This window comes from Talpa europaea (assembly GCF_964194135.1).
Source record: "Talpa europaea genome assembly, chromosome: 3".
Classification (NCBI taxonomy): domain Eukaryota; kingdom Metazoa; phylum Chordata; class Mammalia; order Eulipotyphla; family Talpidae; genus Talpa; species Talpa europaea.
In genome coordinates, this window is record NC_140069.1 from 113,651,373 (window position 1) to 113,795,551 (window position 144,179).

The window sequence follows — 144,179 nt, forward strand, 5'->3', positions numbered from 1 at the left end:
AAATGTCACTGTAGATTGCCTCCCAGTCTACCCAGCTTGGACACCCACTACACCTAAGGAGGCTTGAACTCTTCATACTGGCTAAGAGCAACAACCTGGTACTGTTGCCCCAGTTTCTGTATCTTATCACCTCCCAGCAATAGAGCCCCAGCATGCGAACAGGTGCAGAGGCATCAGTTTATGACTCTAGTTTATGAAGCAAAATACACCCAATGATCCCAGGGCAAACAACCTAGCATTGTCTCCTGCAGCCTGCAAGTATAATAAAAGGCCAATTCACCAAGACAAGAGTGAAAGCTCCTTGTCTCAACCTATGAAAACTAAAAGTGATTAGAAGAACATACCACAAATCATGGAACTAAGAAACTGCAAACGAACTCCAATACAGGAGAATTGTATAATTTCTGTTAAAATGTTTAAGTTATAACTGTGTTTATCAATATAAGGAGAACAACAGCTGGACAAAGAGAAGTACATGGGGCCTCCCCTGGTGGTGCAGGCAGTTGAGTGCAGAGCTGTGAAGCTATCTGCAGCCTCTGCAGCACGGGTTCCATCCTGACCAGCTGGCGAGATACCCACATGACCAGCAGACATCCCCTGTCTTGCCTGCTGCTTCCCTCAGCAGTGTATTTCAGTTAGTTTGCCTGTTCTGTTCTCTGCTCTGTCTCTGGTGAATCCTCTCACCCTTCTGCACATCTTGCCTGTACCCTGGTTCTTATGTGCATGAATAAATAAATTAAAAAAAAATACATGAAGGGCAGAGAACATGAGAATGCTTCAAACAAATTAATGAACATAAAAATACCATAACTGAAAAAAAATGCAATAGAGGGCCTAAAAAATAGCCAAACAATAGCTGATTGAATCAGTGAGCCTGAAAGCACAGTATTGAAAAAGACATAGACTAACAAAGAGAAAAATAGAATGCCAGGTAGCTACCTAAAAGTGGAATTGCTGGGTCATACAGCAAATTCATTTTTAATATTTTGAGAAACTGCCATACTGTTTTCCATATCTACTGGACAACTTTACATTCTTATGAACAGTGTACAAGGGTTCTTTTATCTTTACATCCTTGCCAACACTTCTTGTCCTAGGAATTTTTGATATAGGCCTTCCTCATGGGTGTGAGGTGGTATCTCATTGTGATTTTGATTTGTCTTTGCCTAATGACAACTGATGATGAGCAGTTTCTCATGTGCTTATTGGTCATTTGTATGTCTGTGGAGAAGTGTCTAAGAATTATTCATTTGCCAGTTTGTTCTCTGGTTATTTATATTACATTAACAAGTGAAACCATCTGGTAACTGACTTTCATTTTCTGACTGACTTAGCATAATCTCTTTAAGATCCATCCATTTTTTTTCCCCAAAAGGTACTATTTCATCTTTTAAAATAGCTGATTACTATTCCACAATTCTTTTTATCCATTCATCTGTCAATGGATACTTAAGATGGTTCCATGTCATGGTTCATAGGCTGTTATTAACATAGGAGAGCTTAAATCTTTTTATATTAGTATTTTTTTTTGTTCTTTGAGTAACTACCTACTGTGCTATGTTTCCTTTTTTTTAAAAAAAAATATTTATGCATACAAGAACTGGGGTATAAGCCAGAGCTGTGAGGACTCACCAGAGACAGAGTGGGGAGAAGTACAGGTAGATCTACTGAAATACATTGCTGAGGAGAGCAGCAGATGAGGTAGGAGATGTCTGCTGCAACATGTGGGTTGCTCCCTAGCTGGCCAGGGATTGAACTGGTGCTGCAATGGCTGGCAATATCTTGATAGTGCTGTCTTTAACCCCTGCACCACCAAGGAGACCCCCTTTTTTTTTTTTGAGGAACCTCCATAGAGGCTGCACCAAGTTACATTCCCACTAGCAGTGGATGAGTGCTCCTTTCCTCCACATCCTTGCCAAAACTTGTGCCCAGTCTTTCTGATGTAGACCGGTCTCACAAGAGTGAGGTGATATCTCACTATGGTTTTCATTCGCATTTTCCTTATAATTAGTTATATGAATATGTTTTCATGTGCCTATAGGTCATTTTGAATATCTTCTTTGGAAAAGTATATATAGATTATTTGCCCACTTCTTGACAGGGTTGTTTTTGTTGAGCTTTATGAGTTTTTATAATTTTGGAATTAATTTTCTGATAGTTCATTTTCATTTATAGAAACACAATGTAAATGTTAGTTTGAAACAAGTATGTTTTCTCTCTTTCCTCAGTAGTACATGCATTATTCTCCCTACTTGGAACACTGTTCCCTGGCAGATGGTGACCTTACCATCACTCAGTCGTCCAAGTCTTTAATGTGATTTCTTCCCAGAAAACTTGATTGATCATCCAAGCTTAACATAACACTCTCTGAGTTACTTTAAATTCTACCTTATAACATTTTGTTATAGCTGACTTAGTTATCTAAAATTCCCAATGAACTGGAAAATTAAAGAGGGTATTATATTATTTTTAATTTATACATATATTTCTTATGTTTAATTTATACATTTATACTTATATTACTTACACATAAATTACTTATACATATGTTGCTTATGTTTTCAAGAACCATTTGAGTAAATAAAAGGATGAATTTAAATCAACCTAAAGACCAGAAACACCACCAACAGGGAAATATAGTCAGGAGTGAAGGTTGTACATTAAATGTGCTATGACATGTATAGGACACAGATGACTGATCTTCCAGCTAAATGTCCTTTTTCCTACACTATCCTGACACTTTTATCCTTCTCTTCTCTATGAAATAACTGTTATCTGGGAAAATGTCAGATATGGTATTTTACTAAAAGGGTATTTAGAGCTCTTAATTTGTCAACTTTTCCCATACAGTACTTCTCATACCTTAGATTCACAATATTTTACTAGATATGTCATATAAAATAGATATGTCATATAAAATTGTTGCCTAGTCCAATATGTTAAGCTATACTCAGCTAAACATCTTTCTTTATTGAAGATACATTCAGAATCTTTATTGTGCTGATGTGCTTTGTAAATATCCCAAAGGGGAAAATAGTAAGCATTTCTTTGTGGGTCTTTTTTTTTCCAGAGACAGCTTGCAGAATTGTCAATTTATCAGAAAGTTAGAGAAACATTTATTTTAAAATATCAGTAAATTTTTTATCCAAGAAACATGAGGGGGGGAAAAGGAATGTGGTATTGCAGAGGAATGTCCTCCATCTTGCAGGAAACCAATTGATCAGAATTATTTTCTAAACTGTGTGAATTTTTTCAGCTCAAATAGAGATTTTTCAAAAGCAAATCTATATATCAAACTAATGGCCAATATATACACTTCAAGACTATTTAAAAATGTGTATTAAATGTACATGATCCATAGTATACATAACATATTGGTCTTTCTGTAACTATTGAACATACAGTTTGCTCTGTTGCATAGGTGTTTTGAATTATAAAGACTAAATAGAAAATAGTTAAGAGGAACAAGTCTAGCAGTGCTGGCTGAACTAGACAATGAAAACATAAGATACGGGAAGGAACGAATGGACTCTGAGGGAAGTTAATATGAGATCTTTTTGGAGACATAGAACTGGGATTTTAGATTATTATTGAGCAGTGCGATGAGGCATTGTTCCTTTCCATGGTTAGGCTTTGGGTGTCGGTGGGGCTTTCACTAGGCATCCCTTATCTCTCTCTGCATTTATTTTAGGAGCCTGCTAGGAGAAAAGGCACAATACTTGATTACTGAGAATTACAGGGATAAATGTCTAATTAACCAGAATGGAATTGACAGAGTGAAGTTTGTTCTTCTCAAGCTTGAGTTCCTCACAAAGGAACTCAACTCAGCGGGGATGTTGCATCAGTGAAAACCCCTAGTGCCAAAGTCTAAGTTACCTGAGAAAAGTGACTTTTTAAACACAGTATACATTTAATTCCAAAATCTCTCTAAATAGTCTTTCTGTTTGAAAAAGCCCTTGAAAAGGGACTTATATATGGATCCATGGAAGTCTTTAGGATGGGACCCCTAACTGGGCTTAGTTTAGAGGACCCTCGTGGACACATGTACATACACACTTGTTCATGTTCATCACTGCTAATTCCATTGGGAAAGTATTCCTCTTCTATTCATTGTGGTCCCGAGGGGACCTGTCCATCACATAGGCCTGCCATCTCCTCCCCAGAGGGCTGGGGCCCAGATAAGGCATTCTCATCATGGTAGCCTTTCACCCTAATCAATGAATGTGATAGTCCAAGGAATAACTTTGCAATCCAAGCAGGACCTGAGTCATGAGATGAGATAGACAGTGGGAAAGACAGAAGTTCTCTTTCTTTTGGTTTATGAACTACAGTGATATTAAATGGAGGCCGACAGCAGCCATCTTCTCTACCATGGAGAAAAGCTTGAGAAAGAATGAAGTCATCACACAGGGAAGTAGAGCCCAGATAGAGAAACAGACTGAAAGCTTTACTAGAGACCTTGTATAGAAATGTACTCAAAGTCTACCCCACACTTAGACTTCCCAGGCATCTAAATTTATTTGCATAGGTAAGCCAGTTTGGATATGCATTTGGTTTCTTTTAGAGAGGGGATTTTATTAGTGGGTGGAACTTCTTTTACAAGAAGAGGGCAAGGAATGGATGAGGACACTGGCAGAACATTTCATTAGGATCACAGTGGAAGCTTGTTAACTGCTGTGGCCTAAGGCACAGTTTTAAACCTCAGACTACTTACATTGGGAAAAGAGGAGATATCATTCCAAAAAAAAAAAAAGGGAAATATTGACAATGAAACTTTGCATATGCATGAGACTTTGAGAAAAGCAGACTGAGAAGACAAGGTTTATATGTTGGAGAGGACTGTGAGGAACAAGGCCAGGTCATGGTACAGCTTACCAGAAAAGTTTAAATTGGGTTTCACATGCTGTGGAAGGTAAGAGGAAGGTTTTTTATCACCAGTAATTTGAATTTACCATTACCTTGATAAAATTCTTGTAATATAAATAGTCATGCTTCTTATTCTTAGTTTTCAAGTTTCCTTATACAAGTTTCTCTGTTGCCCTTTATAAGGAGTCCCCTACACTCCTGCCCAACTCCACAATGAATCGGTCAGAACCAAGTGTTTATTCAAGGCAAAGGATATTGGTTCTGCTTCTAAACACCAGAGAGGAAGACAGAACTGCAAAGTCAGATGAGTTCATATCCACAGCTGAGTTGGTCATAAGCACCTCACATGCTGAGATGTGTCTCCCCTCCTACAGGGGTGCACTTGCTGTTCTAGTACTGCATGGAGTGGTGGTCATCTTTCAGCTTTAAGGACATAGACCTTAGGTAAATATTAATTTTCTCAGATATTGCTTCTGAAAATCAGGACACCTTAGCAGAGTGCTGGGTCTGTTCTCCTGCTGACTCACAAGGAAACAAGAGCACAGAGTTGTTCTCAGACTTTAACTTCCAAATTCCACAAGTTCTGCCTCCCAGCAGCTGACCTTGAAATAAACTTTGCTGCCTAATTGTAAATTGGCTGGAAGTTTAACTCAATCAGGTGTTCTTGAAGATGGGAATAAATTGCAAGTTTTACAAAATGCTGATAGAAGTACAAATCACTACGCCCACCTTGGAAAAAATTTCACATCTAGCAGAGGTTCAAGATGTGAATATGCTTGGACTCAGTAATTCTACTCACTAAGGATATGCACAGGATGAAAATACTCATGACGATATTGGGAAAATGGTAGATATATGTGGCAATGGGGAATGACTACATAATTAATATATAGCCATACAGTAGATTAAAATTCAGGAGTGAAAACAAATGAACATGAACTACATATGCCAACATGGGTAAATCTCACAATGTTGAAGCAAGTCATAGAAGAATATACACAGTAAGACCACATGTGACTTGAGGCTTCCCTGCAAACTCAAGGCAAACCTAGCTTTCCTGTCTCCTTCCCTTCCAGGAAGAACTTGGCAAGGAACACAGAAATTTAGCTTTCCTTTCCCAACCATTTATCAGGTTAGTCCAAATTTTCCTTCATGAGGTGCTAAGGCCATCCCCTGGTCTCTCCTATGAGTCTGCTTTTATACACAGTGACTAGTTCAATTCTGAAGGTTCAGCAAGATAAAAAAGGAAAACTGGGATAAACTGGATCTGTGCTGGGCCAGATGGTCACCTTGCATTCATTTCACTGCAGTGCTCTGTACTCATTGCATTTTGCTTTTGAATGACAATTAAGTATCTGTCTCTCCTGTCTCCTTCTGCCAGAGGTGTTTTTCTCTGCATCTGTTTCCCATCATAAATTCATCATCCCCATCCGCATCTCTATAATGAGTATTTTAATAGCTAAACCTTCCATCAAAGTACATGTTAAGCACAATATGTGTGATACCTCATTTAATCCTGCCTCAACAATAAGAGGATGGCTCTACCGATACCATTTTAAAATGAAAATATCGAGGCATGGAGAAGCTAAGTTGTGTGCTCAACATCACACAATAGTAGGTGGCAGGATGGTTACAGACAATTTAGTTTTTATCACTATTACCTCCCAAAATAGGACTTGTCACAGAAAAGGTATAAGTAGTCACTTGAGAAATAAAGGACACCTAGGTTTACACATTTATACCCAAATTCTAAATATCAATGGGGGAAAAGGAAATTAAAAAATAATTTCAATGTAATCTATGTTCTAATCAAACTTCTGACAAATTAAAAGAAAATAATTTTTCATGCAAAATGTTGCCTTAGGTCTTTTGAGACCTAAATTAAAGTGATTAGAATCAATTTGGGGAAACAAGTTAATAGAAGGAATATATGCATTTTCTCCAGGTTTATTGGTATGTGTGTGTGTTTGACACATGCAGAAATTTGATATACTGCCCTGTATAAGGTGTGCAGCTTAAAGGTTTGACTCCCACATATTTTGAAATGATTTCCACAATAAGTTTAGTAAATATATGTCCCCTAATAATGACACAAAATAATGGGAAAAATAGTTTTTAAAATGAGAACTCAAGGTTAACTCTTAGCAACTATCAAATATACCATACAATTGTGTTGTTTCTATGTTAATTTTGCACCTTTTAACCATTCTTATCCAATTCCTGCTTCCCATAACACCTACCACTAGCAACCACAAATTTTGGTACTCCAAATCTGATCTCTTCTTTTATGAGTTTGGTTTTTGCTTCTGATTTTTGTTTGTTTTTTAAATTACACATGTTATAGAGCTTCCATATGACCCAGCAATTCCACTCCTAGGTATTTACCCAAAGGACACAGAAACATCAATTCCAAAGAACACCTGCACCCCTATGTTTATAGCAGCACTGTTTACAATAGCTAAGCTTTGGAAACAACCCAAATGCCCAAAAATAGATGACTGGATCAAGAAGATGTGGTACATATATACCATGGAATATTACTCAGCATTCAAAAAAGATAAACACATGCAATTTGCTGCAACATGGATGGCGCTGGAAGGGATCATGCTCAGCGAAATAAGCCAAAAAGAAAAAGAAAAATACCGGATGGTCTCACTCATAGCAGGAATCTAGAAAACTTAAATAAGGGACCAGGAAAATGAATAACTATAAGAAAGTGAAAATCAAAATCAACAAAAAACTATGAACCAGAGACACTTTTAGGGGGGCGGGGGCGGGAGGGGAGGGATTGGGGTCAGAATGGGGGGCTGCAATTGTATGGGGAATATAACAATAAAATTTATTAAAAAAAAAAAAATAAAAATAAAAAATAAAAAAAATGTTACTTACCATTTGATAGCTTATTATAAAAATATATGATACAGGATACAAATGGGCATAAAAAAAAATAAATTACACATGTTAGATCACACATTATTTTTCTCAGTTTGACTTATTTCACAGAGCATAGTGCCCTAAAGACCCTTCTATGTTGGTGCAAATTCTAGGGCTTCCATTTTTGAGGGGTAGATAATGTTCCATTTTGTGTGAGTGACAATTTTTTTGTCTGTCCATAACATATAGACATTATAAAAGTAAAAAAAAGGATTCTTCTTGTAATGAGAACTCATAGGATTTACCCTCTCAACTTTCCTTTTTCATATAGCAGTGTTAGCTATAATCAAAGGCAGGATTCATGCCTGAATAATATTCCGGTGTATGCATATTAACATATATACTTCAACATCTTTATTCATTTCCCACTGAGGGACACTTAGGTTGTTTCCATGTTAAACTATTAATAATACTGCTAAGAGTTGCAGATATCTCTAAGTTTTTTCATTTCCTTTGGATGTACTTTAGAAGAAGAAAATCTGGATAACATGAAGCTTTTCATTTTTAAATGTTTAATTTTTTGTTAGTTTACCTTAGTTCTGCCTCCCATAATTTCTGCTCAAGTTTTGCTGCCCTATGCAGTTTTTAGATATTCTGGTCAGCCTTTCTGATCAGCTAGGGCCAGGAGCTATACTCAGTAGTGAGTCAGTCTGTATAATTCAGCTCCACTGTCGGTGGGAGCTGACTGGGCTCCAGGGCCTGTAAGGTCTTCATCTGAGATTCTGTATCAGGGAGACATATACCTCTTCTTCCTCTCAATTCTCTTGTCAGACTGCAGCTTCTTGGCTCTGCAGATAAGCAAAACCACTTATTTGGACTAATCCTTGGGCACCACAGGTAGGAACTCTGTCCAGATCCCAGTAGGCTGTAGCACTAAATCCATCTCATCACAGTCAGATTTGTTATAGTCAAGTCCTGCAGATTCCTCCTGCCTTCCTTGGGGTGAAACCAAAATCTGCCTCCCAAAAAGTGATCCACAACACTGGGTGTCTATCCTGGGCTCTCTTTTCTCACTGGAGAAATGAGCTGCAGCTTCAGAGGAACATCGCAACTGAGTGCTGCTTTTGCCTGGGGGTAGGGCAAAACAGCCAACCTGAAGCTTCTCCCCTTTTCCTTCTAATGTGCTAGTTCTTTAACTCTGATATAGGGGGGAGTTCTTCAGCCTCATTTCTGTGCTCTATGATTTCTCAGCGGTGTTTTGTCTGAAACTAGTGTTCTTGTGAGAGGGAGAAATGTCAAGATTTCCCTACAACACTATCTTAAAGTCTCTTGTGCATTTTAAGTTTATTTTTTGTTTAGAGATTGACTCTAGTGTAACGTGTAACTGGCAACTGTGTTTTATTTAATAGGTCAAATGGTTCCCAACTGTCCTTGACAATAATTACACAGAAAGGACATTTTTTGTTTTTGCCAAAGGTTTCATGGGAAAGAGGGATCACATTTAATGAGAAAATATGGAATATTTATATGGTTTATTAGATGAACTCTTTTGCCAATTTTGAGGCAAGTCATGTTGAGAAAGTGCCTTGGGCTGGGGCAGCCAGTCAAGTGTATAAAAACTTCTGCTTAGAGAACAGAAAACCATTGATTTTGATTATTCATATACTTCAGCCAAGAAAAATCACAGAGCTAAGAGCTAAGTTGAACTCTGAGAAATTAGGTAGCAGGATTAATGCTGCTTTTCTTAGAAAAATAATGGGAACCATGATATATTATATCATGACATGCATGTTCTATTGAGTTAGTGGTATCAGGCTTAGAAGTAGGTGAAGTTACCAAAAGGAATAAGACTTACATGAACATGAAGAACTGAAAGAACATGTTTTCTTTTTTCAAAAGTAAACTTTTTGATTTAATCCATGTACTTGAATTCTAATGCTTTTATTGGATACATAATCATTTAATCAGATCATTAAGTTGATGTAAAATCTAGTCTTTTTCTTCATAATTGTTCATCAGCTTTAATCATTTAGAATATTCCAAACTTAACAAAAGTAACTAGAGATATCTCTAAAGTGTATCTTGATTATTTCCAATAAACATGAATTTATTGATTTCAGTATTCTCATATAATTAATTTCCATTTGATACACATTCGCCAGGTAGAAAATTGTAATATTTCTCATGCAGTGATTGATATACGTATGCGCCAATGGTAAGTAGAGATAATATATGCACATATGTATACTAAACCTTTCTCAGATTAATGCTATTAAGCTAATAAACTTGAATCCTGAGGGAAGTTTGAGAATCTAGAAAGCTTCAATCATATAGATAAGCACATGTGACTTTATTAAACTTTAAAGAACAGATATGATTTTATTGTTTTCTGTTTTTAACAAAAAACAAAATATGCTTCTAAGGCCTTCAAATATTTAATATCGTATCCTGATTTAAGTGCTGCAGAATATAAAATTTCTCTTTTCCTCCACAGTTCCAGGCAGCTACACTTTCCAAAAAAAGTTTGCAAGCTTTTTTAACCATGACTGTGTTCAGCCCAGTCCTGTGGGAGGTGTGGAGGAAGAAAGGAATTTGGCTGAGGAAAATGAAACGTTAAAAACAAAACACAACATAATAACATTTTAAAAAACTAATCTTGTGATTTGGCTAAAGAACACTAAAGAGATGGGTTTGTAAACCAGGGCTTAGTAATTTTCCATATTACTTTTTACCGCTTTGGTTCCACTCCTACTCCACGTATTAGAACTAAAAATAAAGATAGGACTAATTTTAAATTTCCGTTTTAGAGTATGGACTTTAAAATGTGTACTGCTCTTTTTTTATTACAGCTGATATATTTAAAGTGACAATAAGATAGGTACCCCCTTCTACTATCCCCCCCTCCCTTCCCACACATACATACACAAAAAAGGCCCTATTACATCAAACCAGCATTTTAGAACTGGGTTATCTGCAAATCCTAGCTTTTTATCCATGTTTCTCTAAAATTTGGGAACTTTCCCATGAAATGTAAATAGAATGGTTATGGAAGAAAAAAAAAAATGTTTCCCTTTCCAAACAGAAATACAAGACAAATGAGTAAGTTTAGATTTTCCATAGCTACATTAAAAAGAAGAAACAGGTGGAACTTTAAAAATACATTTAACTTAACTCAATGTATCCAAGATATTAATTCATATGTACATTCCTTTTTCTTGTCAGTCTTTGAATTGTCGTGTGCAGTTTACACTGGAGCAGATTCCACTTAGGGCTGGCGACACATATCCTTGTGTAGATGACACATATCATCCAACCCTGCTTAGTTCTTAGCTGCTTCCTAAGATTTTGTGATTATCAAGTGTTCTGTGGCCACATATGGGATCTTGGCTGCTGTGATCCTGCTACTCTATTTTCTGAAAGTGGTGATAGCACACCCAGGCTTCCCTACTGCAGGATTTTTCATAGCAATTGACATGTTAATTCTTTCTCTGCAACTATTGAGATGATACTATGATTTTCAACTTTCATATTGTTGATGGGGTATATCACATTGACTGATTTATGGATGTTAGCACAACCTGGCACCCTTAGAATAAGGCCAACTTGATCATGGTGTATGTTTCCATTAATGTATTATTGAACTCAGGTTGCTCATAATTTGTTGAGTTTTTCATCTATGTTCATCAGGAATATTGGTGTGTGATTTTTATTTCTTGTGGTGTCCTAACCTTGGAATATGGTTTTGATCTCAGGACAATGCTGGTCTTGTAAAATGAATTTGCAAGTATTCTCTCCTCTTTTGCTTTTTTGAAGAGTAGTCTCTTATGAGCCTTTGTATTTCTGTGCTATCCAGTGTAACATCTTCTTTTTTTCTGATTTTATTTCACTCCTCTTCCTTGGTGAGTTCTATCTTTTCAAAGAGCCAGTTCTTAGTTTCACTGAATTTTTTTAGTCATTGCTTTAGTCTCCACTTCATTTATTTCTGCAGTGAACATTTTTGTCCTTTCTTCTAACATTGGGCTTTTCTTTTCTTTTTCTAGTTCTTTGATAATTAAAGTTACTTTGTTTATTTGAGATCTGGTTTCTTTTTTTTTTTTTTTTAAGATTTATTTATTTATGCACTCAAAAGCTGGGGTACAAGCCAGAGGTGTGGGAGGTGAGAGGATTCACCAGAGAAAGAGTAGGGAACAGAACAGGCAGATTGACCAAAGTACACTGCTGAGGGGAGCAGTGGGCGAGTCAGTAGAGGTCTGCTGCGCCATGTGGGTTGCTCCCTGGCCGGCCGGGGATCGAACTCATGCTGCTGAAGCTGCGGATTGCTTCATAATGTGGTGCTTAACCCCTTGCGCCACCAGGGAGTCCCTCTTGCTTGTTACTTGATGCAGGCATTTATCGCTATGAAATTTTCTTTTAAAACAGCTTTTGGCTTATCCCATAAATATTGGTATGTTGCATTTCAAATTTAATTTGTCTTAACAAATCTTCGATTTCTCTTGATCCCATTTTGATGCATTAGTTTTTTAGTAGCACATTGTTTAAACTCCACATATTTGGAGTTTTCTTTTTGTAACTGATTTCTAGTTTTGTACCACTGAGGTCAGAAAAGATGATTAATGTGATTTCAGTCATCTTAAATTTATTAAGACTTATCTTGTGTCCTAACATACTATATTTCACAGCATAGAGCATATTGTAGAGTATACTTTAGTACTTTTAAGTTTGGTGGGCATCTTTATGTCCACTACTTTAAACTTTTTATCAAATTAATAATCTCAGTTTCATTAAGATCTTTTTCTGAGATTTTATTTTGTTATTTTGTTTGGAATATGTCCCTATGTGTCTTCTTTTTTTTTTTTTTAACTTTGTATTGATTTCTTTGCACTAAATGAAAGTCACTTCTACCAATCTTCTTTAACTAGTAGCCTTGGGTAGATGACCCTTATCATCCAACCCTGCCTAGTTCTTAGCTGCTGCCTAAGATTATGTGATTATCAAGTAGCCAACTTTATTTTTGTTGTCCTGTGTGGGTGTGTGCCAAGATCTATCAGTATTGCAAAAAGGGAGGATCTCAGTCAGCAGCTATACTCAGGGCAATTTGAAACCAGACACCTCAGGCCGACTATGGAACCACAACTATAAAGCCCACAAATTCAGGCAATGTACATGTGTCTGTCAAGCAGCAGTCTTAAAAACTAGGGTGCCATTCATATGTACATGCTCCTTTCTGGAAATCTTGGTGTGACTGCAGGGAGGCAAAGGAAAAGCACATAGATGCCATTCAGTGGCCTCAGTCCATGGAGAACACATAGCAGGTCCCCATATGTGCACCATGTCACGAGCTGCCCCTCAGATCAAAGCTCAAGCACTGGGCATGTGTTTCAATTTCCCCTCTTCCCTATGCCCTGTGGGTGGTAGTGGCTAAAATCTGTGTCTTTGGTTGTTACACTCCTGTGGGACCTAGGGAAGGAAATCTCTCTGACCATCAGAACTGAATCATCAACAGGGATCCCCTGGCAACAGCTACAAAAAACTGGGGCAAGGGACAGAAAATCTGGGGCACCAGAAGTGTGTACCATTTTCCCTTTGTGAGATGATGGTGCTCTGGAGCACAATGAGAAAGAGAGAGCATACAAAGATGGTATCCATTCTCTGAGGTCTCTGGAGAGAATTACAGTCTACCCCCCAGATGTTGGTTTAGCTATAAGTCTGTGCCTCAGGCTGCAGCTATGAAGATAAGCTAATAGGCCTCAGAGAGAGACTGGGACCTCAGTCTATTGCCTCTTGCTATGCCCTGGGGGCAATCACTGCTTCAGCATCTTTCTGTTTATTATAGTCTGGTGAACTGCAAGTGTAACCTCTCCTGGCCACAGAGTCAGCAAACCTGAGGTTTCTCTTGTCCATGGGCGGCAAAAATTGGGGTACAGCCTTTTTCCTGGGAGATAATGTAGAGCTGGAGGGAGGCAGGAAAATATGCAAAGGTGCATCCTGCTGGTCTCTGTCCTGAAGAGCATTTCATTTGGTCCATCGATATGTGTTTATATATTTGCCTGTCTGCCCGGACACCGCTTTCAGGGATGCAAACAGCATCTTTTGCAGAAAGTCTGGGTACTTTTCATGTGGCAGCTTCTGCACTGGGTCCTGGGGTAGGTGAGTTTTATATACATGAACCCTTTGAAAATCATTGCTGTTTCCTTGAGCTTAGTATGTCTTAAGGTTGCAAACCCAATTGACTTTCAAAGCTACATGTTTTAGGGGCTCGTCACTCAGGTACAAATCTTTAGAAATTGAGGGTATTTGAGGTTGCCTTCAAACCCTTTACTCCTAGAGTTTGGGATTTTGACATCCTTCCTGATTATGGGTCACTGTCGGTGATGGGGTTTGCAGTGACTGTGTCTCAGCCTCTCTGACCCTCTTTTCTGCTGGCCAGTGGTGTCGGAGGCATTCAGGTTCTTTCCCCCTCCAAGCGAATCGTTCCTTATGTAACAATAAAATTTGGTGTATCCGTGGGAAAAGGGTGAGCTTTGAACCAGAACTACCAGTGGCAAAGCCACTTCCAGATAACTGTCTTTACTTTTCATTAACTACCATTTGTATTGCTTAATTTAATGACACTAAAGACAGAATTGTCTGAAAGTGACTTTGACTTTACTCTTTTTAAATTTTCAAGTGAGGAAAGGATCAAAGCTGAAATTACTGTTTTTAGAGAAAATAATTAAAATTCAGTAATTAAAATTTGAGAGTGCAGAACAGAAAATTCCAGGTAACATCCAATTTTCAGTGGTTTATTTTTAATAGCTTTACACTAAAATTGTACAAACATGCCATTTTAGGGTAAAATAGGAGCAAAATTATAGTTAATTTTTGAAATCCTGGTAAGATAGAGAAGACATCCTTGGTATAATTGTGCAGGAATAAAAATCCCTTTGAGGATTCTTTAGTTAAAAAGGGAATTTCTTTGATTTTTACTCTTAGACTTTCAAGAGTTATACGCCATGCATTTTCTTTTAGGTGAAGCACTATGCCTTTTAGGAGGAACTATCACCTTCATTTACTAAAAGTAGCACTTTATCACTTGCTAAAATAGTAGTTAGAATCTGCTTCACTGGCTTCTAAGCATGTGTTGCTAACACTATTGTCTCATGTTAAATCTATTACAATGAATCCTTACTTTGAAGAAAGGGAGATCTTTGCAATGCAGTGATTCAATTTACTTTGTTGGTATGAAGACACAGGAAGAGGACTAGTAAATCCAAGAAATTGGAAATATTTGACCTGACCTATGACACTCAGGTTTATTACACTTTAGGGCTGTCCCACTTCCGTTCTCAGCAGGGCTGCCTGCATGATTGCAACAGATTCCTGCCTGTGACATATTTTTGAGCTTGATGAAATGTATGTTGTTACTTTTAAAGTTATAAAACACAAGTAAATAGTAGTAATCACAACAGACACCAAAGCCATTTTTAATGGTAAGGGGGAAATGCCTGGGAAGTAGGCCAGTGGAGTTGTGATATAAAACTCTTGACATAAAGTCATTTTAATATTAAGATAGGGTTTTAAATAGCAACTGCAAGAGATAATTTCCCAAACTGGGCCTCCCTAGTGGGGTTAAGGGGTTAAGACACAACCTACAAAGCACAAGTTTGATCCCCCAGACTTTTCCTGCCTCACCCACTGCTCCCCTCAGTAGTGTATTTCAGTCGATCTGCCTGTTCTGCTCCCTACTGTCTCTGGTGAATCCTCTGACCTCCCATACCTCCGGCCTGTACCCCAGTTCTTGTATGCATAAATAAATCTTTTAAAAAACAGAGAGACACAATTGCCCAAACTAAAGGAACATCTCCTGTACTTTCAATTATAAGAATGTGGAAGTGGATTAAAGAGATGCATTTTTTCTCATTGATATCTTCTAATATCACTATTAATGACATAGTTAAAAATTTAAACTGTAAGGATGAATTTCTTTGAGGTATTTCACTCAAATTTCATGCCAACAACTATTGCTTCAGCACTGATTATAATTCTAAAGGAGCTATATTTTAATTTGAATATTCTTTATAATCAAATAACAATAAAGCATACTGAGTATTTACCACATCAGATGTATATTTAAGTGCTTAATGTGCATTACGAACTTAAATACTGACGGCCATTAATGGTCTGATGATTGAATCACTTTTTTTTCAGATGATAAAATGAATGCAGAACAAGATTAAATAACTTGCCTAATGTTGCCCAATAAGAGAGCCAAGATTTGAACTAACCCAGACACCTGAGCTTAGGTCATTACCACTAATTTCTACTTGTCTCTGATATAACATACTAATGAAGATGTTAACGATATGCAATATTGCTTACATTTTTCTAAGTTTAAGGCATTGTGAGTGGTTTTATGGTAAAAATGTACATAACTTTCCATCCCCTTTAATTTCTAATCAGATGGGAGTTAAAATAACTAGCTTTGCTACATGACATGATAGACATATGCATTTTTTAAAAATGTATGGTTCAAAGCTGAGAATGGAGATAGGTAAATAACTTACATGGTTTCTGGAAATAAGGGAGTATCTGATATTCTCTGGCACACATGCAGTCAAAAGTTTTGAAACCTTGATCTGATCTTGCTGAAGTTAATTAACTTCTGAGTCTTTTTTGTTCTATCTTATAGTTACTCTTGACATTCAGTAAGAACATTTTAGTTAGGACATTTTCAGGACATGATTGAACTGGATTTAATTAGATCAGGCATAGAGGGAAATCTGCTCTGATAGATCTTTGCTCAACAACTTTGTCTCTTTTTTTTAACAATTACAATTGCTTTCTTCATTTGAAGAACTCGCTTTGTAATGGAAGTGTTTTCAGTCTTTTTATTGGGCTTTTTTGAAGGATACTTAGGGGAATGAAGGTAAAATTATAGGGACCAGAACAGCTTTAGGAACCTTAGGAATGGGAACTCGGGCTACAACTGGTACAGGGTGGATCACCTGCCCAGTGACGGGGGGACTAGGAACGATCAGGTCTGAGTTCCTGGCCAAGAAGGTGAGACTGAGTGAAAGGTCTACTAGAATCATGTAATCCCCACAGAGCAAACTGAAGAACATATCCCAGTTGAATATGAAAAATATGGCCAAAGAGCAAATGAATAAAAATAACGTTAAGACCTGAGGGAACACTCCCCATGCTCTGGACAGTTTGAGCATATCTCAGGTAGTCTGTAGTATAATTCTTGGGAGAAAAGCCCAAGCTTGCACAAAAGACTACTTGGGGAGAGGAGTGGGGAAGTAGTAAAGTTGGTCAAATGATGAAAAGCCTATATTGCATTGCTACATTAGACAATTAACGTGGATTAGCAAGGGGAGAAATGGGAGGTGGGGATTTAATTAATACACCATTTTAGTGGAAGCTAAGCAAAGACCTGAATTCAGTGGGTGACAATGAGGATAGAAAGGAAAAAATGAAACAAAACAGATATGAGGCACTGAAAAAGTAGAATTGTGAGCAAACGATGGTTTATTAGAGTTGAAGGTAAGGGACAAGAGTTCCAAATGGCCAAAATGTTCCCTATTAAAGGATTAAATGAATGATGGTCAGTAGTTACAGTGGTAAAGTAAGAGGGTAAGAATTGGTTTAAAGAGAGATGAGGATGAGTTTGATTTTGGGCATTCTGAGATGGAGCAGAAAATAAATTCTCCAAAGGGGTTATCAAGCAGACAATTCCATATATGGCACTACATCTCCTGAGAAAAATGGGAAGAAAAACTTCTGGAGATAAAATCACAAAAAGAGAGCATAAAGAAACACACATAATATAGAGTGATACTTTGATCTTAATGTAAAACATGTTTAGCCAACAGGTTTATAAAATTTTAAAAATTTAAATTTATTAGGATTTTTAGCAACACAAGAACACAGAAAAAAGTTCAGGAATTCATCAATGATGTTCACCAATATGTGCTTCTTTGTGGCTTTTTAAACTATTTCTCATGATTCAAATTTATTCAGCATATAACAGAATTTCATACATAGCTTCACAATATGGATATTACGTCTTCCATCGGTAAAATTAATGAAAACATCTCTCTCATGAAAGGCACATAAAGAATCTAACGCATTTCAGGACTCTTAATAATTTGAATTTCTTTACATTACAAAGAAGGAAAAATCCCCTAAACAAAACAGATGCAGATTGTGGTTACCTACACACACATACTTCAACAATTATACTTCAACAAAATGATAGAATACATAACTAAAGAGAAACTACTTAACAGTGAAGCTTATTGAAAGATTAAATTTTTCAGGATGAGTTAAAATATAAGAGGAAGTAGAGTGAGCAGTGCTATTCATTTTGCTGAAATGAGATTACAGAAACACACTGAATAATAAAAAGAAAACAGACAATCCAAATTCAACACTAGCTGATATGCAACACTTATCTGCACATACAATCACTGACTTTATTTAAATACTATTAATCATTTTCTAAGTGTAATTGTCCATTTGATTCCCAGAAACAGCAACATATTCAAGCAAGTGGAGGACATCTGAATAAGGGGAAAAGTAAATTTAATAGTGTGTTCATTAAATTTGTAACATAGTGACATTTATGAATTTAAAGCTTGCATTTATATCAGCAGCAGAGTAAGCAAAGATCTTTCTTGTCATTTTCCAAACAAGGAGCTATCATGTATACTAGGTACAAGGGAATTCCCAAAGGAAATACACAAATGAATGTCTCAAAATTCATTATGCTGACATATTTTTTAATCCACAAAATGCTCTCAATATCCACCTAAACTTAGTTATAAATAAAAATGTAGTTATTTAAAGTGTATAAAAAGTAATCTGGCATTGCCTTTAAGGCAATGTATGAATACCATTCAAATATTAAAATTCAAAGTGAAAACAAACCAACTGAATAAAAATTAAGTCTATAATAACAGAGTATATCCTCAAAAATCTGAAATTTTAGTTTTTCAAACCAAATCTAGTATAGAATGAGATCAGCATGCAATCTTAAGAGAAAATAAAATGCATACAATGTTTAAATAACTGATCCAAAGGCAAGTATATTCATCTTCTTTAAGAACATTTCAATAAAACACATTAAATTTAAAGAACAAATCATGTTATTAAAATAGTCTGTGCAATGTTTGTACAAATAACATTTTTATGATTACAAGTATACATATAATCAAGATAAGGGCTGTAACTTTGCCTAGTAGTAATTACTGTACTTAAAAATTTACAGGACATGAACATAAATAAAGCTGTTTAAAACTGGCAAACATAATAGTCTGTCATTTAGTACAAAGTACTTCACTTTTCTGTTATTTTCAGTCTTAACGTTAGAATCCTAAGGTGTCACTCTTAAAACCTAAAAGTAATGCGGAAACTAAAGTTACAAACACGTGTATACATACATTTGCATATTTACAATTATGCAGAAATCATCAATATACTAGAGCCCAGCTTTAACACTGTCCTTAGTTTCATATTGCAGATCACCTTTCACATGTAAGAAAGGTAATTTTGCTACTTTCAGTTAAAAAAAAAAAAAACAAACTGAACAACTTTGGTCAGGTCCCAGATGCATTTGCCATATATTACATTCTGTGTTGCTGCAAGACTCTAGTCTAAAGAGATCCACATAGAAGTACTCTTTTGGTTTGAAATGCATTGTTACTGTTAACTGCAACACTTAGAAGAGGCCACAATCTTTTAGATTATTTTTTATGATGACATCTGTTACAGCATCAAAAACAAACTGCACATTCTTAGTATCTGTGGCACATGTGAAGTGGGTGTATATTTCCTTTGTGTCCTTTCGTTTATTGAGGTCTTCAAATTGACACTGAATATATGCAGCTGCCTCTTCATATGTGTTTGATCCTGAGATTGGGGAAAGGAAAGAAACATAAGATGAAGAGTATATAGCTAAGCAAAAGTGACCTTAAAATACTGGTCAATTTCATAACATAAAATATAAAATGTGTGCACTTATATTTTCTCTTTATAACTAAACTCTTCTTTTTTTAAATTTATTTTTATTCATACAAGAACTGGGGTGTGTAGGCTAGAGGTGCAGCGGTGAGAGGATTCACCAGAAACAGAGGGAAGCAGAACAGGCAGATCTACTGAAATACACTGCTGAGGGGAGCAGCGGGCAAGACAGGAGCGGTCTGCTGCCCCGTGTAGGTTAGCTCTCTGGCTGGGGATGGAACTCAGGCCGCAGGGCTGGCAGTAGCTTGATAGCGTTGACACTAATCCCTGCGCCACCAGGGAGGCCCTAAATTATTTCTTCTAAATGAAAAACACCTAATTATTTTTTTAGTGAATGTAGCACTTAACACCCCTCCCCATCATCTTTTTTCCTCTCTTAATCTTCAAATGCCAGATTCCCCCATTTTTTCAACTGAATTTGAGTTTTTATATTTGACATTAATCCCTTACCAGATACATGGTTTACACTTTCTCCCATTTGGTGGGTTGCCTTTTTATTGTTGGTTTCCTTTGCTGTGCAGAGACTTTTTAATTTAATGTATTCCCTCTTACTTGGATATGCTTGTATTTCTTTTAGTGTCAAATCACAAAACCACTGCCAAGGAGCTTACTGTCCATATTTTCCTCTAGGAGTTTTATAGTGTCAGATCTTACATTCAAGTCTTACTCCATTTTGAATGAGTTCTTGTGTATGGTATAAGATCAGGGTTCAGTGTCATTGTCTTGTGGAGGACTATTCAGTTCTGCCACCACTATTTATTGAACTGATTCCTTTCTTGGTTCCTTTCTCATAAATTGACCATATATGTATATTTCTGGGTTCTACTCTGTTCCATTAACCTAAGTGTCTGTTGTATGCAAATACCATATGATTTGATACTATGCTTTTTAAATCAAGGTGTGCAAAGTAAAGCCTCCAGCTTTGCTCTTTTTCTCAAGATTGCTACGGCTAGCTGTAGTTCCATATAAGTTTTAGGATTTTTTTTCTATTTCTCTGAAAAATGCCACTGAAATTTTGATAGGGATTATCTTAAAACTGTGGATGGCTTTGAGCAGTATGGACACTTTAACAATATTTTTTCTAATTCATGAGAAAGGAAGATTTTTCCATTTCTGTCTTCAAATTCATTCTTGAATGTTTTATATAGTTCCCACTGTCGAGCTCTTTCACCTTCTAGTTGAATTTATTCCTAGATATAGTATTTCTGATGCAACTGTAAATGGGACTATTTTTCTTAATTTCTTTCTGAGAATGTGTTATTAGTATCTAGAAGCAACAGAACTCTGTACTGATTTTGTACCTTTCAACTTAACTTTATTTACTAAGTTCTAAAGGGTTTTTTTTGGTGAAGCTTTTGGGTGTTTCTAAATGGTAATACACCATCTCCAAAAGTGTCAGCTTTACTTCTTCCTTCCCAATTTAGACACCTTTCCTTTTTTTTTTTTTTTTTTGGTCTAACTGCTTTGGCTAGGACTTCCAATATTATGTTGAATGAAAGTGTTAATGTGGGCATCCTTATGTTTGTTATTCCTGATATGGAAGGGAATAATTGAGCTTTTAACCACTGAGTATGCTATTAGCTTATAGACGTGTCATACATGGCCTTGATTATGTTGTAATGACAGTTTATATCATCAGTGGATGGTGAATTTAGTCAAATGCTTTTCCTGCATCTATTGAGATAATCATATGATTTTTATACTTCATTTTGTTGCCGTGGTATATCACACTAATTTGTAGATGCTGGAATAAATTCCATTTGATCATTGTGCATGATTTATTTTTTTAAGTAAAATTTCCATTTTTTTTTTTCCTCAGAGGAGTTTTTCTTCAGTCTTTAAGGACTTAGTTTCAAGGACTGAAATCCTTTACAAGGGCTTTGAAGGTCACAAGGCAGCACCTGCAGGTTTCAATCAGGGTGGGAGTGTGTTCTATCCTTCTAGCTTCACAAGGATGATTCCTGACTACTTACCGTGCTGTGAATGGCACAACTCATACAGTAATGTAGTTTCAGTTACAGCTTGGGAAGCACATAGGTGTTGAAGACGCTTGCTTCAGCTATGTCCCTGACATCTGTGGCCTCCACTACATTTCCAACCATGAGCTTCATAACTGCCCTGTCCTTGAACATACACACAGCCGCAAGTTGTGCATCAAAGAGGCTGAACATGGCCATCGCCCTTTTTGGCACGACGATTAATCCTTCTTTTCTTAGTCATCTTGGAAGCAAGTTTTTGAGAGACCAGCATCATCCTTTTAATGTACTGGACATGGTTTGCTATGATTTTGTTGAAAATTTTTGCACCTTTGTTCTTCAAGGATATTGGCCTGTAATTTTCTTTTTTTTTTTTTTTTAAAGATTTATGTAATTTATTTATGCACACAAGAACTGGGGTCTAGGCCAGAGGTATGGGAGGTGAGAGGATTTATCAGAGACAGGGTGGGGAGCAGAACAGGTGGATCTACTGAAATATACTGCTGGGGAGAGCAGTGGGCAAGACAGGAGAGGTTTTTGTGCCATGTGGGTCAGCTACCTGGCTGGGGATCTAACTCAGGCTGCAGTGAGTGGAGATAGCTTGATAGTGCTGAGACTAACCCCTGCACCACCAGGGAGCCCCCAGCCTGTGATTTTCATGTGGCAAACTTATCTGGTTTTGGAAAAGAGTTCTCTCTTTAATCTTTGGGAAAAGTTTGAGAGAATTTATTAGTGAAGCTATAAGATCCTGGACTTAGTTTCTTGGATGGTTTTGGTACTGATCTGATCGCGTTACTATTAAGTGGTCCGATCACATTTACCAGTTATTCATCATTCTGTCTTCGTAGGTTTTAAGTTTCTGGGACTTTAATACTTCTAAAGTCACTCATAAGTAAAACCATATATTTTTACATATCAAATTAAAAAAATTTTAATTATAGTAAGGTTAGAGTTCTGCATTATATAATAATAAACACTATCTTGTCTCACAGAAACTAGAGCAATTTCTAAATTAAAAACATGGGTGAATAACTTGCATTGAGCACAGAGCTCAATCTGCTGTATATATTCTGGGTAGCTAGTTAATTATTGAACCCCAAGAGCCATAAGGTACATAAATGAACAAACAATTTTAAGTCTTATGATTTTAAGTCTTAAGGTATATGGGTGGGGGGAAGGGTAAATGATTTTCTCTAATGTGATAGAACTGTCCTGAATAAAGGAAAGTATAGATGACATCTGCAGTTTTCAAATTGCTGCAATCTCCAACGTATTCTGCAGCATATTTACTGAAAAAAAAATCCACACGTAAGTGAGCCCATGTACTTCAAACTCATTTATGGGTCAACTGTGTAATGCTGCACAATATGAACAGGGCTGCAATAATGACTATTGTGATTATATTTATCAAAAAGTCCTGTCCCTTTAGTTCCAATGAGAATTTAATGAAATGTAGTCTAGTTCTTAATGTGTGGATATTGTAGTACAACAAACTTGGGTCTGGATTTGAACTCTTTGTTGCTTCATCAAACCCCAGTGTTCTCACCTGTGAGAATGGGCTATAGCATACTGATGTCATATTTGTTTTAATTTTGTTCAATACTTCTATGAAAAGGCAGTAAAAACTATATAATTCACTTAATATGAAACTAAAATTTTGTTTATGATGAAACAAATTCTTGAGCTTTTTTTAAAACAAAGGATGGAGTGAGGTTTACTAACTCATCAATTAGCTAAATTAGTCAAATTTCTCAGAATATTTAGATGTACAGGTCAAACTCTAAACCTTAATGAAGGGAACACTATTAAAAATAATCTTACTGAGAAATCCAATATATAAAACAGATGACAGCTAAGTTGATGACTATGTACAAGGAGGGTAGGGGACCATAAGTATCTGTGTCCCTGTACCACTTAGATTGAGACTGGGGGGCATTCACAGTGGTAATGCCATAGACCTGTACCTACTTTCAATAGTAGCCTAGGGAAGTGATCCAAGGAACTAATATACGTAGTCTGTGCTTTACCCTAACTCCTTATTTTACAGATAGGATACTGAGACGGGTAGATTAACTGCCTTGCTTTAAGATAGAAGAGCTAATTATGGAAAAGCCAGGATTGTACCTAAAGTCACCTTTCCTCATAGTCAGCCTTTTCCATAGTAGTAAAATTAAAGTACCATTAACAATCTTGCTACCAAAACTTGGATTTCTTGTGAAACCTTCCCTGACTTTCTTAACAGTTAACTGAGGAGTTAATAGGCTCACCAATTTCTTCATTTTTCTCCCTTACAATTATTGTTTTTACTGTTTGTGTTCCTTTGTGGTAGCATGTTGCACTATTACTATTTATTAAAGAGTATGCTTGTCTCAGAGTAGAAAAAGACCAAAGATAAATCTTACTCATTGTGCATCACATAATACATGTCGTAAAAACTGTTAACTAGATGAACAAATCAATATTTTAAATTTATGAAAACCTGGAGTCATCACAGAAAATTATCTAAGAGCTTTTTCATAAAATGGCTGCTATTTTCCATCTTATCCACAACTCAAGGAACTACCTGTACTTGAATGCAGTTTGATAAATAATTTCCTTTAAAGGTAAGAGTAAGCCAAGAAATTTACATCAATAGTTTGTGTATTGCTTTAGGGAGCTTTCACTTAGAAATATATAACTTGACAAATTATCTACAGAAAGAAAAATACCTGCATATTCTGGATAGCATATAGTAAGGGGGCTCTTTTTGATTTTTTCTTCAAAGAGATCCTTCTTGTTTAGAAAAAGTATAATAGATGTATCTGTAAACCATTTGTTGTTACATATGCTGTCGAACAACTTCATGCTTTCATGCATTCGGTTCTGTAGTAGAAAAGAATATACTAGTTTATCACTCATGTCAAGGATTTTGAGAAATACTATTGCTAAAAAAAAATACAGCTTAGTCAGCTTAAAAATAGATGACATACCACAAGAATACATTTCTGCCATCTAAGGGCAAAGTACATTTTTAGGTGTCTAATCACGCATTACTTTTTGCATTCAACCAATACTGGCTGAGTGCCCACTGCCTGTCACAGCTTCCATAGAATCCAGCCAAGGGCAAGTATTTGAAAAGACCTCTTTATTAGAGAGTCAATCAAAGAAGTTTCCATTAAAAGATAGAGGTTCTTAAGATTAATAAATTAACTGAACATGTTGAAACACAATTAGCCCAACACCTTAAATACAATGGTAAGTTAGGTAAGAAAACCTCCAATTCTGTTTCTGATCTTCCCAATACCTGTGGTTTCAAAAAGAGCACTAGTATATTTTATAGTACCCAAATAAATGCATGATGGCTCATTGAACCTCCTGCACTAGAACTTCTATACGTGATTATAAAATAATAAAACCAACATTTCTACCTTTCCCCCCCAATCTGTACTAAAGTAAATTTAAAATGAACTTTCCCCCAGACTAATGGTACAGTGAAACACATCTGAAAATTACTTGGCAGTAGCAAAGTATAACATGGACTAAGGATTACTGAGCTGGCAGATGTAAGTTAAAAATGAGCCATGGACTATTATGGAACTACCTTCATTTGAATTCAGTATTTAGCCAGAAAATGTGTAGACAAGCACATAGGGCTGGGGGTGGGGGAAATAATTCTTAGTCTTTCCCTTTTCTAAGGATTCATCTGTGCTTCTTTAGTTTTCCTCTCTTTTAGTGTGCAAAAACAAAAGTTAGAGGAAAGAGCCTGAACTTTCAATTTAGGCATTAGCAAGAATTTCTCAAGCATTTTTCTCAGAATTTTTCACAATAAATTTTCTGAGAAAAATCTTGGCAACATCTCCAGCTCTTAACATTTTCATGCTCAAACTGTTAAAAAGTGGTTCTACTTGCCATTTCTTCATCTTCAGCTAGAACCAGGTCATAGTCACTCAGTGCCACACAGAAGATGATAGCGGTCACTCCTTCAAAGCAGTGAATCCATTTTTTCCGCTCAGATCTCTGCCCTCCCACATCAAACATTCTGTAAGAGGAAAAATAATGAATTTGACATCACATTAAATGTTCAAAAATTCATGTTATTTAATATAGATAAAAAATGTCCAAGTAACAGGGGATATGTGGGTGGGAAGAAAGGACAAAAAGAGTTCATGTGAGTAAAACAATGTCGCAAACTGGTTTTCATAATAGGAAAATGTCCACAGGTTTCTAAACAGTTTGAATGGAGACTTTATCTCAAGACAAAACAAAAACATCCTCAAGAAGCAAGACACTTACTAACATCTGAGGACACTTAGAACAGAACATTAAATATAAATGGACTATACTGTGTGTAAACACTGAAGTCACTTGAAACAGCTGGGAAGGCAGAGATAATAGAAAGCATGTTCAATTTGGCAATCATGGAACATTAGAAGCAGAGGACATGGCCCCTGTTTACACTACAGAATATTTTCTCTTAGAGGCAAGAAGCACATATCTGGTACAAAGGAGAAAGCATCCAGGTAAGAAAAAGATGAGCAAGCAAGTCAAATTCAGATAGGACAAACAGATTGCCTAAATTAAAAAGTAAAACCATGATATAGGCAAAAAAGTAAATTAAGAAATAAATTGAAGGCCCTTCTTAACCTTCTTAAAATTTAAAGTGAAAAATCTTACACAATATAGAGGCAGGCAGGGCAGCAACACCATGTAAAAGATAGTGGTCTTTACTTTTTCTTACAAGAGCTTATTAAATTAAGCAAATGCTGAATTTCATATAGATTATGTTATGCAACCTAGAGATAACCACTTATATAATGGAAACACTACGCAAACTGGAACATTTTTAAAGGCCCCATTTATCAGGTTGGTGCACTAATTAAAATAGTCCCTATTTAATTTTGAGGCAAAAAGAATTTCCTCCGCAGAATAGAATTGGTCTATAAATGAGTGCATCAATTACTATTGTTACTGATACCATTTAAAGGACCTTCATTCTATTGGTTTAGCTAGTAAATTGTTCATTAAACTTAAGTATGCTATATAAGAAAATGATTCTACTATAATAAGTCAGAATAAAAAAAGAACAGCTGGTAATAAAAACCAAATAAAAAAAAGAAATTACCCGTTGCCTATGAACATAATTTGAAAATAACTTGGCCAAAAAGATATTTTAGAAATGTCTCTGATCAAATGTCACATATTCCCTGGTCACTTGATATAAAATAACCACCAAACTCACCCCATCTCACCTCCCATATTTTCCCTCTCTGCTGGTTTTGTGTGTTGATTTTGTTAGGTCATCATTCAGTTATTTAATCAAACACTAACCTAGGTACTGCTATGAAGGTAGCTGAGTTAATTTTAATACCTATAATTAGTTGACTTTCTATATAGGTTATTCTTGTTAATGTAGGCTGATCTCATTAATCATCATAATTGATACACAGATTTGAGTATCAAGAGTGGGGTGGTATAAGAAATACCTAAAAAGGTAGAAGTGGCGTTCAAATCGGGTAATAGGTTAAGATTGGAATAATCTTAAGGTTCTTGACAGGAAAAGCCAGCATTACCTTGAAAGATGATTAGTTAGAAGTAGGAATGTTACTGGTGATTTTGGTGAGACTAACTAGAATCTTTCCTGCCATGTTCTTCACTTCCATCTGTGTCAATGTGTGTATAGTGAACACAATGCTTGATGACACACATGTTGGAGATGTCTTTGAGGAAGTCTCAGATGGAAATGGAGACCATGTTATTGAATACTAGAAGAAATACAGTCCATTTTTTTAAATTATTTTTTAAGATTTATTTATGTATTTATACAAGCACTGGGTACAGTCAGAAGAATGGAGGGTGAGAGAATTCACCAGAGCCAGAGCGGGGAGCAGAACAGGCAGACTGAAGTACACTGCTGAAGGGAGCAGCTGGCGGCAGGAGGGGTCTGCGCGCCATGTGGGACCCTCCTCCGGTGGCCGGGGAGCAGCCGGGGATCGAACCAGCACTGCAGAGGCTGCGGGCAGCTTCGCAACCCAGCGCTCAACCGCTGTGCCACCAGGGAGGCCCTACAGTCCTTGTTTTAAAGAGGCATAAAGCTTGTTCCAGCGGAAGATGTAAGGTAGAACTTTTAAGCAATGAACTTGGATATTTAGCTGAGGAAATTTCTAAGCAAAGTGTGCAAAGTATGTCTTCTCCTTGTTACTATAGTTAAATTCAAGCAACAGAGACAATGAGGAACAAACTATCAGGCCAAGAGAAATCAGACACACACAGAGGGTGGGCATGTAATGTAGGCCAAAGGCTGGAGAGATGCATCTGTTAAGTCAACTAATACCCAACAACTGCCAGCAAGCACCACAACTATGAGGAAGGAAATATATGCTGTGTTAAGTCACTCATTTGTAGTCACATGTTTTTCACCATCCCCAGGAACTTTATACACCCCTAAATATTAAGTATTTCCTCTCCCAGCAACAGGAAAACAAAAGGACTTTGTCTATTTTGGTCCCTTTACATCTCCTACAGGGAACATACACAAGTGCTTATAAATATTTGAGTAAGTGAATGAATAAGCTGTGTCTACTGGTATTTTAAAATACTTTCAAGTAATAATAGACTGGCATTCCTATGTTAAAGATTTAAATCTACCAATTATGCTGTAGGAATATTAAATGAGTTTTAACTTGATAATTAGTAATTTACAGAAAACTATTTTACAAACAAATGAAGGTCTTTCATATTCGGGACATAATCTTAAACTTTAGTGTGTGCATCAGGAATTATCAGTAGATTATGTTGATGCTACTGATATAGGAACTGTATTTTGAGAATCACTGGTTTAAATCATAAGTCAAGGTCAAGGAACAAAAATGACTAAGAACCCATAACACAAATTATGGCACAGGGTTAAGCAGTTTATTATTATCACTTAGAGCTAGATGAAGATTGTAACTAGAAGAATCACTAATCTTTTTTTTTTTTTTTTTTAGATTTTTTTTTTTTTTTTTAATAGAGGCATGTTTTTCTTTATTTGTTTGCTTGTTTGTTTTTGTTTTTGTTTATACATGCACTGGGTACAGTCAGAGGCGTGGGAGGGTGAGAGAATTCACCAGAGCGGGGAGCAGAGCAGGCAGAAGGACCGAAGTACACTGCTGAGGGGAGCAGCGGGCGGCAGGAGAGATCTGCGCACCATGTGGGACCCTCCTCCGGTGGCCAGGGAGCAGCCGGGGATTGAACCTGCGCCGCAGAGGCCGCGGGCAGCTTCGCAACCCAGCGCTCTACCGCTGCGCCACCGGGGAGGCCCAAGAATCACTAATCTTATTGCTGCTTTCATTTCCTAGAAAAGTCAGATAAAAAAGTATTCATAGTTTCACATACACATTAGAATTATGTTCAAGTTCTGAATTCCTCTTTTTTAATAAATAACCAAAAACAGGACAAAAGTATACCTTCCCCTTCATATGAAAGATGACTTTTGAATCACATTTTTGACTACATACTAGGAAGTGAATGAGTTTTCTTAGATGGTTTTTTTTTTTTTTTTTTTTAAAGTGCTAGGAGAGGAAGGGGATGGTGCAGATCCTGAGCTGTACTGTTATCCAACATCACCGTGACCAAGACTGATGTCAAACTAATTGATGACACGTTGTCCCTTGGTATCTGAGGAGCACTGGTTCCGGGACACCATAGATACAATCTGTAACTGGTGGCTAATGGTAAGACAATCATGTGGCACTTCAGACTATAACTGTGTATATAACTCATTTTCAGACCATGTCTTTCACTTTTAGCCTAGGTTTCTCAATGTTATTTCAATATCAAGTAAATACCAATATTCAGCAAATCTGAATAATATACATAAGATGGGGTTGCAGTTGCCATTACTCTACACATTCTTTCATATTCTTTGTCATTGCCAGGTTACTTATCATACTAAATACAACATAAATGTCACGTAAACAGCTGTTATACTGTAATATTTTAGGGAACAAAGACAAGAAAAAGGTTTGAGCATTGCCAATACAGATGCAACCGCTGTTGGCCTAACTGGGTAGTACAAATTTTCGACCTGTATTTGACTGATCTGTGGAAGGAGTACATGAAGACACTGATAAACTGTATAAAATCAAACCCATTATTATGACACAGTGCTTCAAATCCACTGCAAATATGTATTATAGAAAAGGAAATTGGTCTTAAGATAATTTTATAATGGAAGAGATGCTATACTTTGTATCTGGGAATCCAGTAAAATAAAACTGTTGATTCTTTAAAGCAAAATAATGCATGTAGATGCTGTCCACACTGCCTAGTGACAATATGTGTATTCTGTGTTATCAGACTGTCTAGTTTTAGCTACTAATATAAAATTACAATTTCACCTATTTTTTTATGATCACCTCTGTGAGGTGATAATATATATAAAATGTCTTATTGCCTCCTTTGGAGTTTAGTCCTAGTCATAAAAACATAGGTGACGCTGTAATTTTATATTAGTAACTAAAACTAGACAATCTAGTTATAACACAAAACACAAAATGATAAGCACACTCAAGAGTTCTCTGAATTATTCTAAGTACACTTTTGCCTTTATTCATCTGAGGCTCCTTTACCATATAAAAGTTGGAACCAAATGTTTTAGCAATGATAGTAATTTAATATATTTCCAATCCAAAATAAGAAAGTTTATCTGTAGTTCCTGACAAACCTATGTTTATCTTTAAGTCAGCAAGTGAAAATAGTAACTAAATACACCCTGTGAAATTCAACCTCCCCCAACAAGACTAAATAGAGCAAGATAAATGGACTTCCTGGAAGGATTATGGTGAGAGACAACTTTGCTGAATCTCGGTATTTACTTGATGTTGAAATGACAGCATTGAGAAACCTAGGCTAAAAGTGAAAAATATGGTCTGAAAATGTTATACCAAGTGATACTGTCTTAATTACCACATGACTGACTTACTATTCCCCACCAGTTACAGAGCTCCCACCTTTACAACCTGACAATGGGCAAGACTAATACTCTCTCATAAGAATATCAACTAAGTCTCACCACAGTTACTTACTAGGGACTTAGGTCTAAAACACTTATTTGCTAATCCCAATTCCATGTATTTTCTCTTCAGACTACATCATGTGAATAAAGCCATTATCTGAATAATTTGCTACAGAAAGTTCTTTAAAGCAAGGTAAATAGCAAAAAATCATAATTTACGTTTCACTAGATTAAAAAAAAAAAAACCAAACTTAAAGCCTCATTTTAATAGTGAACTTCCTAATAATTAAAATCATTCTATAATTTAAGATAAATATGATGATTTTGCAGATCAAATATATAGGACTATATAAAATATTAATACCTTAATATTCCTGGGTTTGGTCATTTAATATTCTAGAAGCAGTAAGCAGACTAAAAGAATATAAATGATTTCAATATGAGATAATACCAGCAATAAAAAATGGCCATTGGCAGCTTAAAAAATAGTGGAAACAGAAAACCATTAAAGCAGATGAAAAAACATACCAGGTATTAAAGAATAAAGTTACAGAGCATAATTATTTCATTTGACTAATTATTTCATTCTTATTTCTCTATTTAAGAAGGCAAGGCAATGTTTGTTATTTTGGAGGGAAGATGCCATAGGAAATTGACATTAAATTTTGTCTTCCAGAAAACTCAATTACATGAACCACTGAATGTGGGATAAATGACAAGTGACAGTAATAAACATATTATATTTAAAGTGCATATGGAAGGAATCAGGGCTATAGTTGCATATATTTAGCTGCGCTTCTCACATATTGAAGTGGTATAAGGAATATATTCAGAATAATATAGTTCTATCATGTTGAAATGTTTTAGGCACTGTTCCGTCAGAAAGGCATTCCATGCTTCTTGGAGCTTTTTGTTCCATGCCCCTTCTGTGGACACAAAACTGGCACTTAGAAAATGTTTTTTTTTTTTTTAATAACTCTGCTTGTCTCCTTATTTAGTTTCAATATACAAAATAAAGAATACTAAGGTGGAAATAAGGTGGTAAAAGGAATACCTATAAACATTTTAAGATCAAGTAACACTACAGTGGTCTGGGATTCCTATGAATACACAGAAGTCTTATTTCACAGAAAAAACATTAAATTTCCCTACTTATGTACATAATTTTACTGTTAATACTTTTAACTATCAAGGTGAAAGAAAATGATGAATAGCAATGTATGCTTGCTGGGAATTCAGATAAAAGGTGAATTTAGTAGTTGGAGTGTTTAGAAAAAGAAAGTCATGGTAGCTAAAGCCAGGTAGCAGACAGCTTGGAATGGGAAAGCAGATTAAAGGAACTGACAAGTAACTGACAGGGAAAACATTACTGATAAAACAAAAATCTTCAAGTTAAAATGTTACCATTGGTTTTAAGTGCAGCAGTTTTTCTCCTCTTGAACACTCATTTATTGGGGGAAAAATGTAGTTCTGCAAATTTGAATGCAATGTTTAACTGAACTCCCTTCAGCCTGGTTCATTATAAAATAAGTGGACTATACCATCCCTCCTGTTTCTAAAGGCTAACATTCAGTGCTTCTCTGATCATACCTATGTGTATCAGTCTTCATTACACTCTAAATTAAATGAACATTTCTCATCGTCAAACAGTGTGAACATCAGTTCACTATGAATAAAAGTTTTCGATTACTATCTCTTAACATTTTCATAAGTGACAATATATCATATCACTAAAACCCTTTAACTTGAAAATTTTAATGGCAATACTTCTCCCAAAATGTACACTAAACAGCACATTCTATTTAGAAAAATGAGCTACACCACTGTGAAAAATGTAGGCAAAAGGAATTTGCCTATTTTTAAAATATTTTCTTCCTAAAATGCTTCTTGCCCTCCTTTACCCCAAAATTATTTTGTCTAATCATCTAAAGAAAGTTTTTTTTTTAGTTACAACTCTAAAAAACATGTATCTAAATTTATAAATCATGTTTTGAAGCTACTCACTTAAAATGAAGATCTTTGAAAGTAAAATGAGTTTCAACAATTCCTGTAGTTTTCACTCTAGTTCTGAGAACATCTTGTTGAGTTGGGATATAATTTGGTTGTGCTATTCTGTCCAAATCATTCAAATAGCTGAAAGAACAAACAAAGCAATATGCTAATAGTTAATACAGCCAAAACAAAAAACCATTTTGGTACATACAATATTCCAAAGTTTGTAATAATGTGATACAACCAATTTAAATTATCTTACAAATTCCCACTGAAATGCAACTGTTAATACTTCTCCAGTCATGTTTTTAAAAATGAGTGTACTCTGTAAGGCTCTTAATTGGGAAAGAAAATGGAATAGTAATAACTTCTTGAAAAACTGCACACATGTAAAATTATCATATTTTTTTGATGCAGCACCCTCAGTGTTCCAGACAACACTCTTGTTGAAGATACAGTGAGAAAACCACTAGCCAAAGGTTGAATTTCATGTTGTTCCTTTTCAATACAGAAAAAGACTACATATTCTCCTATACTCTGCATTGGCTCTCTAATTTCATATTCATATTTAACTTCTCATTTTAGAGAACCATTCAACACTCTCTGCCCATGATGCCAAATATATTGGGGTATAAAAATGTAGAGCTGTCATACCATGTAATAATTTTATTTAAATTATCTTGTGTCAAATTATATGGTAGAGCTAGTATCAATGAAAGCCAGGGAAATGGAGAAATTAATGTGAACTTGAGTGGTTAAAGAAGGATTCATGGGCAGTGTGGGATATAAATAAAAATGTGAATGATAGGGTGGAAAAAAAGGAAATGTCATTCTCATAAGGAGGAGTAAGGCAGTAGAGACAGGAATAACCAAGTTTTGTTTCTCAAAAAGTAACACCACCATTAATAGGTAGGTACAACCTTAAAATGAGAAGTCTGGAATTAAGTCTAAGGTCAGCTGAATATGGGGAGCAACAGTACAATGTTTTGTAGTACTAGAGTAGAATAGTGAAAGATATGTTAGAAAAACTAGGTATAGAGAGGCTCTGATTATTACAACTTTAATTGGTTGGTGTTAGTCTCTAAAACTGTTCCTTTGCCATTTAGAAGAGGACTTACAAACAAAAGGTGCTCAATAAATACTTGATTTGTTAAGGATGGAGCTGGAAAGCTACCCAAATGCTGACTTAAGAACCAAATATATCTAAGATAGCCTGAGTTACTGAATTAAAAATAATATATTATCTTACTATCAAAGATGATAATCTCCCAAGTATATGTGTTTTTAATCAAATTAAATATGATTTAATAAACAAAAGGCCATGCAAATTCTGAAAGTGACTTTTAAAATATATGTGCTGATTATTCACATACATTTCTTTGCTTAAAACTACTATAATTCTAATAGTCTCTAAAAATACACAGTTATAGTTCAAGACAAAATGAAAAACGGGTATTGTGAAAAACTCCAATTGTTTTAAAAGATCACAAATTCAAAGTGTGAAAGGGAAACTTAGTGACCCCCCCCCCCCATCTCCAGTTAAAAACTTATATATCGAGAAATCCTCCAACAGCTATGGTGAAAGTGCTTTCTATGACTTCCTTCATTCTTGACCAATAACTCCATTACTGCCATCTTAAGGTTAGTAATAAGATTATGGGAAGCCAAAGTGATATTTTCCCACTGCATGTCTAAGTGCTGTGCACAAGAGAAAGGGTCTTGATCAATAGACTCCAGGGGCTGGGGAAGTTCAGCCATATGAGAAGAGAACTGCAATGTATGTCCTACGAAATACCCCTTAATTACTGAAATAGCTACCTTTGCTGGGTGCAGCACAGAACAATCTTCTCTGAAAGCACTGGAGGTGCCAAAGTAAACATTGTGGTCTAAGAGTTGCATTCATGCTCTTCTATCCTTCCTAAAGTCTGGTTTGTTCATTCATTCATTATTAAACAAGGGCGTATTGAATGACGACTGTGTCAGGCAATGGAGGCACAAAATTAGACGAAAACAGACCATACAGATTTTACAGTTTGGTGGCAGAGACAGAAAATAATCTAATAGTCTCATTATAAGTATGAATCAAATGACCTCAAAGTAAATGTAAATCTGTGAGTGCTATGAAAGAAATTACATTCTATTATGAATACACAAAACAGGGAGACAATAGCTTACTTGGTGAATCAAGGAATAATTTTTTTTTTTTTGCATGTGCAAGAACTAGAGTGTAGGCCAGAGATGTGGGGGTAGTGGTGAGAGGATTCACAAGAGACAAAATGGGGAGCAAAAAGCAAGAGAGGCGAGGTCTTCTACACTATATGTGGATTAGCTCCCTCACTGGGAATTAAACTCGGAGGTGACAGTGCTGAATCTTAACCCCTATACCACTCGGAAGGCCCTGCATCAAAGAATATTTCTGAGTAGAATGAAAGTGGTTGAAGAGATGAGCTATATATTTAAGATGTCACGTCATATACTACATATATAAACTACATGTAATAAAATATATGGTATATTTACAAAATATTACAATTATATAAATGCTGCAATTAATGCATATAAATCATTAAAATGCAGATTAATATAGTACTATAAAAGTTATGGGTTATACAATAGCATGCATTATTAACTTTCTTATATTCATGTAACATACAGCAAGGACTAAACTAACAAACTTTAGTTTTTCATTGTGGCAAAGTTCATGTTTTTATAAAGGTCTTCGAATATCTTTCATCTTCTATGTAATCCTCACTTGTGTCCCTACAAGTAAAAGACCAGTCTAAAAAATGAAACTATCTTGGAAAGTAAAATGAGTGCACATTACATGTTTTGAGAGCAATTAATGTTATTCATTCATATCTGGCATTTTTCAATGTGTGCTTCATTATGCAAAGATACGTGACTTTGTTTATTCTATGTAGATCATAAAGCAGAAAGTTTCCTCAATTAGGTTTTATCGCAACTCGATTTATAAACTTTCTGGGGTCACTGCCTGGAAAATCAGGGCAGACTTCCCTTCCAAAATACTTAGATATCTGTAATCAATGTCTAAGCCAACAGGGCACACATATTTTCTAAGTATAGAGTTATTTAACTAAGTGAGAAAATATCTTGGAATCATCATGCACCTCCCTCCCCCACCTCCCCCAAGGTGCAGCATGTCTACTGGATAAGTAACTCTTCTCTCCACTATTAAAATAAAAAGAACCCAACTAAGTTACCCTCCCCACTAGCTAGTCCCCTTTGGCTAGTCCCAGTAAACTAGAGATATACTCCAATTCAGAGTGAACTCTGGGAAGTTTTGATTACTTTTTTGGAAATATACTGGAAACATTCCCCTTTTCTCCATGTTTCAATTAGAGTTGCATAAGCATGAGTCTCTGGAGACACCTTTGAACACAAAGGAAGTAACAGCATTGCTGTCTACAAACACAGGCAAAAGAGACAAGGTTTTCAAATATTGTCATCCTGAATATCCTGAGTTGTATAAGAATATGTCAGCCAATTCTGCAATAAAATTGACTTGGAGGTATATTTGACTTACAAGTAATTATTCATGATAGTTTAGTTCTGAAGTTCTGATTACTTACTAAGCTGCAGAATCATTAAGTTGGTACTCTCGGGATCTGTTGAAACAGGCTTGTACACCACTATCTTTCCACAATCTCTTTATAACTCCTGCAAGTTCTGCAGTCATAAAACCTTCCTCAGCAGCTCCAGCCAGCACAAAGAGTTGGCGAGCATCATCCTGAACAAAGGAAAAAAAGGAGAGATTTTTATAGACAACGATAGATAAAAAGTACCAAAGTACAAAGAAGTACAGTACAGATTCCAAAAAATGCAATAGTGAATTATCTTTATTTATCTAAAGCAGCATTTTAAACAGTGGCTTAAACAAAAGAGCATAATCTTAAGTCATAGGTCTGCTTTGCAATATTCTCTATCAAGACTCTAGGAGGCTATAAGAGTAATTACACTTAAGTTCAAAAAGGGGACATAACCAACTATTCACTGGTAGTCTTGTGCACTAAAGATGATCAATTCTGAGAAAACAAAAATATCTATGCCTTGCCCTTCCCTCCTGATATTTCTAATATAAAAATCAATATCTTTAGGATATATTAAGATAGACTAATTAAACATTAGCTTTCTGATACAGTTCTGGAAACAAGTTCAGAGAAGAAATCAATGTGGATTAAGAATAGTTCACAGAATAGTATGAGATTTTTCAAGAGACTTTGAAGTATGCCTACATTAAAATCAATGAACCAGGAGCCACAGGTGGGTGTTTGCTAATCCAGGCACAGGAAACCAAATAAGCATAGTTTTGGATTAGAAAGTCATGATACACATAGAAGACAGCATGTAAAAACATTTAAAGTTTTGAGACTATAAATATTTTGCTACTCTGATTGACAGGTAATCAGCAGCCACAGTTCTGTCCAAAAGAAAAATAAGGGAGTCAGGGATGCAGGTCTTAATTTTAAAAAGTAAAAAGGTAAAATTAATTTTAGCATATTTTAACCTACACATAAACTATTTTTTTTAGATTTATTTATTTATGCATATAAGAGCTGGGGTGTAGGCCAGAGGTGTGTGTAGGGGGGCAGTGAGAGGATTCACCAGAGACAAAGTGGGTAGCAGAACAGGCAGATCTACTGAAATAGACTGCTGAGGAGAGAAATGGGCAAGACCGGACAGGTCTGCTGCGCTATGTGGGTTAGCTCCCTGGCTGGGGATCGACCTCGCACTTCAGTGGCTGCCAATAAGCTTCATAGTGCTGAGATTTAACACCTTGTGCCACCAGGGAGGCCCTATACATAAACTATTATGTCAACATGTAACTACTGAGAGATATTATATTCTTTTTTTATACGTACTCTTGAGAGTGTGGCATTTTATAAAGATAGCACATTCAACTACTCAATAACCACAAGTAGTAACTACAGTACTAAATAACAACTCTAGTCTGCAAGTAAGAGGAAAGTTAATTTAAAATAGGGGAAATAAAAAGTTGCTATCTTCACAGAGATTCTCAGAGCTTTATATTACTGGTCAACTGCTAATTTTTCTCAAACTATTATAGATGCTTCTAAAGTGATGACCTACTTTATAAGGTATACAGAATAAAAGCATTAGTGTCAGAATACCAGAGAACACTAGCCAACAATATAAATTTATTCTGCTGCCAGTTTGAGAGACATTTACTTTTCAGATGGAACCAATCATGAAAAATAATTATCTCAGCATGAGAACATATTATTCAAGCATATGTTTCCCTTTTTACTGAATCACAAGAGAAATGTATGCAAGTAACACATGTACAATATCCTTAATAAACCCCAAGATAACATTGTTTCAAGTCATTCTTAGCACCATTAACCTAATTCCAGCAAAGAATTATTCATTTTCCAAATAATCATCTAAATAATTTAGGTGATATTTCTAACTAAGAAATTTCTAAATTTGTTCATTTGTATTAATTAAATATAATCAAATGCAATTTTCTCCACCCATTTTAGAAAGTACTTTTCATTTATGTGCATTTTTATTGAGCTTTAATTATGGTATCTTCATTCAATATCAACAAAATTTCCTGACAGAAAACACTAATGCCCTCTGGTATGGGATAAAAATATATTCTATTTAAGCTTTCTAGGGAGAAATTTGGAAAAATTTTAATTTATCACACTAAGTTTTTAAATTTTTGTTTAAAAGGAAAATTGAATAAATGACTGTCTCTAACATATAAAGAAATTTCAAAGTAATTTATAATAGATTTATTATACAAATTTTTCTTTTGTTACTTTCACTCAATTTTTCCCTATTAACTATGAATTGAGCCTCTATGCTAAAAAAATGTTCTAGCAAAAACTAAAAAGACAAAAAGAAAAACTTAGAGAGTCTACACCAACATTCTTCATGGTAGGAAGCACACACACAATTTGAATACATAAAAATATGATGATGGAACTATAAAAAGTAGTAGTAATCACCTACTTGGTGCAAAAATATTATAAATTAAGCTAGAGATTGATTTACAAGGTTTTAGACAGGTCAAATTTTACATCAGTTATTAAAAAAATCTGTGAAAAATTAACTACTTTAATGACAAACTTGAAACAGTTTTAAGCCAGCACATGAGCTGGATGAGAAGAGGAAAAAAGACTGTATGGACTGAACTAGAGCTGCTTCCAATCAAACAAAAAACAAGTTACTAGATCAAAAAAGGAAGTGGTTGCTTATCACTTTGGCAATCTTTCTATCATGTGATCTCCTGGGTTTTAGTTTCTTTACTGATAAGCTAGTTCCACCCCTTTATTTTATCTAGCTTGTCTCCCAAATATCCCCTTTAGCAGTGAAATTCTAGTATTTTGTAATAGCCAACATTTTCCTATTCCAGAGATAGGCAAACAAATACTTTTTCATTATATGAGAGAGAGTGCTTTTTAGTCTGGGCATGAACACAAATAAATCATTTCAGCTTTCCAAATTGAAAAAACAATTTGAAGAATGTCAGTATGGACCGTTTGCTATAAACTCAGTAGTAAATACTAACAATTATTATGGCGACACCAAGGGACAAAACACCATGTTGCATAGAAAACATGGGACTGTCCAGGCCATCTGATGGATAAGGAAAGGACTTAACTATAAAGGTAAGATCATATAATCTTATGTATTCTCATTTCACTCATTTCTCTCACTGTTATCCTTTTGATTCCTTTTATCAAATGGATTAGAGATGATTGAGAAATCTATGTATCATATCATGTATTATCATGCAAGTTATTCTCTTTACTCATCAGGCCTGTTACAAAGAATTTTAGTGACTTACCGCCCGAGCTGAGTCACCGAAGTCTATCTTCAACCTCCCCATAGCTCTGATGATAGCAATAATTGACTGGATAGTGTTGCTGTAGACCACTGCTTTGTACTGTTTACATTCTTCTTCAGAATAACCAGCTTCATGGATAATTCTAAAGAGACAAAGGGGAAAAAAGAACATTTAGTTCCTTTGACGGAACATAAAAAACAAATTTAATGTTTTCAATCTACTTACTTCATTTGTTTCACAATTGTACTTTTCCCAGATTCACCAGCACCTAAAAAAAGAGACGTAAAAACATATTTAATTTCATCACTTAAGTAATTTCATCACTCATCCAAACCCCAAAGTGCACACAACCCATACTTCCTCTTCTTTCTCTCAATTGAATGTTATAGGTGTCCAAACATATAGAAAAGTTTTCAAAAATAAGTCCCATACATTTATTTCATCATAAATTCAATAAACTCAACCGATAAAAGATATTCCATTCGTGGGTATTTTCTAAAGTACAAAAATACAATCTTCTATAGCTTACACAGAAGCACTATAAATTAGCTTTTACTCAAGATTTTGTTCCCCACTAGAACATGTTTTAACTATTTGGCCAATTATCATACTTCTAACCTTTGCCTCTTGTGACATAGAAGGCAAGAAAGCCAAGAAGCCACATGAAAAAACAAAAAGTCGTCAGCTATTCTGCAATAGATACTCAAACACTGTTATTAAACAACACATAGACAACGCTATTTTTTAACACTGGGGATGCAATGATACGCAGAAAAGAAATGTCTCTCCTTTTTTTTCATCTTCTATATCACACACATCATAAGCCCACTCTTCAAACTCATCTTTATTTTCTACAAATGCAAAGTCTCCACCACAACTTGAGTCCTACCAAGAAACTACTATTACTGTTAAAATGGCCCTTTTGGCTACATGTGTATCTGACCAAGATTTCATGTCATCAAGGCATTTATTCCTGTTTGAGAAGACTCGGGGTTTTCATTATCTGGTGAATACTTGATTTTATTAGGACTATTCCTAAGCATTTTATGCTCTTAGAGTTCCAATAATTCCTGCTGATCTGCTGAAAACTTTTGTTTTTTCTGCCAACATCCAACTTGCCACCCTGGCTGGTGACCCCCCATCAAGTATCAAACTTACCTCCATCCACCTTTCCTAAGTCACAACCCATGTGATCCCAGCTGCCTCTCACTCTGCACAAGGTACTATTTGAATTCCAGCAGCTAATCTGTGCTAGTTACACAGTCCACCAGAAATGTACATGAATTTCTCTGTGACAGATACAATTAGATGGCAAACTTCTGGATTCATTACCCACAGCCCTTTCTTGTTCCAGTCATCTATGGACATACAGACACACAAATCATCAGACACTGGAACACAGGGCACAGTTAAATGGCCTATCTGAAAAATCAGTGATGGTGGTAGCAGGGGGCTGCTTCTATTTTACTTGTGATTTGATATTCAAAACAACTTCCCAAGATATCCTTACATTAAGTAAAAAAGTAGGCGCTGAATAAACAATGAGGGCATTCTACATTTACAGACAGCCTTTTGAATCTTTCAGGGCATCTGCCAATATAAACAATTCTCAGATAAATAACCCATTATTTATTAATCAACAAAAGGTTCTTGGCTCTGTAAAAAAGCACAATTGCAGGCATTATGGCTCACACATTTCTCTAATTCAAGAGAGGTTAACCCAAGCAGCACATTCTAGGCATTCTGCAGCAGGGCCCTCTTGAAGAAGGCTCTCTGGATTTCCAGAGCCCTGCATTTGAGTCAGCAGTGGCCATGCTGTGATAATGGAACATTCTAGATCCTAGTATCCTCCCTACATGGATATGGTGGTTCTACAGACACAAGTGAACTTTGATGAACCCATGGTACATGCTGTAAGTGAAACAACTCAACAAAGGCCCAGAGAAAGGCTTGAGGCCCATGATACAAGCTAGTGAGGTCTAAGAAACATACAAGGAAATAAAAGGAATAGTAAAGAATAAGACTGCTGCCAGTTGAACTATGTGTATGCAGATGAGAATTTTTAAACCTTAATCAGAAAAGAAATTTCCTGATGTCAGACATCATCTTGAAACTCTAATTAAGTTCATATTTTTTAAAATAACTGGTGGCATAGGACCTAGCTTACTTTTACAATGAGCATCTAGTCAAGGGCTTATGGTTCCAAAAAAACCCTATAACCTGCTTATCACAGAGTGGGAATGAATTCTATCAACTGGATTTCTACCTAATTTCTTCACTAATCACTGTACTCTGTGCAATAGATATCTTAGAGGCAGAAACAGTGGGGAAAAAAATCAAAGTTTAGCAATTTATGTAATTAGTTTTCAATTTTCAGTTCATGCAGAAACTCCTAAATAAATATCAAACAGATTGTTAAGGTTCCTACATTCTGAATACTGGCATTCTCTCCACATAGTAAACAGCAAGGAGTTAAAAGTTGTCCTCTACATATCTTAGCACTCATTTTTGAGGGACTGGCAGGAATCAATATTGTGAAAAATAAAATGTTGGTGTTAGTGCAGGCAGGCAAAGGGGAATAAAGGGTCAATTTTGCTACCAGTACTCAGCCAGCCAGGTACTGCATTTCACTTAGATACATATTAAAGGGTGGAAATGCTCTTCTTTCAAGAAGAAACAAGGAATATACAGAAACATGTACTGGTCAGGAAAGATCAAAACATATGGTCGCCAGGCCAGGCTGGTCAGCATGAGTATGAAGTCCGTAAAGTGTCAACCACCAGTTCATGCTGTGAAACGAGATTTTAGAGTAGTGGGGAAGAGAACTATAACTCCGAAGAGCCACGAATGAGTGTGATATGGTCATAGCCTAGGAAGTCAAAGGTGTGATCACCAAGGGGAATCCCCCTCCGGCCTCTCTTTCAGGAGGAAGTGGTTGATGGAAAATTGCACCTCCGAGAGCAAATATTAAGCCCAGCAGGTGTACGAAGTGGAGCTCGGCATGTGATGATAACACGCCTATACAGATGGTGGAAGGGCAAAGGAGCATCACCACAGTAACACCGAGAGGGGCTCATCTGCCACATGGGGATGCGTGCACAGCAACATACTAACAGGATCAGGGAAGGAAGACAAGGAGCTGATGGGGTGAAGGGAGCTAAAAACTAATCAGGATCTAAGTAAAGAAGTAACCTTTGGATAGATTCTAATTCTTTAAATATATTATGTGATTTATATTGTAGTGACTTACAGTATACTGATATATCTGATATATCAACCTGGTATCAACCTGATTTTGTTGTCGGGCAGAATAGGAAATTTAAAGTTTTAATCACTGAAGGTTTAAAAGAAAAAAAAATAAACTTCAGAAAACAAATACTTAACCCCCACCCCCATCCCCAAAAAAGTCCTTTTCCAATTCTGTACTTAGGGTCATGTTTATATCATTTATTTCCTGGCTTCAGGGTTGTAAGCTGCTAACATCACAGAATGCCTGTTCAGCTATTAAAAAGATGACTTAGTCTAGTTATCTTATGCTGAATTCCTGACATCACTCTTCTATGGGAGAACATTTTTGCACCCAACACTAATGATAAAGGACTGATCACAAAAATCTGCAAAGAGCTGATGAGACTCAACAACAACAAAGAAAATAATCCAGTCAAAAAATGGGCAGAAGAGCTAAAAAGAAACTTCTCTGAAGAGGAAATGCAAATGGCCAACAAGCATATGAAAAAATGTTCAACATCACTTGTCATCAGGGAAATGCAAATCAAAACTACCATGAGATACCATCTTACACCAGTGAGAATGGCACATATTAAAAAAACTAGCAACAACAAATGTTGGCGAGGGTGTGGAGAAAAAGGAACTCTTCTGCACTGTTGGTGGGAGTGCAAACTGGTCCAACCACTGTGGAGAGCTGTGTGGAGATTTCTGGACCTACTAAACATAGAGCTTCCATATGATCCAGCAATTCCACTCCTAGGTATTTACCCAAAGGTCACAGAAACATCCATTCCAAAGAACACCTGCACCCCTATGTTTATAGCAGCACTGTTTACAATAGCTAAGCTTTGGAAACAGCCCAAATGCCCAAAAATAGATGACTGGATCAAGAAGATGTGGCACATATATACCATGGAATATTACTCAGCATTCAAAAAAGATAAACACATGCAATTTGCAGCAACATGGATGGCGCTGGAAGGGATCATGCTCAGCGAAATAAGCCAGAAAGAAAAAGAAAAATACCGGATGGTCTCACTCATAGCAGGAATCTAGAAAACTTAAATAAGGGACCAGGAAAATGAATAACTATAAGAAAGTGAAAATCAAAATCAACAAAAAACTATGAACCAGAGACACTTTTAGGGGGGCGGGGGCGGGAGGGGAGGGATTGGGATCAGAATGGGGGGGGGCTGCAATTGTATGGGGAATATAAAAATAAAATTTATTATTTAAACAAAAATATTTTGTTAAAAAAAAATCCTAACTATATAACAATCAAACATTTTACATGAATAAAACTAAATCACAGTTTGGTTTAAATTGGAATAAAACCAAATTATAAGTGCATTTAAAGTTGGTTCTGTTCATCATAGTGCTGCTATAAAATGAACATGATCAAGGTCCTTATATTTAAGATAGAAGCAAATTAAGGGCATAAGGGCAAACAAAAATAAGACACTTAATTATTCCTGTTGAAAGTAAGAGAACAGATTTCCCTCCCCTCTGTTTCCTTAAAGCCTTACTTTGGAAAAACTGTTAAGTCCTTGTTCCTTTCTTCCAAAGAAGTGGTATATAGGTCTTTTTTTTTTTTTTTTTTTTTTTTAATGGCAGCTAATGACTAGAATGTCTCTCTCAAGGACTGAGAAGCCATCTCTTTCAAATGAACATCAAACATAAGAGGACACAGCATTCTAGTTCCTGTGGAATGGCAGGAGCCTAACTTGGGCAGGTACCTTTTTCCAAGTTGCTTAACTACTTCCTGCAAAAAAATAAGAAATTTGTTTCCACTGTGGATAAGGCCAGTCAGCTAACACAGTCTCTCTAATTAACAGGTAAAAAATAGGATGAACTAGCATGACAAGTCTTATATTTAGTTACTGTTTATTTTGAAAACGTGCATGTGTGGCTAACAAGGAGATGAGATTCTTTCCTATCTTTTCACTTGCTTAGTGGATTGCCTGTGATGTACACTATATTCTTTTTCAATGTTCATTCAATAGTAAATAATTCTCTCTTCCTATTATCTCTGTGAAGAGAATTTCTGGGTTGGGAAAAGATTTTCTTTTAAATTGTAATTCCCTAACAGGGTAATAATCTATAAATCTTTTTTATTTAGCTATAAGAAGCACTGAACGTCTAATTAAGTAAGCATAAACACATATATGGGAAATATCTGTCATTCTTGGATGTAAGACTAATTTGATAATGACTGTAAACACCATAATCTAGATCCTTCATGTGATCCATTTTCTCCAATATTAACTCCCCCAAACACTACTCCTGGAGCCAGTCTTGCCTGGGACAGGTACACTACTACACTGAACAAGAATGACTGCACACACAAGGCTACTCTAGAAAGGCAGGACAGAGGAAAGGAGCATTGCAGGCAACACTTGAAGTTCCTTCCCGAAATCCCAGACAATGAGTCCACACAACTCAGTTAACTGAATTAAGATCAGTGTTTCTACAAGATGAGCCTATAGGTAAGGGTGAGAAAGAGGGAGAACTGGAGGCCACAAGCATATTCCCGCACATCTGCAGGTTTTCAGCCAAAATTCTTAATCATGTGTGTGTTTGTATAATGATAAATAATTGAAGAAATTCTGTCTGAATCATTTCAAAGAATTCATATGAATTAACAGAGGCATACAATTTAAAATACTGTACTTGAGTCTGTGTTCATATGTGTCTAACATACTGAAGCAAATGCCAAACATGGTACCTGGCTTGGGAACCCATCAATCTACCACTCTGGATTAGCTGTCAATCATTTTGATCCTTTGCCATCAAAACTGGGGTCCTGTGGTTGCCATTAGACCGTCAATGGGAGTTAAATTCCTTATGCTTATAGGACTTATACAAACCACTGAACAAATGTTTTACAAATTAAAATATGTCAATGTGTAATATAAATGTAAAACTTAGAAAAAATTATTTTGGCTCTAGTGATTTTTTTCCCCTACAGAGAGGAGTAAGATTTAGGTGCCTAAGAGCCCAAGACAGATGAGTAGATTAGGAATATGTGGTATACATACATAATGGAATACTACTCAGCTATAAAAAAGATGAACTCTCAATTTGTCACAAATGGATGGAGCTAGAGGGAATGATACTAAGTGAAATATGTGAGAAAGAGAAAGACAAATACCAGATGTTGTCACCTGTATTTGGAATATAGAAAAAAAAAATGTCAGCTAAAACCAAGCATATCTAAACCTTACAAATCTGACTGTAGAACTGAGGCTAACAGAGGGAAAGAGGGAAGGGGTACAATGGACTTGGGTAGAGGCCTATGGGTGACTTTATATCATATAAAGTGTTATAAACCATTGTTACTTTAATTAAAAAAAAAGTACCAGATAGGTTCCCTGATCTTTTATGTGAAAACTATCAAAAAAATAAAAATCACAGTACTGAAAATACAATGTGAACTGTGGCCCACAGAGGCTATTTTCTAGGAGCACATCGTGGAAGACACCATTATAGTCTGGGACCCAAACAAAGGGTAGCAGCACTGAGAGAGAGAAAGAATCGTGGTAGGAAAGAAGCCTGACAGCTTCTTTTGTTCATGCTAACAGCTTGACCTGTTAGATGGAAGAAGAATTTAAGGAGAATATTACAATTTATCATCCAAATGAGGACACTTCTGAGAATCAAAGGGAATACAAGCATAAACCATGACTGGCAAGGCAAATGCAGGAAATATTTCACTCTAGTCATAACTAAGGAAAATTTCTCCTTGATTTCCAACTGTAAAAGCCAGTTTTGCTTCCTGTAACACGGAACCCAAAAGAGTTTGGACTAACTCTGTGCCAAGTAGTATTACTTTAATTATCTTGAGTTAATGAGGGAAAAACAAAGGAGGTTAATGATGCATTTGTACCAAGTGAAGGTCAAATGATAATTATTGCATGCTTTATGAAAGAAAGGTACAGAAATTTAGATAGGAAAAAAAAAGATGTGGGAGAATTAGTCATTATAGAGCCCACTGTGGCAGAGGAACCCTAAGTCCAAAAGAATCATGTTGCAAGAGCAATTTATTCTGTCACATATATTGTTTCCTATGAAATATTAATTTTACTTAAAATTTTTAAAAATGCCATAGCTCATATAAATCCTAGAAACAAGGAATTTTACTCCTAGTTATAAAGTTACATACATTGATGAAAATAATTTAGAACCACACAGGCCAGAACGTTCTTATCAAGGAAGCAATGCTTTGTCAAAAGTTCAAATCTAATTGTTTTCATGTTTATGCTCAACCCTTTACCAGTAAAGACCAGTAAATAATTAACATATACAAGTGTCTCAGTTTTTCCCATGTGGACCTACAATTCTTGGTGGGTATCTTGCACTTCTGAACGTATGTGAGAAGAAGCATCTGTTGCCTTTGTTAACCATCTTTCTAGCCTTGGAAGACAATAAAGCCTTCTTCAGGAACAGAGAACTACCAAATATAATAAAGATAATGTACCCTCCAGGACAAAGGTCAGGCAGTCTTACTACATATAAAGGGAAGAAAATGTGGTTTCCTACATTCGGGAATCCTCTAATTGCAACATAACCCACTGCCTGGTTCTTTTTATGTTGTCCTTAGGGAACTGAGACTTGGTAAATCGCCACAAATGCTGATTTGCTGGCAACTGCAGGTGCAGTGATAATGCCCTTTTTGTCTCTGAACCAGCAATCTCATGTTTTCTGCCAACATTCATGAAATGGTAATAGACTAACATGTTAGCTTGTAAAACAGAGTTATAATCTCAGACATTGAACCTCACTCAGTTCTTGACGTTCTGTTCTGCTTAATTTCTAATTTACAAATTTCTGACAACTAAGGACATTTCCAGCCATTATGTCTATACCTGTACTACTTGTTTTTAAAAAATGCTCACTTTTTTCCTTTCCCCAATGGCAGCTCCAACGTTTGCCCAATAAATCCAAAGAAACAGTGGTTCTCAAAGTATGATTTAAGGAATAGCAGTATCAGCAACTATTAAGAATTAAACATTCTCAGGCCCCAGCTATAATTTACTGATTCAGAAACTCTGGGAGAGGGGTCCAGCAATTTGTGTTCCCTTCAAGTGATTCTGATGCAAGCTAGAGATTGAGTACTGGTTAGGTAGGAAAAAAGTCATCTTTTTCCCCATGAGTAGAATAATTACAGTTATAAGCTACTACTAGTTATTAAAGAATAAATTTTTATAAAATAATTCTATTTCCCTCTTTCCCTCAAAAGTGAGACAAGTAACAGTGTTTTACATTTATGCAAATGGTTATTAAAAGATAGCTAGATTCTTCTACCTACTTTAGCATTTAATATGCAATATGTTACTTTCATTGCAGTATATAAAGAAAATCCATTTTACATATCATGTAGTTATAAAGGGAAGAGCATTTTTTTTTAAAGGGAAGAGCATTTTAATAGCATTGATTCCATACCAAAATTTTGAAAGGGTAGTTTAAAATTTAGTTGTAATGCATTTCTATGAGCTTGTCGTACTTTGATATTTTAAAATCCATTGGTTTATCTTTTATTTGGAATGGATCTTTATCCATGTCTGATTAAAAAATTAGTTCACTGAGTTGTGCAGAACTGAATGTTGATGTACTTGCAATGTATATATTTATATATACCTATATGTATATAAAATCACATTTTTAATATGACACATAATTTTCATCAGAGAAGGGATTAGATTTGGGAAGATGTCAAGCTCCCAATGACAGAAACAAGATTTTTTTAACCTTTTTTTTTTTTTTTTGGTTGAAAGTGCAAATATAATTATTGGCAACAAATACTGTTTTCTGTTTTCTTTGCAATGAGAGACTAACTACCAAATCCCCAAATTGGACTAGTCATTTTTTCAAAGAAAAGTGGTATTCCAGGAAAGGTAACCTGTTCAATGTACAACTCAATCACACAACTGCTTTTTCTCAGACCACTAATATACTTCAGCATATGCAAAAGTACTCTGGGTGTATTTCCCACTTAGTCACACAGAAGAATAGCAACAACAACAAAAAACAAAAACAACACATCCTTATTATCCTGTATTTCCCATTTGGTTATAAAAATAATAAGGATATGTGTAATTAAAGTCAAAATAAATTTTTAAAATCATTTCAGTGTCTTTTCTCAACAAGTGCATTGTAGTGAAGAACACAATGACTAATAATACAATTTGGTGCTACTGACTTGATTCAGCAGTTTAACCCATTATTACTGATATTGTCAGAGCAAATAGCACAATGAAAAAGACAACATCTTTGTGTTATTAAGAAAATTACCTCAGGGAACTCCAGGGTCCATGGTCACTCCTACAACAGCTAATTTAATGTCTTTATATACTCAATGAACTATAAGCTATGAGGGAAAAGAGGCCTTGGTTTTAATCACCATGCTCAACCTGATGCCTTCACCAACACAACACAGAGCAGGAGCTCAGTAAACACTTATTCCCTAGATGAGTGGACTAGAAGGAAGATATCGGAAGGAAATAATACCACCAAGAAAGCATAAAAAAATGAATATTTATACTAACTGTGGAAAAAGGAAAACTTATAAAACCAGAAGAAATACAGGAAAAGTGCAGGAGAAGCTTATGATTGCCCTTCAGATCAGATCTTTCTCTTCTATGCAGTAAGAAAAAGGTTAGGAATATGGCTATGCAGCTACAGACTATACATTTCTCATCCTCCCTTGCTGTCAGGTGTATGTCATCACCACACTTCTCACCAATATGTATGATGTGTCTGTAAAAGGAAAACGCATCCCCAGATTCTCTCCAGCTCTTTATGAGTTGGCAAATGGGTGAGTCCATTGTCTCTCCCAGCCATGTGGATTACAATACATGGAACATAGTGGAGCAATGAAAAGGCAGGAATTTGGGTTCCTAAATAGCCCTGTGAAGCAGCATGCCCCAACAGAAAGCCATCTCTCTTTCACGCAGAAAGCAGTCCAGATTCAGACTCAGCTTGATAATGTCAGGGATCCAAGTGTCTTTTATCTTATTGATCTGCTATCTTCACGACATGGCTTTCAGCTCATGTACAGATATCTGTTTGTGATTCTACTTGTACATGAACCTTGTGTGTGAGAGAGAACACATATAGGAACAGAAGGAAATGCCCTTTTCCCCTGTAAAGGCACAACCTCAAACTTGTAACAATCATTTCCTCTCACATCGCCAAGATCAGACCCAGCCTCCCGACCTCACTCGGCTACACCATAGGGAATATAATCACTAGCTGTGTGGCTATGGTTCAGAAACAATTATCAATGAACAGAGGATATTGGAATAAACAAACGTCTCTGCAGTAATCCTTAAGTTTATTTTTTTTTTCCTCACTGTCAGTTTCATCTTTAAGTTAAAATGTTTAAAAATGAAATGTTATGCCAATGAACAGATAGGAAATGATTTTTTTTTTAATGTTTAGATTTTCTTCCTGAAGACTAAGTTGGATGCTATGAAAAGACTCAATAAAGCAAGATGCTAAAAAGGTCACTGAATCATGGTAACTGTGACACAACCATTACATAGGAAGGGGAAATGTTTTAACATCTAGAAGGACTCTTCACTCAGATTCTTTTGCAATTATCTTAAAATTCTCACTTGAAAATAAACTATAAATAAGGGTCCACTTTGGAGATGCAAAAAAGACAACACTAAATAAACTATAATCAGTGAATGATACTGGAAAAGTCACTACAATATGATAAAAATATGACATTAAGAGATTGCTTAGTATACTTGTATATTTTCAACTAAAACAAAAATATTCAACATATGTTTTTAATTGTTTTTTAGAATATTCTTTCCTTAAGACAGATAGTTTTTGACAGATATAGACGGATCCTATCTATATAAGAATAGGACTTTTACAAAGAAAACTTTCCCCTTCATACCATCATATTCAAATCTTAATTATTTCCAAGCCCTAATTTTCACATTCCTCCCAGTACTATTTTTCTAAAATGTTTAAATTTGTACTAACTCTTGAACGCAAACTTCTTAGCATGGTACTTCAAGGAGTCTAGGATTTGGACCCAAGTATTTTTTTGCTTTCACCTGCACCTTTTTTTACACCTTTTGGACTTTCACCTTTTAGACACCTGCAACCATTCTCTAGTTCTATTAAGTCTTCAAAATGATCTACTAACCCATACAGAATTCCAGCATCTCTGTATCATAATTATACTATACTGTATAATGAGCAAATGCCAGAAGTCAGATCAAAGTTGAACAATATATTCTGATTCTAGAAAGTTGTATCAGAATATATGGAGATAGTCAAGCAAAGGAACAGTACAGTAGTTCATTCATTCAGAACATACGTACTGAGTCCCTACTGTAAGACAGCAACAACACTGGATGCTGAGCACAGAGAGAGTATGGTAAGAGCTGTGGTCCCTGCTTTGAGGGTGGCAGAAAACACTTTTCATTGTGTGGTAAGGAAAAGCAACTTAGAAGAAGTGATTGAGACATGGAGACACTGTATTTAAAACATTAACACCTGCTAAAGTATTAAATCAATGTGTGCAGAAGAACTAATTAATGAAAAGTAGAAAATGAGAGTAAAATATTACAGAAAAGTTAATAGAACTGCAGTTTTAATATACTTTTCACTGATAAACTAATGTCAAGTGTATGCTCTTTGAAGACTCTTACATAGAAAGACAATGATGTATGAGGTCCAAAAAGGTGGTATATAGAACTGTGAACTATTTACTTTGAAGGCAGTGGGTGGGATGAAAATGGCAGAGGGAGGAAGGATGGGGAAGAAAATACTGGGGTAAAAGAAGATAGTTGATAAATAGCTGAAAAGTCATCACATAGGAAGCAAAGTTATTAAGATCCATAGCAGAAGTTACACAGAAGCTTATTTGGGTCAAAAATAGCCTATCAATAACCTCATGCCAGCACTAATTTATAAAACATTATAATAGGGCTCTTATCCCCTTTGCTCTCTACTGTAGGAAGCATATAGGTGCCATTTTACATCATTAATAAATAAAAAGAAACAGGGCAATTCTCTATTTCCCATAGTTAACAATTCTGTATTACATTCTGAGCATTTTGTTAAGAAGACAGCTCTCCTGTTAGGTGTTCTTAGCGCAATAAGAGACTGGAGAGAGGGAGGGAGAGAGAGGGGAAGGAAATGGGTCAACACACAATCCTCAATAACACACTGGAAATCATTAAAAATGATTTGTACACACTTGATCCATGCAGTTATGTCAAAATGTAGGTTTTATATAAACTATAACCACATGGAGTTTATTCATTCTGGTCATACCCAGTTTCTGCACAGGGTCAAAGTCACATCAGGATGAATGAAATATAAGCCTTCACTGCCTTTTCTCATCTGCTGTTTCCATCAAACAAATTTGAGTATAACAGTGAGAAGTGACAGGGGAGCTTTAACTAATCTCCGTACTCTTTCATGCACAGTGACACAGATATCTGAAGTTTATAAAGAAGAAAACAGGCTAAAATTCTTCAGTAAATAGCCAATAAATTTTTACAAGGAAATGGATTTTTTAATTAAAAAATAAAGATAAATAATGCATAGGTCCCTCGTAATGAGAGCTAGCCTCTCAAATGGAGAGTTGACCCATTTCATTTTCATTTATTCATGATTGATTCATAATTAGCTAAAACATGATAAAACAGGTTGGCAAGTGTTTCCAGAAAAGGTTTATGGAGGTAAAGAGGATTCACACATGAGTTATTTGAAATGTACTCTGATGAATTATAGGAGGATTACTTAGTTCTAATTTGAGAACCTGTTAGCTTCCAGTTGTTCTAAGGACTATGAAACCAGAAGGAATAAACTTCTTAAATGTTAACTAGATTTTTCTTCAAACTATCTTTACTGAAGTTCTATTATACTTACTACAAGATGTGCTGATTTCAGTGATATTAAATGTGAAAAATGTATATCTTATAAATTAACGACTATGATATATTCCCTTGATGCATCCTCATTAATGGACTTAAATGTCATGTCAGGTCTTCTGTTACTAAGAACTAAAAAACATGAAAACATACATCAACAGCCATCAGGGAAATATAAATCAAACCACAGTAAGATACTACTCCACACCCATTATGTTGGCTAGAATCAAAAAGTCAGACAGAAACAAGAGTGTGGGAAGAGACAGAGAAAGTGGAACCTCATACATTGGTTGTAGACATGCAAAATGGTGCAGTCACTTTGAAAAATACTCTGACAGATCTTCTAAAAGTTGAACAGTTAGCATCTGATGGAACATTTCCCTTCCTCAAGCCCATGAGAAAGCAGTATGTGAATGTTCACAGAAGTATTCTTCATAATAGCAAAAAAGGTAGAAACCATCCAAATATCCACAATTGATGAATAAACAAAATGTGGCCCATGGTTGCACCACATTGTGACTATACTAAAAACAATTAATTGTACACTTTAAATGGGACAATAGCATGGTTCATGAATTATATCCCAATAAAGGAGTTTTAAAAGTTAATATAAAGCTGATAATCAATAATTAATAAGATAATTTAAGAATATTTTAAAAACCTCATTACAGCTATAATATATATCACATTCTCATGCCATTGTCCTGAAATCTTGACTAACAGTTCCTAGCTTAGATAAAACTGAACCTTTTCTAATTTTTTTAATTGCGTTTTTTTTTTCATTGAGGTAACATTGGTATATAACACTGTACATGATTCAGAGGTACAGGGCACATACCTTCAGATGTATGTCACACACGTACCACCAAAACACCCATAGTACTCCACTATAGTTCATTGGGATCCCCACACCTCTATCCTTCACTTACCCTCCATCCCCAGCCTTCCCCTCTAGGAGCCTCAATTCTACAGTCAGATTTATAGGATTTGTCTGGTTTTATCTATTCCTTTTGCTTTTCTTTCTCTATATTCCACATGAATGAAATTACCCAGTGTTTGTGTTTCTCCTTTTGACTGATTTTATTTAGCATTATCCCCTCCAGTTTCATCGATGGTATCAAAAATGGCAAGAATCCACCTTGCTGTATGGCTGGGTAGTATTCCATTGTGGCTATAGACCACATCTTCTTAATACACGCAAGCCTTTTTTAAACTGAAGTTTTGTTCTACCTTCCCAAGTGTTGTTTAGTATTTATGACTCCATAGTTGTTGGAATAATTAGTGATTTTTTATTTAAAGCATAAATCCAAAGATTTTATATTAACATACAGATCTTGTCTGATAGAAGATAATGATGCATTTCTATGACTTTTCTAGTGATTCCAACAGGAGCAAAATATTCCCTCAAGAAGAAATTATAGCCTGTGGGTCTAGACTTGCAAGAGTTAAAAGCTTTTAGGACACTCAACAATCATTTCAGGGATTCATTAAGCAAGCCAGGAGGGTTACTGCAGTGGCAAATGAATGAAAAAAGCCACACAAATGACATATGTAGGACATGAGATATTCCTAAAATTCTTATCTCTCTAGTTAAGATCCTTGCCTCCCTATTATAAATCCAGGATAGTTTTAAGAGAGAGAAATTATTATTTTTAAAACTGTGAAATAGAGTGAAAACAAATGAAAAAAGTCACTAGTACAAAAAAAATGAGAAAATATTGTTTAAAATGTTTAAAATAGATAAGATGAACTAATAAACCAACAGAGACAAAGGGTAGAATAACCATTAAAAAACACAAATAAAGCACAAGAACTGACAATAATTCTTGTTGCGAGAATATACAAGTTCTATAAACATAAAAGATAGTAAATCACACTAATTACCAAAAAAAGAAATAACAAAATATTTTTAGCCAAACAGATGTAGTAAACTGTAAGAAATGACATGGGAGTATGAGTACACACACACATACTTTTATTGTACAACTATTTCAACCTTCAAAGGGCAACAGGTATCATATTCAAAAGCCTTAAGAAAATATCCCAAATTCAAAACACTGCTTGTTAACCCAATTTTTAAAAATGGACAAAGGATTTGAAAGGCATTTCTCCCAAGATGTTAAATAAATGGAAAATTAGCACATGAAAAGATGTTCAACATCACTAATCATTAGGGAAATACAAATCAAAGTTGCCATAAGATACCATCTCACGACCATTAGGACAGCTACTATCAAAATCCAATAAATAACAAGTATTGGGAAGATATGGAAAAACTGTTGATGGAAACGTGAAATGGTATAGCACTCTGGAAAAGAATATGGCAGTTTAAAATAAAAAGGATTTTTATTCTAAAAATAATATGTTGGAAACTATAGGATCCATTAACTCCACTTCTGGGTATACCTATGTACCATATTCATAACAGCATTATTCATAGTAGCCGAAAGGAGGAAATAACTAACATGCCTATCGGTGGAGATGAATGGATAAACTGTGTGGTATACACATAATGGACTATTATTCAGCATTAAAAAGGAAGTAAATTCTAACAACATGCAAACAACATGGACAAACCTTGAAGACACTGGTATAAGTGAAATAAGCCAGATACAAAAGACAAATATTGTGTGACTTCACTAAAATGAGGAATGCAGGATACTCAAATTCAGAGACAGAAAGCAGCCAGGGACTAGGAGGTGGGGTGAATATGGAAGCCTATTAAATAACAGGTATAGTGTTTCCGTTTAGGATGATGGTTAGTGGTGACAGTTGAACAAAAATGTGACTATACTTAATGTCACTGAATTGTACATTTAAAAATGGCTAAAATGGTAAATTTTATGTTGTATATAACATAATAAAAGCAATATAAAAAAGTGCATCTGGTTTTCTAGGTGTGGCCTTTGTTTTCAATAAATTTTAGAATAACCTTAAAAATATCTAGTTAGAGTGAAAAGGGGTAAAATAGATATTTCTAGAACACCTTTCACATCAACAGGTTCATGGAAGTTATTTGACTAAGGTAGCTGTGTGGGCTTCAAAGGGGGAAGTTCTACTGGAATCAGCCCAGGGCAGTGATTCCCAAAGAGGACAGTATTGACCCACTGGTGATGTAAAGGAAATTTATGAGGTAATTTTCTATTGCTGGAGTGGCTGGATAGGATTCACAACAATCCTATCAATGAAGCATTGTCCCGCATTCTGCACAATTATTTAAGGACCCTCTAGATAGTCCTGTTGGTTTTAAAAAAAATTCATAACTGAGTCTACTTAACCACATTTCCCATATTAACACATGCGTGACTTTACTATATAAAGAATTTTTCCAGGAATGAAGCAGCTGTATAAGTGGAGAGAAGACTGTATCCTCATCATTTAGTAATTTCAGAAAAATTGAGCACCATTCTGACAAGTACATTCTCAAAGGCACACCTATTAGCGTTTGCATGTGCAGCAAAATACTAATGATTCTGTGTACAGAAAGAAGTGTCTGATTTTTATAGATTTGCAGTTGTGGCTGGGCATTTTATGCTGAAAAATATGAATTGCTTTTTTATATTTCTCTAATGCACTGCAATCAAGATTTTGTACTAATTGTTTTAGTTAAGTATGTAGAGTATTATCTACAAATTTTGTTTCAGGATATTATGGAGTGGATTAAAATATTATACTCTGCAAGGAAAAACTTCCATATGTAGTGCTCAGAGATAGATACCACCAGTCAGACATATAGAATGATAAAAGTCATTCTGAAAGACTGGACAAGGGTCAACTCCAGTTTTCTATCCAACTCAAAGAAATGTATGATATTACCAATGGTTCTTAGGTTACTTTAGGTATGAGGAACAGCAAGAATCCATTATCCCATTCACTCTCACTGGTGGTTAAAATGCTTGCCCCACTTAATTAGTTCTCACAGGCAACATGAAACCTGAGGTGGTATACCCCAATGATGATAAACCTCTCTGACACCTGCACCCCTATGTTTATAGCAGCACTATTTACAATAGGTAAGCTATGGAAACAACCCAAACACCCCAAAATAGATGACTGGATCAAGAAGGTGTGGTATATATACAAATGGAATATTACTCAGCAATCAAAAAAGATAAACTCATGCTATTCACAGCAAAATGGATGGAGCTGGAAAGGATCATGTTCAGTGAAACAAGCCAGGAAGAAAAAAAAATATCAGATGGTTTCACTTATAGGAGGAATGTAGAGGATCCAAATAAGGAATCAGGGGGAAAAAGTTATTATAATAAAGTGAAAATCAAATCAAAAGCAACTATAAACCAGAGACATTCTGTAGGGGGTTGGGGAGAAGGGAGTAGGATCAAAACAGGGGTGGGAAGAGCACAAGGGACTATGGTGATGGTAAATAGGTGAATTGGTGGTGGGAATTTCACAGGGACTGTAACTGAGATGAGAAAGCATACATTGTAAAAAAATGAGGAATGATGTAAAAATATGTATATAAAAATAAAATAATAAAATAAAAAGAACAGGAAAGAGTACCTAGAATCTGCTTGGGGAACTGCAGCAAATCACATGAAGAAACACTGGTACAAATGGAATACAGAACTAGAAATGCCTGCACTGGATAAAGTCATTGCTTTATAGCTGACAGATCATGGGCATGAAAGAGAATGCAGAATAAAACAGTACAGTGACTAACATTTAAACCCATATTTATGTACTTACATAAATCTTTTGTACATCTGGAGTATTTTAATATTCCTTTCTAAATAAGCAAAACTGCTAACATTGACTTTTCACAATGGCAAAGTGACCTATCATAAACATTATACAACTGATTGTCATTTAGAAAGAAGACAATTTGAATAAAAAGAAAGAACTTCAGGTACTAACGCCATTTATACATATGCCCCTAATTACAGATTTTCTACTTTGAAAATAGTGGATTTTTAAAATGTCAGCATTATGTTAGCATTTTGCATTATATCATTTTAATGCATATATAAAAAAATACTGGTACATATTTTCATAGAACATTCAACATAGAAGATCCCTCTATCTCCAACCAATGACACAGGAAAAATGGGGTAGGGGAGGGAGGGGTGGAAAATTTAGGTGAAAATAACTTTACAACTACATATATTATTATTAGGACTTGTATGTAGCTTAAAAGTACTAAAATTAAATGTAGAGCTAAAGAAACAAAATTAAAATGAAAACTCAATGAGTAATCATAAAGCCAATCTAGAATACTAAATTAACATCCAATATGCAAATATTCATGATGGAACTGTTAGTCTCTTCACTTCCTTCAACAGTGCTTTACACATATTTATAGTCAAGCAAGAGCGAAATTATTTTCCATCAATCTTAATAAGCACTGTTTCATCACCTTGTTACATTAAAAATAACAGAACTGAGGTTTAACAAAGATCAAACAAATTGGCCAAGGTCATACCACTGTAAGCAGAGATCCGTAAATCAAAGATTTCATATTAATTTACTTCTTCTCTCTTTAATTTTCTTTTTTTTCTTTTTCTTTTTTTAAAAAGATTTATTTATTTATTTATATGAGCTCAGGGTACAGTCAGAAGCACAGGAGGGTGAGAGAATTCACCAGAGCCAGAGCGGGGAGCAGAACAGACAGACTGACGAAATACACTGCTGAGGGGAGCAGCGGGCATGGCAGGAGAGGTCTGCGCGCCATGTGGGACCCTTGCTGGAGGCTGGGGATTGAATAGGCGCTGCAGAGGCTTCGCGCTGCAGAGGCTTCACGCAGCTTCACAGCCCAGCGCTCAACCACTGCGCCACCAGGGAGGCCCACTTCTTTCTTTTTTTCTTTTTTTTTTAAGATTGTTATTCATACAAGAACTAGGACATAGGCCAGAGATGCAGGGGGTAAGAAGATTCACCAGAGAAAGAGCGGGGAGCAGAACAGGCAGATCTACTGAAATACACTGCTGAGGGAAACAGTGGGCTAGACAGGAGAGGCCTGCTGCACCATGTGGATTAGCTCCCTGGCAGGGGATCAAACACAGGTCATGTCAGTAATAGCGCTTAGCCTAATCCCTGAGCCACCAGGAAGGTCCCTCTGTCTTTAATTTTCAGTGCAACACAACATAATGAAGGTCAAATAGGATGAAGTTTCAAATAGTCCAATAAATGTTACAGAAATATTTTATATATTTAGCATTTCAAGTAGATCTGATTTACATTATTTACAAATGAGAAAAAATTTAGGAATACTATTCCCATACAGCACTTATTATTTTGGAATAGATAATATGACCTGCTTAATAGTAATTTAATAAAGTACAATAGCAAAAATTTCTCCAGTTATAGAACAATTCAACTAAAGCACTAGTAGTGAAACATTTAAAGGAAAAAATAAAAACAAATGCATGATATTCAAATTCATGAAAGAAAAAATGCTTTACTAAAATTCTGAAATTGAAATGAAACATAAAGGTTATCTTAAAAAAAAGTTTATATCTGTGCTATTTAAATTATTGATATGGCACATTAAGTATATTTTATCAAAACTTATGAATAGTTTTATTTCTACACTGAGAATAGCACACTAAACTGCATGGTCACTTTTCCATTAGCAGATTCATGATGGAATGTTAACAGCACTTCAAATGACAGAAAGAGTAAGAGTGACTCTAATGCAAAGTGAGATTCTAGATGCGAGGTGAGATTTGTGACAAGACAGAATCACTAGGCAAAAAGGACTTGTAAAGGTCATCAAGTATCTCTGTTAGCCTTTGAGAGCACTATTTCAGAGTAGTATACCAGTACCGAGAGACGAAAATCTGTTATTTTTAGAGACTTCAGAGGGGATTAGAAAAAAATTCAACTTACTCCAAAAAACCACTCCAGACATAATATTTAGAATCATACAATTCCTATTTATACTCAATATAAATCCTTGAATATCCCAGCTTAAACCCATTTCCTTTTCTCTGCTCTTTGTGGAATGTGCAAACACCATTACAAAATATTCTCACATATAGTCTTCAGCTTTCTCTTTTGGAGGGCACAAACATGCCATCTTTAGCTTTTTCTTATAGGCTTTATTTTCTAACCTGCTAGCATTTATTTTTTTCTCATACCTCTTAATCACTGTTGAAAGGCCAACTGAAGAAGTAGCTGTCAACCAGTTATATTTAAATTATTCTTGCTTCTCCAGTTGCTGGTATCTTTGTTAAATGCACAAACAAAAGCTGAGGAGTCATGGAAACAGTTAGAGGAGAGGAGAGATGGAGAGCCCCATAATATAAGGAGTGGGAAAATTAGGTAAGCTTAGAATCGATTTCTGAAAACAATTTACTAAAAGATAAATTGTAAACCCCCAGAAAACAAAGGACTAGCATGAAGAAGTATATATTTAGGTTCACTGAAAAAAATTCAGTTCATTTTTGGTAAGATTATTAGAAAAAAAAACATGACTGCAGAGCAGCCTAAGTGCAGCAAGGCTTTAGCAATATACCCCATGATGTTCTGGTGCTCAAATCAAGAATATCATGTCAGAATCTAGTTAATCTAGGTGGGCTTGCATCTGGCATCTATTTAAAAAATGTTGATTAACCATTAGTATCAGTGCATGAACAATGTGCTACAAACCTCATTAACCATGAGGTGAGCAAAAAGATGGAAAGGAAACCAGTATCCCCTAATATCTCAAAATTCAGTAACAATGAGCTAGAACAAATTATCTTCACACATGTTAAAATGGAAGTAAAAATATATAACTTAACTCTAAATGTACAATTTCTCAAATATGTGTCATTGGTTTGAGCTCTAAGTATTTACAATGAATTTCAGTTGAATAGAATTAACATACCAACCATGAAGACTGTTAAAAAATAAAACAAAGTGGAGAATCTAAAAAGACCGTATTACTAGAGACATGCAGAGATCAAGCAAGGTGTAAGTACTCATTATTTTTCAAGTATCTCTGGGTTTTGAGAATAGGTATGGGGTCCAACCATAGAAGGACCGTTAGGATGCTGAGATCCTGAAGATAATATGATAAAGATGATTGCAGAACTTAAATTATTTAGCTTAAATGAAAGCTTCAAGGGTTCTGGAATAAGGACCATCTGCACTTCAAACAGCCAAAACCTTTTCAGAAACTATGCAAGAAAACTGACACATGTTCTGCCAGATGGAAATGAACGCAAGGACCACAGAGATGAATGCAACCTAGATGTGTCAGTGTCCCTTGGGTGCAAGACTCTACGCCTCCCTTGAAGCTGTAACTAGTACTCGGACAGGTTCCCTAAAACAAATCCAGCTTTACAAATTATTATTTTTTAATTTATTAATATGGATTTTGTGGAATATGACTTACATCACACTATGAATATAAGAAATCTAACAATATACTCAACACAATCCATTCTTCCTCCCCCTTTTTCTCTTCATTGAAAATCATCCCCACTGTCTTCCTATCTCATGTTTCAGAAACCATTTATCATACTCAGCCATACCAAAAGCCTATTACATGGATGGATAAGGACCATTTATTATTTCTCTTTGGTAAGTATCTTAAACATTTCTCTCCCAACTTCAAGCAGCTATTCAAAGTATTCATGCAATCCAAGAAATGCCTTTAGGTGTCAAGATTTAGGTGTCAAAATGGTAGCCCCAAGTGCAAAACCTCTCTGAAAGCATGAAACTGAAAAGAGAATTCTGCTGTTTTGCTTCTACAGTCAACTCTAGAAAATGGAGCATAGTTCTTTTCCCTCTGCCTTGGCATAACCTTGGCATGCAATTATGTATGTTTCAGAAGCATGAGAGCAGCATCAATCTCTTCATGTACAAAACTATTAAAATACAAACTTCCTTGGCAACTTACTGTAGAATTTAATAAAATACCTTAGGGTCAGGCAAAGTACTGTGCATATTAGCATACATTTCAGTAACTATTAATGAAATAAGCTGACACCTATAGATCCCTTAGATCACTGCCTGGGTAATGGTAAGCACAATACTAATATCCATTAATAAATAAAATAGCTGAACACATTTCCAGTGAATTTCAATCACAAATTCCATGATCCCATAAGGATACTGCAGGGGTAATTTTAGCTTTTTCAAAAAGGAGTCTGGACTGAGGATGCCAAGTATCTCTTTGGATTTAATTTCTTATCAGTCTATGAGCTGAAGTAATTTATACTTTAGAGTTCATACTTCAGAAACAAACTGCCTGCTTTAACAAACAGTAATACATTATAGATTAACGTGTATTTTAAAATTTAGTAAAGAACCCAGAGGCCATATAATAGAGCCATATGCATGTCTAAAAACACAGGGCATTTAAGAAAATTCTTTCTTTGTTGACACAAACATAATTAAGGGGCAAAAAATTTCACAAGCATGTCCGGTGGTAAATAGTTGACATTCTTAAACTCTCATGCTCTAAATCAATGTCTTCTAACAGATTTTTTTTCTTTATTCACCAAAGCGGTACTCAATTAACTTCTCAAAATACTTCCCAAAATAACACACTATTGCTGATTTAAGATCTAATTTCCTTCTCAACTTAATCTTCAACTGAGTCTAAGTATGGGCCATCAAAATGTAGCTACAGTAGATGCAATGCTCATGTACCTGACCTGTTAAAACAGTACCTAACAGGGTTTTGAGAATCTGAAGAGGTAATAATGCAACAGTACTTTATAAACTGCCAAATACTGTAAAAATAAGCTTTTTACAAATGGTTTCCTTGAAACACTGATATTAGGAGGCATACCAAGAGGTGCTCTGTGAATACGAGGGTACCTGGCACTACACTTTCTTTTTGAGGATTCATAATGCATATTACCATATTAAAGATTCAAAAACGGGCCTCCCTGGTGGTGCAAGGGGTTAAGCACGGCATTGTGAAGCTATCCGCAGCCTCTGCAGCACAAGTTCGATCCCCGTCCAGCCACATGGTGCAGTAGACCTCGCCTGCTGCTCCCCTCGGCAGTGTATTTCAGTAGATCTGCCTGTTCTGCTCCCCACTTTGGTGAATCCTCTCACCCCTTGTGCCTCTGGCCTGTACTCCAGTTCTTGTATGCATAAATAATCTTTTAAAAAAAAGATTCTAAAGTGTCTGACACTAAGAAATCTGTTAAGTTTACTCAATATTTACTAGCTGTAATTAACAGAAGAGTTTACTTGCTTTATAGAAATTTGATGTTCTGGAAGGAACTGGAAGATATACTACACTATCAAGTATTACATTTTACCTATCAAAATTTTTTCTCAAAAATAGTATTAAATGGGAGGATATAAAAAAAAATTCTTCCTGCTTGCCTTAGGAAACATTCAAATTGTTTTACCAAAAATATCCTATTTAATACATTTTCACACTGTTCTCAAGAATATAATGTGCTATAATAATTCAAGGTAACATTATTCTTAAAAATATTAACTGCTAGGGCCTCCCCGGTGGCGCAGCGGTTGAGCGCTGGGCTGTGAAACTGCCTGCGGCCTCTGCGGCGCCTTTTGATCCCTGGCTGCTCCCCGGCCACCGGAGGAGGGTCCCACATGGAGCACAGACCTCTCCTGCCGCCCACTGCTCTCCCCTCAGCAGTGTACATCTGTCCTTCTGCCTGCTCTGCTCCCCGCTCTGGCTCTGGTGAATTCTCTCACCCTCCCGCGCTTCTGACTGTACCCAGTGCTTGTATAAACAAAAACAAGCAAACAAACAAACAAATAAATAAAACATGCCTCTAAAAAAAAAATATTAACTGCTAAAAATCACTACAGATGATACACTGGCAAATGAAGTCTTTGATTTGCAAATGGATATCATTCATTTTTAAAACATAATAAAAATCTTTTAAGGCCACTATCAAAGGGGACTGAAACTATCTGATCAAGTTCCGAAGTCTGACTCCTACTGAATATCACCAGCACACTTAGTCTATGATGTCAATACCAGAGTACATCCTGTATCCGTCTAAAATATAAAGTTTGAGCACAGTAAACCTTGTCTTATAGAAGATCAGATGTTTTTAACATGGAAAAGCTCTTTAAAGATTACCTGGTTCACCCTTTCATTTTCCTTAATAAACAAACAGATCCAGAGAACTGAGAGAAGCTAGTTCTATGAGCTGTTGTGTTTTAATCTATACATAGCCAATGTCTCATGCTCACTGAAAACAGTTCTAATACTTTCCCCCATATTGAAAAAAAAAAAATCTTCTGCAGAAAGCTAACCACAAAGAAAAGGCTACCAAATAATATGTAAAAGTCATTTGTGTGGTATTGGTGGCATCACGTAAAAGAGAAGCAATCATTTTCCAGAAGGGATTGAGGGAACTGATTTGCAATAGAGCTGCCTCCAAGAACAGATCTAGGAAGCAAAGTAACAGGATGGAATCGTTTATTTACTGATGGTTAATGAGTGATCCAACTGACACATGGAGGTCAACATTAGCTACCAGTTAATGAGCATCAATCATATGCCCAGCACTTGATATGTGTCTAAGCCTTACAACAATGCCTATGAGACAGATGCCTCTGGCCAATTTCACAGGTGAACAGACTGAATTCCCAAGAAATTTAGAAATGTGCCATAGTCATGTCACCTGTAAATCTGTTGAATTATGATTCAAACTGAATTCTGCCTGTCTGAAGACTAGAATCTTTTAGCAAAAAATAAAGAGACTCCACCTGAAGATAACCACAATGAAAGATTCTCAGTCATTCAACCAGGAAAGTAAGCACATTTCAAAATGTCAGTATTTTGAAGAAAAAGAAAACAGTAAATAGAGTTGTCTCAAGTGTTTTTGTTGAGACATCTAGGCTGTGATCTTCTAGGATCAGGCTGCTTAAGAAACATCTCAGAGTGAAATCAAGGGTGTGTGGAGGGGAGGTAGTTAATCCACAAATTCTGACTCAAAACCAAGGGACCAGTTTCAGAGGTAGCAATAGTTCTGAAAACGGTATAACTCAACCAAATCCACTGAACTTGGGCTTGTGTAGAGGACAAGGGCATTGCAATAAATGAGCAAGGAAAACCTAAAAAGATTTGTTTCACAAGTCTCTGTGGAACTGTGAGAACACACAGCACCACAGCTTGTTGTCATCCTTGGCCAGCTTGACATCAGCTTGTGATGGACACGTATCACAAGGCTGGTCATGAGACAGACAGAACAAGCTCAAAAATGGGCACCAGCACTCTCTGCAAGTCTAAGGTGGGCAGTGGCAGAGGCCAGCCCACCAGGTGTGAACAGGTTTTAAAAAACAACACAAGAGCAAATACACAGCTGAGAGATCTTCCCTGACAAATTCCAGGATGACTGAGAAGAATCTGAAGGGGTGGATTTCTTGAAACTTGCATGAGTTCCTTGGTGTCTACTGAAACGATAAGCATTTTGCCATGTGAACTCTTTTTATTTAGAAGTTACTCTTTAGAAAACTTTAATCAAGTATCTACAAATACTGTTTAATATATCACATACTGATTAAGCATGCAAACACATCCCACCAAGAGATTTGAAATTAGAAAGGAATGATTTCATTTCAGTAATTGCAGGACTTCCTTTAAGTGTACTTGTGGTTGTTTCACCTTACAAAAGAATTAACAAATCTTTCCTCACCACAAGATTTGGGGAACAAAACCTTCTCTTTCCTAGTTTTCTTTCACTTCTTATAAGATGCAAGATACCTAATAAGCACACAGTAAGTGCTCACTGAATGCAATATATTTAAGACAGGGGTAGGGGGAAGATGCAAATGAATACGGCATGCTGGACAACTAAGCTCTGTGTCAACACACTTTGTTTTTAATGTCACAGGAGGAGAGACAGATTTGCCTGCTCATTTGTACATTAGCTTTGTAATAGTCTGCTCAGTGACACTGAATTTTTTTCCCCCTTAAACATCTAACTGCATAACTGTTATCATTCCTTCTGGAATGCCATTGCTACTTAGAATTTCAAAACCTCAATTATAATTACTGATCTTTAATAATAAAGACACCATCCTACACTGACTTTGACACCTTAATGACTAAGAGTGCAAAATCTTGAAAACTAGACTACATAAAGTATATTTAAAGAAGGTAAGCACATAGGAGTTTTTGTTTAACCTTGGTGAAATCATTTGATTTCTGAATTAAAACAATACCTCTAACAACCAAATTCTTAAGTCACTAAAAACTTTAAGGATTATAGAACTGGTACATACCAAAAATAAAAAACAAAGGCATTTTTATGCTTTATACATATATTATTTAATATAAATACAAAATTAAAATTAGAAATCATTTTAAATGCCAACAAGTTTGATTTTTTATAGAAGAAAAACCAATTATGACTAAAATATCCAAAAATCAAAATAATTCATGTGTTTGATTAATATCAACTTAGAATGTTTTGTCCATATTTATGTAAGGAGACTACTGAAACCATTAGACCTACTTTTACCAAGAAAGCTCAATAACTTAAAAGTTGCATAATCTCACTTACTGAGTCAATAATTTTTAAAATCTCTGCACTTTAGCTAGAAATGCAACTTCTATAAAATCAACAATCCATTTAAAAATGAACTCTAAGATTAAGATGGAATAAAGAAAGACTACAATATTATTTTTTCTAATATGTTAATAGGTATTTTTGCTACCATATTTATCATTAAAGATGAAACTATATCTTATAGAAAAATATTCAACTTGAAAAAATAACTGGACCTCATAAATTGTAAATCTATGTCTTTCACAATTAGACACCACATATATTTCTGGAGCACGGCCCAGAAAGCTATTGCTGAGTCCAAAGCTCCAGTCAGAATAATCACAATCTTTCTAAATTCTTGCGACCAGGAGAAAAACACCACTTTCAAAAGCTATTTCATAGTTCTCATAAACGTGAAATGTACGTGTATGTTTTAATAGAAACAAAGCTACCCTAAAAATTATGTAATGATTGAACTTAAAATATAGTTATTCTAGTAAAGAATATAAATTATGATAGAAGCCTATTTACTAAAGAGGAACCAAATAAAAACTGGAAAGTAATAATACTTTATTTCTCTGCATTTATGTCTAGTTTTCTAATTCTAACTCTTGACATATTTTCCTTTCCTTGACCATGACACAAAGGAAGGGTAGATTGCTTTTTGATGGCTTTTGGAGAAAAGTCTCTAGGGTCATGGTCACAATATAAAGGCCATTAACTAATATGACCCCTCAGTGTAAGCTGACCAGAGACATTCTTTGTATATTTATAATTTTAGCATTTTGCACAGAATAAGCATCCTCCCCAATCTCCTCTGAATAGCTTATAATCTTCTGACTGGTTTTCTCCCACAGAGAAAAAGAGCAAAAAAAACTGCCAATATATCCCTGTTTAACCTGTAGAATTGAACATGGTTTAATTCCAATTTGATAACTAGACCAACGAGTATTCAAATATAATTAACAAAGTTATTGAAAAATATAAGCACTGAGTACAACTTACCAATTTTTAAAGATATACATTTCATAAACAAAACCTTAGACCAGAATTAAAATGGTGTATTATGCCTATATCAAAGAAAAAAGAAAGCAAAGATAAATACTCTGATTTTAGGTCTCCCTGATGGTGCAAGGAGTTATGTCTAGCATTATGAAGCTATCCACAGCCACTGCAGCTTGAGTTCCATCCCTGGCCAAGGAGCTAACCCACATGGCAAGGCAGACCTCTCCTGACTTGCCCATTGCTCCCCTCAGTAGTGTATTTCAGTCAATCTGCCTGTTCTGTTCCCCACTGTCTCTGGGGAATCCTCTCACCCCCTGGACCTCTGGAGTGTACCCCAGTTCTTATATGTACAAATAAATCTTAAAAAAAAAAAAACCCTGATTTTTCTTGAAGCATACATCAGATGAGACAAGCAGGATTAATTTAATCTTCCTCTTAAAGTCTCCATCACGCAGGGACCAGCTTAACAACAATGACAGGGAAATTTTTACATTGGCATATTCTTGAAATTTGAATATTTAGTTATCCTGGTTACTGGGAAAATCATTGATGTAAAAGAACATTTCTAAAATAAAAGTCAAAATTTTGTCCTTGGTAAATAGTACACTAACTATAATGACCTCTTTCTTCAAAAACAGAATATTTAACAGTGTCAGGTTTGCCTTTAATATAAATTTTATTTTTCATTTGAAAAACTTTAGCCTTAGATGTAAAAGACCTAAGAGATGAAACTGAATCTATATTGAAGGCTACACACCCAGATTATATCCTGAAGTTGGTTTCTCTCATTTTTTAAAAACAAAACACTGACACTCTTTTAATGTGTGTATGTGTGTATGACTTCAGTCTCCCATTTAAAAAATCCAGCTGAAACATTTGATTATGTATATCAGTTAATACCGATGTGATAGTTTTTAGTTCTTTCAACATAAGATGTAATTATTAATTTATTCAACCAGTATTTACTGAGTGTTTACTCTTTACTAGACTCTATGTTCCTAATGAGGTTTAAAATACCCTTTAATTTCACAAATGCAGAAGCCCAAAAGAAATAACATAAGGATGTAGGTTTACTTTAGATACAAGTATAAGGAAGTAAGACAGTACTGAGAGGCAGTATATACCAAAAGTGTTAAGACCTGAAATTGAATTAAGAGGTATATAAGACCCAGCCCAGCTATTTAGTAAGTGAATTTACCCATCAAAACCTCAATTTCCCATTGCAACACGAGATTAATGTACCTAGCTTACATTCTAGAAAACAGAAGGAAATAGGGTCCATTAAAAAAAAAAAAAACATGAAAAGAGATGGTGAAAGGAGATGGGAGAGTTATGTCCTAAATTAACTAAAAACAAACATACTGACTTCATATTCCTGCACTGTGTAATAACTAAAGGACTGAACAGTTAACAGCTTTGAACTTGAAATTCAGGTATTTCCTTGGGTAAGTTCAAACTCCACTCCCAGAATTTATCCATCCCATAAATGATATTTCCTTTTGCTTTGTTTTGCCACTGAACTCCCTGAGTGGAGGATTCTTATTTGATATATGTTTGGACAGACTGCTACACAGTCTCTAGGAGACAGTAGCTAGCTGAACATATATTGAATAATATCTACATTGAGGCAATTTGAAGTTAGGTCCAGATGTATTTTTTTTTCATGTGTGAAAGTAGGCTACGAGAACACCATTAAGCCTTATGATTCATGGTATCACAGCTGATACCTCAATGAGACATTTATTCCAATGAAGTGGGAGCAACACAGGATTAAGAGTTTTGCAATAGCTCAATTAGAGAAAGGGGAGGAGAGAATTGAAACATCTTGTGGCATTTGGTAGTACAGGCATGCCAAATGCAAAAGCAGTTTATATCTGATTCATATCAGCATGGAACAAGTAATGTTAATCAGAATGGTATTCATTTGTAGTTTTGTGTGTAATTAGTTTGGCTTTTGGTTACTTATAAGAAATGTTTGGTTTTTATATCTAATTTATATCACAATTAGATATCAGCACACAATATAATATCACTTATGCTGAAGTGATATTGTAATACATTTAAATCATTAAGAATCTATAGCAGTTGTTTCTTCTTTATCAAGGATCCATATATTATTCAATTTTGACAAAAAATTGTCCTAACATCTGCTCATAAACATACATGAGCAGGACTGGAAGCCAATAAAGATGGAAGGGGGATTCCTAGAAAGAAGACCAGCATGAGCAAGGTATCAAGGTGGAAAAGCATGGGAAAAGCTCAGAGTGCCAACAGCCTGTCAGGAAAAATACAGACAGGCAGGTGAGAAGCCAAACCACAGAGACTTTTGAATACCATCCTAATAACAAACAGGGCGAGATTCTGTAAATAACTGGAACTTCTGAGTAAGACTTCTGAACAATTACTAATCAGGTCAAAGCTTTCATTCAAGAGGACTGATATAGACAGAACGAAGGGTGGAAAAAGTGTAGGTAGGAAGACCAGGTTGGAGGTTACTGTAATAGATAAACTTATGTGAAAATGGAAAAAATGAGGATAATGGATAAGACAATGTAAATAAGAACAAACAGGCTTGGGAACTAACCAGATGTGAAAGTATAAAAAGATGACAAGAACTGACACGAATTAGCCTACAATAACAAAATTTCTGCTTACTTATGAAATATTTCAGTAATAAAAAAAATCTAAAAAATAAGATAATGAACATCTGTGTGTCAAGCATCCTACTTAAAAATTAAAATGCTATATAGCATCCAGCTATCTCCACCTTCTCTATTTCCTCTCTCTATTCTCAGAAATAACCAGCACTCTAAATTTGATGTCTAACCTCCCTATGCATTTCTTTGCACTTTTGCTATATATGTTTGTACCCATGAACATATGTTATATTTGGAAGATTTTTTAACTTTGTATGAATGCGTCATAGAGCATACAAATTGCATATTTAACTTAACATTGTCATTGAGATGTATGGTGTGTTCAGTTTCTCTTATAGTATGCCATTTTAAAAATATATGCTCTCATTTATTCATTACTGCTCATTTATATATTTACTCCTGAAGATGAATAGTTTAGGTATTTCCAAAGTTTGCCATTACTAGAAATTTTTCTTGGTACAAGTGTCAACACTTTCTCTGGAGCTCACAACAATGAGTGGAATTACTGGGCCCAAAGGGATGTATACCTTTACTGGACATGGACAAAATACTACCCAAAATTTCTCGACCAAATGATGCTCCCACCATCAGTGTATTCACTGGTTTCTCATTTTCCTTTTCATTTCCATGAGAAAAGGTGGCATATGGGGTGCATTTTGGTCCTCTTTATGGTGCACATGTCCATCAATGTTAACATGAATGAATTAGTAAATCTTATTTATAATATATTTTTCCTTCTTGTATAAGAAAGTCCACTCTTGTTGAAAAAGTTAATTAAGCTTTATACCCTGAAGGTATATATAATTAATTGAATATAAAAATATCATTTGTTAAAATCACTCACGTGATATGGACCAATAATTTAAACATTTTTTAATCTTTTTATCTAACTTGAACAAATGACGTATGCCCTCAAACAGTAATATTATGAAGCATGCAACTGGAGAAATTATACACAAAAAATAAATATGCAGAGTATTACAGGACAGATTTTAATAAATGTCAAAATGAACCAAATTAACATTTTTAAGAATACTAAGTCATTCTACTATCCCTTAGCAAATCTAAAACTACATATAAAAATTAGCCATCTTTAACCATAAATTTAATATAGTGTTATAAGAACACTCATTGCTAATGAGGTGAGGTGAAATAGCAGCTCACATACCACCTTTAGAGGTGGAAACCGGAACACATGGAGAAAGCAACCTTCTTATAAATAAGTCTTAAAACAGTTCAAACTTTTTTTTTTTTAATAGAGGCATGATTTATTTATTTGTTTGCTGGTTTGTTTGTTTGTTTTGTTTATACATGCACTGGGTACAGTCAGAAGCGCGGGAGGGTGAGAGAATTCACCAGAGCCAGAGCGAGGAGCAGAGTAGGCAGAAGGACTGAAGTACACTGCTGAGGGCAGCAGCGGGCGGCAGGGGAGGTCTGCGCGCCATGTGGGACTCTCCTCCGGTGGCCGGGAGCAGCCGGGGATCGAACCCGGGCCGCAGAGGCCGCGGGCAGCTTCGCAACCCAGCGCTCAACCGCTGCGCCACCGGGGAGGCCCAACAGTTCAAACTTTTTAACCTAGTAATTTAAGAGACTAATCAGAATATAGGTAAAGATATATGAATAAATAAGATCAAATTGGCACAATACTCAATTATAAAACTGGAATAAATCAATTTTCCACATAAATATGATTAAATATGACAGATCTATAAAATGGATTACATAGCCATTAAACTTAGATTACAGAATATATTTACTGACAGGCAAATACTTCAGTCTAAAAAAAGGTAAACAGTTACACATATATAGAATTTTAATGTCAACTATTCAAAAAGCATAGAGAAGAAGAAACTTACTCAAGGGTAATTATTTTCCCAACTGCCCACTCATACTTTATAATTAGAGGATCAACAATTGAAAATTCAAAATTAAAACAAAGAAAGGAATGCCTATACTTTCATCCCACAATAAAATAATGCTGCATATAACTAAGGATATTCAATTAAGATATTAGTAAAACCTCATCAGTCTCAAGACTGAACTCAAAACATGAGACAATGAATATACGCCAATGTGATGGAACAGCTTGATAAGAAGCTATCTCTTTGTTGTTTAAAAGGCAGTAAAAAAATGATTTTCTGATATGGGATACAGAGAGAATTTGAAAGCAGCACATACTTTTTTTTTTTTTTTTTTCCAAATAGAGTTCAACAGCCCTTTCCCAGGCTCACTGCACTGCTCTGCTCTCCCACCACAGCTGCCCAAGCCAGAGGGTGAGTACTTAAGCAAAGGGTAGCCTGATCTTCACCACTAAAGGCATAGGACTCCATAAGCTTGGTGCAAAAGCTAACATGGCTGATTTTGGAAAATGAAGATTTCAAGGTGCTGAGTGGTACAACCTGACCTGAAAGCTCATTAAGGGACAAACCCAGGAGGCTGGATGGAAATGACCACAGCACTGCCATGTAGATCCAGAGGCAAAGGCCTGGCGCCATAGCATTAGCTTCAGCTGTGGGCTTCCTCTGAGCCTTGTGTGTATTAACTCCTCTTCTGCTGGAGCTAGTTTGGGGAATCTCTCTTCCTAGCACCTACAGAGCCTTACCGAAAATCAGAAGTGTTCTTCACACATTTACCATGCCAAATATTTATAGTATCTACCAGCGCAGATGCCAGTTTATTTTTTAAGAGAATTATTACACATAAAACAGAGTTGAATAAAACACAGAAACATTAAACTTAAAATTAGAGTAACGAAGATGACTAGAAAGGACCAAAAAAAAAAAAAAAAAAAGAAAAACCTTTTGTGACTATTTCATGTCCAAGAAAGTCACAGAATGTGTTTTTCATAGAATCTCCACACTGAAGTTATAAAAGGAGTTGCATTAAAGTATGAAACAATGTTGAATCTATACCACATAATCTATCACTAGAAGAAGAAATGTATTCTGAAGATTATTACAACAGAAATGCTCTGGTGGAATGCTTCAAATTAAGGCAAATATCAACTTTTAGAAATTTAATTATAGCAAACTAAATCTTGAAAATGTAGCAATTAATGTGAATGACATACATTACTGACCTCTTATTAATCACAACCCACATATATGGGAAGTATGTGACAAATTATTCCCTATATTTTCATTCAGTAAATTCTATCAAATAAGCTGGTTTTCTTAGCTGCAAGTTTATCCACATAATATTTAATGATAAAAACTATCATAAATCTCAATACAAAATCTTTACTTTCAGAAATCTAGACAAACCGTTATGCCAAAAGGTTTCTAAAATACAATTTTTAAAACATTAAAAATTCAGCTCTCAACTTATTCCTCCACATTCAGTATATGGATCCATTCTAGAAATTTTGCAGGGCATCTATTAACTTATTTGGTTATTACTTTTATTCAGAAAAAAAAATAAGTTGCTTACCTCACAGACTCATTCTGCTGTATTAATTTACTCATTCTGATGCTTGATTTTTGCTTTTTAAAATAACAAAAGCATCCACGGGCACACAAATGTAATTCAAAGTCTAAGAAGTCTGTGATTTATAAAGAATAAATCCTGCTGACTGATTCTTCATAGGCAGCTACTATTAAGAGTTTATATTTTTCCAGGATCATTCTTTTATACTGGTTACTGTTTATAATAGAGCTTAAGTTATTTCATATGTAACTGCTAAACTACAATGGGCTACATTTGTTGGCTGATAGCTTTTTGGGAAATAAGTTTTGAAATTCTAATGATCACCATGTGCACAGTATAAATTACTATAGAGCTTGTTACTTTGCTCTGAAAGTTTTTGAATAGCTTTGGCAAAAAGCAATAAAATTCAACCTGATGTATAAAATGCAACCATCCAAAGCAAAATTCAAATGATCTACTACAAAGGCATTCTAAGACAAATGGGAGAAAAAAAGAAACACAGACTTTTTTCTTTTTATAATTAAACATATGTAACTGAGCAAGCCAAAATGACCATATTGTTTGTATCTACTAGAAGAATGCTTAAAGAATGTTTTCTCTATTTCAATTAATATCAGCTTTCCAAAGAGGGTCCCATTTCTAATCTTCCAGATAATGCAGCCCATAGAATTGCGTTCTATAAATATTTCTTGACTGAAGCCACACATTTCATAAGAACCAGATGTTCTTGAGCGCAGTGGGTTGAACACAATGCTGTGAAGCTGTCCACAGTCTCTGCAGCGTGGGTTCAATTCCCAGCCGACTAGGGAGACACCCACATGGCTCAGCAGACTTTTCTTGTTTCACCCGCTGCTCCCCTCAGCAGCGTTTTTGGTCCATCTGCCTGTTCTGCTCCCCACTCTGTCTCTGGTGAGTTTTCTCACCTTCCCGTACCTCTGGCCTGTACCCCTGTTCTTGTATAAATTAAATAAATCTTAAAAAAAAAAGTAGGCTCAATCAGAAAGTATGTATGATGAAAGCAGAAGTTATAGAACATTTGTGCTCTATTCATCACATATTGCTGAATATTAATATTGCTGAATATATTAATTGATGAATATAATATTCACATATTGCTGAATATTAATGTGAAGGTAGTATGGTATATATGCATATACATTAGGTGAGCTGACGTTATTATAAAAACAGCACCATCATTTATTGCAAGTCCAATGACTATACACTTTCTCAAAGTTTGCAACCATCCTTTATTTACTTCTGACAAAGGAATTTCATCATGAACATTACCAGATGAAAATGTTCATAAAACATTAAAAGGTCACAGTCAACCTGACCTTAATAATCAAATCATCATAAGAAAAAGTCCACATTTAAAATTCTTGCTAAATACACAGAAGATTCATTATTACTAAATTTAGCTTTTGATCACGCTCCAGGAAGTATGTGTTTCCATGCAAGATAACATCTTTTTTCCCCTCAAAATGCACTGCTAAAACAATGTTCCTCATTAACATTAGAAGTTTTAACTAAGAGTGAAAGCACTATATGTGTGTATGCATGCATAAATGTGTGTGAATGTACGAAATGTAATGAGTGCTTATTTTGTGCAAAATCTTTATTGATAAAATTATGGGAAACTTTCTGAACGTTGAGAAAGACTCCCGGGATAAATCTTGAAAAATCGTTATGAAATGGATAAATGGAAAAGATCCAAAAGGGTCACCTACTCTAGGATTTTGTTTCTCAAAGGATGGACTAGACCGTGAATCAGCAAACAAAGTATTCCCAAGAGCTTGTGAGAACTGCAGAATCTCCAGCCCCATTCTAGACCTCCTTATGAGAATCTGCATCTTTAAAAGAGTTCTACTTATTTCTAGTAAGTTTAAGAAGAACTGCTTTAGGAAAGTAAGTTTAGCATGTGTGGAGCAGGCGAGAATAAACAATAAGACAATTGGGGGGAAAACCAAACTTCTGAGCAGAAATGTATAGGACAATAGAGAATATAATGTGAGGAATATTTGGAAATTAACAAAATGGCTTTTTTCCTCCTTTGCAGTTAGTTACATGGATGATGGAAGAAGGGGCAGATAAGGTTCATGATAGTGCCATCCAGAAGAAAGGCATGAGTGCAAGTGGCTTACAATCCCAAGCATCACACAGGAAAGACCTCAAGCTTGTCCATAACAGGGTAATTACTGGCCGAATAGCAACTACAGAAGGTGAACAGAGGCCTAGAAGGCAGGAAGCTGCTTCTATCTTGATCACCTATTTGGGCTAAAGTTTAAAATGTGTATGTCAGAAAAGATGAAAAGATTGGGAAAGCAAGTAGGGCCTACGTGGGGCCCTGGGAGGAGAAAGCTGACCTGGCAGCAACACATCTAAGCAGCCTGGTAGAAACATGTGGCTGAGCAAAGGCAACATCTGAGGCTCATCTCTCCCTGGTATCTTGGCACCACCACAGAATGGCTGCAATATCTCATTTTCCACTTGCCTGAGATAACCAGATAAGGCAGAGCACAAGACAGCGAAGAGCCCGGCTACCACATACTTGCTGTAAGGCACAAGGCTATCCGGAGAAAACAGATGGGGCGGGTTCACAACATCCATGAGAAATAAAAAAGGGCCAGGAAAGTAAGAAAGATGGTCCTGATATGCCCAAATGAGACACCATGGACCAACAAGGATATTCAGACTTCAAAAGATGCCAAGTAGACACAAACAGGTTGGTTGACAGGGACAAAAGAAGGTAATGAGGAGCCCCAGAACTGTGCTGGGAGGCCCTCGCTACCACACACATGGACTTCACTCACCTCTCATCCTAAGCTGAGACCATAAGAGCAAAGGGAGGGAGGGAGGGAGTCAAAAAATTGCAGAAGAATGAAAGAAAATAATAAGTTCAGTGTTGCCTAATGAAAAAGTGAGGCAAGAAAATAAGTAAAATATTTAGAAAATAAAGTCAGTTTGAGCTTTGCCTAATTGGGTATGAAAGAAATGAAAAGTCAAGGATGGGTGGTATCACCAACTAAAAAAGAAAACAGAAGGAGAAATTAGATGAATAAGTGGGTGAGAGATGATGTCTTCAGTTTTGGGATACTGTGGTAAGATAAATTAGAAATAAACCTGCCCTCCACCCACAACTCAGGAGATGGAAAAGAAAAATGCAGCCAGTCCAAGTGGCACAGGATTCATACAGACTGTGCCTGGGTGAATAGAGAGCGTGATAAAAATTTACACTACAATCTAGTGGAGATACAGTAGAAATTCAAGTAACAATTTTTTTTCACAAAGAGAACATGAAATAAGTGTGATTAATGTGACTTTTTAAGAAGCAAGTAAATATAGAGAGAATAAGCTGTTTTTAAAACAAAAATTAGAAATAGTTTCTATCTATAAAAATGTTCACCATTAAAATTAAAAACTCAATATGTTAATAAACAGATTAGGCTATTACTGAATAGAAAAACAAAGTATAAGGTATACGAATAGCACAAAGAAATTAAAACCTGAGGAGAGGTTAAGAAGAGTTAAAATGATGAGAAGTCAACTCTAACTATAACAGAAACTTAAGATGAGAGACTAGCCTCAAAATATCTCTTTAAAAAAATAAAATGTTTGGGTGTGGGGGGTTACATGAATGTTATATATCTCACTACTTTTATATTACTGAAAATACTCACAATTTTTAAAAAGTAATGATTGAAAAAGTAAAAAAGAATGGAAATGCACACTAATATTTTGAAAAGTTTAGGTGAAAAATAAGAGCTAAACATTATTTCAGGAGAGTATTAACAGTTTTGCTTGAATTTATTACTTTTAATGCTGGGTATGACTTGAGAATGTTTATAAACCATGACACAGGCGTCTTTAAAGAAGTGTAAGATGGGGGCCTCCCTGGTAGCACAAGGGGTTAAGTCTCAGCACTATGAAGCTACTGGCAGCCATTGTAGGATCAGTTCCAGCCTTGGCCAGGGAGGAGACCCACATGGCCCCAGCAGACCTCTCATCTCACCCACTGCTCCCAGCACTGTATTTCTGTCAATCTGCCTGTTCTGCTCCCTACTCTGTCTCTGGTGAATTCTCTCAGTCCCCATATCTCTGGCCTATACCCAACCTCCTGTATGCATAAATAAATAAATCTTTACAAAAAAAAAAAAAAAAGGAAGTGTAAGATGGTAGAGAGAATAAGAAGAGTTGGAGATAAAAGATGATGGATGAGTGGGATCAAGGGTACAGTGCTGACCTTGAACTAGTTAAGTACCATCTCACTACTTACAGAAACTTCACTGAACACCATTATGGCTTTTCACAATCACAACACAACCCTTGTGTACATTTTTTGATTAGGTTGCTGATTTCACTGATGTGTTAAATTTGTGAAAACTCATTGTGCTACCATATAAGGGTCAATTCTAAGTTGCACAGAAATAAATGTAATTCTTAAAATTAGATTACTAATATCTAAATTTCAGAACTACCTATAAGAAAGCAATTTTCTTCTATTATATTGATCTTAGGTGTGGTTTACTTACAGGTCCAATGCTTCTTAAATAAAATGACTGCCAAATGAAAGGCTGTGCCTGGACAACAACAACAATGTAATAAAGATAAATTACTGGTTAAAAAAAAATTCTGAAATGTACCTTAAAAAGGCAAGGTAAAGACAAGGAATTCCAGGTAATTCAAGGTTAAGTCTAAAGGAAACCCTTTAAAAAATATTAAAAGGCATAAATAGCATCACAGAGTCCTTGTTTCTATACCAACGTTACTACCACGTTTCAAGAGATGCTGCTTCACTCTTAAAATTAAATTCACGGTAATTCTCAAGTTGTATTAGGAATCTCTTTGAGTCACCAGAACTGGAGTTTTAGAAAGGTTTTAAAATTTGTGGGAAGTAATCACAAACTCCCCTGAGAAATGGCACATCCATTTGAATCAACTCCAACTTTCATCATTTACACGAATAGCTTTGTTATATTTTCAAGAAAGCTAAAAGGTAAGTTTGCAGTAAATTGTTTCATTTATTCTAAAAATGGGTAATAAAATGGAGAGAAAATTACTTTAAAATCATTTGTGAAGTTTTCCAATTATTTAAAATTCACTCTATAGAATTTTTAATACAGCACAGATATTTACCAAGTCTATTTGCAGTGGGAAGATTATTAACAGAAATTCAAGGCCCATAAGGAAGCTAAGGTGGGTTTAGCAACTACTAATTAAGATTTCTTGAAGTCTTTGCTATACCTTTTGCTAAGAGTCAAGGATTTAATGTTTGTAACCATAAATGGATCGAACTGCACAGTGACAGAGGAAGGACTCACCCCCAAAAAGTCTCTGAAGAATTTATAATAACACTTTATATTTTTTAAGATCTTTTGTGTAATGTACTGTTATAAGTATTTTAGATATATTAGCTTATTTAGTACCCTAGCCCTATGACATAGGGCATATATTATCATCTGGCATTTAAGAAAAAACAAACAAAAAAAAGAGGCAAAAATGAAGCTAAAACAAAGATAACTTGTTGAATTAAGGAAAATATTTTACTGCCAACATTCTGGTCAACTGCCTTTCCCTATCTGGAGCATCTTCCTAAAGAGCCTAATAAACTTTGGAATGGGGTAAAATTCCTTATATGTGGAAAATGTAAGAAAACTAAAGAAAGCCAAGTCTCTTCTAAATTGTTGGTGTCTGCAATACAGAGCTTACAGCTAATCAGAATGGAAAAGTTATCTCCGAGACCCATGAAGGATACAGGCAGATTTATAACCACAGCTATTTCTGAGATGCAGGTGTTACCTCCACCCTGATACTACAAGATCAACAAGAAGATCCCCAATATTGAATGTCATTTCCCCTAGTATCTTATATCATTTCTCTTCATTTGCCATTAAGAGGGATTGTTTTTATGTATATATTTTGTTTTTCCTAAGTCCACTGTAATTTCTCACCAAGGGGGGGACAGGAAGGTAAGAACAAAGAGGAAAGAAAACACAGTGGACTATGGGGTGGACTATGGGTGGGTGATGTAATGGTCCATTATTGTGGTAATACTGTTGGGGGCATCCAAATATTACTTCAATTAACAATAAATAATTTAAAAAAGAATATGGTAAACCTAAAGCATAACTTGACACCAAAAACTTGGAATACATTTTTTTAAAATGTCAACAATTGTAATTCTCACCACATATAGACAGGCAAGACATAAGGAATACCCTGCTAACTTCCAAACGCCAAAGTTACTAATACATGATCCCCAATGACAGACATGGCTGTGAAAATATATTTAGTGCCTCCTTGTATGACTGTATGCATTTAAGAATGTAGTTAAATAACAAGAAGCAGCAATGCAACCATCCGGTCAAAGTGTCTAGAATACACAAAACTCGCATTGAACTCTTACCACTTAATTTACCAAAAGTCACAGTATTTTTCTGATTATGCAAAAAGAATTTGGTCTCCCAAATTAATTTCTTTTTTAAACCTATTAGGAGTCATGTACTATGCTTTAGTTACACTTGTCAGCAAGATACGAAAGAGATAAATTGGGTCAACAATTGGGTCAAAATTCAGTAAAATTACTTAAGGTACAAGGAAAATATATCAACTTTTTTCCCTTTAAAGAACAATTAGTCAAAATTAATGTTCAACAACTGATTCATTTAATCAATATTTATGGAATCAATATTTATGTGTCACCCCACTAGGTGATAAACAAGTCGTACCACATTTGTGTTCTCATGTAGCCAACCCCATGCAATACAACATACAATGTAAACATACATGCACAAGATTATTTCTAAATGGTATAATTAAGAAGGGAGAGCAAAGAAGACTAATTTAGACTGGATAGTCAGGAAAAACCACTGAGAAAATTCCTTCACATTATGCCTCCAGTAAAATACCGTGGCTTCAGTATGCAGTACCAGAAACTGGTGACACAACTGTTGATCATGATAATCTCAAAAATGACAAAGGGTTAAATAATATAAAATCACAATTACTATTTACTTCCTAAAGTTATACGTGATATGTCAATAAGGATTTACCTGGAGGTGGGTTGCTTTTGTAACAAACACCAGAGATGTGGAAAAATGCTCTGGAATCAGAAAATGGGCAGAGACTGGAACAATTTTGAGGAACAAGATAGATAAAAGCCTACAATGTCTTTCCACACTGTTAGAAATACAGATGTAAAGTCTCTCCTAGTGGGGTGGAACGTGGTAGAGGAAGGAACATGATAGGAACATGGTAGAGAAAACACACATGGCCTCAGAAAATACCTAAAGTGACTTAACAGACTGTTGATAGATAACATGATTTTAAATGTGCTGCTGGTGAGCAACTGAATGGAAAGGAGGAGCATGTTACTTGCCACTAGAGGAAGGGGAATTCTTGTTACCTAGTGGCAGAAAGCCTATGTGAACTCTGTCCTGCAGTTATATGGGAAGCAGAACTGGTAAGCTTTACACCTAGATAGTCTGAAGGAAAGGTTTCCAAGCAAATTGTTTGAGATGTGACCTGCTTGTTTCTGTGTTTGTTTTTTTCCTTGCCAGTTATAGCAATACAGGATAGGGAAAAAAATTAATAAATTCAGGAGGTACAAAGTGAAAGAATGCTTCCAGATCTCCCTGATTAAATAGGTAAGAAACACTAGTAAGATTACTAAGCTGCAAACGTGTGCTACCTCTCATGAAAAAGTTAGGATGACTCAAGGGAGGAGTCCAGCACCCACAACACAGAGTCATAGAGGATTATTCCCAGGACCTGACACCTAAAGTAACTGGTGAAGGGCACCTGACTTTCTCTCCTTTTGAACAGGAATGTCTACAACTGATATCCTTCACCTGTTCCATCACTGTAGTCTAGGAGCAGATACAGGTTTTCTAGTTTCACTGGTTCACAGAGAGGAATTCTGTCCCAGTATGATGTATACCCAGAATCTCACCCATGCCTGAGTTATATTGTGAGACATGGATGTTGAATTTATGCTGTAATGGGTTGAAACTTTTGGAGATGTTGGGACGGGGTAAATTTTGCATGGGGGATGAATATGAATCTTTGGGAACCAGAGGGTGGACCATGATAGGCAGAATAACAGCCCTGCCTCTCCCCCCCAAAAATCCATATCCTAATTTCTGGAACCCATGAATCTATTACCCCACAGGGCAAAAGGAACACTGAGGATGTGATTAAGGATACAGATATAGGGTTGTTACACTAGATTATCTGGCTGAGCCCAATATAACTACAAGAGTTCTTTCCACTGAAAGAGAGAGAAGGGAGCCTGATGCTGCAAGAGAACAAACCCACTAGCCATTGCTGGCTCTGAAGATGGAGAAATTGCCATAGGCCAAAGGAAAAGTGGTAGCCTCTAGACAGAGATTGGAAAAGTCAAAGGAATGGGTTCTCCTCCAACCTCCAAAATGGGAGAAATCTGCTAGCATCCTGATTTCTGGCCAATGAACACATTTAAGACTTCTGGCATCTATAAATTAAAAATAATAAACTTTGCATTGTTTTAAGCCAGTATGTTTATGGTAATGAAAATTCATTTTAAAATTATTTTTGCCCTGGCCTCCCTGGTGGCGCAAGGGGTTAAGCACCGCACTATGAAGCAATCCACAGCCTCCTCAGCACGAGTTCGATCGCTGGCCAGCCAGGGAGAAACTCACATGGCGCAGCAGACCTCTACTGACAAGCCAGCTGCTCCCCTCAGCAGTGTACTTCGGTCAATCTGCCTGTTCTGTTCCCCGCTCCGTCTTTGGTGAATCCTCTCACGCCCCACACCTCTGGCCTGTACCCTAGCTCTTGTATGCATAAATAAATAATCTTTTAAAAATTTAAAAAATTATTTTTGTCCTATTACTGGTTAAGTTTTTCACCAGTATTCAACAATTTATGGCAGAAAGTAGCCCAAGCACTGTAAGATTAGGTGCAGCTGACCTTAGCTCATAAATTTCAAATGCCATTTGGGATCTGAGTTCCCCAATGTCACACTCCGGGAAGTCACACACTGGGAAACTGCATGCCAGCACATGTGACATGTGACCTGGCCTAAAATGTAACAAATACATTCAAGTCTTCCCAGTGAATTTGTGGCACTGTGAATTTTCCAGGCAGGCAGAGAGTAATGCATAACATAATGATTGTGGCTGGATACTTAGTTTTTGTTTAAAAAAATTAGAGCAGTTGTCTTTCAGATATAAACATCTTTCACTAAATCCTACTATATAAGCACTATATGTCCTATTATCAATAAATTTATCAAGACTCGTGCTGACCTTTATTTATAAAAGCTAAAGATGAAAATGAAAGTTATACTCACAAAATTTTTAAAAGTGTAACACTACCACTGCAGCAGAGCAGGCACTCGCCCAATCAAATGGATTAAGGTTTTTTCCTAAATTATCTAATTTATCAAGCAATATGATGATGAAAAGTTCTTATAAATATTTAAACATATCTTTAACCAAGAAATTTGCCCTTAGACACCTGCAATTATCTTAATCATCACATACTTTCACTATTCTTTTTTTGTTTACTTTGCTTGGCCGGATATTTGTTCCTATCAATATCCAAAATAACAAAACATGAGGTTTATAGTCCAGGTTAAGTCCTAATCCTACAAAAGATATTAACATAATTAAGAACTAATTATGCACAGGACAAAGTGAAAGGCACATCAGGGATACAGGGGCAACTTGAAGGATTTTGCCCCTGAAGTGTTCACCCTAGCAGCAGGGGAAGCAAGGCAGAGCATAAAGATAAACACCACCAGAAACCAGAGAGCAAATATGCTTTGCCATATGCCAACTGTTCCTGTTTTGAGGAGGTGCCCTGAGGAAAAAAGCATGGGGAGCAAGGTCTAGAGAATGTTTTTATTCTTATGGAGATATCAATAAAAATTTCTGAGCAAAGAATGCGCAGGACACTGATAGCAGGAAGAACACACAAGAGGTAAAGACCAGAAGCAAGAAAGTCTATTGGGACACGACTGCCAAAGACAGCGGTGAACCAGACTTACAAAACGTGTGAGAGAAAAACAGACAATACAGAAAATCCAACACTTTCAAAACATACTTTTATACCACCTGTGACTTCTATCACCGCAATTGCTAATACAAAGCAGAGAGGTTAGAGAGAAGCACTTAAGCCTTGTTGAAATACCAAGTCCGTTTATTCAAGGAAATGGGCCTTCTGACTTCCAAGATTCTAAGCCAATTCTAATGAAATGCAAAATCTAAAGTCCTGCAATGCCAGAATTTCTCAACTAGGGAAGTCATAGGGCAGGTTTAAAGTGAGGCAAAAAGACTAATCGTTTAGGTCCTCATGTAGCTGGCTGGTGTTAGCAATGGAAAAATACCTAGCAGAAAAGAGTCGATCCCACACTCTTTTCCACCCAACCTATCTATTCAAACCAAACTAAAGGAGGAGATAAATGGTGTGGATTTTTATTTGTGGGGATAAGTGGAATGGAGGGAAGGATAATAAGATGGAGTAAAGGAAAATAAAAGCTCAAAGCTTTAGAATGAAATGACTTTTGAACATTTAATATATGAAAACTGACAATCTAACACCTTACATCCTCTTTATCTTGGAATTTATAACAAAATAATGTTTAATAAACACCTATATATGTAAACATAGTCTCAATGAAACAAAGGCCAAGCCTTTAAAAAGATGATAAATTTTAACATACTCAAAGATATAGCAATAAAGCATGCTTTCCAGAGATCGTCACACATATTAGGAAAAAAATCATTATTAAGTTTCTGTATTTAGGATTATTATTCTAACATGAAAACCTGAAAACTAAACCTAAAAGCCTTGGACCACGCAAATCCTGACCTAACTTCCTTTAGGTCAGTAATCAACCTAGGATCGCTTTCTTTTTTTTAAGCCTGATTAACTGCCCCTAATGTGAATAGTGAAATATCTCATATTTTAAAAGTACAATAGACACTCAGTATCAAAATCTTTTTAATGTTTCTCATATCTGACTCTCTCAATCCAGTTGTCTAAAAGGCAATGCATGCTTTAAGAAAAAAATGCATTTTATTATGCTGTCTTAAATGTTCTTTAGAGGCTTTAAGGCTTAAATGGAAACAAAAAAATGAGAAACACAAAATAAGTGAAGAGGAAGAAGACCTAATATAAATGGAAATGACACTGGTATAAGTTATCTAGAAACCATTTTAGATATCTTATTGACTCAGTTGCTGTGTTTTATATGAATTATTTCAGTGAGTTGCTTACACGTGAATTAAAACATGTAAAAAAGAATAAAAAATCTATGCCTCATTACTAAAACCAAGTGGGGGGGTGTAGTAAATATTATCAAACACTCCAAGAATTAAGATTTGTGAAATAAGCCAGCATTCTGTTTATAAGACAGAGTTGAAACTCCAGACAAAAGGGTAGATTGGAGTGGGGGTAAAAGAGATAAGGAGACTGGTGGAAGGAGCTGGGCTAACAAGACAGAAATGTGACAGGACTTCTACTAAGAGATGTTGGAAAAGCAAAATACCAATGCTAGAAATGACAGCTGAAGGAATACATCGCCTAAAGATTTTTAAAAATCATTTTGAAATCATCCTAAGGGTATTGGTATGGAGACATAATTCCTTTTGAAAATCATGACTCTTACAACACCTTTCTCATCGCTCTTACCTACAGTTGGCTGAAGAGATGCAACTTTTGGTTTCATGGTACACATTCAAAGAAATTAAATTGCTGATCTAGAAGAGCGTTTCTGACTAAAGGATAATTTTTACTCCAGGGATCTGTTGAGAATATCTAGAGATATTTTCAAGGGTCACGTTTTGGGGACAAGTCTGCTAAAGGAGGCTGAAGTTGTTGCTAAATAATGCAAAAGCCAGCCTACAAAACAAAAGAATTATCTGGCCCCAAATGCCAATAGTGCTAAGGTTGAGAAAGAAACACTATTTCCTTCTAAAAATAAGCAAAAACAGAAAACAAAAATAAAAAAAAAAACAAAAACAAAAACCACTCCCTTGGACCTTTATCTCAGTCCATCTCTCTTTAATAGACCTCTAATTAAAGCAAAAACAAACAAACAAAAAAAAAAAAAACCAAAAAAAAAAACACCAGAGAACTCATTTTTCAATTACTTTAAACATGGTGTATGGTTGGCTCAAACTAAGAGTCACACTGAGATACAATGAAATAATAAATCAGTGGTGGGTGCAGAAACTGCAGGTAAAGAACTTTTTAATCTTTTTGTTTCATTTTTGTCTCAAGCACATTCAATTCAGAACATTCACCTTTTGGTACCCAGGTGCATCTCTTGTACTCAATACACTAAAAATACACTGACCTCACAATGCAGAATTTTTCATTAATGTATAAACTTAAACAGTTTTAACTCAGAAAGATTTATATTGGGGGCGGGAGTGAAGAAAGCCACCCAGGTCTTTAAAATGCAAAGTTATTTCACAGTTTGCTTGCAAAATGACTCAGATCATTATTACTTTTAGTCATGCCAAGTTTGCTGCTTCTAAGCCTACTAGTAATGGAGAGAGAGAGGAAAAAAAAAAAAAAAACCCACCATTTTTCCAGCAGTCATTAAACCAATGAAACAGAAGCTTACTGAAAACAGGTTTGTGCAATATTTCTCTTTTATTGTTATAAAAATAAAAGCCATCTCTGCAAGTGTAAATTGAAGATTCTCAGAAATCTTTCATCTACCTAAATACCTATAGAGTGTGTGTGGCAGGGAAACAAACAAAAGAAAACCCTAACTCATACATCTACAAATCTTAGCCTGTGACTATTTTCCTAACACATTCCTCAGCCCAAACCCTGGCTTACTCTTTTTATGTTTTCGTCCTTAAGACTAATGAGAAAGACCTCACATGGCGTTTCATCAAGAGAACAATACTAAGAACAAATACAAGCCTAGCAAGTACCTGGCAAATGTCATTCATCAGAAACCCTGACAGCAGAGAGAGAGAATCCCGGTGTCCGCGTGACCCATTCGCGCCTTTCACAGCAGGTTTTCACCACTCGAGTATCCACCTTCCTTCCTGACCACTGGAGCAAACGTAACCCAAGTTGAGTGGCCTCCAGGCCCCCACAGTAATAAAAACCAAGCACCCAGAGTGGTCTACGCAAGGGAAATATCACCAGTGCTCCCCCTGCACACTTACTGAGTCGCCATGGGAAGTTAAGAGGACAGACCCCGCCATCCCGCCGCGGCCCCACCAAGGTGCACTCATGTCACAAAACGTGGCATTCCAGAGGTGGGGAAACCACGGCCACGAGACAACCCCTGGCATTCCAGCGGTTTCTGGAAGGGGTGCTTTGATTTTCGCATCGCGAATGCCCCTTCGTCTTTCTAAAGCGGGGCTAACTTCCAGCAAAAGGGGTGACTGGAGACCCGCTCCTCGGCTCTTCGTGGGGTCCCCACCAAGGCAAGCGAGTGAAGTCAAACTCCTGCCCCACTGCGGGCGACTTCTCGCCGCCCCGGGGGCCGAGGGGCCGGGGTTGGTGCGGGGGGGTGCTCGACTCGACCCTGCACCGCATCGCGCTGTGTCTGGAAAACCCTTCTCGGGCTCTGCCCAACGCGCCCTCGGCCGCCTCGCCACGTCCCCTCCGGGTCTCCACACGCCGAGGAGCCCGCGGTGGCCACCGCGCCCTGCGCCCCGGCGCGCCCCGCGGGCCCCCGCGCGCCCCGGCCAGCCCGCCCCGGCGTCCGGCCGGGCCGCACTCACCGAGCAGCAGCAGCTTGACCTCGCGCGCCGCCTTCTCCCCATCCTCGCGGAGGTTGCGGTCGATCATCTTACTCCGCTCCACCGCCGCCTTGTCCTCGGCGCTCAGCGTGCAGCCCATGGTGCCCGGAGCGAGAGCTCGCGCCGCTGCCCGCACGTCCGACGCGCTGCCTCGGAACACAGGTGAAGGCGCTCACGGGCACCTCCGCCGCCGGCCACTCCACCCCCACCCGCCGCCGCCCGCCGGCGAGCAGCGCGCAGTCTTCAAAGGCGCGAGCGGCACCTCGCGGCTCTCCCCCGGCGCCCCTGCGCGCCCGCGAAGCCCTGCGTGGCGAGCCCCTGGCTGCAGCCGCCGCCGGCCTCCCGCGAGTGGCCGCGCCGCAGCCCCCAGCAGCCCGCGAGCTCGGCGTCCGCGCGCCGCCGCGGCCCCGCCCTGGCCCGCCCCTCCCGCCGCCCCGCGACCACTCCCGGGGCGCGCGCCCGCGCACGTGCCCTCGGACAGCGCCCCCTCGGACTGGCGCGCGCACCCGCGCTCCTGCCCACCCGGCCCCGCGCGCCCGCCACCCCCGCGCGCGCCACCCCAGCAGGCGCCCCCGCAGCGCGGGACCGGCCCCCCGGCTCGCTTACCCGTCTCCCTCGACAGGAGTGGGGTGATTTCTTCCCCTTTACTCTCACCGACGGATGTGTGCCCCTTCGGGGTGGGGGTGGGAAGGCTGCCAAAGTTGGAAGCAGAAATAAGCCAGTCCTGGGCGTTTGAGCATGCCCAGCTCCGGCAGCCACGCAAGGGTTTTCGAAATGTAAACCCATGTGGGCTGGCGTTCAGGGCTGTGGGAAATAGAGGGAGCCAGGAAGGGAATGGAGTCTGGGTGAAAGCAGAGATGGGGGCAGTGGGGAGCAAAAGTCAGGGAGGGGGACAGAAGGTCAACTTTCTCCCTTCTTGCAGTTTCTCTTGCCAACCTTTTATCCTCTCCTTCCATTCACGGGCACCTTTCTTTACACAGAGAACATTTTAAAGGATTTTCTCCCAACCTGAGAAAATGTGAGACAGAATCGGAGGGTATATTTTTAAATGACAGGAGCAATAAAACACCCATAAACAAATCTGCGCCACATGAGAAGTTCCAAGCCAGGTTTTGAACCAGTAGTTCTAACTGTGTTAGTAAATCATAAGCCACTTGGGTATATCATTCCTTTCTGCAGACCTTGCTTCCTTGCTCATGGACGAGCATCCTTACAGCTGTAACTGGTCTGGGCTCCCCGGCCTCCGTTCCACCCAGCAGCAAATGAAGAGCTTAGGTCTAAGAGCTGGTCTCCCTCTCAGCTACACTGCCTTTCCTCTACAGACACTCAAGACATTTTGATAGATCAGAAGATGGAACTGGCAGCAAAGAAAAACATCTTTGATGTATTAAAAATTAGGAGATTGCTCTTTGGTTTCTCTCTAGAAGTCTTACTTCTAAAAACTGTTTGTGAAAACTAGGCTTGAGTTTTCCAACAAGGTAAGGCTGTGCAGATGCTAAGGGAGGAATAGCTTTCCAGACCTCACTTAAGCCAGGCCTGTGCATTAAGCAGAAATTGTCAGTGTCCTCCTTTGACTTGCTCTTTCCTGTTCTACAATTTTCAAAAACCTGATAGTCTCAAGAGATGCTATTTCAAAATTGCCTCAACTTTTCCTGTGCCCTTTTGTAATATAACACAGAAAAGCAGACCTTAAATTGTACTTAATCACCTTCTATCTTCTTTTTACTTCTTGGCACTCTAGCCGTTGATGTTCATGAGAAAGTCTGGACTTAAACTTGACAGAGTGAACTTTGAGCTAGTGTTTCTGTATCAGTCATTTAGATTAGCTGTCATTATTAGTCTTTCCTATAAGCTTAAGGCCAGATAGTATGGGAACAACAACTAAATTAAAAGAGGAAGCAGTCATGATTGAGTACAAGTGGAAATGACTGTAAAACTTGTGTTTCGGAGAAAAGAAGGTGTAACAAAATGATACACATCACTCATCATTTGAGAAGTCTATGATGTAGGTGAGTAAATAAAATATAATACATAGAAGAACCAGAATTAAAGATTAGCTTTATATAAAGCTAAACTTCTGAGAAGATGCAGAGTAATGGAATGATCAATATGGGGGCAAATTCCAAGAAAAGAAATTTTCAAAAAATCTTTTGAAAGGAGCCATGACTATGGATTGGTGTGGAATTTCAAGGAGTATTTATCAGTCAGCTTGGGTCCCCATAACAAAATACCACAGGCTGGAGGCTTAAGCAATAGAAACTTATCACAGTTCTACAGTCTGGGAAGCCCAAGATCAAAGTACCAGGCAGTTCAGTTCCCTGGAGAGGAGTGTCTTCCTGGCTTACCGTGGACACCTTCTTGCTGTGCCCTCACATGTGGAGGGAAAAAAGTTCTAGTGTTAGTGTCTCCAAGAAACTAATCCTCTCCCGGGGTCCCCACACTCATAACCTCATCCCAACCTATTTATCTCCCAAAGACCCTACTTCCAATACCATCATATTGGGGGTGAGGACCTCAACATATGAATTTTTTGTGGGCAGGTAGAGGAATGTTCATAAACATTAAGTTCACAGGTATATTTTGCTTAGGAGGAATAAACAGCTAAATGTTCATGTTGAAGAATGAGTGGCTTTGAAATGTAGTTTGGCTGTGAAGAAAGAAAAAAGTGTGGAGCCTCCCTGGTGGCACAGGGGTTCAAGACACTAAAGACACGGCGCTATCAAGCTATTGCCAGCCACTGCAGCACGAGTTTAATCCCTGGCCCTGCCAAGGAGCAACCCACATGGCACAGCAGACCTCTCCTGCCTCACCTGTTGCTCCTCTCAGCAGTGTATTTCAGTAGATCTGCCTGTTCTGCTCCCCACTCTCTCTGGTGAATCCTCTCACAACACCCCTCTCCCCGTACCTCTGGTCTACACCCCAGTTCTTGTATGCATAAATAAATCTTTAAAAAAAAAAAAAGAAAGACGTGTGGGACAATGTTTTGAAGAGAGCTTTGAATATTAAGGTAAAGACTTGGACTTTACACAATGGATACTGTGTTCTGACATTCTCCTAAGTTGGGTAATCAGTGTTAAAAAATATACCTTACCCAGCAAAACTAACAAGTAAATTGTTAGGAATCCAAATATGAGGCAGTGAGAATTACTCAAACTACAAACTTACATTATTAAAATATTGCAAAATGTGATTTGACAAAATTATGGAGGTAGAGCAGATATCATTAACTCACCTGTTTTATAGATAGCGAAATTGACATACAGAAGTTAAAGCAATCTACTTTTGCCCTTCTGGAATGTTTTTCCTTTCGAGACAACATATATTTTAAAGAGTTATATTGAGATGTAACTTACATACCATATAATTTATCCAATTCAGTGCCTTTTAGTATATTCACTGAGTTATACTATCATCATGACAATCAATTCTAGAACATTTTCATTACCCCAAAAAAGCTACACCATATGCCATGGTTCTCATCTTTCTATTCTAACCCCTAGTACCCCATTTAAATCCTAAGGTTCTACTCATATACTTTTTGTCTCTATAGACTTGCCCATTGTGAGCTCCTTATATAAAAGGTCATTTCATATAAAAGGCCTTTTGTGACTGGCTTCTCTAAATTAGCATAAAGTTTTCAAAGTTTGTCCATTTTGTAGCATGCTATTAGTTCTTTCTTTTTATTGCTAAATAATACAGAATATCACAGTAAAGAGTTAGAGACATATGTTAAAAGACATATTGGGATGCATTCAGCTGAGATCATCTGGGCTGTAAAGTAACTCCAAACTGTGTCATAGGAATAATTAAGAAACTGGGGATATTTAATGTAGGACTGAGAAGGTACACAGTGACATGATAGCTATTTTCTAATGACTTATGAGATACCATAAATCAGAAGAAATAGACATTTGGTGTCTGGTTTCAAGGTGGTAAATGTAGATGTATTAGAAGAAAGGTATAGCAAACAAATTTTGCCTTGATGTGAGGAGAAATGGTGTACAATTTCCCCCAAAGGAAATAGACATCCTGAGAAGTTCATTCTCTTAACTAAGATGAACAAATGTAGACTGGATGATCACATATTGGGAACAATCTAGATATAGATTAATTTTTTAGAATCCTTACCAACCCTCAGATTCTATGTTATTTAGAATCAAATGGAATTAGTTTTAGAACTGAGATTACAACTCAGAGACTCCCTCTGGTTTTCAACCATTACCTTACTCAACCTACCAGCAGACAAACAAACAAAAGTGGGAAAGGAGAGTTTACAAGATGTTTTGACTTGACAGATTTGTGTGGGCACAGCTAGAACTGTAGAAAAACAGAGTGAAGACAACCTGACTTGTGTTTTGGGGAAAAGAAGGTGTAACAAGATAATACGCATTGCTCATACACACACACACATACACACACACACATTCACACAGGTATCAGAATAGTGTATATCTTGTTTGGAACAGATATCGCAGGTAGCTACCTCTCATTATTTGTCACGATATTTTTGCTAACTGAAAATGAGAGAATTTGATTTGGGGAGAGGCCAGGAATAATTAGGACAACAGGGGAGTGTATTATGGCATCTGTATCCTTCTATAGTTATAGATATAAATGTCCCAAACCAATGCCATTTTTATTAGAGATGTGGGGGTATTCGGGACAACACTTGAATTTCACAAGTCCATTGAATTATTGCTGAGAGACTTTGAATGGCAATCAGCACCCCTTTGGGTGTGGTTACAACACTGTGGCATAGAGATGATGTGGAGGCCATCGGCTCTGTCTCTGCACGGAACATGCCAGCACTCAGGCACCAGTGTGTTGAGGGACTGAAAGCATCTAGAGATAGTGCTTTTGGTTTGAACCTGTTCCTTCTCCTTTTTGGGTACAGCACCATTGGTAAATCTCAGTATACCTCTAGTAACTTCACAGACAGTGGCCAAGACAAAAGGAAACTGGAAAAGAAGAGGAAAACCATGGAGAACACGAAGTAGTGACTTCAAGCAACAGACTGATTTGTGAGCACATGTGAATATGATGCCACCTGGGTGGACACTCAGAAGTATTTGGGGAACATTTTAAATGACTTAATTTCTTGCTGAAGCAGGTAAGTCATGAAGTCATTGTTGCTGATGCCAGGGGGCACTAAGGAATAGAACAGTAGGTAAGTTAAGGGAAGAGTGGTTTAAGGAAAATATGTATTTTCAGTGCATCAAAAAAAGATCACCGAGACACTTCTAAAGAATAAGAGAATAGGCAGTAGAAAGAGATGTAGGCAGGTAGTCAGATAAGAGCCATTCAAAGCTCTGTCTTCAACTCCATATCTGTCTTTGAAAGTACTGTAATCTCTGTCTTGCAGTATCCTTATCTGTAACAATGAGTGTTAAAGCATCTGCAAGGTACCAATAAGTGCGAATTTGCGTCTGTAATTCCAACCAGTGATGGTTAGCAAATGTACTGACACACTTTGCTGTGCTGTGAATGGAAGCTTTTCCATGTAAAATTAAGTAAATGCTGTTAAGTAAAGGTGTTAAGTAAATGCTGAAGTTGAAGAGCTTAATGAGCAAACTTTCCAAATTCTAACCATGGAGAATTGCAGACACATGAGTTGGTAGATGAAGCGGTGGATTTGGGATTTGTTGTCGTTTCATTTTAGCCATGATTTTTCTCAAGTTTTATGCACGGGGAGAAAAAGAAATTTTTATGTACAAAGGAAAGAACATGGCTAGCCACTATCTGACTGCTACCTCTGATTTTTGCATCTTACTCCATGCCTTATTACCATTAAATTCTTTAATTCCATAGAAACCTCCCATCCATTATATGCTTTTCCCCTGTCCCTTATGATCTGTCATGCGCTAATTTCTCTCATTGTGCAATTTATATTCCACCTTCCTTGGTATATAACTTTAAAACATCCCCAATATTGTATTCAACAGAAACACACACACACACACACACATTTGGTTAAATCACCTCTATCTGTTCCTGCACCTGTAAACAGAGCTTGACTGGAGGAAAACACAGTAATGAGGAACTCCATCCTGCCATCTGCTGAGGCCAAAAATCTGGAGTCATCCTTGATTCCTCACCTTTCCTCAAGCCCTATAATCCAACCTATCAAATCAGAAAATACTGTGAACTTAGCCTTCAAATATTTCCAAAATTTGGGCAAATATCACATTCCTTGACCTACCTTAGTGCTAGGTATTCATGCATTAGTATAACCTACTTTCCGGCTCCTCTATTCCATTAGTGCCCCCCACTATTTTTCAAGCTAGTGACCCAAATCCTACTTTTAAAATTTCAATCAGATATTATCACTCCTCTATTCAAACCTATCCATTCACTTTTCATCTTACTTAGAGAAGAAGTCTATCTAAAGTACTTTTGCTAACATACAAGGACTTCCTGATTTATCAGGTTCATCCTTCTCTCCTCTGATATTATTCCCCACCATACTCTTTCTTGCTCTCTGTGGTTCAGCCTCACTGACACCTAGGCTGCTCCTTGAACTTGCCAAACATTGTCACTGGGCCCTTGCACTCATGATCCCCCTGCCTAGAACCCTGCCACCAGCGATCTGTCTGGCTCTTCCCCTTACTTCATTCAAATCCCTGTTCAAATGCCACATTATCAGAGATAAATTTGCTAACCAATCCACCCATCACTCTCTATTTCCTTACTATGCATTGCCATTTCTTTACAACATTTATTACCCAACACACATGTTTTGTGATTATTTTTTATTGCCTGTCTCCTCTCACTTGAATATAAATTCTAAAGAGCAAAGCCTTTGTCTCATTTGTTTACTGTGTTATCTCTAGTAGCTAGAACAGTAAATGAACATATTTTAAAATGAATAAAGGAGTTGGTTTTAGAATAGAAATCTAGTTCTTCTAAACCACTAATTCATTCATTCAACCATATTAAAGGAAGACCAATCATATGCCAGGCAATGCTCTTGGCACTGGGAATAAGGTGGTCAATATTGCAATGGTGTGGATATGGAAGCAGTAAGATAGAGATGTTAAATAAACAAGTTAAAGTGGGATCAATCGGTCAGGCTCATTTAAAAAACAAAATGCTTTTTAAAAATACAGTCATACCTCGTTTATGGGCCTCCCCGGTGGCGCAGTGGTTGAGCACTGGGTTGCGAAGCTGCCTGCGGCCTCTGCGGCGCCGGTTCGATCCCCGGCTGCTCCCCGGCCACCGGAGGAGGGTTCCACATGGCGCGCAGACCTCTCCTGCCGCCCGCTGCTCCCCTCAGCAGTGTACTTCACTCCTTCTGCCTGCTCTGCTCCCCGCTCTGGCTCTGGTGAATTCTCTCACCCTCCCGGCTTCTGACTGTACCCAGTGCATGTATAAACAAAACAAACAAACAAACAAATAAATAAATAAACATGCCTCTAAAAAAAAAAAATACAGTCATACCTCGTTTAATAACAGAGATATTCTGAGAGATGTGGCAATTTTGTTATTGTGAGTACATCATTGTGTGTACTTATACAGACCTGTGCGGTACAGCCTACTACACAGGTAGCCTATGAGTACAGTCCACTGTTGTATAGTGTGAGTGGTTCACTGCTGACCAAAATGTCACCATGCAATACACCACTAGACTTGTAAGTGCTATGAAGATAATGAAACAATGTTCTACCCCCAAAGGTGTACCAGTTCAAGACTTCTGAGAAGCACATGCCACAACAGAATTAGAGATGCAAGGAGTGAGGAAATGCCTGTGAAGGATATAGGAGAGAGAGGGTGAGGAGAGTCTTCAAATGGGATGCAGCTCTGACACCTGTGGAAGGAGAGAAGGGAAGAGGGAGTTTGGGAGAGGAAGAGCCTCAGACTAAAGTGCAGCTCTGAGAAAGACTTGACCAGGCTGATGGGGATCCCTCTTCCAGCCCCCAAGTACACATTTCTCATTAGAGGAGTCCTTGGGAAGAAATGGCCTGGATCTAAGTACCCTCCCCTTGCTCAGTCATTGGCTTTGGCAAGGCATGAAAGAGTGAGATAAACAGCCAAAGAGGATAAATTACTTTACTAGTCAAATTCATGGCACAACATTTATTTGTACCTTGGTGAACAATGCTACAGTTTCAAATATATTTCATGTTATCCCCATCTGCCATGTTTTTTTTCATGGTCTTTAGCTTCCTAGTTTGGTTTTGGAGAATTAACCTAAGAATGAGGACACACCTTTTTTCCTCCTGCATTTGGTTGGCATTATCAAAATTTCAAAACTGTTACTCTTATAAAGCAGCAGGAAAAGCCTAGCTCAAGCTTGAAGAATAGGCTAGCTTCTCAAGGAAAGAGCTACCTGGCTTTAGTAAAGTCTCTGTGTTTATTTACTATGTTGGATTAAAAACTAGCTCTGTCGACACATCCCCCTCAGATTCTGCTTCCTGCTGGCTCAGCTGATTTTCTTTCACTGCTGCTCTGTTTAAACTGTGAAACTGACATGTGTGCCTCTTGTTCAGCTCAGCAGGAAAGACAACAGAAGGGTTGATCTGGGACTGGGAGTAGGAGCCAGGCCAAAGGGATTCAGGAAACACTGAGTGATTTTTCTATCCTGTTACAGTTATTGACGATATTGTTGCAAATAGTGGTATTAAATATTTTAGCAAGCATTTGTTGAACATCAACATCTTACTAGCTACGGATGGGTTGGGGACTAAAAGAGATAAGATATATCTCATAGTGTTACTAAGAAATGATTTCTTTGTAAGAATTCAGGCCTATTGAATGGAGAAATATCATATAAGAAGGGCTTTAAGTCTTAAAATTATCCAGAGTTTCCATATATGCAACCATAGCAGCATGCAAAATGGAGATTTAATGAGTCATATGCTGAAGGTAAGATCATAAATCACCCGTGAGAAAAGTGATTATAGTAAAAGATATGTATCATCAGGTTACCACTTTCCCGTGCCCCTCTGTTTCTGTCCCCTTTATTCCCAGCTTAATGTCACTTTACCATAACATTCAGGAAGATAAATTAATCCAGTAGACCAATGACCAAGATATTGAATGGATATGGTATGTTGACTTCCAGGCTCTTGGACTCCATGTTCTCTTGGGCATCCTATTTCAACTCAACTCTCTGCAGTATGCAGAGGCAGGCAGGGACTCTGGTCAGAGTTTCTCTCTTCCATGTGTTGTACCTGGGAGGGCATATGAGCTTTAGATCTGCTTGGAGCACACTGTTTTTCAAAAGTAAGGCCATGCATGTTGGCCTACATATTTTCATTGTGTGTTGATTGGGAAGTGCTGCTTAGCACTCAAGCTTTAACCATAAATACAACCTCATTCTTTACCAAAAGTCCATCTTGGATATTTGGGACTGCACAGCTTTTGACAGAGTATTGTGTTGGCTCACAAAAGTTGCCTCTGTCCCTGTCTAAACAGCTGCTTGAGAACTCCTGTCTAAGGAAGAATGTTTAGATTATCAGGGCCCTTGTAAGCATCACTTGGTCATAGGAAGTAACATTTAGTTAATTATCAAAGGTTGACCTTTACCGGTTCTCCAGGCAGGGTTGGACCACTGACCTGCACTAGCTTAAGCAATTAACAATTGTTTGCAGGTTTATTTTGAAAGGGAGATAGAATATTGAAAAAGGTAAAGTAAAGTAGGATATCAGATCTTTTTTAGAAGTTCAGTTTCTGTAAGATTATTGAGATTCCTTTTTGACATGAAGTGGGTAAGTGAAAGAAATTTTGGATAGCACAGGAAAACATGGAAAGCAAAGGGTAGTGATAGTTATACTGTGATTGCAGTATGTTTAGTGTTCATTTTGATGCTGATTTTATTATCCTGAATTTGTCCACAAATAGAAATGCTATGTGGTTAGTTTTGTAATGTGGTTAGTTTTCTTTTTCAATTGTGATAATAATTTACATATCATACCTTTTAGTTTTTTAAGTGTACAAACATTATTTTTTAATATACTCACAAGATTATGCAACTATCACACTAATTCCAGGACATTTTCATCACCACCCAAAGAAACACTCTATCCTTTAGAAGTCATCCCAGCTCCCTCATTACATCTCTTTGTAACTACTAATCTATGTTCCATCTTTATGGACTTGCCTATTCTGGACGTTTCATAGAAATAGATTTATACAATATGTAGCTTTTTGTGTCTAGCTTCATTGGCTTAGCATAATGATTTTACTTTTTTAAAGATTTATTTATTCATATAAGAGCTGGGGTGTGGGCCAAAGGTATGCGGAGGGGGATCAGTGAGAGTATTCACCAGAGAGAGTAGGGAGCAGAACAGGCAGATCTACTCAAATACACTACTGAAGGGAGCAGTGGGTGAGAGAGGAAAGGTTTGCTGCGCCATGTGGGTTATCTCCCTGGCCAGGGATTGAACTCGTGCTGCAATGGCTGAGACTTGACCTCTTGCACCACCAGGGAGGCCTCCATACCATAATGATTTTAAGGCTCATATGCGTGGTAGCTTGCATCATACATCATTCCTTTTTATTGTTAAATAGTAAGGTTCCATTGCATGAATATATTTCACATTTTGTTTTTCCACTTATCAGTTGGTAGACACTTGGACTCTTTCCACTTTTACATTACTGTGAATAAGTGTTGATATGAACATTCATGTACAAATATTTGCTTGAATACCTGTTTTCATTTCTCTTGGGCATATGCCTAGAAGTAGAATTGCTGGGTCACAGGGCAGCTCTAATATTTAACTTTTCAAGGAACTGCCAAGCTGTTTTTGTAAGCTCTACCATTACATTCCTACTAGGCGTGGGTGAGGGTTGATGTGGTTAGTTTTGAATTCTTAACTGCTCAGTTCTGCTACTGAAACCAGATCAGCCTTTGTGTGACATTGTAATTCCATAGAGTATCAAAATAAACAAACAAAAATTAAGAACACTATGAATGCTTTATCCTCTATTCAGTCTCCCCCCACCCACACACACACAATTTTACGATTCACATTGGTCAGACAATTTTTATTGATAAGCAACAGCTAGCACCTAACAGCATTGGTCACAGAATAGGAATTCAACAAACATATACTGAATGAATGAATGAAAGGTAATCTTAGTGGTTTCATCAAAAGAAACATTAGAAACATTTTACTGAAAGTAATATCTTGATTCTTGCTGCTAAAGAATGCTACCATTTTTCTGTTGCTGTCATAATATTTGAAGGAAATAAGTAAATTCAATGCAGTAACATAAACCAGGAATGAAGCGATAGAGGCCCTGGTTCTGCTCTGGGCCTAATTTGATCTAAGACACTGGGTAGTAAATGATTATCTTTAGTTTACTTATCTGTCAAATGGTAAAGATACCTGTTTGGATTATTTGACAAATTGTTGGGTAGAGTATAGGTAATAATACGTTTATAACTGAGTCTGCTGCTGCCTCCTTGCCTATGAGGTTCTGGATGGTGTATGTTCTCTACTTCTGCTTTTGCACACATTTATCTATTCAGTGTTGATTCAGTTCAAACATACTTTACACACACACAATCTTACCACATTCATATAATGTCCACTGAGCAGCCAGATAACCCAAATTACACAGAAATAAATTACATAAATTTAGAACTTATTATATACTAAAGCAACATCTAATGTCTTACTACATGTATTAGATAAACTTAATCAGGTCAAAATTTAAAAATTTTTAACCTTTAAAATACCAAAGGCCTCTAACTTTATATGTTACAGCTGTGTATCTTCAACTGAGATATTATATTGGCTGTGATTTCAGTATATGTATGGTGTGTGTTTGCACATGACAAAACAAAGTGTTTTTTTTTTTCCCATGAGTTACAAAACAAATCAATGGAGAATGCAAATATATTAATTTTTAATTTCCTTAGTGCACTAAATTCCAACGGATTTATTATTTAGTTGAATTATACATTATGTTTACTGAGTAAATGGAACTACAAAATTACCTTTCTCTCTATTACGGGACTCTTAATTGATTTGTCTTGGTCTTACAAAAAATTAATATATAGATACAAAAAAATTGATACATCAATACAAAAAAACCTCTTTCTTAATATTGTTTCAACACACCTAAAATTACTACATTCAAAGGTTGCAGGTGAATAAAACTGTTCATTTGATATGAGAAATGCCTTTAATATGGTAATTTATAAAGAAAGGAGCCCTTAATGAGGTTATCAAAAACTCATCTCTGAGACTTCAGATCCACATCAGAAGATCCAGTGTCTCTAATACACGCTACTTTAAAACTGATCTGCCAAACTGCACCTTTTCCACCTTTTTGAAAAATTCTATGATTGGATTGGAAGAATTAACACTATTAAAATGTCCATCCTACCAAAAGCAATATACAGATTCAGCACTATTCCAATAAAAATCTCAATGACATTGTTCAAAGAAATAGAACAAATACTGATGAAATTCATATGGAACCACAAAAAAAATACAAAACAAAACAAAACAAAAAAAAACAACCACGAATAGCCAAAGCCCTACTGATGAAAACAAAGGAGAAAGGAGGTATCACACTTTCAAACTTCAAGCTATACTACAAAACCATAATAATTAAAACAGTTTGGTTCCACAGACCAATGGAACCAAATAGAAAGCCCAGAAATAAAACCACACTTATACAGACAACAGATCTTAGATGAAGGAGCAAAGAATATGCAATGGAACATGGACAGTTTGTTCAATAAATGGTGCTGGGAAAACGGGACCACCACATGCAAAAAAATGAAACTAGACCACTACCTTTCACCATGCACAAAAATCAACTCAAAATGTATAAAAGAACTGGACATAAGACCTGAAACCGTAAAATATATAGAAGAAAATATAGGTAAAACACTATAAGACATACATCGCAATAACATCTTTAAGGACTCTTCACCCAAAGCAAAGAAAGTTAAGGAAAAGATAAACACCTGGGATTACATCAAACTGAAAATCTTCTGCATGGGGCGGGGGGGGGGGGGGAAGAGACATTAACCAAAACAGAGAGACACCCCACTGATTGAGAAAAAATCTTTGCATTGCAGTCAACTGATAAGGGACTGGAGAACTGATAAGGGACAAAGAACTCACACATGACTTAACAAAAACAAAATAAACAATCCCAGTCAAGAAATGGGCAGAAGAACTTAAAAGACATTACTCCAAAAAGGAAATGCAAATGGCCAATAGGCATATGAAAAAACATTCAACATCCCTTATAATCAGGGAAATGCAAATTAAAACTACATTGAGACACCACCTTACACCAGTAACCACATTGAGATACCACCTTACACCAGTAAGAACGGCACATATCAAAATAACAAGCAACAACAAATGTTGGCGACGATGTGGTGAAAAAGAAACTCTCCTACATTGCTGGTGGGAGTGCAAACTGGTCCAGCCACTGTGGAAAGCTGTCTGGAGGTTCCTCAGTCTACTAAAAATGGAGCTACCAGGTGACCTGGCAATTTCACTCCTAGGAATCTACCCAAAGGACACAAACACATTGATTCAAAAGAACACCTGTAGCCCTATGTTTATTGCAGCACTATTTACAATAGGTAAAACCTGGAAAACAACCCAAATGCCCAAAAAATAGGTGACTAGATCAAGAAGATGTGGCATATATACACAATGGAATATTATTCAGCAATCAAAAAAGATAAACTCATGCCATTTGCAGCAACATGGATGGAAATAGAAGGAATTATGCTCAGTGAAATAAGCCAGAAGGAAAAAAGAAAAATATTGGATGGTTTCACTTATAGCAGGAATATAGGGGAATCCAGTAAGATATCAGTGTAAAAAAAAATAATAACAGTACAAAACACAACAAAGCAAAAACAGACAATTATAAATCAGAGACATCTTGCAGGGGAGCAGGAGGGAGAGGGATCAGAGGGAGGGTGGGAGAAGCACAGAGGACTGAGGGGATGGGGCATGCATGCAATGGTGAAGGAATCTCTCTGGGGACTACACCTGAGGGGGCGGGGGAAAGCAAATGTTGTTTAAAAATGAACAATGATGTAAAAAATTAAAAAAAATAATAAAAAAAGAAAAAATCCATGAAGGCCAGCCCCAAATATTAACCAATATATATGTTCCACTAATTGATGATTTTTCTTAACCAACTAGCTCTGTTAATCAAAATATACAGCCTAGAGGTATGTACTTCACCTCTTACTGATTTTACTTTTTTTTTTAATTGAAGTAACACTGCATTATAAGACAATCTAAGTTGAAGGTGTTCATTGTTGAGAATCAATATGTGTATAAATTACATCGAGTACACCACTGAAAGTGCCAGTCTCTCCTTCAGCATTCCGCTGTAATATTTATCCACATTTCTCTCCAATAACTACCATCTACCTATCACTTTGTGTCTAAGATTACTGACCTATAGGATTGATCACTTATTTTATACCTATCTAGGACTATTTTGAAAATGAAAGAAGGTCCCAAAATAAATTAGTTTTTATAGAAAGTTTTATCTCTTTAGCCTAAAATCATTTTATATAATATTGATTACTAGTTCAAAGTGTGGTAATAGAATTTAAAAAAAAATCATATATCTGTTTGAATTCTTGTCCATTGATTTATTCAGTCTCTCCATTTTGCTAAAAAGGGAGTGATAAAGATATAACTTAATATTGTCTTGATTTTAGCATTGTTTTCAATAATTTCACTTTTCTAAAAGCCTGAAAACTGAAATTTTTAGTGCTCCATTTTGCATAATATTTTGGTTAAATATTTCCAACTTTAATTTTGAATAAAATACAACCAAAATTTAGGAGCCTTTTTAAAGTTCAGTTCCACTGTAGGCCATTTAAGTTCTACAAATTTATTTCTCCTAAGTCTGAAGTATTTCTTAAAATCCTATTGAATGAGCAACAAAGAAGAGAGCATATATTTGAAGGGTGAAGTATGTTCATATTTAATTAACATCAACTTTGCTCCTAAATTTTAGTTTATCTACTCTGTGAACATGCTTTAGAAAGTATAAATTTTGACATCTACATATTCTTTTGATTATACAGCACTGCAGTTTTGGGAATGTACTTAAATATATATGACCACAGCCAATTCCAAATATATCTGGTTTTGAGCTCATTGCTTCCAAAGGGCATTTACAGTGAATGATTGTCCCAATCTTGCAACCATTTTTTTTTTTTGCATCCACAACTGTGTTGACCTGAGCAGTTTCCTTCCCCATACTTTGGTTGATTTTGTCCAATGGCATATGGACAGATTTGACAGCATGTGCTTAAAAAACCTTCAGTGTTTCTGCTCGCCTTTCTTAGGTTCCTGCCATCAGCAGAGCAACACCAGGTCCTTCTCTTGCCTACTGGGCCCATGAAAAGGATCAAAGATACATGGAATATAGAGGGGCAGCTGAATGTAGCTCGTATTGGTTGACTCAGCTTTGCTACCATTTGAAGCAAAGTCAAACCTTATATTAACATTCAGTCTCTTCACCACCACCCAAATTCTCATCTGAGGCACCATCATCTTACTCTTGATTATTGTCTATAACTGTTACAGGTCTTCTTGCAATCACCTAATCACATATCAATGTGACTTAAGTAATTGTTTTAAGCCACAGAATTTTGTGATGATTTTTTTCTGTATCATTAAATTGGAGTGGTCAATTATTATAATAGGTTTTCTAAATTAGCCAGAATATTGATTTTATCAGAACACTCAAGAAACTTTGTATACATATAGTCATTATAAAAATAAATAATTGTACCTTGAATGTTTAATTTTAAACTTAATTTACAACTTATGCAATGTAAATGTCAGATGTTTCAACTTCTCCAAAATTTTTACTTAGATGACATGAAACCATGGGAAAAAAAATATCTGTGGTGAATGTTCACACATTCATATTAGTTGTGTTTTTTTTTTTCCACAAATTCACATTAGTTATCTACTTGTTTGAAAAGTAGATATTCAGGGGCCTCCCTGGTGGTGCAAGGGGTTAAGTCTCAGCCTCATGAAGCTATCTGTAGCCACTGTAGCTGGAGATTGACCTCTAGCCAAGGAGCTAACCCACACTACACAGCAGATGTCTCCTGTCTCCCTGCTGCTCCTCTCAGCAGTGTATTTCAGTCAATTAGCCTCTTCTGTCTCTGGTGAATCCTCTCACCCTCCACACCTCTGGTCTGCACCAGATCTTATATGCATAAGTAAAATAAATCTTTTTTTTAAAAAGTAGATAATTTCAGTACTTAAGTTTTTTTTAAAGATTTATTTATTTATGCATACAAGAGTTGGGGTACAGGCCAGAGGTGTGGGTAGTGAGAGGATTCACCAGAGACAGAGTGGGGAACAGAACAGGCAGATTGACCGAAGTACACTGCTGAAGGGAGCAGCTGGTGAGTCAGGAGAGGTCTGCTGCGCCATGTGGGTTGCTCCCTGGTCAGCCGGGGGATCGAACTCGTGCTGCAGAGGCTGTGGACAGCTTCATAGGTTGCATCTTAACTCATTGTGCCTTTAGGGAGGATCCTAAAGGTTTTATTAAACATGTTTTTCATATTTTCAATTCATTGCTGCCAAAAAAAATCTATTGCAAAATTATCAAGTAATAAAATATTTTAATTTACAGTTTTAAATAAATGAGCAGACTCTAGGAGCAAGAGGTTTTAAAGTGCTCTCTTTACATTATGCTTGCTGAAGTATTGTGTATATCTAATCTTTAATTTTCAATATTTCCTGTGACCCTGCCAACTGTTGACAGGAGGTTTCCAGCATCTTCCAGGCTGTGGGACATGCCACAACAGAGTCAGCCATTTTACTAAGTGTCTGGCAGAGGCTGCAACTTCAAGTCTTCCATTACCTAATAAAACGACAAAGAGTTAATTGTTCCTAGACACTAATGTCCATATGTACTTGACTTTATCAGTGAGTACTTTGCAAGCTGTCCCTGAAAGTAAGAATGAATCTGAAAAAGCTCAGGAAAAGATATAGCTAATAAAGGTTGTTTAATAATACCACATTGTGACAGCCTATGACAGATGCTGGTAATACAAAGAGTAACTAGCAAACTCATGCTTGATTATTTTAATATAAATCTTAAATAATAATATAGGATTAAAATAAAAGATTCAACACAAAAGCTAAGTTGCTGTAAATGAGGCTTGTTCAGGACACACATAACCACACACACACTGGAACAATAGGCTCTTAATTGAATTGGCCTCTCTCAATCCACTCTTCCTCCATTCTAGGCATTTCTCCAAAATCATGGAAAAAAAAAAAAGAAGAAGAAGAATCAGATGGACAAATAGTCATAAAAATGTTTCTCAGATGGACAAATAGTCATAAAATGTTTCTCATACTGATCAGATGAAGTGTCCTGAACCCAGAAAATTCAGTGTCTATTCTGTTGGTTTAGTATATTCTTATGGTAAAAACCTAGCATTTGTTTTTCAGTGTTGTCGGGTACTAGCCATTATAATCATTCCTCTAATGTCTTTGGCTCACAATAACTTTCTGATTATAATATAGTTTCCCACACATATTTGCTCCAGGAAGAGAAATTGCTGATCAGCAAGCATGAGTATTCTTTTCTCCTTGATAATGTAATTCTTACTTAAAAATAACAAATTGGCTTTCTGGCTTTATAAACAAAGACACTTTCATGTATCTTTCTTTTGACTATTGCCCCTAGTTCTTTTTCTGCTACAGTCCATTCTAGTCTTTCCCCCTCTAACTCCTCTCATGCTTCTCACTTATTCATTCATTCAAAGCTGCCTATAGAGGACTTACATGAAGAGAGGTAAGCTTCTAGGACAGTTAGTGAATTGTCAAAACAAGATCAAGTATTTTCTATGCTATTACAGCATCTTTAGCTCAAAAACTCTAAGTCATGCAGAGAATATGAATGGAGTGCTCAATCTCTTGAATATTAAGAATTTTTATCATTTAGCTTGATTACATATTGAATGTTGTTGAAATTATAATTTAAAATGGTAAAAAATTAACCAGAAAACTATAACAGTAATAAATCAGAAAAAAAATACCATTAACACCGATATATTTTTCTATTTAATTTTTTCCCAATCTAGAGTACTATACAAATAAAATCTTCCAGTTTCCACCCAATTTTGAACTAAGTGTGTTTATTTAACTGACTTGCTTAGTGATTGATTACAAAGAAAATTCAAGATATAAAAAAGTAAAGTTAAATATGATTTAAAGTACATTTCTTTGGAATTTATTTTCTTTCCATACCACCTGTGACCTTTAAATCTTCCAGGACAGGGCCTCCCCGGTGGCGCAGCGGTTGAGCGCTGGGTTGTGAAGCTGCCCGCAGCCTCTGCAGCGCTGGTTCGATCCCCGGCTGCTCCCCGGCCACCGGAGGAGGGTACCACATGGCGCGCAGACCTCTCCTGCCGCCCACTGCTCTCCCCTCAGCAGTGTACTTCGGTCCTTCTGCCTGCTCTGCTCCCCGCTCTGGCTCTGGTGAATTCTCTCACCCTCCCACGCTTGTGACTGTACCCAGTGCTTGTATAAACAAACAAATAAATAAATAAAACATGCCTCTATAAAAAAAAAAAATAAAATAAAATAAAATAAATCTTCCAGGACACCAGATTTTAATCCCTTAAACATTTTGCTCAATAGGCATGCCAGTCATCTGAAGAGACTGTTAAATGAAAATTATTATTCAGCAAGTCTGGAGTAGAGTCTGAGATTCTGCATTTTAATAGGCTTCTAGGAGATGTGGCTATTGTTGATCCAGTGATCACATTTGAGTAATAAAACCCTACAGGTCAAACCAATAATTTGGAATGTTTAATATAGAGGATTCTTACAAATAAAAACACATACAAATTGTGATAAACAGTCTTGGTAATTCAAGTGAAGTGTCCTTAAGCCCTAAGCAGTGTGTCCAGCATTTCCAGAGATGGGGAACCATGGAAATTTGCTTTCAGTTTTAAATACAGTTTACCCAAATACTATTGATGCAAACCAGTAAGTTAATCATTCCATGCATTATCAAATATTTATGCATAAAAAAGTGTGTTAAGCAGAATAAGTAATAAATTTATAGTTTATCTGAATTTCTTAGCTGCAAACACAAAACTCAGTTTGCATACCTTGTCTGTGGTATTTTTTTTAAACCTGGAAAATAGTCAAGAGTTGGAGAACAATGGCATTATCAATGTCCTATGTGGATGTGCTCTTGCTCTATTACACACTATTTGATACATTACTATTAGTATTTGTTACCTCATATAGTTGAATGAAAATTTCTATTTTAAAACATAAATTCTTAAAAATAATTATTATGTCTCCTTTTTAAAATCAAAATAACAAGTCTAGTATAAAAACACATAAAATATCATGAATGTAATATTTTATTATCATTAATAAATTATATGTTGATAAAGTATAGAATACCTTCAAAATGAATACTGCTTCATCTACCTCTTAATAAACGTAAAAATGCTGTGATTTAGGCCGGCTGCTTTCAGAAATGAGGTATTTTTAAAATATATAGTTATTCTATTTCTATGGTAATCAGAAGCCTCCATTGCTGAATTTTGAGTTAGTTATCTCATTTACATGAGTACAATAAATGTTTTTAAGTGTGGCTTGGAACATTTCTATAATTCTAGATCTTGTATCTTTCCTTAGAGTTCTTGAACCTGACTTTGTGCTATAATTTACAAAACTTAAATCTATTCAGAAATAAAAATCCTTAGTAGAAATACAAAACCCAAGAAGACAGGAATCAATCACACTTAATGCTGTTTTGCTCTTTCACCATTATTCCAATGGGCAGAAAGAAAAGTATTACGAGGTAGCCCACCATAAGGGCAGGCTTGATTAATTTGCTAGAAATAGAGAGTTTCATCCAAGTTTGGATTAGATCAAGTACTGTGTGATTTCACTTGGAAATGCAACAAACTACAAGTAGCTATGTGCCTAAGCCAAATGCAGAAATAGTGCCCGTTCCATTACTTCCCCCCCTTTTCTAGAATATTCTTACAGATATATTAAAAGCAAAGAGAAATGTTGCAAATATAAACAGCAATGTGAAAATACTTTAAAATTCTCCATCGAATTTGTGTGCTTCACAAATAACTTTAACTTCGCAAACAAGAGTCTTATTCTGTATCTTTCTTGGTAGTCTAGCAAACATTTGTGTCATGTTCAGTTAAGTATGTCTTTATTCAATTAAGATGATTGATTATATGCTTGGCTGATGAAAGCAGCTAAATAAGAAGCTAAATAAGCAGATTTACATAAAATATTTCATGAAGTAACTTACTTGTTTTTTTACTGATTTTGAAATTTATATCAGGAACTTTCAGTTTATGTTTAGGAACTACATACTGATTTTTAAAAACAATGCTTTGTTGTTGTTGTTTGAAATGAGATAATGTTACCAAGATGAAATCAAATAAAATTTCCATGGAGCTATTTTTTTAAATCTAAAAAGCAAGTACTTAAGGAGATAAAGTAAAAGTGTGCCTCTTAAAGCCACATCCTCAATGCATGTCTTTTAGAGGAAGCACTATTTTCTTTTTTAAATCGAAACAGGATACTTAAGAGGCTTCAGAGATAAAATAGCAGAACCTACCAGTCTCTTAGCATCTGAAAACCACAGTCTGTACCTGTCACTTATTGTTTTGTAAATGAACTAAAAATAAAAGATTGATGGGCTGTGTGAAATCCATAATTTCTGTTAAAGGTCTACTAAAAAGCCATGTGTTTAGTATACTTGATGTTATTCAATGATTCCTCTCCATGTTGTTTTAAAAGGAGCTCTTAGTCATTTTAATCTTATTTTGACTTTGATGTAAAATAATGCTTCAAAAGCTTATTAAATTTAGAATCTATCTTAATTTATTTTTCCTGAGAGAATTCTTCAGGCTCTAGCCACCATATTTACCCTTCCACCAGCATCTGTATCCATTGGCTCTACCAACTGCATTTGTTTTTATTTCTCCTTAAGGAGAAAGCTAATCCTTCCACTGATATGCCAGATCTCTTTTGTTTCCTACTAAAGGTCATTATCCTAACATTTCACCTCCCTCTCCTGCTTCATCAGCTTTTCACTTTCTCAGAACATTATCAATGTACAAATATATTCTTATATTCCAAATCTTAAACAATGAAGACTAATGTTTTCTACTGACTCTACCGTCCTTATCAGGTACTACCCCATTTCTTGGCTTTCCTTTGCAGCAAAAATAAATAAATAAATAAATAAATAAATAAATAAATAAATAAATAAATAAATAAAAATAAAAAAGGCCTCCACAGTATTTCCTCTCCATTTGTCTCCATCTTAGTTGATAGCAACACCACCTTTGCTCAGGGGCAAATTCCTAGAATTATCCCAAATATTCTCTCTTACACAGCACATCCATTTGTGAGCAATCTCATATCTCTACTTTCATTTTTTTCCTTTTTCAATATTATTTTATTCACTTTGTTGCTTAAGGAGTTCCAGAGTTATTGGGACCTGCTTTAGTTGACTCCTGTGTCCCTTTAACAGTCCCCCATCATTGTAGTCCTCCCTCACTCCACCATTTTTCTCTGTCCCCTCCCTTACCCCCTCTTCCTTCCTGAAGCTATTTTTAAAAACCCTAAAAAGCCTTCTTCCTTATTTCTCCTTACTTTCTTGCACTAGAGGAGTCTCCAGATTCATTTTGTATATTTCTGTCCCTAGCCCTAGTGTCAGCCATTTAGCGAGCGTCCAGATTCTTTTTATTGAAGAATGACAGTAAAGCCCAAAATGTGGGAGTTCACTGGGCTTCTGGCTGTTGAGAACTTATGTATGCAAACTAAACTGTGCATATGCAAGTAATTCATTTCTTTTTATTGCAGAATAATATTCCACTGTATGACTATACTATATTTTATTTATCCATCTATCAGTTTATCTAACAGGCAAATGCATTGTTTCTATTTTTTGGCTATTAATGAATAATGCTGCCATGAACATTAGTGTACTTTTTTTTTTGCTTTTTGACCCTTTTGACCCATTTCTCCCTCCCCTACTCCAATTCTGGCAACCATTTATCTGTTTTCTTTATCCACGAGTTTCTACATAGAAGACAGATCATATGATATCTGTCTTGCTCTGACTTATTTTAGTTAGCATGATGACTTCGAGGTCCATCCATGTCACAAATAGCAAAATTTCATTTTTTATATTTGAATGTTATATTCTCTGTGAATAATGTCTTCATTTACTCAACGATGGATGGATACTCTGTTTACATATTTTGGCTATTGAAAATAATGCTGCAATGCACATAGGTGTACAGATGTCTCTTTGAGTTAGTGTTTTCATTTTTCTCTGGTTAAGTAACCAGAAGTGAAAATACTGGATCATCTGGTAGCCCTATTTTCATTTATTCTGGAATTTCTCTAATCTTCCACAGTGACTAAACCTATTTATATTGGTGCAAAATAACAGCGCAAAAGGATTTTATAGGTTTTTTTTCTATAAAAACACTCCGACATGATTTTGCTTTCTAACTTTATAGAAAGTCAAGAGTTGGCAATTTCCTGTCCTTCACCACTTAACTCCCTGAATACAAAGCTGTTTGTATCCACGTCAGTTAATTTTCTTACTAGTTTTAAGGGTTGTGCTCATTGTCCAAAGCTAATGCTAACAGATATTGTCATTTGGCTATTAATGCCCCTCCCTGCTCAAGAAAATATCTTGGGCCTCCCTGGTGGTGCAAGGGGTTAAGCACTGCACTATGAAGCAATCTGCAGCCTCTGCAGCACAAGTTCTATCCCCGGCTGGCCAGGGAGCAACCCAAATGGTGCAGCAGACCTCTCCTGCCTCTCCCGCTGCTCCCCTCAGCAGTGTATTTCAGTCTGCCTGTTTTGTTCCCTACTCTGTCTCTGGTGAATCCTCTCACCCCCTGTGCCTCTGGCCTGTACCCCACTCTTGTATGCATAAATAAATAAATCTTAAAAAAAAAGAAAATATCTTTATTGTTTTTCTCCTCTCAATTTTCCCCATCTCCATCTCTGCACCTTCATCTGTATCTCATCTTTATCTTTTCATCTCTCCTGTATTTTCAACTTCCTTAGCTCTACCTGCTCTTTTTTTTCAGACTCTTTGCCCTCTGAATATAAAGTTGTCTGATCTCTTGTTCCAAAACTAATACCTACAACTGCTCCATTCTTTCCTTCCTCTCAAAAATAAATTTCTTGCTCAGCAGAGCACTCTGCATGTATCTATTTCCTCACCTCTAATTCAATCATTAGCATACTGCAATTTGGCCTCTGCTTATAGAAATCCTCAGGACACTAACGATGTCAATAACACTACACAAAACAATTCCAGACAATATTACTTAGAGTCTGTGGCATTTGATAGAGTTGATTTTTCCCTTCTTGAAAACCTTCTTACCCTGGATTTTCTTTTTTTGTTTGTTTGTTTTTACATTACCTTCTCTCTCACACTACTGTTAAACTAAAAATATTTAAGTAAAATTACATGCAGAACTGCACACATTTGTAGGTAGCAAAGAAAAAATGAATGTCAATCTGATTATAGAGAAAAATGCATCCAATTGCACAGACCCTAAAATTATATATGAAAAGCAGTTATTATCTACACTTCTAATTAGCTAAATACATAAAACTATAATTACATTTTCAGTTATCACCATAGGAAGAAGTATTTTGTCTTACTCACTTATGATTGGGTGTTTGAACTGACCTGGTCACTGAGGAAAGGTCAATACTAACTCTTTAAACATTGTATGATTATAAAGAATAGGTGCTAAATTCTGAATTGAGTTTTATGTTTCCAAAAAAGGCTTGAAAGGTACTAATGTGAGAAGTTTTAAAAAGGCCGATAGTCCTTCTGATTCTGCTGAATTTTATTTTCTGTTTATGGGGAAATATATTAATTTATATAGGGCTGCTGTAACAAAGTACCAAAAACTGAGCCACTTAAAACAACAGAAATTTTTCACCCAAACTACTGAAGCCTAAAAGTTAGAAATGAAGGAGTCAGCAGGCCACATTCCCTCTAAAGGTCTTAGGGAAAAATCCTTCCTTACCACTTCTGGCTTCTGTTGACTGACAGTAATTCTTGGTTCTCTCTTGCTCAAATGTGTATCACTCCAGTTTCTTTCTCTATTTTCACATCCCTTCTGTGTGTGTGTGTGTGTGTACAAATTTCTCTCATCTTATAAGGACACCAGACATAATGAATTTAGAATCTAAGTTTACTACATCTGTAGAGATTCTCTTTCCAAATAAGACTACATTAAAAAGGTCCAAAAGCACATGCATTTTTGGAGACACTGTTCAAACCAGTAAAAACAGAAAACTAAAAATTAACATTTTTGGAAAGTAAAAAGGGATTTCCCATTATTTTTTAAAAAATGACTGATTATATATTACCTTGCTTTTCTTCCTCTGTAAACCTTACTAAAATAATAGTAAGGGAATAAGGCAAGAAAAAGAGATAACAAATGTAAAAAATTCATTGGAAATATGATATTAGGGATAGTATTTTTAATTATGAAAATACTCTAATATTCTCAAATAGGTGTAAGAATAGGATCTGTGAAAAGAAAAAAAAATCACAGAAAATATGATAGAAATTAATAATATGATAAAAAGTCAAAAGATAAATCCCAGGATCAAAAGTAAAATGAAAACAAAAAATGAAAGAAATAAAAAGGGTAGGAAGCAGAGAAAAGAAAATCAACAGGTAAGTCCTTTCATAAGGTTTAGGAAAAGAAAAGAGAAAGACAAGATAATGAACTATCTCTTGAAAGAAAATATTATTTTAGACTTGAGAGATATAAATCTCCAAATTGAAGATGTCCAGCACAAATGATAGAAAAAAAAAAAAAGAAAGAAAGAAAACCCCACAGAGCACATGAAATACAAAATTTCTAAACAACAGGAGGCTTCCAGAGAATTTTGTGTTTGTGTGTGTGTTTTCAGGAATCTCCTTAATCTTTGTGATTTTTAATTTTTAATTATTTTTTTTTAAATTTCAAAAGATAGTCATATCAGGTTCTGCAATGACTTCTTTTCAAAACTGATTTTTGTCAGTTTACAACTTGGGATGCAATCAAAGTAAAATACTTTTGTTTTCAGGGTCTTTACAAACAAGGTAGACTCCCATAATTATTTTCCTAGTTGTTCCTAAGAAATGGAAACAGTTTTAGGAGAGGCCAAGTGAGAGCACAGTCATCTGTCAGGTCTTGAAGTGGTTGAGAAACTACACAAATACTGGCTTCTTCCCAAAAGAATGACGGTCCTCTGTACATGTATTTGTTTGTTTGCTCTTGTATAATTACAATAGCTCCATTCTCAAAATATTCTCTTCTTTTCTCCCCCTGTCTTTGTAAATTCGGTTTCCTTACGAGTCTGAGTCCAACAGCCTAGCTGTAGTCTAAACTTGGCTGAACTTTGGGCACCAAATTGCCATGACTAGTTCAGGAAGGGCAGGCAAGGAGGAGAGGGACAGTGCTGCTCTCTCCTGCCCTTGTCCTCTTCAGTTCTGGGGATATTTATAGCTACTAAACAATACTTAGGTCATTCAGTCCAGCCAAATGACATCATAGCTTCCAGTCTATACCCTTTTCCAGAAAGCAGAGAAACTCCTCCATGTTCATACTGTAAAGCTGGAGCAGCTGCTGGGATAACCAGATGCTTATAGTAATATATACTCTGGTGACAGCACTACCAAACAAACAAAAAAGCACAGAGGATGTTTCAAAGAAAAAAAAAATGTTAAATGTCCTTTAAAAGAAAGGGAGGCAAGTGCATATGCATGGTCAAATTGGTCCTCAGGTTCACAAGCTTAGCCAATCCACAGAAGTATTGTATATCTATTATATGCCAAGGACATAATTTTATCAGATTACTCAGAGATTATAAGGATCTTGGGAAATCATTTGTTATAAGTCACCAGAAATAAATAAAAGAAAATAAAAATGTTTGAATTGACACTTCTGGAAAACATCATCTCCTTTGCACCAGGCCAAAGTTTGGGGAAAGAGGCCCCCATGGAAGGGTGAAAATCAGTCCGATCAGTGCAATTAACCCTGGGGCAACCAATAGCACAGCCAGTGGCCTTCATATTCTAGTTTATAAAGAAATTGTTAAGCACATATTTTAAGAGGACTTATCAAAATAATTCCTATTAGTCAGATTAAAGACAAGTGTTTAGACCATAACTGCTTAGATTATATTTGTATGTCATATTAAGAGTTGTGGTAAAGAAAGTTAAGTGACCTCAAACAATGTCACCAAACTACTAATTCTATTTTTTTATTTTCTCTATGATACTTTTATTTTTTTTGTGTGTGTACATTATTTTTTATTTAAATTTTATTTTTTATATTCCCCATACAATTACAATGCCCTTATTTTGACCCCAATCCCTCCTTTCCCCGCCCCCCCACCTCCCACAGAGTGTCTCTGGTTCATAGCTGTTTGTTGATTTTGATATTTTCTTTCTTATAGTTATTCTTTTTCCTGGTCCCTTATTTAAGTTTTCTAGATTCCTGCTATGAGTGAAACCATCCGGTATTTTTCTTTTTCTTTCTGGCTTATTTCGCTGAGCATGATCCCTTCCAGTGCCATCCATGTTGCTGCAAATTGCATGTGTTTATCTTTTTTGAATGCTGAGTAATATTCCATGGTATATATGGACCACATCTTCTTGATCCAGTCATCTAATTTTGGGTATTTGGGTTGTTTCCAAAGCTTATCTATTGTAAACAGTGCTGCTATAAACATAGGGGTGCAGGTGCTCTTTGGAATTTATGTTTCTGTGTCCTTTGGGTAAATACCTAGGAGTGGAATTGCTGGATCAGATGGAAGCTCTATGTTTAATAGGTCAAGAAATCTCCACACAGCTCTCCATAGTGGTTGGACCAGTTTGCACTCCCACCAACAGTGCAGGAGAGTTCCTTTTTCTCCACATCCTCGCCAACATTTGTTGTTGCTAGTTTTTTTTTTTTTAATTTTCTAGAGGCATGTCTTATTTATTTATCTATTTGTTTGTTTGTTTGTTTGGTTTATACATGCACTGGGTACAGTCAGAAGCCGGGAGGGTGAGAGAATTCACCAGAGCCAGAGCAGGGAGCAGAACAGGCAGAAGGACCAAAGTACACCGCTGAGGGGAGCAGCGGGCAGCAGGAAAGGTCTGCGCGCCATGTGGGACCCTCCTCCGGTGGCCGGGAGGCAGCCGGGGATCGAACCGGCGCCGCAGAGGCCGCGGGCAGCTTCGCAACCCAGCGCTCAACCGCTGCGCCACCTGGGAGGCCCGCTAGTTTTTTTAATATGTGCCATCTCACTGGTGTCAGATGGTATCTCACCGTAGTTTTGATTTGCATTTCCCTGATTACAAGTGATATTGAACATTTTTTCATATGCCTGTTGGCCATTTGCATTTCCTCTTCAGAGAAGTTTCTTTTTAGCTCTTCTGCCCATTTTTTGACAGAGTTATTTTCGTTGTTTGTTGAGTCTCATCAGCATTTCATAGATTTTTGTGATCAGTGCTTTATCATTAGTGTTGTGTGCAAAAATGTTCTCCCAGTCGGTGGGGTTTCTCTTTGTTTTGGTTATTGTCTCTTTTGCTGTGCAGAAGATCTTTAATTTGATGTAGTCCCAGCTGTTTACCTTTGCCTTCACTATCACTGCTTTGGGTGATGTGTCTGTAAAGATGTCTTTGATGTGCATATTAGGTAGTGTTTCGCCTATATGTCCTTCTATGTATTTTATGGTTTCAGGTCTTATGTCTAGTTCTTTAATCCATTTTGAGTTGATTTTCGTGTATGGTGTGAGGTAGTGGTCAATCTTCATTCTTTTGCATGTGGCAACCCAGTTTTCCCAGCACCATTTATTGAACAAACTTTCTTTGCTCCAATGCATATTCTTTGCTTCTTTGTCAAAGATTAGTTGACCATAAATCTGTGGGTTTATTTCTGGATTTTCTATTTGATTCCATTGGTCTGTGTGTCTGTTCTTGTTCCAATACCATGCAGTTTTGATGATCATGGCTTTGTAGTATAGTTTGAAGTCTGGGAGTGTGATGCCTCAATTCCCTTCTTTTTTTTTTTCAGGAGAGCTTTGGCTATTCGGGGTTTTTGGTGATTCCATATGAATTTCATCAATAATTGTTCTATTTCTTTGAAGAATGCCATTGAGATTTTGATTGGAATAGCATTGAATCTGTATATTGCTTTTGGTAGGATGGCCATTTTAATAATGTTTATTCTTCCAATCCATGAGCAGGGGATGTCTTTCCATTTCTTTGTGTCTTCTTCTATTTCTTTTAACAGTGTTTTATAGTTTTCTTTGTATAGGTCCTTTACCTCTTTTGTTAGATTTATTCCCAAGTATTTTATTTTTTTTTGTTTTGATAATAAAAGGGATTTTTTTTTGATTTCTTCTTCTTCAGATTTATTTTTGTGCATAGGAAGGCTACTGACTTTTTCGTGTTAATTTTGTATCCTGTCACTTTACTGAACTGATTGATGAGTTGAATTAGTTTTTCTGTGGAGTTTTTGGGGTTCTCTATGTATATTATCATATCATCTACAAATAGTGATAGTTTGACTTCCTCTTTTCCTATTTGGATTTGTTGTATGTCTTTCTCTTGTCTTATTGCTCTGGCTAGGACTTCCAGTATTATATTGAAAAGCAGTGGTGAGAGTGGACATCCTTGTCTTGTTCCAGATCTTAATCGAAATGCTTTCAGCTTTTCACCATTGAGAATGATACTGGCTGTTGGCTTGTCATAGATAGCCTTTATGATGTTGAGGTATGTTCCTTGTATCCCAAGAATTTCAAGGGCTTTTATCATGAATGGGTGTTGCACTTTGTTGAAAGCTTTCTCGGCATCTATTGATATTATCATATGGTTTTCATATTTCTTTTTGTTGATGTGTTGGATCACGTTGATTGATTTTCGGATGTTGAACCATCCTTGTGTCCCTGGAATGAATCCTACTTGGTCGTGGTGAATTATCTTATGGATACATTGTTGGATTCTGATAGCTAAAATTTTATTGAGGATTTTTACATCAGTGCTCATCAAACTACTAATTCTAAATCAATGATTTACTTCTATTCAGTCAAGGAACTTCCTGGGTAGAATGAAGATACAGTGACAGATCTACTCACTGTTTCTTTTCAGACTTGCTGGTATCAGTGTCCTTATGCTATGGCAATATTACTTTGAATGTTTAAAAATTATTTTTAATCATATTTGTATCATGCTTTATGATATAAATTTATTGTCAACATCAGTTTTGGAACACCTTTTAGTCACAAGAGACACTTGCTAGATACCTTAGATTATGGTGTTCAATGGTGTGTTAGGCAGCTTCTAAAGCTATTTGTGCCATTGTGCAAGTGCCTCTTCTGGAGTGTGGACTGGGTTTAATGACACACTGTAATGTTCAAAATATGGACGAATAATGGCATCCACTTCTGACACTGAGTTTAAGACACCTGGGTTTCTTTCTTGGATATATCATTCATGAGTTTTTCAAAAGACAGTGGCACCTAGTGGTCTATAAAAATCTCATTCTAGCTATTTCTTATCTATGATTAATTTGAATATGACATTAGTAGCCTATAGCTGATTTATTAGGATCTTCTGCTTTTCAGATTCAAACTTTTGCAATATTAAATTGATCTTTTATTTAGCAGCTGTGTATTTAGTCTAATGTTCATGGTGCTATTTTTACTAAAGGAGCTAACCTGATATGGACTTTCTATATAGATAGTATAATGAGTTCCTGTTATTAAAATATTTACAGGAATGGATTTAAAAACATAAAAGAAGGGATGAATTGGATGTGTGGTCAATGAAGAGAGACACAGGGAAATCTAGTATTTTTGAAAGGTCTACCTTGTATTTTATGCTACATACTTTTATATATGTTACCAATTACTTATCCCCACAAATTTAAGAATTTGGTGCTGGCCCCATTTGACAGAAAAAGAACTTAAAAATAAAAAAAAATGTTTTCTATATACCAAAGATTACCAATTAAGCAGTGAAAGAGTTAGAAATAAGCCAAGCTGTATTGCCTTTACATGCATTTCCTCCAAAATTACAAAAGGAACAATAGTTTTATCAGATTTCTGTCCTCCACAGTTTATTAATGGGGTCTTTAATAAAAGTATGCAATATTGGGTAGAAATAAAAAGTGATGTGTTCAATTTTGGATATGATGAGTTTAAGGTATCAGTGACTTATCTAATCAGCTATATATAGTAGGCATTTATGCACACAGTTCCAGAGATGAAAAAATACATCTTTTGGATGTCAATACTTATAGTCATTCATCTAAGATTTCAGTGAGAATGAACAGAATGAAGAAAAGAAGAGGACCTAATCAGAAATACAGAGGTTAACAATCTTTGACAGGGGCAAAAGGACTCAAAAAGAGGTCAAGACTAATTAAAAAGACAGGACAATCAAAAGAAATTATTTTCACAGATGGTAGTAGAGAATAGTTTCAGGAAGATTTAATAGTTCATCTAGGGAAATACTGTAGTACATTCAAGAATTGTTAAGACTGAAATACTTTCCTAGGCATGAAAATTAGGTCATCAGAGGCCCTCATGTGAAGCCATTGGAATGGCGAAGGCAAAAAAGAGTATTAGAATTTATAAAGATCACTCATTCAAAATGTTTGACCATGAAAGGAAAAGTAGTTAGAGGCAAATAAAGGATCACAGAACATTTCATATTTTTAGATAAGAGTGCCTTAAGTATTATTTGTAGCTAATTTTTGTGAGACTATACTACTTATAATATCAAATGGTACTATTGATCGGACATTGTGCTAGCACATTACAAACTTATGGAGCATTGAGGAGATAACTATCTTCAGTTTTAAGAGAAGTCAAGAATAGAAATTTAAGACACTTGTCTAATGAACTAGCTATAAACAGACTTAAAAGCAAGGATTTAAGCCCAGACAGTTTGACTCAAGAGGCTTTACACTTAACTACTCGCCTCTTGTGAAAATGTAAGGAGAGGCAGAAACTGAAAACCCTGGATGAAGAAGAGAAAGTGGATGCAGAGAAAGTTCTGAGTGTGGGAGGAGTCCAATCCACAGCAGATGTGGGGAGTCATTTCTAGAGTTGCAGTGGCAGATATTTGTCAAGCAGGGGTTCCAGTATGATTAGAAAACTTTTTTTTGTTATTTTTGTCTTCAGAGGCCAAACGTAAATAAATAATATTTAAACTAGCTTATGTTTTTTTCAGTTTCATTTCATTTTTTGTCAAAAATATTATATTTACATGTTAAATACTGATATTACAGATATTTTGCATTTTCTGTTCTCTTTGATTCATCTGTTCATATGCTATATCACACTATACTAGTTGTTGTAGCTTTATTTTGATATTTATCCATAAAACAAATAGTGTGTATCTACAATGTTCTTGGAATAATTTTTGAATATTCATGGTGACTAAGACATATAAACATAGGTTTTGCCAGCCCTCCTGAAGAGTGTGGCTGTGTTCTGAGACAGTTGGATTTGTTCTGAAAGTTATAGTTGCCCACCCCTGTGTAACTTCAAGGAAATAGACCAATTAATACTAAAATTTATATGAAACCAATATTGCATACTTTTATTAATGGCCCCATTAATAAACTGCGCAGGACAGAAATCTGATAAAACTATTTTTCCTTTTGTAATTTTGGAGGAAAAGCATGTAATTTAGAGATCTCAAGGAGTCAATGCAATCTTGAAAAAGTAAAGAGTAAAGTTATCATTTTTGCCTACATCAAACTGTACTACAGAGTTTTAACAAACAAAATAGAATGGTATTGGAATAAAAATACACAAAAGATTGACAGAATAAAATTGAGAGCTCAAACAAACCAACATATATGAATAGTTAATTAATGATATTATTATCTCCATATTATGGAGAAAGGAAAGTGCATTCAATGAATAAAGCTGGAAAAATAGATAGTCACATGCAAAAAATGAATGAAATCAGACTATTATCTCATATAATACATAAAACAAAGTCAGAATGGATTAAAGACATAGCTGGAAAACCCAGAACCATAAAATACATAGAAGAAAACATAGGGGATACACACCATGGCATTGTCAATTCATGGGCAAGGAAAACAAAAACAAAAATAAATAAATGGGACTACAACTAATTAAAAAGCTTCTGCACAGTGAAAGAAATTATTATTAAAAAGACATCCTACTGAATGGGTGAAAATATTTGTATATCATACAACTGACAATGGGTTAATACACACGTTCATAAGGAACTCATAAAACTCAATGGAAAAATAAACAGAAAATGGGCACAAGATCTAAGCAGACACTTCTCTAGAAAGATGTACAGATGGCCAACAGGTACATGAAAAAAATGCTCATTAGGAAATGCAAATCAAAACCAGAATGAGATATCACCTTATACCTGTGAGAACAGTCTATGTTAAAAAGACCAGAAACAGCAAAGGCTGGAGAGCCTATGAAGAAAAAGGAGTCCTAATACACTTGTTCATGGGAATGTCAGTTATTGTACAGTCATGTGGTAGCTACTAAAATAAATTAATATAAATCTACCATATTATCTAGCAATTCAATTCTAGGTATCTATCTGAAGAAAACAAAACACCAATTCAAAAAAATATGTGAACCCTTATGTTCAGTATAGCACTATTCCCCATAGCCAAGATATGGAAACAACCTAACGACCGATGATGGATGTTGGATAAAAGATTTGATATGTGATATATTTATTATTCCAGTGTAAAAAGGATGAACTCTTGTCACTTGTGACAACATGGACGGAACTGGCGGGTATTCTGTTAAGTGAAATAAGTCAGAAGGAGAAAGACAAATATGGTATGATTTCACTCATATGTGGAATATAAATAAAGCCAGGACACAGACAAAACAAGCCCTTGCTTTATGACTGTACAACTGAAGTTATCAGAGGTAGGGGGATAGTGGGGCCAAAGGAGGAAGGGGTCTCATAGACTGTGGGGGATGGCTGTTGGTGTTGTGGTGGTGGGCGTGCTGTGATAATATATAGCATGTGATCCTGTACTTATAAAACATACACAGTATTTTAAATCATTGCTATCTCAGTAAAAAACATAATAAAAAATCTAATCTAAATACTTTTCTCATTCTTACTGTGAGGCAAGACAAGTGTGTTCTTTGGGCTCAAGTTCATAGAGGAATTGATAATCTAATGAGAAAGTTTATTCTTACTATTTGCTAAGTGTGGTTCATTTCATAAAACCAAGTTGAGATAAATATTCAAATTCAGAATGCTTACCCACAGCAGATATTTAAAGCTATACACATTTTAAGTATTTCCTATTCATTTTAAGTCCAAAATTTTTCTCTGCTGCCTCCTCTTTGCCTGTGAGGTCAAATATCACCTTAGTAAAGCTTTCTTCTTATTTCCTCAGGCAGGATTAGTCATTCTATCTTCTGTGTGACCTTGTGACACTGCATTCATGCATACATTTGGAAACATATTGCTGTAAAGAGCATCATGTTTAAGTTTCTAGAGGAACCCTTTCCAAGCCGTAGCGAGGGTCCTACCACATGTTCTCAGGGTTTTATGTGTTCTGGAAGTTGACAAATATGAGATTTTTTTAAAAAGTGCATTTGGATAAGTCACATTTCTTTTCATTCTACCTTCTATTTTGTACTTCTCTAGTATTTATGGCTTTGGGAAGCTGAAGGAATCTCTGGGATCTGGCTAAGGGGATATGTTCAGTGTGGATTAGTGGGCTATATTTATGCACTTCATAGTCACTTCCAAGTGCAGTTGTGTTATTGCTAGCCTAGCAATTTCATGCAGAAATAGCTGCAGCTGATTTTTATGTGTTTAGACCCAGTCATAAAATACCCCAAAAGGGCAGATCTGATTTTATGGTGGTATGCAGGTATCTTTTGGTGATGTCTGCAAATGTGAGAAAGGAAGGCTTGATGCAGTATCTGCTTTTGGGACAAAGACCCTCCTTCTCTGACACCCTCGTTGGTATAGCCAAAATCCGGTGACTGAGGCATGAATTAGTTAAGTGGCCAGTATGCAGAGTGAATTCTTTAATCAACTACCCCCCAGGTTGCAGAGGCAATGATGGGCCTGCTTTTCTATTCTACTTGTTTGTTTTTTAAATTATTATTTTTTTAAAGATTTATTAATTTATTTATTTATACAAGAACCGGGTTACAGGCCAGATACGTGGGAGGGTGAGAGGATTCACCAGAGACAGAGCAAGGAACAGAACAGGCAGACTACCAAAATACACTGCTGAGGGGAGCAGCGAGTGTGACAGGAGAGGTCTGCATGCCATATTCTACTTGTTTTTAAGTCCAATGCTGCTTCCTCTCTTTCAGTTATTAATCTGTAATAAACATTTCATACCCCAATCTCTGACTTAATATCTGCTTCTATATATTCAATTTGAGGTAATCATCTTAGTTTGGAAAATGCTCTTGCAAATAATTTCCAGAAAATGTTAAATCTTGATTCTGATATAGATATAAAAGTGAACATATGTTAAAGAATTTATTTTACTCACGGTATGAGGCAGAGCCTACAACCAATTCAAAGTAAAGTCAAAACAATACAAAATGAACATAGAATGAAAATATGTAGACATGATTTGTAAGTGGAAAAAAACCCTAGATTTTCCACAGGGTGGAGAAAATCAATGACCACTTCTGGAAGGAGATGGGAACGTATAATAATCATTTACCTAAAGTTTGCAAAGCATTGCAAATGACTCAAAGACAATGAATAGGACTGAAAGAGTACACTATAGAAGATGCATAGTTTCCATTAATTGTGCTTTTATGATGCATCTTTTACTTGCAAAAGTGCTTTTCATCCTACCTCCCTTTTACTTTCAAAAGAAATAACAGATGAAGTTTTCTCAACAAATTCTATTAGACTTTAAGCACACACATAGTTACATAAAAATGGCTTTTCTAAACTTTCAAGCAGCTATGGATAAATAACTAGAAAATGTCAACAACCTTAGGTGGCTATAAATTATTCCCTACAACTAAAAATCAAACACAATATTTAGTCAAACATTTGTTTTATTATTCATTTTGACCATAACAGAAAAGATAGAGTATGCATACACACTCTACAATAATATTGTCAATATACTGGTGACCCAGGAGGGAAGTTTAAAAATGGACAAAATCATGTCTGACTGGATGTCTCTTCAGGGCCCATTTGTTTCTCATAACAGTGCTACAAATTCACAAATTAGATCAGGTTATCTGGTGAGTTTTCTGTTTCTTTTTTCCCCCCAAACATTCATCTATTTATGCATACAAGAAGTGGGGTACAGGACAGAGATATGGGGGGTGAGAGGATTTACCAGAGACAGAGTGGGGAACAGAACAGGCAGATCGACTGAAATATACTGCTGAGGGGAGCAGTGGGTGAGACTGTAGAGTTCTGCTGTGCCAGGGATCGAACTCATGCTGCTTGTTTGCAGATAGCTTCATAGTGCTGCGACTTAAACCCTTGGGAGGCCTGAGTTTTCTGTTTTTAAGTCCCAGGTTAGATGTATAAATCCTGACATAATTAAAACTTTTAGAAAAAAAATGTAAAGTCTTGGAAATTTGATAACTTTAAAATTAATTTTATAAGATGGGAAATTGTTCATACTGAATGTTTTATTAATATTTTGTAATGTTAATGCCTAAATTTTTCAATTCAAATGTTTGAAGTGTGACAATAGATTTTAAATGATTGATGTGAGTAATTTTAAATGATGTGTTTGATATTTTAAGGGTGCTATTTATTCCTCACAATCCAGTGATGTGTATGGGTGGTTATTTGTACAATTCTTTCACATTGAATGGAAGAATAGAGTTCTTTGTATTCAAGAAGATATTTGGGAGCTTGGTCTAAAGATACAAAATTGCTTTCGGGAAAACACTGAGAAAAAACAGGCTGTATTGTTCTTCTTCAAAGAACACAAAAGGCAATCAAACAAGTGAACTAGAATATGGTAATTATTGAGAATGTTGATGGTGCCCTTAAGAATATTAAGCCACAGAAGATAAATGCTTTCTGGGGATGAAATTTCTGAATAATCTATTAAGAGGAGAGGGGAGAGGGTGGCAAATTTCTGTTTCGGTCTTGTGCAATACACTTGTTTAATCTACCAAATCGTGTTTTTTGGCTTAGTTTATAGATCATAGAATGTACAATTGATTACTGGTAAGATAACAAATAGACACGAGGAAAAGGGTACACAAAACAAATACAGGTAAAATGAAATATAAAGGTACTGTTTTCCAGAAAAGCTCAGATGCATCAGGATTTAAAGAAGCAGAAGTCTCTGATTCCAATTAGTTTACAAGACAGCCTCCAACAATGAAGATGGATTAAAGACTCAGAAAATAAATGGCCTTGATGTTAACTCCCTTACAGTTATCTTTCTCTCTGAACCTCTTTGGATATTAGGTGAGTAAAACCTAATCTTTGTATTCATGATTTTGTCACTTTTAAATGAATTTCTTTGCTGCTTTTCAGATACTGATAACTAAATTCATAATGCAACCACTCAGAAGGCTAGATTTTGAAAGAAACAAGGCAACCATTATTCTAGATTAATATATGTATATTTAGTCAGTGATTTTAATGGCCAAACAATCATATTTTAATTTATACTTGTAGTTTTAGAATGTGTTGTGACTTGCTGGTATGGGGAAGTTCTTTTGCACTGGCCTCAGATGATACATGCATCTCTATTGACTACTACTGACAAAAATACCAAAGCAGTTCTTTACTGGGTCATAAAATTTTCACTTGTCCTGATTCTTTTTACTTTTTGAAACTTTCTATTTTTTAAAATTAACTAATATTGGTTTACACTCTTACTGTGATAGAAGTATAAGTTCCCCCACTTTCAGTGTTGTTACCACTGTGCATCCATCACAAAAACTTCCATAGTTCTCCAACATAGTCTATTGTGCTCCCTCTCCTTTATGCTCATTCCTTTCCTCCCTTTCTGATTGCCTCAGTTCTATAGACTGCTCTCAATGGTTATGTTGACTTTATCTGACTCTTTGTTAGGTTTCTCTGTTTTCCACATATAAATGATACCATCCATCCAGTATTTACCTTTCTCCTTCTGACTTAATATTAGCATAGTCCCTTCCAGTCCATCCACATTGCTGCAAATAGCAGGAGCTCATTTATTTTTTTATAGCTGAGTAGTATTCCATTATGTATATACACCATATCTTTTGGAGCCACTCATCTGTCTTTGGGCACTTAGGTGGTTTCCATAGCCTGGCTATTGCAAATTGTGCTGCATGAACAGAGAATTCATGTTTCCATTTAAATTAGTGTTTTAGTAGTTTTGGTGTAGATATTTAGAAATGGAAGTACTGGATTGTATGGAAGACCCATTTTAATCTTTTGAAAAATCTCCACAATATTTCCTATAGGTGCTAGACCAGTCTACAGTCTCACCAACAGTAAAAGGGTTCTTTTTTCTCCATGTCCTCACAAGCACTTGTTGTTTCTAGTTTTTTGATATAGACCATTCTGAGAGGTATGAGGTGGTATCTCATTGTGGTTTTGATTTGCATTTCCCTGATGATAGTGGTGACGAGCATTTATTCATGTGCCATCTACAAGCTTTCTTTGGAGAAGTGCTTTTTAACACTTTGGAAAAGTGCTTTTTTTTAGATTTATTTATTTATTTATACAAGAACCAGGGTACAGGCAAGATGTGCAGGAGGGTGAGAGGATTCACCAGAGACAGAGCAGGGAACAGAACAGGCAGACTGATGAAATACACTGCTGAGGGAAGCAGCGGGCGAGACAGGAGAGGTCTGCTGTGCCATATGGGACCCTTGCCAGCCAGCCAGGATCAAACCAGTGCTGCAGAGGCTGCGGACAGCTTCACAGTGTGGTGCACAACCACCTGCGCCACCAGGGGAGGCCCTGGAAAAGTGCTTTTTTTTTTATTTTGTCTTTATGCTTATTAACCCACATGGCACAGCAGACCTCTTCTGACTTGCCCACTGCGCCCCTCAGCAGTGTATTTTGGTTCTGCTCCCCATTCTGTCTCTGGTGAATCCTCTCACCCCCATACCTCTGGTCTGTACCCCAGTTCTTGTATATATAAATACATCTTAAATAAATATAAGAAAAATAACTATCTATTGCTTGTAAGACACCCATTGTGACTGGTAGTAGTGTTATAGCAGTGCAAACAGAATGACACCAGAGCGTATATTTTGTTTTAAAGTACAGAAACAGTTACAAAACAATCCACTTCTTCAAACAATGAAGAATGAAGTTTAGTTACTATTTCACACATGAAGTGGGGATCCTCTTGAGAAGAACTTTCCTTTAAAAACAAAATCACAAATTACCTAGTTCCTTCTATCTGCTAATTATGATTACAATATTGCCCATATCTTAACAATATGTATATAATATGAGGAATGAGAAATTTTTTCATTAGCACATGGCAAGTTTATTAAGGAAAGGTAAAAATAAAGGGAAGAGAGATGCCTACACAGACACAGACAGGCAGAGAGCTGTGAAATAAGAATTTTTAGATTCACACATATGGATTCTGTAAGAATAATAAACTTCCCTATATCACACGGTATATTTATAAAATAATTACATTACTGGGATTCCTACCACCCCTTTAAATTTATTCAGTGGGATCATGTCCTTCCTTGTACATGGGTGCAAATTTAAGTTAACTAATACTTCTGTTTATTTTTGATAAATTGAAATCCTTATAGGCATTTTCCAATTCAATTTAAAAATTAAGCTAAATTGATTTTAAGTTGTGATTTCTTCTCTTCCTCTTGTTAATTTCTTGTCATTTTTACTGACATAAATAACACTGCTTCATTTCATTCAAAGAATTGTTTTGAGCATCTCTACTACAGTGATCAATATATCAGGCAAAAGTGTGGTATGGCAAACTAGACACATGTAGCCCTTTATTTCAGGGAATTTCCAGTTTGCTTGGGAGAGAAGGATAAGAAAGATTTAAATAGACAAACATGAATAAATAAATGTCATGAAATATACACATTCAAGAAATACATAATAGGTGTGATTGACCTTCTATGGGAATAGCCATACTCTAAGGGTAATCTGTAGATGTTCTTATTCCAACTTTGTGGAAACAACAATGTTACCTAAACTCCATAGTACTATTAAAAATGGGCTCTGAAATTTAACCACATTTTGCAGAAATTTGTGAATAGCATGCATACATCATTTGTAATGAATAATATCTTGCAGTAAGGAGTCTTAGGACCAAGAGGGCAAATGTTTTTTGCAGAGGTCCTATGCACAGAACAAGAACAAGTTTTTTTCCAGCATGAGGCTGCAGGCACTTCTATGTGTTACAGTCTAGGCCCAAGTGCCCTTTGGACCAATATCCAGTACCTGTCTGGGGTGACTGAGAGTAGGTTTAACCTCTTCCTTTAATGGCTCAATCTACCCTTTGAGAGATTCTTGGGTTCAAACACATAGATATCCCAAGAACAAATATTGATTTTTATCTGATCAATATATATTGACTATATCCAAATTTAAGTAGAAAATATTTTCTAAATATTCAGGGACACATGAGATTTACATTTATTTGTGGATTCAAACCATCTTACATAAAATCAGCTCATTAATGATCAGGATTTACAAAAACACCACATAGGGAGTTATTTTATCATTCCTTTTCTAGAGGGGATCTACAAAGGGTCATTTTTAGGGACACAGTAAAGAGAATCCTTAAAGATATTTCAATATCCACCTTAAAGAACAAACCTACTCAATTCCTCAAATCAAAGCCTTCCAGTTCAGACCCATCAGGTGTCAAATTAAATATGTTTGACTATACACACAACTGAGTCATTTAGGACCAAAATTTTTATATTTTTATCTTTGTGCCCTACCACTTAGATAGTGTTTAGCTGCAATATTTTATAAAAGCCTGAGTGAAGGGTAAAAGAAGGGCTAATAACCTAACCAATCAAAAGCTCAATTTAACATCTATAAATTTTCCGTATGAAACTCCCTGCTTGATTAGGTATGAGAATGTTTACCACATTGCAAATGTTATTGTTAATAAATAATATGAATCTGGTTAGGGGTAGATGGATAAGCTATGGGTTCCAATCAAGAAACAGAGCATCAACCTGGAAAAAGGTACAGAATTTAGTAAAATGATTTACTCACATTGAAGAAATCCCACAAACACAATCTCAAATGTGACTCTACTGAGGTCTGTAGGAAATACCATTATGACCAAAGATATACACAGACATGTTCTTTGTTACGGGGCCTTAGCTAGTTTTCATTATTGCTTAGCAATCGGTTCATTCTTTTTTATCAATAGAAAGAAGATGTCTTAGACAGTTGTTTAAAGATGGCCTTATAAAAATAGACTTTAACTAGCAAACAAGTCTCAGATCTTATCCAGGTCTATCATAATTCTTTAAAAATTCAGACTGTTTTAGTGGACATATGGAATATCACAGATGGTAATGTATTAGTGATAGATGGACATTTTAAAAAATATCTATTGACAAGAGGAATATTTCTTTATGTCAAACTTATATTTTCCTTCTTCTTCTTACCCCATTCCAACTTCCTCTTAAAGTGCTTTGGGATAATGCTGCTATGTACATGGGTATAAAATTATTCATAGAACCAAAAGGTAAAAACAACCCATCAATAGAAGAATGGATGAACAAAAGGTGGTATACCATAAAATGGAATATTACATAGTCACAAAAAGGAATGAAGTTCTGATATACCCAACAACATGTGAACATCATAAACATTATGCTAAGTGAGATAACCCTGGACAATATTGTTTGATTCACTTACATGCTGTATCTTTAACAGGAAAATCTCAGGAGATAGATAGTAGATTAGAGGTTGTCAGGGACTGGAGGGAGGGGGAATGGAGAGTGATTGCTTAATAGTTAGAGTCTCCATTTGGAGTGATGAAAGAGTTTTGGGAACAGAAAGTAGCAATAGTTGCATAACATTATGAATATAATGTCCCTGAGTTGTACACTAAAAAACACTGAGTTGTACATTAAAATGGGAAATTTGATGTTAAAAATATCTTACTTAAATTTATGAATAATGTAATATATCAAAACAAAAAAAATGCTTTCGAAATATCTAGGATAAAAAAGAGATAACTATGTGAGAGTTACACAATGCTGTAAGTAAATTTAATGGCACTGAATTTTTTATTTAAAATGGCTGAAATGGTAAATATTTTGTAATGCCCATTTCACTACAACTTTAAAGAATAGATTACTTGTATAGAAATAATAGATTCCCATATAACTATAATTTGCAAAAGAAATAATGAAGCCCATTTTAATTTATTAAATACTGGGTTAGTTCATGAGGGATAGAAAATTGATAGAGGGCCTCAATTTCTCCCTTTTTTCCTTTGTCTCCAACCAGTTCTCTTCAACAGCCACTGTTCTTTCACTGTGTCCACAAGATAAAGCAGTGGGTTTGTTTTCTAGACTTAATGTGGGTCCTTGAATTATTGCAGGCCTCTGGGTGAGAAGGAGGAATGAGACTTAAGGTTAGAGTTTCCTTTGAAGTCCTAGGAAATTTTTGACTGGTATATGCCATAACAACCAAAACAGATGTAAATGCTAATGTTTTTGCTCATTGACAGCTACAGGGACCAGCTACAGTTTACATATTGGATGTAACAAAACAGTCATGTTTAATAGAAAACCGTATCCCATGGATGGTCTAGATCTAAAGGACCTCTTCGGTTATCTCATTCTGATTCTATGTAATCTATTTTGCAACTGTGCAAATTGTAGATAACTGATAACAGTGCAAAGTTCACAGATATTCTTTTTTGTATGGGTACAGGTTAAATTGACTCCATTCTCTCCTCCCCCACTCATGGAAAATCCAGGTTTGCATTTATCTACATGTTTATGTCAATCTTCCTGACCTATAAATGTGTCTGTGCTTTGGAGTCCCATCTGAAACGAGTTATCTTTTCTGCCTGGTTTTCTTATTGATTATGAATTAAACAACATCCTAAACACTTGCTCATTTTGGTATAAGAATCATGATTTTATCTCTTTTGAAAATTAAGTTAACAAGGATAAATATAGAACTTTGCTTTCCTTTAGATATAGGGAAGGAAAAAGGGGAAGATTTATGTATAATTTATTTAATTTCAGTAATTTTTTTGATTGAGGAAATATTAGTTTACAATACTGTATATGTTTCAGGGTACAAGTTCAGACCTCTTCAGGTATATGTTACCACACCATCCATAGCTACCACCAAAGTATCAGTAACACTCCACCACAGTTTTTAGTTTGTCTTTTATGCAGTCCTGTTTTCCAGTTAGACAATTCAAGTCAGAAAGTTTATTCTTTCATAAGGATTATTGACTTATGGATATTCTAAAAGGCTCTGATAATCTGGGCCATTTCTCAATCAGGACATCAGTTGGTTGTGTATATACAATAGGTTTTGAATGAAAATGATAATGCTTGCTTTCCTATTATTTCAGGGTAAGTAAAAACTGTTATACCAATGATTCCAGAAAATAATAATATACATACCCCTGTAAAGAGAGTAAGAAATATACATTTCTTTATATAAATAGGGAATTGAGGCAAACAGGTATATAATATATTGCTACAAACAATATCAAAACAAAGAGAACTAATATCTACATGATATCTCCTTATAATATTATGTATGATATCCTAGGAACTTTTTGTGAGCTGACTCACTCACTTCTCATAAGAACTATTTCATAGACATTGTGACTCTAGGTTCATAGCTAACAAAGCTTATAAAAAACAATTGAAATTGGTACCTTGGTCTGCTTGATTTCAAAACACCATAGCCCTTTCACTTCATCACTTAGCCTCATTTTATCTACAGATTCTCTTCTCTCTCACTTTTTTCTCTTTGTCAAAACATCAAATATGAAAATCATGTAAAAGCTGAATATTTTAAGATGTTTATTTTTTGTTTCACAATCACACAAACTGTTCTTTAACTTGGAATATTTGACATATGAATGCATAGTCTCTTCAGAGTATGTGCGCATAAGTTTGTGTATGTACGTGCGTGTATGTATACATAATCTTTCTGGTAAACATGATTGTTGTGAAAAGAACCTGGTCTAAGAGATAAAATTAAGATTCTTCACTTAAAAATTGAGAAGCAGAACTTGTATCCATGGTGATACCATCAATGTGCCAACACCTGGCAAAGCTCACTCAGAAACATCTTGTCAGCCTCTTTCAGAAAGGCACATAAAAAGAGAAACAGAATAATGAGAAATCCATTGAAAAGCAACTCATGAGTAACAGAAAATTAAAATATAACCCAACAAATATTTGTTTCCATATGCAAGTCACTGAAGAAGCAAAGATGAAAAAAAATAATCATTGTCTTCAAAGAGCTAATATTTTCATAGGTAAAAGATGTACAGAAATCACAACATACACTAAAAGTGATAGGTGCTATAAATAAAAACACAAAGTGAAAAGGAGAAACAGACTGGGGCTTAAATAATTGGTAATATGTCTGAGGAGCATTGGTAGGTGAGGTTAGTGAGGAATAATGTAATTGGCTTACGGTGGAGGTCAGTCCATCAGGAATGTCATATGACATCTTTACACCTGGCCCCCATCCCACCCTTTGACTGGCATGTGTAAGAGTTGAAGTAATTTATTCTATAGGCATCTATGGCCCTCATACAGCTAATTCCAATGGAAGTATTTCAGTTTTAAATCTTATCTAATGTGCTTGCAAATATTGGGGCTATTGGTAAGTTCCTGCACTTAGAAAGGTTTCCTTCTTTTAGCTTCTTTGACTCCTCAGTATCTGAAAATTCTTATCTCTAGTTCTGCTCTCAAATTTATATGTCTATCACATGTCTCCTCTGAATTCCAGACATCATGACTAAGAGGCTCCACAGGCAAATTAAAACTATTATAACTGAAATTGAAATGAAGTTATGTTATGTTCTTTTCCTTCCTCCCCCATTATAAGCTTGGGATTACTCTGGTATTCTTTTTTAAAGCAAATAATGTGATCATCACTAGTTGCTAAAATCAGAAATTCAGGAGTCATCCTTGATATTTCTCCCTCCCTGTTAACTCCAGATCCAGTGCATTCAGACTCATGTCAGTATTTCCTCCAAGTCTCTCTCAAGCCCACATCTTGTCTCTCTCTCCTTCACTATTCTCTAGCCAGAGCAGCTGATGTACATTGCTTCTTTTTGCCTTGAGGAATTTCCTTGCCCAGTATGTATCATTTGGCATTTTTTATGCCTTTCACTCCATAATTAAAAGACAATATTATTTTCACAGCTCAATTAAGACTTTCTTGATGATGACATTCATAAGTTTCAGATCATATCCCTTTACTTCATTATATCTTCTCATAAATCCTATAGTCTTGTATCAGTTACCAAAATGCTACTAAAATGTCAATTTTTAAGCAATATATTAATTTAATTAATCACCACTAGAATGTAAGAATGTAAGTTATTTGAGAGCAAGGACTTATCTGTCGGTGCTAAAGCATAACATAATCTAACTATATATTTGATGAATGAATAGCAGAATGAATGAATGAATAAATGAATGAGAGGCAGGAAGGCTAGAAAGAGGCAGTCATCTACACTTGTGCTAATGCAGAAATAGTTTGTCTGGAATAGATGGTAACATTTTGAGAAACGGCAAGAAAATAAAATTAGCAAACATGATTATTTTTTGGATGTTGGGATGTAGGGGAAGGGAGGATTCCTAAGGGTCAAGGTTGGTCAAGGTTGGTCAAGGTTGCTGAGGTGAGAGGCCAGGGATACAGCAGAAAAGAGGTCAGCCACAGAGTCAAGAAAGATGAAACATTTGAGAGAAGAGAAAGTTTTTGCAATGAATGATGTAAATATATTGTTCATCAAATTTCTAACTTTTATGATCAATTAATAGGGACTCATGTAATCCTATTTTCTCAAAGGGTTCTGGTACATTAATATAATTATTTATTTTGAAGCTTAAATTTCCCCAGCTATAGGGGAAATTTTATCATCCAACACCAGTGTCCTTTTAATGTTCTCATTATTTTCTGAGCATCTCCTTACTTTCTGGCACAGTGATTTCTTCTGGGCTCACCTTGTACTATTTTTCTCCAGCCTTGAATTCAGTGGTGTGTGTGTGTGTGTGTGTGTGTGTGTGTTTTCCTGGTTCCTTTTAGTAGAGAATGGTATTAAAATCCAAGATACATGTGCTAGGTACACACATACATTCTATGTACATCTACCTGTCTCTGTCTGTCTACCTACCTCCCTGCCTCTCTTCTTACCTGCCTATGTAAGTACCTACCTATCTATCCATCCAAAATCATGAGTTAATATGGATATCTCCAATTCTTATCTAATACCACAAAATTCACTCTAGCTTTCTCCTTTTTCATACTGGTATATCTTTTCTTTGCCAGTGGAAAACCTGGTTGTCATTGTTCTTAATATATTTAGTAATTTTATCAATTTCCTGAAGCGATTCTAATTAATCTCCTGCCACCATAACACTACTGCACAAACAACCTCCTCTACCCACTCAGGGTATGTCACTCCTCACGATGCCAGTTCCTGCATGGAAGTTCTTCTGATCCCTGTTGGCTTCTGACACCCTGAGTTAGACCATGTTCCTATGCAAAAGTCCTCCCCACTCTTTCCAGGTCCCCATATTCAATTCTGGTCACTTTCCAGCACAGACCCTCATGCCATAGGGTCCCAATATTCTACGCTGACCCAGTGCCCATCCCCTACTGATGCCCCTTACCCCCACTGGGGCTTCAACCCCTCTCCACTACCCAATATAGCACAGACTCATTTAGTAGTTTTGGGGCAGAATAGTATAGAAAAGGCAAATTACATACTCTTTTTAGATCTAATTCTTACAATATGAAATTAACATTTCCTATATTATTAAATGCCCCTCCACAACATGACTGTTAGAATATTTCATTTTATTAATGTTCCTATCTTTTATATGATGTTATTTTTTTCTATAATGGGAATTCTTGAGAATAATTGAGTATTTGATTTTATAGGCCAGGTAATGTATGCACATTACATCGTGTGTTTTGATACCTCAGGAAGAGAAATGTACTCTAAGTTAGGATACTTGGTTTCAGTTACTGATTTGCTGTTTGTTTTTCAATCCCAAGGACCTCAGTTTCTTCTTTTAAAAATGACAGTGTCAAATTCATTTTCACACCAGGGATTTGTTGCTAGTTGTTTCTTTTGCTTGAATCACACTGCCTGCAGTTGTAAAATTTATTTTCTCTGGTTGTTCAGGTCTCAAATCTCTGAAGAGAATTCTCTGAGCACCTGGCATTCAAATAGGGATTTTTCTTTACTTCTTTTTTATAGTGTGAAAAAAATCTCACATTAGCAGGGAGGTCACTGCATTCTTGTTTGAAAAGCTTTCTCTCTCTTGGTGTCCTGGACATCCCTCCAATTTTATCCTCATGATGTCACAGGTAACAATGTGTCTGATCTTCAATAAGAGGTTAATAAATATTTGTTTAATGAATGAATGAATAAGCTGGTAATGATGGAGACAACAAACATCATTGAAAAATTAACAATTGCATAAGGGAAAATGCTGTTTTAGTTTGATAAACATAACACATTAACTAAAATTCTATCATATTAGGAAAAAGGAATTGTGATGCCAAGTATTAAAAAGCACCTTAGGGAAATATGTATTTGAATATTTAGTACATAGGTCTCCCCAAAACTCCTTCCCATAATTTTTAAAGCATTAACATCTAAAGTTTTTCATAAAACTCAAGTATGCTGGATTAGAGAAATGCTGAAAAGCCAGCTCTATTTTCCTGAATAACTGTATTTCTCTACCTCCTACCACCTACTTATTTTTATTCTCAATAGCATAGTCCTACTTGGAGTTACCTTCTCCTCATAAACTCATTTCAACATATCCCTGAATTCCCCAAATTTGCCTCATGGCATTGCTTCAACTTTAGTTACCACTAATAATGGCAAATACACAATTAAGACAAAAGTCTTGTAATCATGTACTCATTTCATTTGATCTCTTGAGGCATACTAGATTTACAATTAGATATTTTAACTATATATACCAAGTTGATGAAATATATGTTATATTTTACTTAATAAAATTCAACCCTTCAGCAGAATGGACTATGGTGGTAGAGGTATGAGGTGTGTTGGTGGTAGGAGAGTTTTGGTTACAACACCTGAGGGGGGCATCCTATACTTTCAAAATACTAACAATATAAACTAACATTACTTCAATTAAAAAGTTCAATAAAACTAATTACTATTTTATACATTGAGGAAAAATTAGTCATTGAACTGTATGTCTTCCATTCTGAAAAAGTTATTTTCCGTTTAAATCAAAGCCTTTATTTTATTTCTCTCACCTTCTCTTTCTCTACCCTATCCTAACCCCTTTCTCTTCCTTCTTTTTTCTCTGGTTTGGAAAGATCTGAGTAGGGAACTTGTCATAGAATTATGAAATAGTTTTTGCCTGAATATAAATTGCATATTAGAAAGAAATGTCAGGATTTTCTCTATCATCTTCTATACTTCAAAATATTTAATATGAGTAAAGTGAACATTTATTCATTTTACACATAAATCATTATTTGCAGATGGATGGGAGATATTTTCTAAGGGAAACAATTTAAAATTTTTCTAACTTATTTCAGACTTGATGCGTTAAGTCAGTATTGTAAACTTAATGTGCCAATTTTAGATGTTTAATATAAGGACTGATTTTTCTTGAGAATAGGAACTACAGATAGTGTCATTTGAATAAAGGCAGATTTAGAAAATGAATTATTCTCCAGTGAACATCTTATTTCAATTGAAATAAGAGTTTTCTTGAATGACATCACAAATGCTATTTTGCCACCTAGTGGTTTGTTCTGATATTTTCTTCAGAAAAAAAAATCTTATATTCTTTGTATTGTGTGAAATATGCAGTTTACATCACAAGATATTTACTGAATATTTAGAATGAAATGACTCTAGATATTATTCAATTTATTTGTTGTGTGATTTATTTTGGTGAGTACATAACATATAAAACATTATTTTTATTAAATAACATTAGACAGGTATAATTTTAAATTCTTAGTGCAAATGTTCCCTTGGAATAAAGTTTCTTGTTAGCTATTTTATTCAAAGAACTAAAAGCAATTCTCATGTCATTTAATAACAATTTTTAGAAAGGAGCAAAATAATTTCTCCCAAAGTGATATTATTTAGCCTAAGGAAGAGACTGGTGAGGTATAATGACTAGCTCTAAGGAGAAGTTAAAAAACAGTCACATTTAGGCCTCCCCAGTGGCACAGTGGGTTGAGGGCAGCCCTGTGAAGCTGTCTGAAGCCTCTGCAGCGTGGGTTTGATTCCCGCCTGGCCAGGACGAGTCCCACATGGTGCTGCAGACCTCTCCTGCTGCTCCTCAGCAGTGCTTTCGGTCCATCTGCCTGTTCTGCTCCCCATTCTGTCTCTGGCGAATCCTCTCGCCCTCCCACACCTCTGGCCTGTACCTCAGCTATTGTATAAATAAAAAATAAATCTTTAAAAAAAAAGTCACATTTATAAGTGAATTATTATACAAATAGAAGGAAAACTAACTTCTTCTATAAAGAAAGAAAGTCAATAAACCTCTCACAGACAGAACTTCTATGACTACATCTTGCATTGCTACCAGCTATTTATAATGTAGAGTTGTAAAACAGCTTTCACAGAATGAGATCATATAATATTCAGATAGGTGAGCTGTACACATACATGGGTTTCCAGTGAAAAATGAATTCCCCCTATACATTACACAAGTTTTGTCTCTTTGCAGATTTCCCACATGGGACTATTGCATACTGTATTGTTTCATTATATAGTTTTATAATTTGAAACTGGAACCGCCACCTGGTGACTCTACAACTAAAGCCCATTTCAATTTCTCTTACTTGGCAGCTATGAAGTCCATAGCCAGTCATCTTCATCCCCAAGGCCTTGAATTTATTTATAATTTCCCTAAATGGCCTCCAGTTTTTCTAATGCAGGCTGTGAATCACTGTTCTAGAACAGCTTTCTACTCTGATTGCACACTAAAGTCACTTACAGCACTTAAGTCAGAAATTTTCGCAGTAAGAGTCAAGTACTTTTAAAGTTTTTTGAGGTAATGTCCTGAAGAGCTAAATAGATACTTTTCCAAAGAAATAATGTAGATAGCCATTAGGCTCATGAAACTTTGCTTGTCATCACTTTTTATCAGCAAAATGCGAAACAAAACCAAAATGAGCTATTACCTCACACCCTGAGAGTGGCCCATATCAAAAAGATCAGAAACAAGTGTTGGCCAGGGGAAAAAGGAACCCTCAAACACTGCAGGTAGGAATGTAAGGAAAACAAAACATTAAAACATTAAAAATTAGTCTACCATATGACCCACTCCTAGGTATCTACCTGAAGAATACAAAGACTAATTTGAAGGGACACATGTACTCCTTTGTTCCTTGGCACTACTTACAATAGTAACATTATAGAAACAACTTAAGGGCCCAACGACAGATGATTGGATAAAGATGTGATATATAAAATATCTTAGAACATATTACTCAGCTATTAAAAAGATGAAATCTTGCCATTAGTGACAACATGAATGGATCTGGAGGGTATTATGCTAAGTAAAATAAGTTAGAAGGAGAAAGAAAAACACCAGGTGATTTTACTCATATATTGAATATAAAGAAATCCAAAGGAACAGGTAAAACCAAACCAAAAGAAATCCTTGAATTCTGACTGCAGAATTAAGGTGGGTGGGTAAAAGTTGGAGGGGGGTCTGGTGGACTGTTGTGGATGGTTACTGGTGCTTTGATGGGGATGGGTATATAAATATACATTTGAAAAGGTGAGAACCTGTACTCCTAAAACATATACAGTGTCATAATTCATACCTAAGTAAAAAAAAAATGTGGTAAATAAAAACTGTGGTAAAATTACAAAATTTACCAGTCCTATGATTTCACTAAGAAGTATATGTGCATGCACTCATGTTGTGCATTTATTCTTTTTTTAATAATGCAAGGGATTGGATTTATTATGAATTTTTGATGCTAAGCTTTACTTACATATCTTGACAAAACAAAATGGTAGAGTAGATCTTTTGGGTAGAATAAGTCCCTTATGTATCCTATTAGATTGACACTAGGTACCTTACCAACTTCAAGAAAATATTCACAATGGGCCTCCCCGGTGGCGCAGCGGTTGAGCGCTGGGTTGCGAAGCTGCCCGCGGCCTCTGCAGCGCCAGTTCGATCCCCGGCTGCTCCCCGGTCACCGGAGGAGGGTCCCACATGGCGCGCAGACCTTTCCTGCCGCCCGCTGCTCCCCTCAGCAGTGTACTTCGGTCCTTCTGCCTGCTCTGCTCCCCGCTCTGGCTCTGGTGAATTCTCTCACCCTCCCGCACTTCTGACTGTACCCAGTGCTTGTATAAACAAACAAACAAATAAATAAATCTTTAAAAAAAAAAAAAGAAAATATTCACTGTACATCACCACTATACCCCACCTACTGGCACTTCCCTCCCCAGTATTAATTTGGTTCTGAGATCCAATACTTAGCTAAAGAAATGGAATCATCAATTTTCAAAGATTTGAATTCTCAATTTTCTGGGACATCTGCTTATTTTATAGCTAAAAAATGTGCTCCCAGAAGCAGTAGTGTAGTGTAGGCAGGCAGTAGGGCAGAGGGGAAAAAGGAGAATCCTGGAGCCCTTAGTGGCTTTTTCAGGCTTTTAATGATCTTTCTACAAAATATATAGTGAGGTAACCAGGTATAAGGCAGGCTGGGGGGTTAGAAGGCGAGGCAGCCTGGAGGCTGGGAGACTTCCTACGACCTGGTGAATCTTTACTTTCTCTGGGTTCTCTGGCGTTCTCCACCACCCTCCACTGAACTCTACCTTACAGGTCTCTGCCGCACCCCTTCCTCTGTGACACCGCCCTTACATGGCCAGCCTGTGGCACAGGTGAGCACACTCGCGCATGCCCACACCATGTTCCAGGTATCCACCATCAGGCATGCGTACCCTAGCTCATGCACCCAAGAGCTTCCTGATTCAAGGCCACAGGTGATAGCCACAGAGGCCAATGGTGCAAAAGCATGAGCAATCCTCATTTACCCTACAAGTAGATATCTGGAAAAAAACAAGAATCTGTTCCCCACTCTGTATCTGGTGAATCCTCTCACACCCCACTTCTATGGCTTGTACCCCAGCTCTTGTATGCATAAATAAATACATCTTTAAAAAAAAAAAAACACCAGAATTGTATAAAGGCAACCCAGAATTACAATGGTCACTATGGGAAATGTTCCAAATGTTCATTTAAGAAGTGCATTTGAAAGCAAGGGTCTCCAAATCAACAAACAGAAGGGGATACTATTTTAGTTTGTATGCAGAGCTCCAAAGCTTTTGGAATTCCAAAATAGCTTCTTTGAAATTCATTGCAGAGGCCTCCCTGGTGGCTAAGGGGTTGAGCGCTGGGTTGCGAAGCTGCCCGCAGCCTCTGCAGTGCGGGTTTGATCCCTGGCCACCGGCGAGGGTCCCACACGGCACGCAGACCTCTCCTGCCACCGCCTGCTGCTCCTCTCAGCAGGGTACTTGATCAGTATGCCTGTTCTACTCTCTGCTCTGGCTCTGGTGAATTCGATCACCCTCCTGCGCTTCTGACTGTACCCAGTGCTTGTATAAATAAATTAATTAATTAAAAAAATTTTCATTGCAAAAAGCCAAAAAAATAAAAACACACAAGAGGTCCCTAAAACATAAGAATAGGACTTAAGTGATTCCTACTACTCTCTACCCTGTTTTAAGTACTCGTCTACTGATTCTGTCTGAATCGCCTTTTTTTTTTTTAAAGATTTATTTATTTATACAAGAACCAGGGTACAGGCCAGATGTGCAGGAGGGTGACAGGATTCACCAGAGACTGAACAGGGAACAAAACAGGCAGACTGACTGAAATACACTGCTGAGGGGATGTAGGGTAAAGAAAATATCAGGCTTTTCTGCCCTTCCGCCATCAGGATAGATGATGGATCCTTGTCCTGAATGCATGCCTGATGGCGGGCACCTGGAGTAGGGTGTGGGCATAGGTAGATGGGATTCAGCTGAGTTAAGACTGTGCTTTTTAAGGGTGGCATCACGGGGACACCAGAAGTAGCAGTAGCAGCAGCAGCAGTAGAAGCAGCAGCAGCAGCCGAAAGAGAAGCCGAGAAGCAGCTGAACGAACTCCAGAGAGCTCAGATAGAGTGAAGACTTGCTGGGGGCTGGGAGGACTGCCAGCCTCCCAGCCTCCCAGCCCCCCAGCCAGCACCCCTGCCTGCCACGTACCCGCTGAACCCTAATAAAAACCTGCAAAATCACTGAGGACTCTGACTCCTCCTTTACCCAGTCTGCATGGGATCAGAAAACCTGCACTGTGCCCAGCCTGCCCCTACAGGGGAGCAGCAGGGGAGACAGGAGAGGTCTGCCTCGCCTTGTGGGTATCTCCATGGCCGGCGGGGATCAAACCTACACTGCGGAGGCTTCAGACAGCTTCACAGCACTGTGCTCAACCACCTGCGCCACCAAGAGGCCCTGAATTGCCTTTTCAGCCTAAAGTGACCACAAGACCATAAATGAAAGTCCATCAAGATCATGGCTTTACAATGGCAACAGCTCCAATGAAAGAAACCTAAAACACCTGTACTGTGCACACCCTTCTGTGAATTCATCATCAACACCCTGGCCCAGAAATCAGTGGTTATCTCATTTATAATCAACTAGCACACGGGGGGGGGGGGGGGGGGGGGAGGGGAGGGGAGACAGTCCTCAAAGAGCTTGTCAAATTCACCCACACCAACTCAAATGCACTTAAATCAGCAGTGGATCCTGGGAAACTGGCAGGAGGTGGGGAAGGGTGAGAATTCTTACCAGAACCAGTTCTTCCACATCTCTGCAGTGCCTGATGGAGAAAGGCAATGGTAAAGTTTTGTTATATCAGGACCCACAAAATGGAGGCTGCCCCAGTGGCCTGACCCACATCACAAATCTAATCTAAGCCAGTCTACACTTTCTGGAAACACCTGTGAAGGGAAACTAACACACCCATTACAATCTTCCACCTCAGCTATAGCTACCTTCCTTCCACTACAAAATAGGACCTGCCTTATGATGAAATGCTGACCTTTCAGTCATTGATGATGTTTTCTCCTTTCCTCTTCAAACATTCCTTAAAACTCATTTCTGCCAATAGGATAAGGTAAATAATTATCAGGCTTTTCTGCCCTCCCGCCATCAGGACAGATGATGGATCCCTGCGGTCCTGAATGCATGCCTGATGGTGGACACCTAGAGTAGGGTGTGGGCATAGGTAGATGGGATTCACCTGGGCTGAGACTGTTTTTTTTAAGGTCGGTGTCACGGGACGCCAGCAGAAGCTGATGAGGAAACTGAGAAGCAGCAGAATGAACAGAAGAGCAGAGAAGCAGAGAGAAGACCAGATAGAGTGAGGATTTGCTGGGGGCTGGGAAGACTGCCAGCCTCCCGGCCCCCCAGCACCCCTGCCTGCCATATGCCTGGTAAACCCTAATAAAAACCTGCAAAACCACTGAGGACTCTGAGTCCTCCTTTACCCGGTTTGCTGGATCCTAGAAAACCTGCACTGTGGTCCAGTCCTCCCCTTACAGTGGCCTTCCTGCTGCTACACTGCCCCAAATCCCTCAGAGAGTATATACACTGCTTGTGAGACTGTTTTTCCCTATCCATGAATTGTTTTCCCTTGCATAAAGGATATCAAGCTTGTTACTAACTTGTTTTCTCTCTGTCATTTGACATAAGTAAAGATTTCATACTGTCCTTTTCTTTCCAAATCCTGATTCTTGTGAACTTAATGTTGGGGTGCACACTGGTTATCAATATTTTCTCTTTCAGGGATGCCTATTTATCTTCTTGGATCCTGAGAACTGGTTAGGATTTCTGCCTACTTGGGACATGCAGGTTGTCTGTTCCTGTGTATGAGTGCAGTTAAACAGTTAGGATGGGGACACAAAATTACGGTTAGACAGAAATGTCTGTCAATAACTTAGGTCTTGAAAAAAATCTCAGTTCTGTCATTTATATGGTGGATATACTAATTCAATATACTAATGAAAAAAATTAAAGGATTACTTTAAAATTTATTTGCCCTGTACATGCCCTATAGGTAGCTAGGCTTAAAATGTAACCCAGGGTTTGCAGTGACACTAAAAATCTCTGCATTAAAAAAAGAATGAAAGTCCTTGAAATACTTTTAAATCAAGGATAATCTATTACATACTAAGAAAAATTAAGCTTCCTTATTTTATCACAATAGCTACTAAATCACTATTTGAATGTGTTGTATTTATTTGCAAATATCTTTGTTCAACATTCTCATTCTTGTATTCATCATCAAAATAATACATGTTCATTAATAGAGCATATTGCATTCACAAAAAATTGTAACTTCATTGTCTATAAGCAAGTACAATGCAATTTTTAAAACTGGTATTTCAGAAGATTCACAATAAGCCTACCCCAGTGATTTTAAAAAATACAATTCACTTTGAGCAGGAGAGAATTGTGTAGCTAATAATTTTTAGTTACTAAATTTGACCACTAGATGGCAGAGTAAGTCTTTGGACTGTCAATATGACATACAGACTAATTTTAAAATTATGTCTCACATGGCTCCCACTAAATTTCCCCAAATGGAAAAATATTCTGTTAAATTTCTGAGCTGTGCCCACCTTGGCCTGATACTTTCCTTTGTGAAAGTAAACAAGCAATAATTTGGAAGTAATTTTTAAATGTAGTTAATAGTCTATTGTATTTATTAAATATAAACCCGAATTATTTATTATTGAGTGTGATACTCAACACTGATGTTAAAAATTGGGTTTTTATTCCTTAGTTAATACATGCTGTCCTTTCATTCCCCAATGAAAATACATTGCTCATTTTAATAATATGTGAGTGTGCTGTTGCAGGTAAATTTTTAACTTATGCTTTACAAAAATCAAATGTGGAGATTTAGATTTTTTTAAAGAGTTATTTATTATGCATATAGGAACTGGGGTATAAGTCAGAGGTGGCAGGGGAGAGGATTCACCAGAAACAGTGGGGAGCAGATCAGGCATTTCTATTGAAATACACAGCTGAGGGGAGTAGCGGGCGAGAAAGAAAGTCTGCTGTGCCATGTGGGTTGCACCTTGGCAGGCTGGGGTTTGAACTTGTGCTTCAGTGGCTTGTCATAGCTTGATAACGCTGTCTTTAGCACTGCGCCACCAAAGAGGCCTGGGATTTACAGTTTTGATCCAGTAGCAGGTAAAGCTCAAATTTCCCAAATTCCATAAAAGTGATGAAAGAAATAAAAATGAGAGGAGGGCCTCCTTGGTGGCACAAGGGGTTAAACATAGCACTATGAAGTTGTCTGCAGCCTCCCGGGCAAGTCAGGGAGATACCCACATGGTTCAGCAGACCTCTCCTGTCTCGCCCGCTGCTCCCCTCAGCAGTGTTTTCAGTCGATCTGCCTGTTCTGCTCCCCACTCTGTCTCTGGTCAGAATCCTCACCCTCCTGCACCTCTGGCCTGTACCCCAGTTCTTGTATGTATAAATAAATAAATCTTTAAAAAATTTAAAATGAGAAGAATCCATAGTATTGTTGAAAATGTGATAGAAACATGATGAATTATTGAAGTTATAAAGTAGATAGAAATCTATGGAAAGAAATTACATGCGTACACACACAGACACACACATATATAATATATGGATAGGCAAAGATGCAGGGCATCAGAGAAGTGAATGGCTCATTTTCTCCTACAATCATGTAGAAAGCAGAGTTTGGAAGCATGAATGGAAACAGAACAAATAACTGGAACTGTTTGGCACACAGCCTCGTATAATAAGAACAATTTACAGATTAAAGTTGTAAACTTGTCTCTACATTAAATGAATGATGTACTGTGGAAGATTCTACTTTAGGTATTAGGGCATTGAGACGACCAGAAAGTATAAAATAAATATATTTTTATAATAAGAAGGGAAAGTCCTGAAGTTCGGCAAAGAGAACTTATTTTGTAGTTGGAAGAATTGTGTTCCAGGTCAATAAATGTTGTAGTTTATATTTTTATAGTTATAGTGCAGCATATGTTAATGCTAAAGAAAAAAAACTTATGCTTACTTGAAAAGTCAATTTGATTAAGCAAAGGAAATATCCTCTATAGAATATTCTTCATTAGAAATGCTATGTTGCAAAATAACTTTATTTCTTGACATATACCACTAAATTTTGCCTTTTTTTAAAATTTATTTTTTAATTCTTTAAAATTTATTGATGCATACAAGAGCCTGGGGTACAGGCCAGAGGTTGGGGTGGTGGTGAGAGGATTCACCAGAGACAGAGTGGGGAACATAACAGGCAGACTGGCTGAAATGCACTGCTGAGGGGAGCAGTATTAGAGACAGGAGAGGTCTGCTGCGCCATGTGGGTTGTTCCCTGGCCAGCTGGGAATCGAACTCGTACTGCAGTGGCTGCTGACAGCTTCATAGCTTTCGTCTTAACCCCATGTGCCACCAGGGAGGCCCATAAATTTTGCCTTTAGAGAAGATTTTAAGGTCTTGAATTAACAGTTTAACTCTTCATCACTGTCACATTTAACATAATGATGTTTGCTCAATCACTTAGTCAAAAAATTTAAGTACTACCAGGAGAGCACCAAATTTTAATATCAGCTAACATTTTTGAAAGCTTATAATGTGTCAAGCACTATTCTAAAAGCTTTTTAGGTACATTATAAAAATTTGTTTTCATATAACCCAATGATGTAGGCAACATACTATTCTGGTAAGAGGTTACAGTAAAAAGTTTGTAAATGTATATTGAGTTGTAATTCAGGTATAGCAGTGTCCCAGTCCATGCTTGAACTATTTGTGGTACACATCGAAGTAACCACCAGTCCCAGCCCTGAGGACATCTCATCCTAATCCCCAGAACCTGTGACTTTGTTACCAGGCAAAGAGGAATAAGGGCTGCAGATGGAATTAAGAAAGCTAATTGGTTGACTTTAAAATACTGGACTATAGGGCCTCCCCGGTGGCGCAGCAGTTG

General features: G+C 36.4%; 1 protein-coding gene across 1 annotated transcript; it reads right to left on the bottom strand.

Moving 5' to 3' along the window:
* Positions 1-19,441: 19,441 nt before the first annotated feature.
* On the bottom strand, positions 19,442-87,034 carry GNAI1 (G protein subunit alpha i1; the record flags this gene model as incomplete). Its single annotated transcript, XM_084229321.1, has 8 exons — positions 19,442-19,632; positions 24,428-24,581; positions 25,608-25,737; positions 32,698-32,826; positions 36,276-36,433; positions 39,524-39,665; positions 39,749-39,791; positions 86,917-87,034. 8 exons carry the CDS (start codon positions 87,032-87,034, stop codon positions 19,442-19,444), a joined length of 1,065 nt encoding a protein of 354 aa, XP_084085447.1.
* Between the last annotated feature and the right edge of the window lie 57,145 nt (positions 87,035-144,179).